General features: G+C 45.8%; 5 protein-coding genes across 14 annotated transcripts in view; 3 read left to right on the top strand and 2 right to left on the bottom strand.

Annotated features, from left to right (window-relative positions):
* The window catches only part of LOC113969039 (glypican-5-like), a 395,727-nt gene extending 394,510 nt beyond the window's left edge, over window positions 1–1,217 (bottom strand). For 2 of the 3 annotated variants that reach the window (XM_027686131.1, XM_027686134.1), the window contains exon 1: window positions 960–1,217. Coding sequence is in view for 1 of the 3 variants with exons in the window: in XM_027686132.1 (XP_027541933.1) it covers window positions 824–869 (46 nt within the window). In the remaining 2 variants the exon portion in view is untranslated. Of the gene's footprint in view, window positions 1–823; window positions 913–959 lie in introns of those variants that run through there. The other variant, XM_027686132.1, reaches the window with a different exon arrangement.
* The window catches only part of OTOS (otospiralin), a 34,924-nt gene extending 4,790 nt beyond the window's left edge, over window positions 1–30,134 (top strand). Inside the window, exons 1-4 of one of the 3 annotated variants that reach the window (XM_027686143.1) lie at window positions 20,114–20,189; window positions 27,068–27,158; window positions 27,477–27,503; window positions 29,597–29,781. In XM_027686143.1, the coding sequence (XP_027541944.1) occupies window positions 20,166–20,189; window positions 27,068–27,158; window positions 27,477–27,503; window positions 29,597–29,781 (327 nt within the window). In that variant the 5' untranslated portion in view covers window positions 20,114–20,165. Of the gene's footprint in view, window positions 1–20,113; window positions 20,190–26,448; window positions 26,768–27,067; window positions 27,159–27,476; window positions 27,504–29,596 lie in introns of those variants that run through there. The other 2 variants (XM_027686144.1, XM_027686142.1) reach the window with 2 other exon arrangements.
* Window positions 30,135–30,469: 335 nt separating this feature from the next.
* COPS9 (COP9 signalosome subunit 9) lies at window positions 30,470–33,031 on the top strand. The gene is made up of 3 exons (XM_027686145.1): window positions 30,470–30,599; window positions 30,671–30,743; window positions 32,685–33,031. Exons 1-3 carry the CDS (start codon window positions 30,537–30,539, stop codon window positions 32,720–32,722), a joined length of 174 nt encoding a protein of 57 aa, XP_027541946.1. The 5' UTR covers window positions 30,470–30,536; the 3' UTR covers window positions 32,723–33,031.
* Window positions 33,032–39,409: 6,378 nt separating this feature from the next.
* On the bottom strand, window positions 39,410–45,468 carry ADIPOQ (adiponectin, C1Q and collagen domain containing). Its single transcript, XM_027686248.1, has 3 exons — window positions 45,362–45,468; window positions 41,622–41,841; window positions 39,410–41,188 (listed from the first exon to the last, which is right to left on the bottom strand). The coding sequence occupies exons 2-3, from the start codon at window positions 41,830–41,832 to the stop codon at window positions 40,662–40,664; spliced, it is 738 nt and encodes a 245-aa protein (XP_027542049.1). The 5' UTR covers window positions 41,833–41,841; window positions 45,362–45,468; the 3' UTR covers window positions 39,410–40,661.
* Window positions 45,469–70,301: 24,833 nt separating this feature from the next.
* Window positions 70,302–111,214, top strand: ST6GAL1 (ST6 beta-galactoside alpha-2,6-sialyltransferase 1). Of its 6 annotated transcripts, none has more exons than XM_027686096.1 (8): window positions 70,302–70,383; window positions 80,830–80,988; window positions 96,138–96,265; window positions 97,361–98,030; window positions 101,533–101,630; window positions 106,371–106,472; window positions 107,709–107,883; window positions 109,739–111,214. In XM_027686096.1, the coding sequence occupies exons 3-8, from the start codon at window positions 96,251–96,253 to the stop codon at window positions 109,978–109,980; spliced, it is 1,302 nt and encodes a 433-aa protein (XP_027541897.1). In that variant the 5' UTR covers window positions 70,302–70,383; window positions 80,830–80,988; window positions 96,138–96,250; the 3' UTR covers window positions 109,981–111,214. The 6 variants fall into 6 exon arrangements, with proteins under 6 accessions (XP_027541897.1, XP_027541894.1, XP_027541899.1 ...); XM_027686093.1 differs by having other exon boundaries at window positions 70,337–70,426; XM_027686098.1 differs by lacking the exons at window positions 70,302–70,383; window positions 80,830–80,988 and adding an exon at window positions 83,389–83,411.
* Window positions 111,215–141,688: the final 30,474 nt, after the last annotated feature.

The raw sequence follows: 141,688 nt of genomic DNA, 5'->3' as shown, positions 1-141,688 counted from the left end.
AAGTTCCCCGTCTCATTTAAGAGAGGAATTTATTTAAGACACAGAATAAATGACAATATTACATTTCACCTGTGTTGACCAGTACTTACCCCCTGCTCCTCTTTACTGCACACTGCTCAAAGCATGCATTAAAGAAAAATATTTCTTTACAGCCTCTTCCAGTGCTCAGCTCTTGCATCCAAGCACTTCAAACAAATTATTTTTACAATAAAACAGGGATATGAGGTGCTTTTATTCTGTGTATAGAAAACAGACTCTGCACCCAAGATAATGCACTCCAGAGCTTCATCTCAGCCAACTAACACCAGATTTCAAACCTCTTGATGTGATATTTGGTTCTTGACATAGAACAATACATAGTCAAACCTGGCTTAAGATGATGTTTAGGACTCTGTGAACCGACTGAAAGATAATGGATATACAAATATCCAAGTCATGAGACTCTTCACTCCTAGTTTTCTTTTCCCATCTCTCCATTTAGCTTTTATCCTTTTTGCAGGTCAGCCACACTCATCCTCTAGAGCTCCTGGATGTCATTTGGCCACTAGAAAAGGATGTGGAAAAACACATTTCTGGGGAAATGGTTATGTACCCTTGGAACTAAGCCCAGGCATTGCCAGGATGAACTGGGAGGCAGCTATCAAACCAAATCAATTCTGTCTGCAAGACTGGAGAGCATGTAAAGACCTCTCACTTGGTCAGGTTCGGATGGCTCTTCCCCACAGGAGCAGAGGCCACCCCATTAAACCAAAACATCCCGTTTTAGCCCACAGCTCAGTAGTCTTATATCTTTATAAAGAAAAGTTAATAAAACAAACGGTACCTGTATAAATGCACGCACCATTCTTGCTGAAGTTTCCCAAAAACATCCAGCTTAATGCAGATATGGCAACTGGAAAATTTTAGTCCATGGTACTTGCATTCTGATGACCTTTAGAAGGGGCACTAGACCACTTTACCTGAAGGTCCAGAGATTAGCTCAGTGGGTCAGAGCATGGTGCTAATACCACCAAGGGTGTGGGTTTGATCCCTACATGGGCCATTAACTTCAGAGTTGCACCTGATGATCCCCGTGAGTCTCTTCCAACTCAGAATATTCCAGCTCCATCTCTGACTATGCAGAAAATCAGGTTTAAAGTAGTTTCTTTAAACCCCTGCAGTATGAACAAGCAGCACTTCCCAGGCAGGTCCACTGCTGGCTGATGGGGCACCCTGGGGCCCCAAACTGTCACCTGGGGGCTGTTGGGCTGTATGCACACACACCCCTGTTCCAGTTGCTATGGAAACAAAGGTGATGGCAGCACTACGATGGAAGCGAGGCTGAAAGGGTGAACTCAAATTAACATCTGCACATGGACTGCGAGCAACTGAAGTCAAGAACACAGATATCTCAGCTTGCATTTGCCTACTGCACATCTAAAACCACACTTGCAAACTTCTACATTTGAACTTGGCACTTTTGACATTCCCAATACCCCCTTAGTATCCTGTGCTGAAGTATGGATATTGCCATTCCATAACAATAGGCAAAAAAGCAATGAACACACAGAAGTGCCTCTGCTCCCACTGCCACCTCCCTTCCCACTGGCACATCGGCCAGCAGAGCAAGCTCTGCAACTTTTCCCAGGAACTAAAAGAAGCAACACTGGAGCAAAAGTATTGAGTGTCAGTGGTGATGATGAGAAAGTTTTGTCAGGAAAGAACAGATACCATCTGACACGTGGAAACAGCAGCAGTAATTTGGAAATTAGAGACCCAGGCATATGCTTTCTAAAATTATCCATGGAACTAAAACCAAGGGCAACATACTTAAAATGCTCTTAAACCAAGCCTGCAGACAGCCTGCATGCACACTGCAGGACTGTTGTCTGAACTAGACTGGCAAAGCAGCCTCCCCTGTGTTGGACCTGGAATCTGCCTTTGGATGAGCACAGACTCCAGCATTAGCCTGTCCATCCCCACCTCGAATGCCGATGTCTCTAGCACTGTATGTTGCTGTAACACTACTCACAAGACACACTCAGACATACCTCGGGTATTCTTGTTTCATGCCAGATTGGTCAAAGTATTCCACATTTATTTTAGTGCTGCCTAATTGACTTTCCTCCCCCCAGGATAGCACTAAGCACAGCCAGAACATTTATTTGTTTGATGTGATTTTCAACCAACTGCAGAAAAAAGTGGCTTCCCAGTCGGTCTCTCAAGGACAAAAGTGAGAGTGCAGACAATATTTATCTGAAAATAGCCCCAGTTGCTGCTCACCATGACCCCGCCCTCAGACAGCTATTCCTGGGTGGTGGCTGCCCAATAACTCACCCTGCACTAACAGAGGGGGAAGAGCCCTCCTGGCACTCAGAAGCAGTGGGTCAATGACAATCACATACAGACAAGGCAAAACATGGGCATTGGTTAACCAGGACAGTGCTCGAGGATGTTAATTTAACTCAGCCACAGCTTCCCCCGGGGAGCTTGCAATAAAGGTAAAATTCCCAAGTACCTGTGAAGCATCATGAGATATATCAACCACCAGCTCTGCAAGGTTCTCTTTTTACAAGCCATTCCCCACCTTTTCCTCACTCTATCAAAACCTCCAGTTTCAATCTCCTGATGTCAAAACAAGAGACTTTGACACCAAACTGTGCAACAGAAGTGCTATTGCTCTGCAGTTACTTTACACCACTTGCACTCCAGGGACAGAAGCCATTGAAATCAGTGACCCTAGTCCTTCCCAGGGCTGTTGCTGTGCTAGGGAGCACAGGAGCAGTGCCACAGTACCTCAGACAAAGTCAAACACAGTCTTTGCTGTACATGAAACAGGCAAACTGAGAGGAAGCCTTCAGTAAGAATGCAGGCCTAGGAACAGCCCTGCTGTGGACAGCCACAAGCAGGAGTCACTTCTTGTGCCTCTAAATGACACCTTGTTGTGATTCAACACATGCCATCCCACCTGCACAAGTGCACAAATAGGGAAGATGGACTCAGCAGTATTGGAAGAACCCAAACGTTTGAGAAAGGATTTTGATGGCAAAGGGAACGACTTAATGGGGCATGTCACATAAAAAGTGAGAACAGGAACAGTGATGCTTGTGGAGGGAAAAAAGATGAATAGGGCCATTAAGGTGGCAGCATTAGCCTAGCAGAGGGAACAGTAAATAAGCAACCAAGCTGGGAGAAAACATGTGGGAGTTACATAGGCAGCTGGATAATCAGACAACATATGGCCATATTAACAATGAAGCTTTTGTGAAGTCACTGAAGAATGAATTCTGCCACAAAGCCTGAGAGCACAAAGTTTACTTCAAAGGATAGACAAACCCCAATGAGTTAAGGACGTTCTTCAAAAACTAACATGCAGAAGGCACAACATCATTTCACACTAAACCTGCAGTCAGCTCCACTGGGACTAGACCCTCAACCTTTTTAGTTCAGTGGTACTATTTTGATTTGGTATCCACGAGCACAAGTGCCACATTTTCCCCGTGTGCTCAGGCTGTTAACCTAGAAGAACCTGCCATGCTCTCTACTGACAATGCTATAGTTTGCTGCTGCAAGAAGGTTAAGGAGTAGGATAATGAACTCATTCTCAACCTATACCCTCTAAAACAGCAATAGAACTGGGTATGTGAGGTGAGCTCAGATAATCTGGAAGCAAACAGGGAAGGCACTCCTCTCCAGAGGGAGAACTGGCAATCCTGAAGTATCACTCTGAACTTTGTGTAAGGTAATCACTTCAAATATTTCAGGTTAAAACCTACCCAAAAGTAAGGAAAAAACTTGCTCTGCACAGCTGTGCACCAGTCCTTCAGCAGCACATGGGCTGGGCAGCAAAATCTACCTTACACTTATGAGTAGGGCTGCTTGTTTTAGGACATCTGCCTCAGTGAGACAATGAATAAGGGTGTCACTCCAGGGAGGAATGTCTCCTTTGCAGCAGCATGCCCAGTTGTCATCCTTACCCATACTGGATGGGGCCCTTGCCTGACATCTGCAGTAAGGAAAACAGACAGGTCAATGATTTTTAATTTTGGCACTCTGAGCAGGGAGGGCCAAGCCTTTGCTGAGCACTGACAGCATGCCTTTGCAGTCACATATCCATCAATATTAAAGTCCAGTAAACGCCACAGTTCTCCCCTCACTGCTGGTTTTACACTGCAGTCAAGACCCCCAGAACCAGCAGTACCACACATTTGCATCTCCTGCAGTGCTTTAGCCCTGCTACCTTTGAAGACTGAGACCAGAGTCAGGATTAGCATTTGATGGCTTTAGGATCTTGTGGCTAATAAAGGCCAGGAAAATGGTATGAAAGAAATGAGCACCTGTTTCAGAAAATTGATACAAGTGACAGGGAACAAAAATCCTTCTCAAACTCTCCAGAAAAAACTGAGGTTTGGGTTTGACAAGATGATTTCAAGTCTCATGGAGGCATCCAAAACCTGGGCCAAGGTCAGGCACAATACAAAAGAAAACAAGTAAATATTCATGCCTGGCTTTATGCCTTTTTAAAAATTCAATCCAGCTTCAGTCCTAATTTTCTTATCATTTCTTAGCACTGCTGTCACCATGTATGAACTATGTGCTATTGATGTATGTGCCCAGTGTAAAGATTAACTGGAGAACCACAATTCAGGAGGGGCAACTTAATTCAAATCTGCAGGTGCTCTGCAGTATTTCACACAACTTGTGGCCAGGACAATTTTATTAGTTCCATGCAAGAAGACTCATGCCAAGTGCTGTTGCTCAGCCTTGGGTAGCTGAAGCTGCTGCACAAATTCCTGGTCACGGAAGAGGTGGGGGAGAGGACAAGACAGGGAATCTGGTAGGGGGTACCTATTAGTTTAAAGACAGAAAACAGGGACAGCTCAAATATATCAGAATGAAAGGCAAGTGCACAGACCTTTACTTCAGACTGAGAGGGATTCTCACAGCCAGGGCTGGGACAATGATGCCATTGCTTTTGGCTCCAAAGATTGGAAAACCAGAGATTGTGGGGTAGAATTTCCTTTCAGTTGCCTCAGTTCTTTCAAGAATAAAAACTAAGCCTGATATTTACTCCTGGTTTGGGGAATAATTATCCAACAGCATGAAACTCCTTCACCTAATTTAGACAAAAGCAAAGCGAAGACTATCAGATTAATCCTGCTGGTACCAAAACCATTACAAAGATGCATTAACAGATGTTGTGCCACTACTTCAAGGAGACAAAAGATAGTGTTACTGAGGACAGGAGAATGAAGCTCTGTAGCCACACTGCTCAGTCCAGATTCAGGTGCTGGGAGAAACTAGAAACTAAATATTTAAAAATAGAAAACTTGCCCAAAAAGAAATTTTGGCAGTTGACAATCAGTTTTACAGTTAGAACACTCTGAATAAGAGGGTCTACATAAATACATTTTAACATATTTTTACATTAGCTCTTAAAGTCAAATCTCGGTCCTGCAGCTGACTCGGAGCTCTGCTCATGGTGCAGGAACTTTTAGAGGTCTCACCAAGAATGACTTTTTTGTAATTTAATACAAATACCAATTTCAGCATGCAAATTATCTGTGAGGCCAGCTCTTTGAAGAGCTGGCTATCCTCAATTTCCAGGAAAGTTAAGGAGAGTCAAAGAATCCATAAAGGCACAGCATCAGAGTAACATTAGAAAATGGATGATTACCATGTTATGAAATCCTGATACATTCAGTTAGTTAATGCTTCTGAGGAATACAGGCATAGGCAATAATAGGAGCTAATAGTTCATTCCAAAGAATTAGAGGAAACTAGAGGCAGTAACATTCTGCATTTCAGCCTAAATATTGTTAATGTGTTTCTAAAGAGGTGGGGGGGAAAGTCAGCTGTAAGTGTTCTCTAGATAGAATTAAGCCTCCACTCTGACATGTCTCTAGGCATTTATTTTCCATTACTAGAGGATCAAAATTATAGTTTAATTATCCATAGAATTCTAAAGGCATACTCCATTTTATTCAAAAAATCATTGACTGGATTACAGGAAAAGTCCACCAAGCTCCCCTATACTTTCAATAAGGCAAAGCAAGAGACAAAGGGCAGCCCCAGCACAGAGGAGGGAAAGGAAGGCAGGAATGCACTGCAGTGGCAGTGGACACCCTGCTCGTGGCAGGGATCTTCCCAGGCCAGGCTCTGCAGGGATATATCCAGGGTCACCTTTATCCATCCTCTGAGGATTCCTCCACTTTCCCAGGTGCTGGTTCTAAGCATGGATGAAGTTTCACATGCACATCACCACACTCATTCACTGGCCTGGATTTCCACAGGGGATTACGGGACACAGCTCCCCCTCGACAGCCAAAGCTCTTCTGATTTCTTTACATTCCTTTGTAAGTCTCAGACTCGTATCATCCCTTCATATACAAATACTGGTTCCCAAAATTCACATAAATAAGATTCCCCAAACCGCAGGTATTGTAACTTTAACATAATGCATAAGCACAAGCACTTCCTGGACACACTGAGTCCCTCTCCACAAAAAGCTGTTGCAGCAGGGCAGGTTATCCCTCACCCGTGCCGGTACCCAGGACCGGTGGCTCCCCTGCAGTGACAGAGCAGGGCACCGAGCATGGGCGCTGTCACTGATGTCTGGTGCCCTCTCCTGGCACCAACAGCCACACGACCTGATAAATCCTGGCTAGATCGTGACAGTCAGGACATTTCAGAGTGTATTTTCAGGACTGTGTGGCAACCAGTTAAACCATACATTAGAAAATATGATTTTATATCAGATAAGAATAAGGTACTGATAGAATAACTATTTTTTCCCTCTTTTCTTGGTATAGATTTCCTTAAATTAACATTTTGGGGGAAACAAAAGCTTCCTGCTTCCCAGAGGAACACATAGTTTAAGTTCAGTTACAAGCTTCCTGGTCTCATTAAAAGGAAACTGAAATACTCTTGTGAAACACTTCTGATTAGAAACAAGTCTTTCAATTACTCTAGAACTCCTTCTCAACCAACAAGTAATGCAACTAACGGTCCCCAAAACATAGAAAATTTTCTCTGAAGTTACTTTAAAAAACTGTTGGATAATTTATCCCAATTAAATGCTAAAAACATAGAAAATGTACATGTTACCCCAGACAGAATCATTCCCTGGTTGGAAGCCTGTATAGAAGATTAATATATAGAGCATTGCAGTTTCAGTGATATTTGTGCATGAGCACTTGATCAATATCCTGCAAAATCCTAGGCAAGAAGACACAGGAACAGCTCACAGATACATGGTGTTAGTGTTTAGATCAAAGTGCATTGCCTCCTGTCTATAAAGAGAAGGCAATTTAACACACATACATATATCTCTTTATTTTTTAACTAGCAGAATTTTAGAATTGGCCTACTTACTAGTCCCTTCAGTATTTATTATATAGACATTAATTACACCTTAGGTCCCCAGCTGAATATTTTCTAACTTATATTCCAAACTAACACAAGCAGTCATAGGCAAAACTTCACTGCAAGTCAAAAGTTTAAGAGAGCTCTTGCGTAGTTTTTGGAAAGAGGACTATTAATCTAGATCCCTAGCACAAAATTTTCTTCAAATGTTTCAGGAATAAAAAGTCATAAGGATAAATACAGTGATTTCAAAGTTAGCAAGGAACCCACAGTTAACTGCCTGACCTTGCTGAGTGGAAGCACTGATAATAATATAACAATAATAGCCATGTAAACCACTTCAACCCCAGTTACACAGAGCTACCTGAAAGCTGCAAAGAGAAGTTCTTATTCCACACCTAAATCAGCTACCAGACATTAAATTTATAGAAAAACACTCCAATGCGTACTTTATGTCCAAAGCTCCGTCTGAGTTCAGAGGACACAGGCCAGGATCCTCCATGCCCAGAGCTGCTGCTTCTTTTCCTCAGGCTGAATTCTGACTCCAGGCATCACCATCATCTCCAGGGACTCAGCCTGGGATCCCTGCGGGCAAACAGAAGACAGCAGACAGTGAACATGGGAGCTTAAAACATTACAGCCACCTCACTCAATTGCTTTAGCAGCATTTCTCTTTCCAGACCTACCTTCTTCTCAGCCCCAGACATTACAATTTGGGCCCCCAAGACTACACTACCCTGCCAGGATGCCTCAGGGAAAATACCTCTGCTCCCAAGGAGCCTGCCAGGAACAAGAGAAGGACTGATGCAACAGGGAACTGTACACAGGACAAGCTTTTGGGGAGTTCTCTATTTCTAACTTGTGTTTTATAATCCAGGCTCAGTCCTTTGTGCTTGGTGCATTAACTACTCCCTTGTCAGGTCATTTTTTTCTCTTCCTAAGACCAATGCACTTGTGCTGGTTTCAGCTGGGGTAGAGTTAATTTTCTTCACAGTGGCTGGTATGGGGCTGTGTTTTGGATTTGCACTGAACACAGGATAGATAGAGATGTTGTTGTTATTGCTGAGCAGGGCTTACACAGAACTTTTATCAGTTCTCCAGCTTAACAGGCTGGAATGAAACAGGGGCAAACGCAGCCAGTCCCCAGCCCTTGCTCCCCCAGTCACACTCTCCACTTGTGCACCTTTCCTTTGGCCTGAACAGCTGGTCTTCCTTACATCCCACAGTTTCCCTGAGAAATGCCTGTTTGGGGAATACAGTGGGCTACAAAGCAGCAGCTTTGTAGCAGAATGGTAGGACTCATTCTGCACAGCTGAGCTACCCTGGGGTGTGGGGGAGCAGAGGCTTCCTTTCCCTGCTTGGCTGGCAGATCCCCAAGCAGAGATCTGAAATAAAGGGTTTAAAGAAACATCTTCTAAATCCCATCCCTCTAGGTCAGAATATGCATAATAACAACAAAAAAATTGAGAAAGCCTCAATGCATTCGAATACAGAGTTCTGCCTGGGAAGCTTTCTCCAAGCCTAAGGCTCTCCCTCCCCTCAGCACACCAGATCACTCACCAAGGGAACTTAAGGAAAAAATAGAAGATATAAATTAAGCTACACCTTGTGATGAAAGGGCAAATAGAACATTCTTGCTGAGGGATGGGAAGTGCAGCCACCACCAGCCCCAGCACACTGCGTGGCTGTGCTGTGGCACTCTCTGGCAGGGGGGCTGCCATCCCAGAGACCCCAACAGAGGAGGCTGACTCTTTCTCAGAGACCGGCCATCCCCATGTGCTTTAGGACCACCCACCTGGATGAGCACAGCAGGAGATACTTATTAAATAATATCTATTAAACATGGGGAAGCTGCAGAGGCCACAGCTTGATGAAGGGTTAAAATATTGGAATGAGAATTCCTGCCGAAGTCTAGGAACACAAAGTGCCAGACCTCCCATGTTTTTATTGCAGACTTCTGCAGTAAGAGTCACTCAATTAGTCCCTACAAAAAAATATTTGTTTGTATACTTAGGTCCCTCAACTTAACAACTTCTAAAGGAGCCCTTTCACACCCTAGAAATGAAGCCAGGCTGGAATGCAAGTAGGTGGTACATGAGGTTTGCATTAACTCTCATTATGTCTAAACAAAAAGGTGTCAAGCATTGAAAGTCATCAACTGCAAAAATTCTCACAAGTACAATTTAATTGTAAACACACCCCTTGTCTTTTATTAGAGATGCTTAAAGCAACAGTGCATTTCCATAGACCCAGATGTAGTCCTTTAGAGAGAACCCAGAGTTAATGACCCTCACAAAAAGCAACCCTGATTGTTCTCATGGTGCTGCCAACAGCTCCACAGACGCCTGACTACAGTCGAGTGTCCATTGGACCAACAGGACTCAGTTTTGCAAGGAATATTAAACATGCATTTACTTGCTACCCTTAGACCTACAAAATACCTGCAATCATTTTAGTACACAACTCACAACAAACATAAATTCTTCACAAAAGTGTTTGTCTCCAAAAAGGTCTAGTGCCTGGTTGAAGTTTCTCTACTGTCATCTTCCCTTCTTCATCCACAAGTTTTCCTTTATATTTCTATTTTGCCCCTGGTTGAAGGCAAATGACCTTAAAAAGACTACTTTGTCAACCTTTTAGAAGAAATAAATTTTCACAATCACAAGCTTCATTAATCTAACCACAGAATTTTAAATTGAAAGTGTCCATCAGTTAACTCTGTGGAACAGTGTGTTATGAGCACCTGGCTAAAACACTGGGCTTTCCCAGGACTGCACAGTTACATGTACACCTATGCTACGTGTCCATTTGGATCTCTCCTTCCAACCTCCCTGGCTCCAGCTCCTCTCAGGCAGCTTTCGCCAGCAGGAACTGGAGCCAGCTGCCCTGAAAGTATTGAAGGGAATCACCTCTTCAGGTTAATCGTACAGTTATTAATGAGTAATCTCATGGGTTTAGCAGTATAACTCTCCTGCAAAGCAGAGGCAGAAGTTACCACAAACAGGAGCAATATTCATCTCTCTTCTTTTTTTTTTAAACAAACAAACAAACAAACAAAAACCAGCAGAAAGCTCTGAAACTCCCAGAAACATTCCTCCTTAAACCACTCCCAAATAACAAATAGATCCCCCTCTCTTCTACTCTTCTGCTCGTTCTGCTAAAACCAGAATGCAGAAGATACCTGTCTGTATCCCAGATACCTAAGGATCAAAGCCGTAAGACAGGAAGAGTTAAAGCTTCTGGCCCTTCAGGGATCAAAAGCTTTCTCTTCCAGGAAACCCCCTCCTCAGTACTCACACAGTACAGCAAAGACTCCAGAAGCAGAGACAGACCCTTTTGTCCTGCTCTTGCTTTTAAGGGCTTGTGTTCCCAGCAGCCCTGGGGAGGCCATCAGAGTTAGTAAATGAGAGACACCTGAGGCAGCTGCACCTGAAGTAACACCTGCCCCTAAGCCAGGCTCTCAGTGAGGACTTAGTAAAGGAAAAACGAAGGTATTAACTGTCCCAAAACAAGGATCAGGGAGAGGGATTCACTGCCTTGAGCAGACCCGTGGTTTAGTGTGATCCAGGGCCTGACGGCCATGGCCCCACATGCCTCAGTTCTCAGCCTGCTGTGGGGGAAGGAGGCAAGACAGATCACCAAAATAAGCTCAGTGTTGTCAGTTGTGCTGTGCTGTGGAGGAGGGAGGGGGGTGTCGGTGTCCTGGCCCTCTGTGAGCTGCACAGACCCCCACAGCTCACACAGCTCCATGCTTCCCACTCACTCCGCGGGTGCCCAACCGTGCGTCCTGCAGGACTCACCTCCGGTGCCAGAGGCTAGAGGGATGTGCCACAGGGTTTGCTCTGCTCAGGGCAGGAAAGGGCTGCCCTTAGGACTTCTTAAGCCCCTGTCGGGGTAGGCTGGGGGGCCAGGGAGCAGGAGGTTTCCCAGAGAGCAGCCCTGAGGCTGTTCTCATGACAGAGGGCTATTTACTTTCATGCTCACCATCTCATGGTTTCCTGTCCCCCTTGCCCTTTAGTCTGAGCCACAATTACCTGTGCCCTATTCTGACAATGCAGCTTGTGAAATCCATGACTGAGATATTTCCAGGTCAGCCAAATTCAAATTCTTGTACACCAGCTTTATCCTGTGTGGATTTGATGTGTTATTCGGATACCAGTTGGTTGTGATTAACATAGCAGAGGACAGAAATGCTGAGCCACTTTCTTGCAGAAACATGTATTCCCAAGATACCTGTACAGAAAAATATGTCACTCTGAGATTATGCAAAATTAACAGGTTTCAGACAATCTGTTCAGCATCTTGATATTCTTGCTGTGTCAGTGGAGCCAAAATCATAGATTAATTCTTTAACTGCATTTATGGGAACTGGGTCACAATTGTTGTCCACTGTTGGTCACAGTGGAAGAGGAAAACATTTCACCACTAGCTTGAGTTCAGTGAGAGCAAATGTTGGGCATGGTGAGCCCAGTGAGGAAGTTCCAGACACCCACCACATTCTGGAAAGGTGGGTGAACAGAAAGGCAAGGCTGTGACCCTTTAAAAAATGTCCTCAGAGCAGAGGGTACCTGGCAGCCACAGGGATATGAATATCCCTGCAGCAACACAAGGTTAAATCTTGCAGAAGGTGGAAATGCTCCCTCCTGGGGCTGACAGCTGCAGGCAGGGGTTCACTGCAGGGGCTTTGCTGTTCCCGACTCCTCTTTGCCATCATTGAAGCAGCAAGTTTAATGCCATCTGTCCCCATGTTTGCCTCCCTGAAGCAGAATGGAAACTCCAAGTGTCTTCTCTGGCACCCTGCTGCGTGCCTACCTTTGCCACCATGGTCCACTTTGGAAAAGGGGTATTTTCTGAGCCTCTGGGCAAAAGCTGGTTGCCTGACATGCATCAAGGAGAAAGGGTACAAAAGAAGTATGCATCTGGTGAATATAATTGTTCTCCAGTCTCATTCCTGCTGTGTGGATTTGCACTGGGAACAATGAAGCAATACTAGTGTGGAGCCAGTGTGTATGAAGGAGGAAACTCAAGCTTCGTGCCTCTGGCTTGTATTTAAAACACGTTGCCTACATGTATTGCTGTGTATGACACAATTAAGGTAACACATCATATAGTGCTGGAGCAACATGAAACAGCACCTGCCCTACCTGACCTTTCCTGAGCTGTTGGATGCTCATTCATACCCAAAGCACATACAGGGTGAACAACAAAGGTATGTGCACAGCTATTCTCCCGTATGGGCTCAATTTATCCCTGAATATTGTCATCTACAAAATATTCCTGAGCAGGGGAACAGCTTGGGTGATAGACCATACCTGACCACTTTCTCAACATGGTTTGATAGTTACAGGCTCTGGTCACAGCTGTTCAGCATTATGGTGCTGTAGAGCTCCCACTTCCCTCCCCGGCTCATCCCATAGGAGTGCCGTAGGTCTGGAAGCTGGAGAGGACTATAGCTATATATTTACATGCCAGCTGTCTTCTTCAATGAACAGCCTTCAGCCATCTGGAAGAGTCTCTAAATTACTTCTCCATATCACAGCAAAATCCACAGCAGATCAGAAGAAATGACCAGAAGTGCATCTCCCTAAATGGCCTCAGTTCTGCAAAGACTTAATAATTGTGAATATTTCTACTGAATTAATTTTTGACGTGTTTAAAAATCTCATTAGCTTTCTTTCTTTCTTTTCTTTCCTCCTTTCTCAAGAATTAGATCATACCTGATAAGAAATGCTTTCCTACAGAAAAGACCTTCAAGTGTCCCACATAGGTAGGGCACAACTACTAGGACTGTCAGTGGAAATCAAGGAAATGCAGCACATTTTGGCAACTTTCAAAATGTGTCTCAAGGTTGGGATCTGTGACTGTGGCACATGTTACTTGCTGTGATGACAGATCACGGTAAAAGAAGTGCCTTTCCTAAGAAGAGAGACACACAGAGCATGTCCCTGCTACATCCCAGTCAAGTGTCCTTTCCAGAAGGGTCCTACCACATGGACACACGTCGCTGTTAAGATGAGACGGCCCAAGCGACATAGAATCTTCTTCCAAAGCAGGGACAGGATAGCAAGAAGGCTGGAAGAGATCTTTATTGCAACAGGTTGCAGACATTTATACTTTTCACACAACACATGTCAACCTACTATTGGTACCTTCATGTACACATGAAGCTGTGAAAGATTTGATTTGTGCTCCAGGATATGTATTTTTTTACACACCAAAGCAGTTGAATAAGAACACGTAGCATAAAGATATAAAGAAAGAGAAGCAGAACGAAACAATTTAGGTGAAACCAGGGAAATCAGTATAAGTTTTGCATAAATACACTGACAAGAATAAGCCCCAACCTAGGTCCAGGGAGATGACTAAAGATAGAAATGCCTATTCTATATTTTAATATTACAGTTATTACTATTGAAATCAAAGCAGCATTTTGGTCTACAGTTTCCCGTGGCTACAGAGGAGCTTTTTTATCCTGAACTGTGCGTTGGAGAAGAGGCTTGTCTCTCTCCTACTCAGGAACAGGAAAATGATGTATATTAAAAAAATACTTTTGAAGCCAAGTTGTCAAGGTTTCAAATTTCTCACTATGTAAGCAAGTCTCACAAGATACGAGATCTTGGAAATAAGGGTCAGAGACTTCGAGGTTTTCCCACCCTCACTATTTACATTCACAAATGCTTTGCAGCGTAAGATTCTGAGAAGCGGTCAGAATGATTTTCCCATGTTTGTTTATCCACGGTGACACTGTGGCCAGCTAGCTCATGCAATAATAATGAGGCTGTTTCAGTGTGATACACAAGGAACTGTACTTTTCATAGAGTTCCAAGTCAGATGGGGCCATCTGTCATTTTTGCAGCTGAACTGAATCAAGTTGCTGCAACCTTCAACCTGTATTACCTTTCCCTCCCTGAACTGCATTATGGAGTTAATTTAAATTCCTTCAGCAAACAAGCATGGCACTGGTGGTACTTCTGTGGATAAAAGTGTACCTTGGAGCACTGGCCAGGTTGCACACATACAGAATTAAGCACTGGACCCATACAGTAGATGAAATCCTGGCCTTGGCAAAGTTGATGGCCAATCTTTGGGCTGCAGTACAATCAGGTTTCCTGTCTGTCCTTCCAGGGAATGAGACAGGAGGGAGTAATAGAAACAAGAAGGTGCTAAGTCCTGAGTCCACAGTCCCTGAATGTAACTGGTTATATGTTGGCAGCAAACTTGAGACTTCTACACAACCACTTGTTTGGCATCAAAGATTACCCTTTTTTTCCTGCAGATTTTATGCAGAGTTAAGGTCTGAAAATGAATTTCTATGAGAATAGCAGAGCAAAAGGTTGAATCTTGAGAATCAATCATATAAACTATTTCTGAAAGAACTCTGCCCATCACCAATTTCACCCACGTACATGATGACAACATTCTTATTTTTGGTCTATAGCCAGCACCCATGAAATCACAGGCATCAGAAAATGCCCTGTGATTTACATCACTCATGCAGACAGAGAGCTATGAATGTTCTCTGCCCTGCACATGGCATTACTCAGGTGGCACAGCAAAAGAGCTGAGTAATTCCCCAAGGGAATGAAGAGTGCAGGGATGACAGCACAGACCAGGGCCTCTGCCCTGCACCCCTTCTTTGCCTTAAGGTCCTGCTTGTACTTGGAATTTCCAGCATGCAACTTTTCAGCATGAAAAGCTACAGCTCCTAAGGGTGCCCAGAAGCTCTGACTGTTCCTCTCTGACTTTGGCACTAGACACACATTCAGACTGATTTTTCCACATTTCCCAAATTTGGTCCCGTCAGCATCAGGAGAACAGAAGCCACCACTGGGGTGTTTAGTCTTCTTCAATGACTGAACCAGATAATGAAAGGCATATGCACTCCTCTTGGGAAGGTTTTCCCAGCCTTCCCTAAGTGATGTCAGCATCAATACAGCACTTTTTGCTGCTATGGCTCAGCAGCATTAATGGTAGGTTTCTTTTTTTCTTATTTCCTGCTCTTAAAATCTTGTCCAGTAAATTCCTTGTTTGGGTTTTATGGGCTTTTTGATCATATTTCTTAGAAGATAATTCTTTCGGGATGTCACAAGTGCTGAGGAGCTCGAAAGAATTACCATCGTTGACAAGATGTTTGGCCACGGACAAGTGTTACTCATTAAGAATAGGTTCTGTTTTCTACTTATAAAAACAAACTTCCTGCACACTCCAGTTACAAGGAAATGGCCTTATTTTTATAAGGATGCATTTATGTTTGAAGCCAGCAAGGGGTTTAATCCTTCTCTGGTCTTTTATCACGTTCATGGTTGCTTTCCCTTGCCCTTGCAGAACTTTAGAGAAGATCCTCTCTGTACACCATCAACCCTTGACCCTAAAGCAACATGAAAGTATCTTAAAAGTAATCTTATGTAGTTGCTGCAGGTTGGCACAGAATGTTGAGTCTACCATCTCTCCATATCAGAGTGAGGACTACAGTCATCCCACCCATCCTGGGTTCCTGCTGGCTCTGTCCTTGCCTTGCATTATTAATAATAATTCCTGGCTCTTCTGCTGTGCTCATCATGTTGCAGCACATGCACTGATGCAGACTGAATGCCAGGCAGAAAAGGTGTGGAGTACTTAGCTCTGGGTAACGGGACAGGCAACAGCTATTTCTGACAACCCTGCAAAGCAGGTAAGCTAAACACACATTCACATGCCTGACTGCCCAGGGATGTGGTCCTGTTTCCAGAAGAAATGAGGATTTTTGGCCACACTGCAGTGGGAAGAATCTGAGTCCCCACTGTAGCAGTTGCATTGTCTCCCAATTCTGTGCCCATCTCACCCCTGTGTCTGTGAACCTGGGCATTTCCCCCTTGCTGCCACCAGCCTTATGCACTTGTGTGCTCTCAGAAAGGTCTCACCTGCTCGCTGTTCTTCCTCTTTATTTTCCATAAATCATCTTCTAAGTTCCTTGTGATGTAAACACAGGCCTTGGAAAGGATCATAAGTTGACAAAATATTAGCTTACTTCAGAACAGATAAGAATGGTGAAGGGTTTTGCATTGAATATGGTTCATTTCAATTGTAACAACCTCCATTATTTCTTTTTAATCTTTTGTTAAGAATGAAGAGAAGAAGGCAAGGAATGGGAAGGAGGGGGAACACATTTAAATAATTTCTACTTTAAAGCTTTAAACAAGGCTTTTCTTTTATTTAAAGCCTACATTCATGCATTTGCTTTGCCTTTAGCAAAAAAAAAAGAAAAAAATTCCAATAACACAATTTCCAGAGAGTGGTATTTGCCCATTTTGAACAGCTCTCACAGCCATCTCTTCCTCCAAGGGGCAGTGTGAGCCTGAATTAATTAAAGCTCCACCCTCACACCCACTGGGCTCTCTGGTCCCAGTCCAGCCAAGCACTGAGAGAATATGATTCTGGCCAGGTTCTGTGAGCTGACCCGCCAAGTGCTGTGCTGGAGAAAGGTCAGAGGCAGCCCCATGGAGGCTGAGCCTTTTATATCTCTAGAACATCTTGTGGCCTTCAGAAAAAAGGCAGAGCTGTATCAAAGAGGCCAATGTTTACATATGGAGATGTATGTGAACTTTAAAATGTAACTCCATGAGCCTCTGTAGGTTTGATGTACCCTTGCTCGCCTTTTCTTTTTTAATAAGCAATATTTAAAATATTAGCTGCCTCAGAGTTGATATAAAAATAACAGCTGTGCCTCTTCCAGATGGGAAGATAAAAACCACGCAAATGAGCTCACACACACAGAGTGAAAAATGCTGAATGTTGAAGGATTTACAGTCTGTATGGCTGTGTCCTCCTGTTTCACACAGATGAAAATGGGCATCAGCTTGATAATAAAAGCATTAAGAAGCACGTGAGAACAAGAAAAAGGGAGAGAGGTGGGCCTGTCTCAAAGCAAAGGCAAAAAGCACTGACACGAGGGTGGGCTCACATGTATGAGCTGATGGCAAAGGGACAGCAGTTGGAGTGGTCTGTGGAGCAGCTTTGGCTGTTCCGAGTGGAGGGCTGGGGGAGGGAGGTGTGCGGGTGGGGATAGTCAATCATGTCTGAAGTGTTCTGGAGAGTTCAGGAGTGGATTACGTGTGTCAGGCTCTGGCTCCCCGGCAGTTTGAGAGGGATTAGGAATTGTGCTGGCTCAGGCAGCGAGGAGGTGATGAGACTTATCTCCCATACGTGTGTTTTCAATAATGAGGGGAGGAAGGACACTGGGGACTGGAGGGGAAAACGAAAGATCTTTGCCCTTGGGCTAAGCAAAAGAAAGGCTGAGCAGTGAGCTGGGACATTTCATACAAAGGTAAAGGGTATTCCAGCAGTTTGTTCAGCAGGAGTCAGAAACTAATGTAGCAGGTTGGTTATGCTGAAAAAGATAAGTTTGTGGGTTAGGGTAATCTTTGCAATATCCGCTGCTGGACAGCCTTGCCCCAGGCTGGAAGTGGTGAAAGGATGAGAGACACTGGCAGGGATGTAGAAACACTGGGAAGCACACAGCTTACAGAGGAGCCTAGGCCTTGGGCTGGAATCGGGAAACAAACCTAACAGATACATCACTTGACAGATGGCCCCATTTGTTGAGTAGGGTGAGAAATGGGTTCCCCCCATCCCTTTTTTGTTTTGCCCTGAAGACTCTCTTTCTTCTGGATCTTGGGCATGGCCAGCCTGCAAAAGCAGTAATCACCACTTGTTAGCAGTCTGCATTTTGGGGTGCTGCTGAGGGGAGCACAGGAGTGTCAGTTCGTGCCCCATGAGAGGCCAAGGCTGGCTCAGGTGTGTCTGTGTGTGAGGGTGAATATGCTCTAGCAAATGTATGATGAATGTTGCTCTGCTGGATTCTTAAGTACTTTAGATTGGTAAGTAAGTTAGGCCTAGGAGTAAGTGACTGTTGTGCTCCAGTAAATCCTGTATGAATCTTTTGTTAAATTGTTTAAATAAGATCTTGTTAAGTACTGTTAAAACCTTTAGGCCTAAATCGTTGGTCAAGTCTGGGGCTAAGTTTGGCAAGGGGGTCCACTCTGAACCTTCTTACTCAATGGGAGGGTCTTGCTTATTCCTTTGTATCCTTACCCTTTTCCCATTCCCAGCCTCCAGGTAGATAATTTTTTGTTGATTTTAGTTTCAGATTGATTGAGTTTAGGTTTTAGTCCAATTTTTCTCTGTATGCTTTAACCATCTAGTAAGCAGTAGAGTGAACCTTACCAACGAAGTCTGTTGTGCCTTCACTTTAATATTAAACCTGCTTTTTCTGATACCTTTGCTACTGACTCTTTGAGCAACCTAAAACACTCATTCATGACAGCTGTACTTCACATGTGCTCGTACAGAAGTCACCTTTATCAGGGACCGTCCTTTGCTGAAGGAAAAGGAGAGCAGAGCTTTGGGCAACAGCTGCTTTGCACAAAAATGGGTAAGACAGTGCCCATGAGAAGGGAGGTTTGAGATGCACTGCCATCCCATATGTTGCTCAGACTAGGAAAATCAAAGCACTGGCAAGAATCAAGCATTAAAGGAAAAACTCCCGCCTTTTTCTCCCAACACCACCTGACAGTGTCTGTCCACTTTCTAGAAACTGTCCCAAGTGCTGCCCAGCTGGGTAAAACAAGCCACCATACGCCTGGCAGCTGCAGTACTTTGTAACCTTTGCCTTCTAGTGCAGTTCCCAGACATTTGCCTTGGAAAGCTCACAGCAGGGATCATAGACAGCAAAGGTTGGGCCACACAGAGAAATCACCTTGATTCAGTCCTCAGGCAGCATTTTTAGCCTTTATTCTTGTCCTAAGCTCCCACCAGCACTATAAGCCACAAGTCAAGGCAAATTTAAAGTTCAGCATGTTTTAAAGAGTTTAAAGATAAATAGGAGTGTGATTTTAGATTAAATGTACTGAAAAACATATAAGTACCTTCATCATTTTCCAAGATCACATGGAAACACATTACCAATACCAGGAGCTGAATCTGTGTTTGCTAAGGGATACCTTGGGGCTTTGCCAGGGGGATTGTCCTTATCCTTCTCCTCACTCACCTATTACCTCCTTTAGCAAAATGTCAGTAGTTTATTTCTTTTCTCTTTAACAGACAAACACATTGCTGGGGGCTGGGGGGCACTGATATACCCTAAAGGGTCTGAGCAGCTTCACCTGGAGCCTCCACCCACATCCCTACCCATGGTCCCCTAGGAACCGTTTAAACTCAGCCCAGGGCTATAAATCCTAGTCTCTCTATTGTGGGATTGCTAATCTTTAGATCTCCTAGAGGTATGACTGTTCCTGCTCTGTAGATCCTGCTTGTATACTTGAGACATTAATCTGTAGCAGCCTGGGGTGAGTTACTGCTCAGTGCCGCCTCCCTATAATAGCAGGGGGCTTGGAATGTGGCATTGGGTTTTCCCCCTCTTATTGCCATAAAGGTGAATGCTATTTGCACAAGAGATGTAAAATGCTCCTGATTTCCATTTGTATAGGAAGAAGTTGTGATATATCCTTCAATCACAAAAGCAGTCTGCTGAGAAGGGGTTATCACTTTGTGATTTTGGCCCTGGTTTCTGCTGATCTCCTGATGCAGCTGAAGTTTCACCCTGATTTTATTCAAACTGCAAGCGTGGTGGCCAGCAAAATGCTAAATCAGAGAAAAGTCTGAACGTGTGCCCGTGTGAGCAGACTGTGTGTCTGCAGAGCGGGGATCCCGGGCCGGGGACAGCAGAGGGAGCCGCAGCCCCGTGCAGAGCCCTGGGCCGGGCTCGGTCCCACCCGCGAGCCTCCATCGCCCGCGGCTGCAGCTCTCCCGACTTCGTGCGGGCTGTGTGGCTCCGCAGCGATGAAATGAAGGTCTGTGCCACGACCCCGGTAAGGCTGCCTTGGCCATGCATACGGTTTAACTTCAGTCAATGCTGACAAAAGTGGCATTAAACTGAATATTGAGTCAGGTAATAGTCTAAGCTGTCAGTCCAGTTCAGGTGCAAACTGACTGCAAAGTCGTGTGGAACAGGGGCTTTGGGGAATGATCATCAAATTATAAACTGCATAGCAATAAATACTGCAGCCAAGAGCTGCTTACCCTGTATTTAACTGTATGTCTCAAGGAAGTTGAGTGTCAACAAAGCTGTTTTAAAGATTAATTTATCCTATTTGGTCACCCTTTGTACTAGGTTCCGTCTCTTTCAATCAGAGTTTAGTACATCAGTCCAAATTAGTGCCTTAAATACCCTCTCTGCAAAGTAGCTTGTACAACTTGGAAAGGCTACTAGCTTAGAAGGCTAAATGCCTGATCAGAATAAATAATGCTTTTAAATAGGCAAGCTGTAAGGCTAAGCTCTGCCTCCAATGTATAAGACAGTAACCTGAGTAACTATAACTTCTAAGCTCCAAGAGCTGTGCAGGGTTTGTTCTCCACCTCCAACTGCACTATTAGCAGTGATCACTGTTACCCAGAAAAGCTGCAATAGAAGGTAACTGCTGCTTCGTTTTGGCGTGGTGTGACTGATAGTCCTCACCCTGTCACTCTTTAAAACAGCAAACTTTGTAAGATTGAGAAACAGAATGATTTTTTTTTTCCTGACAGATGTGTGACCCTTCTTGGGTTTGCTAACCTTGAGGGAACACAGGACACAGAAGATGAGAGTTCCCAAATCCTTCCTGTTCCTCAGCTGTTCCTCCTAGTGAATCAATGCACTTGTTAAACTCTTACATATTGAGCTTGTTCTGCCAAATGCTAGAAGGCTGAGGGGTGGTGAGATACAGGTGCTGCTGGTAGTGCTGAGCAGTACCTCCAGCAGCGAGCATGCAGGGTGAGTGCCCTCTTCAGTCACACCACCCAGATCAAATCAATATATTGAACCTGACGGAAGCTGCTTCCTTGGCAGAAGTCTCTTTTAAGTGTAGACTTCCCCATCTGCAGCTGAAACAATCTCTTGACAGCTGGATGGGCTAATGCCATGCTTCTGGGTAGCCAGGTCACTTCCAGCATGGCAGAGCACTGAACAGCCCTTGCTCCCTTCATATGTGGCTTTTGGTCTGGCAACCGCTACAATAATACTGCCCCTAACAGGTCTCATTGATTGCTGCTATCAAATACACTAGCAACTTGCTCACATTTCCATGATGGATTTTTTGTACTCAAGCCTATCTCCTCATTAATCTTGTTTAATCAATTTTATTGTCCCTAGGGCAGAGCTGCTCGTGGACAGGTATAACTGGTGATATTGAAGTAGCCTTGACATATGAATCAAAGGGAAGAAGAGACCCTGGCTGTGAAGAGGCTTCTATTCATCCTGATAAAGTTTTAACTTTGGTAACAAATATTTAATGCACTTTCATTTAAAGAAACCTCTCTGTGAAATGAAAACAATAAACAGGTGCTGATGGCTTAATAGCTTAAGTGTAGGTTGAGCATTCAATCAATCTGAAAAGCAACTTATTGTGAGTATATTTCAAAATGGTGGAAGTTATTGCTATGATACATCTAATCATAATGGTAGTGGGAAAAATATATCCTCTCTTAAGAGCTGTGAAAAAACCTGTCATTCAGAGATCAGTTTGTTAGATTCCCTGTGGAGTTCAGTCATCTATGACTGTGCTGAATAGCTAAGTAAGGCTAAAGCAAAGAACTGACCAATTTATTTAAAAAGATGCCTTGGACAAGCTTAGGCCTAATGTGGGTGCAGGAAGGGGGAGGACAAGTCCTGGATGCTCTGCTACTAGGAGACAGGTGCTGCTGCCTCCCATTCTCCCTGCAGCCAAATTGCTTGGAAGCAAATGCTCCTCATTGCCATGCACCTTCTGAGGTGCTAACAGGAATTGCCAGCTCTGTCTCCTGAGGAAACAAGATGTAGGAAACCATATGGACTTGTTGGATCTAATACTCCATTTTGTCTATAGCAAAAATAGTTTGAAATGTTAGCAAATCTTCACCTGCTTTGGTGGTAGCCTGGATGGGAGGTTCCTGTCATTCATGTGACAATTTGCAGATGGACAGTGGAGAAAATCCGTTGGTATCAGGGGTGATAAGAGGGGAGAAATCAGCCTGCAGCTGTTCTTTGCTTGCTCAGCAGCCACTGCTTGACTAGTAAGCAGGGTTACCAGCCTCCTGTGTTCCAGCAGCCTTGCATGGACCCTTGGGAAAGCCAAACATGGTGCTTGGAGCTGGCAGTGCTGCCCTGGGAGGGAAAGGAACAGTGGAGAACAGCTGAGAGCCCCTTGCAGGAGGTGAGGACACCAGGGTATTACTGGGATACTTGGCAGGAATATCTCATTGGGAGCCGAGCTGCACTAGTCCAGCAGGACTAGTGGAACTGCTCCCTTCCTTTGCTTTCACTACCTGCTGCTGCAATATAGCACTGCCTGCTACCTGTGAACCCCTGGAAGATCATCTGCATCTACAAACATAACCCTTCTTCACACAGAGGTTAAAATGATAAGTTGAAATAAATGTGAACAGATGCACTTTCTTATTGGCTCTGAAGTGTGATTTATTTAAGTGCAGAGCTACTCCTTAACTCAGATTTGTAAATCTGACCTTCACAGTTGGCTCTAATACATCTGAAAGTGGTTCATTTGAACTGTGCTATGCCTAATCACATTACAGTTGTTTTGTTAATTGTTTTGTAACTATCCAAATCCATTTGCTGTGTCTCCTTTCAGTTGCTTGCAGGAGCTACTATTATCAGGATGATCAAGCCAGTTGCTGGCAGGAAAGCTGTCCGTTCACAGGAACTGGAAATACATAATATTTTCAGTAAAACTGACTTTAAGAACAACCACGGGGCCAGCCTGGGAGCTCACCTGGCCCAGCAGCAGAGGATATCTGAGGAGAGTAAGACACAGAGCAAAACTGCAGTGCTGCTTGGTCAGAACTGTCTTTCATAGCTCCAAATCTATTTTCTGAGTCGGAAGGGTAAGATACCACATGGCTCTAAAGTTGGAGGTATTTACCCAGGTACCTTATTTTACATTTATTTTTATTGGCCGTTTTGTTATTCAGCTGCTTGGTACTGTGAGATCCTTGCCTGAATTCTCCTTGTCTGCACTGGGCTTTACTATCCTGGCTAATGCAGCATCATCAACAATTTTTGGAGCTTCTATATTCATGAAAAGTGAAACAAAGCTCAAAGGAAAGAAAACGAAGCTGTGAATACCTGGAATATCTAGGGCAATTCACACCTGTCTGAGCAAATCATACAGTCCAGGGAATCTCTTTTTGACCTGTATTATTTGGACCACATTGCTGGAAGAAGTAATCAAACATTTGTGTTTCTAGTGATGGTCTATATATCAGTGTCATTGGTTGTTTCTGATGTACAAAAGTGTTGCAGCCCTGCAGAGAACATTTTGTCCGCTCAGCCCAAGGGCAAAGCACTTCAGGTGCAGCTGTAAGTGCTATTTAGTTTTTAAATAAGTTCTTACGGTGCTCTGCATGCATGTGCTTTTGCCTATTGATTAAATAAGAAAGATTCTGTTTTTTTAAAAACACTTACATGGGTTTTTTTCAGTGGCTGGAGGATTATAGATTTTTCTGTGTGTGTGTGCAATAGCAGTCTAATATAGCTATTGGGAAAACAAAGGCATCCGTAAGCTTGCTTTTATGTATTCCTTTATCTTTGCTTCTAGTTAATCAACAAGGAGGGCTGAATAGCTCCACAGGGGTTGGCTTTGGGTAAAACAGCCCATTAGCAAGGTCCCACCTGAAGGCAGGCTGGCAGGGCTGGCAGCTCCAGGAGTCTTCCCTATCGAGTCACACAAACAACTGTGCTGCCCAAACTGCATTCCCTTATTCCCAAGGGAATGTCCTCTCTGCTCCAATTGATTTATGTCCCTGACACAGCTCTGTGTAGTATTTTCTGGCTTTGAGAGCCATCTACAAAAAGTACAGATTGATCATGGATCCTCCTGGGGTGGGTGGGTAGGATAAACCATCAGCCCCTTCTATCATGTAGCAAAGCTTTTATGAATCAATGCCCTTATCTAAAAAACTCCATGCAAACATTAGAGTCTGGCACCTGAAGAACTTGCTGCCAGCAAAAATAAGTGTTTTGAAAAAAAAGTAGAACGGTGAGTTTCTTTCCAAAATGAGTAGAAATTAAAACACTGGACTCTCTCAGCACTCTTAAGTGCTGTAGTATCTACTGCAGATAGAAGAGATTGTATCACCTGATGCAAGTGTTCTCATTGCTAATTCCCATCCCTCTTTTTATAATTTCCTAGACCTACTTCAGCATGGAAACCCTGGGAATTTAATTTCATCTCCAATATGTGCACTAGCAAGTGGAAAACTTGGATTTAAGTTAAATTGTAAGTGTGTAATTGTTAAAAGACTGTCGCATAATGTCAGATGGGTGAGCCTCCTAGCTCTGGAACAGGCAACTCCAAGCTTCAAAAGACAGAATAAGAAGGTGTAAAGGAGGTAGGTGTAAAGGTGTATGTCAGCACAAACCTCAATAGCTACGTGAATCCTCCCATGATAATCCAGTGCTGTAGCAAATCATGTTGTGACCAGAGTGACCCTGAATCTGATAACTTCTGGGACTTTGTCATCCTCCTACAGCACCATTAATATCTTGAGGGTAGAGCTGCAGGATTGTGGCTGCAGCAGAAACATCATTATTCTCCTTTGTCATCATCCAGAATATGTTATCTCACCTCCCACTTGGAACTACTCCTGCTTATCAACTGCCAAACCCAAAAGCTACTGATAGATGTGTACAGAAGAAGCTTCATGGTAATTATTCAGTTACAGCTGATGACTGTTTTCTGTGTGTATTAGTACACCTCAGTGCTTCTGACTGTTTATTGGAACAGGATATACGGACTAGGCAGCGAAAGGGAAAGTTTGGCTCTGCAGGCAGTGCTGGTGGGTGAACTTGGGTACATCTGCACCACAGGACTCCACTAAGCAAGGGAAGTGCCACAATCCAGGGGAGTGGGGCAAAGGTGCCAGCAGAACTTGGCTGATGTAGGGACCCTTCCTACAGGCTTAGGAAATATTCACCAAGAGGATTAAAGCCTTTCAAAGATGGAATAGATTCTGCCTTCATAATATTTTTCTTTTCAGCCTCCATAAGAGTTGGCACAGCCTAGTGTGCTACAAAGCACCCTTTTTTTCCCTTGCTCAGAACATCCTGAATTAATTCTTGGCAGAACTACCTAACTCTGTGCATAGATAGGAACAAACTCCAGCAAAGCTGGGGCCTCCTGCGAGGCCATTCACCTGGATCTCTCCCCTCCAGGACTTTGTGAGTATGAAGACTTTCTCTGTACTCCTGTGGCAGATGGGTGGATATGGTAGAGCAAGAGCACCAACATCAACGCACACACAGAGTTAGGAAATGCAGGTGTCTAGAACTGAGACAGAGAATGATTTTGTAGATCATAAAGGCAACTGAAAATGCCCAGTGAGAGGGCACAGCTCAGATCAGCAGCTGTAAGATCAGATCTTGCAGCAGGAATGTGCACAGAGCTCTGCACTGGCCTTTCAGTAGCTCCTCTCAGCAGAGGAGCCCTCTGGAAATAGCTGCCTGGTTTGGCAAGATGACCTCAACAGCCATGTCTTCGAGGAGCATGAAAATCCCCACATTTCCCATGAGTCACAGGACACTCTCTGCTACACCTTAGGCCCTTGACCCCACCCACTGCCATCAGGAGTTTTGTGATAAAAGAAAATCAATCAAGATGTCCATGTCAGCTGAGTGTTCTCCAAACTCTGTCTCCCCTCCAGGCTTCTGAAAGCACTGGATCCATTCAGCAACCTGCATAGGCTGGAGCCCAAAGCACTGCTTGGCCTGGGCAGAGGAATCTTTGCAGGAATTCAGTTTAATGTGAAAATGCATTTCAATGCACCTTAATGACCCTCTGAAAGCACCTGCACCACCAGCATGACTGAGGTCACTGGGGACCTCCTGCTTGATTTAGCATAACCCAACGGATTTTAGTGGGCACTTGGTGCCTGTGTACACTTTAAGGTCCAGGTTTTAAGGATTCCAAGTAAGAACATAAAGCAGTGTCAAGCGTTTGTGGGGTTTGTGACTCAGCTGGAGAGGGAACTCCATATCCTTTTAGTAATTTGCTCAAATAAGATTTTTGAAAATCTGTTTTTATAGAGAAAGAAAATCCAGTGAATTTGCCTCTGGATTTCCTCCCTCTGCCTTCAAAAAGCAAAAGTGTTATTGCCAAAGTTGATTCTGATTTCCTTGCAGAAACTGTCCACTGTCCCTTCCATGGACAGTGCTGAAATACAATGCAAATGTGAGCAGTTAAAATACCTGAACGCAACAAAACCAGATTGGTGCAGAAAATCAGTGACGTTTTCCCCCACCCTTCCTTACGGAGCGCTGCTATTTTACAGCAGTAGAAATCCTTTTGGAGTTTCCTAGCTGACACAGAGCTACATATCTTTACTACTGCAAGAAGAAGAAAAGAAGAGAGAGAGAAAGGTAATTTCTAAAGTGAAAGTAAATTAGCCACAAAATAAAACATTTCTAAAGACAATTTCATGTCAGTTCAGAGGAGCCTTTTGGATTTATGCCATCTTAAGGCAAAATATCAGTACATGCTTCAGGACTGCCGGTCTTTTAATACTCCGTGTTACAGTTCAGAAGCTGTAAGGAAATGTAATTGGATCTTGTTATGCCTGAATTGATAGACTTTATTTTGGAATGTATTCTTCTATTAAAAGAAGAAATAATAGACTTTGCATGATTATTAATCTACTGTAATAATCCTCAATTGTACAGATTACTTTTCAGAAACACGAGCATTATCTTGCAGAAACTATGACATTTACTGGCTTATTTTTCTTCTGCATGCTGATGAACATGCTAACAGGTAAGATTACTACTGAACTTATCCTTGTTTATGTTTTCAAGTAGCCAGAAATATTTTGTAATGAATACAATATCCTCTATTTAGTATCACTTGTGTTCTGGCTGTTAGTTATAAGTATTTGGTTTGTAGCACTGAGTGACTGCAAATGGGGAATTTCTTATTCTACTGTTCAAGAAACAAAAATCCTTTGTCTATGCAGAGGGTCCTACATGGGCATTAACCCTAACCCTTATCTTCTGGCTACACGGGAAACCTTTTATTAATAGAAAGTCTTTCTGTGCACAAGTTGGTACTAATGTGTTTCCTCTTTATTCACAGATGCCCGATCCATCCAGGATGGAGATGGTAATTCCTAATGTATTTTTATTTGCTTTGTATCACTAATAATTAGGAGAGTAATTTGTAACTCCCAGACCTGATGCCCAGCAGAGACTTTGGCAGGAACGCTCACTAACCTCAATGGGCTGTGGAACTGCTTTCATCTAGTTCTGGTGGAGAAAGAAGAGTGAACTTTTAGAAATGTCTTTAAAATTTATTAAAAGCTGAAATATTAGTGTCTAATAGTAGAGCTAATATACTCAAAGTCTTAAAATGAAAAGGGACTATGGTCAAGTCACTAATTCTGTTGTACAAAATCATAACTGGAAAGCACCAGACTTGTAGGTGTATCAGACATCTGAGGATTTTGTCTGTCCTGAACAGTAATACTGTATGTGCATCTGATTATTGGCAAGAGATACTGGCCTCCACAACATAAAGCTTAAAATTTACAAATTGCCACAAATCCAATTACAGAAATGTTGGACTAAATCCCTTAGCAAAGCTACCCTGTGGTTCGCGTCGCTTTGTGTGATTAGTCCATTGGATTAGTGTTTGCCTTTGATTAAATAAAAAACCCTCAACACCCTAATGATGTTTACAGTGGCTTGCTGATGATTCTATCAGTTAACCTCTCTTTGGCTTTTCAGACAGAATTCTGTCTGGAAACAAAATTGCAAAGAAGTATCTGCAGTAATCAGGTACTGCTATTGCTGGTGTACATCTAAGTTAACCAGCAGGAAGGCCAGCAGCATGTCCAGTGCACAGATACAAATATGCAGAGAGTATTATAACAGATATGAACTGTAGAAATACAAAATAAGGTCTAATATGAAGTTATAATTCAAACCTTTCCCCCTATGCCCCAATCTATTTCTTCATAGCTCTAAAATATTTTGAATGTATCACCTGCCTTTGTGCTTGGCAAACACTTCTGCAGCAACCTTCTGAGGTGGTCAGAGGAGCCTGTGTCAATGTGAAAATACAACCCTCTTCAGGCAGTGTTCTGTTGCTCTCATTAATAGCAATTATGGTTTTCTTTCATACTGGGCCAAGCAGCAGCCTGCAAAGTGAATCTAAGGTCAGCTGGTATAAACAGTGAGTTCTCCTCTGCAGACAGCATTTCACTGGTTCATTTGTTTGGTTATGTGCCATCTGGGCCTGTGCACTGCAAACTTTACTCCATAAAATTAAGCTCTGACAACAGGATTGTTGAAGGCTCTTAATTCCTACTAAAGACCCTGCTGAGTGGTCCCAAGCTGAGTGGAATGGCTCCCATTTATCTAAATAGGCTTTAAATCAAAACAAAATACTGGATTTAGCTTTGCTGCACAGAAAGACATTTGTAACTATGTGGTATCAGCTAGTGTTTATATGTTATATATGCTTCTGTGTTTGCCCAGATTTGGGCCCAAGGGTGGTCAGCTTCTGCATTTTCAGAACCGACTTTGTTTTCCTGCTGAATTTGAAATCATTTCAATGAGTATATCACATTTTCTGATATTCCTAGAGCAGGCACAAACACAACAGCTGTCTTCCAGGCGGCAAAACCTTTCCTTTCCCTTCCCTTAGCCTGTTTCCTACAGCCCTCTGAGAAGAGGACAGCTGCAGTCCCAGGCAATGTCAGGGAAGTATGGCCTCAGTCCTGGGGAGCTCTGTGGGCAGAGCGGGCAGCTGCAGGGTGAGAGTATAGACGATGGTGCCTTATTCCTTATATTTTTATATTGGGCAAAGCAAATTGTGTGGAATGAGAAAAAATGGCTTTCAATTGCAACCACTCTGCCTTTAAATAATCAGCAGCCTTCTAGCAATTAAATCAGCCTGATGAATTCTTGAATTGCCCTAGATGTGGATGGTGTGCCTTCATTCCTCCTCTCCATCTTGTCCCACTCTGTCACCCCGGGTGCATCAGGAGCAGGGAGTACTGGCTTCATCTTTTACAGAGTGAGGGATGGAGAGGGGTTGAAGGCTCTCCCTGCCTCTCTCCTGCCAGAGGAGCCCATAAGCCTCGTTAGGGAACCCACAACCCCAAACCATATTGGCTCCCAGGACCAAGCTTTCAACACAAATGCTTTGTATTACAGTAATCTGCAACATTTTAATTTGGTTGTTTCTTTAAGATCTGTACCAGGAAGCTGTAGCCTTGCCATACTGGCCCTTCTCATCCAACGATTTCTGGTCCTACGTGGAATATTTCCGGACCTTGGGAGCCTACAACAGGATCAATGAAATGGCCAGAGCTTTCTTTGCCCAGTTCCCTTTTGGGAGCCACCTTGGCTACCACGTGCCTGACCACGAGCGCTAAGTGCCTCACTCAGCTTTGCTAGGGCCAGTGCTGAGGTGTTTGGGTGAATACCTGTCTGACAGCAAACATACCCAGGCTGCCCTCAGCCGCTTCGTGATACTCACTGCAGTCACACACGGCATTTCATGCTTTAAATTAGTTTCCTTTTTACAATTTATGAGTGCCAAGGTGTTAGAGCGAATACCTGCTAGTGAACGCACCTGGGCTGCCCTCAGCCACTTTGTGATACCACAGCCACGTGCAGAATTTCATGCTTTAAATTAGTCTCTTTTGTGCAACTTAGAGGTGCCAATAAATGCAGCTGGGCTGGCCTCAGCCATTTAGTGATACTCACTGCAGTCGCACGCAGCGTTTCATGCTTTAAATTTTTTACAATTTATCCTTTCGCGTGAAAACAATAAACTCCTCCATCCTGCTGCACAGTTTTGGGAGCTTTTTTTACCCGTGATGCTCACAGCGTTGACTCAGGAAACCGCTCTCTGAGAGCACAGGAGTCATGTGTGTGTACAGGAATTATCCGGCCAGTCCGCCCAGTCTGGGGGCTGCAAGGACCACCAGTTTAAACCACAGCTGCACCCTCTGCAGAGCAGCGCCTCACCTCAAGCCTTGGCCCGCCATAAGGGGAGGGCGGGGGGCGCAGAATGGCGGCCGCCATTTCCCTCCTCGCCATGGCAACGGCGGCGCCCCCGCCCACAGGGCGGCCATGAGAGGCGGCTCCTCCTCGCCCGCGGAAGTGACGGCGCAGAGGGGCCGCCATGAAGCCGGCGGTGGACGAGATGTTTCCCGAGGGAGCCGGGCCGTACGTGGACCTGGACGAGGTGAGGGGGGAGCAGGGGGAGCCGTCGCCGTGCCGCCGTGGCGCGGGGGCGCTCAGCGGCTGCTTTCCCAGGCAGGGGGAAGCACGGGGCTGCTGATGGACCTGGCCGCCAACGAGAAAGCTGTGCACGCCGACTTCTTCAATGGTAAGGACCGCCGCCGGCTGGGCGGGGGGGGGGTGAGGAGTGTCGCAGCAAACCTCGCTTTTCGCTGATCTCATATCTTCGATGCCTGGTGGCCGCTAAACTTCTCACTAACTACATCTCTGGTGAGCGGTGTAAGAGCGCTTTAGTGTTAAATAATGCAGGCAGGAGCGGCAAAATGCGTGGTTTTCCTCTCCTGGAAGTTTTAGTACTGATCACCACAAGGTAAAATACCTTTATCTGTTTGCATAACAAGTAACTTATATTAAACTATGCAAATAGGTACAAAAACGTGGAATGAACTTCAAAAAATTGTGTCTGGGCGTTACATAGGTGGTTCATTAATCTCTTAAAGTATGCGTGCATATGTGTCCCAAGGAGAATAAACCACTGTTTTTAATGCAGTTTCTGCATTTGAAAGTGAGCTGTATGCATATAGAATCATAGGATGGTTGGGGTTGGAAAGAACCTTAAAGATCGTCAAGTTCCAACCCCCCTTCTGCTATCCCAGGTTGCTCAGAGCCCCGTCCAACCTTGCCTTGAACACCTCCAGGGATGGGGCAGCCACAGCTTCTCTGGGCAGCCTGTGCCAGGGCCTCACCACCCTCACAGTGGAGAATTTCCCCCTAATATCCAATCTAAACCTATTCTCTGTCAGTTTGAAGCCATTCCCCCTTGTCCTGTCATTCCAAGCCCTTGTAAGCAGTCTCTCTGCTTCTTTGCCATAAGCTCCCTTCAGGTACTGGAAGGGTCCAATTAGATCACCCCAAAGCCTTCTCTTCTCCAGGCTGAACAATTCCAATTCTCTCAGCCTAGATTTAAGTATAGACAGCTGCTTTGAGAGGAAAGAGCTACATATCAGGCCACTTAGTGGTAGAATATAGAACACTGCTCTTGATTACTAAGGGTTTTTCTATGCTTCTCAAGAAGTATGTTTGGACATTCCAACAGGGAGTTTCAGATACATTATTAAATCTGGTTGCTGTAGTGGTGTTAATATCACAAACTGGTATTAATTCAAAAATAAAGTAGGTTTCTCGTGGTTCTCAACAATTAGAATGCAGGAGAAAAAGGAATTTTCAATTATACTCTCAGGAGTGGTGAAGGAGCTGGCTCTGTGTTGGAGCCAGCATATTCAGGAGCAGGTATTTCCGTAAAGTTCTGCCATCATGGTATTATATTCCATTGGTATTTTAGGACTCTTCTAAATGAGGATTAATCCTCAGTTTATTGTATGGCACGTAGACTGCCTTCTATAAGAATAAAGGCTTGTATTCAGTTATGTTTTTAGTTTATGCTCAATATACAAAGAAGATACAAAGCTGAGTAGTTAAGAGCACTTTCCAAAGATGAAATGTAGCCAGCCACATTTCACTAGTCTGAAATGAGTTCCGAGAGAGAAATGTTATTAGCACCTTCAAAGCAATGAAATGTTTTTAAGGAGGGGACTTTTAACAGCAAATCCCACTTGAGAATGTCAGTCTGCAGCATTTAGAGGTGTGCCTGGATGCTGTGACCTAAAGCCAGGATTCTGCAGGAGTGTTTACATCTGAGACTTGCTGCATGCATAAAGCTAGCACTTGCTTTGTTCTGGGCTCAGGGAATCCTGCTTGATCCACTCTCTGATGGCTACTTAATGCTGTTATAAAAGCCCCTTCTTTTAAGCTTAGCTTTCATGAGTTTGATTGCACAACTTGTATTGTACAAGTGGGGCAGTTTAACTGTGCGTGACAGAGAATGTGTCCGTGGGTTTGCCTGCCTTTGCTGTCTCTTTCCACCCTGATTACATTTCCAGTAGTAGATGGTGCAGTAACTGTCATTCACTTAATTCACCTTTATTTCTGTTTTTAATCCAAATAATGAAGTACTCTACTTGAATATGTGCATTTCTAACAGTTGAAACTTTTTAAGGGTAATTTTACCTTGTCTTGTTTTTCTGACTAGATTTTGAAGATCTCTTTGATGATGATGACATCCAGTGAAGTTGGTTGTCCAGCTATGCAGTGCTGAGATGTGGATTTTTCTCTAGGATCACCTGTGGTGTCCATTATTTATTAAAGTAATCGAAATGGGAAAATCACAAGCCAGGGGGGAAACCTGCATAAGCTGCTCGGGGAATATGAAAACCAGATGGTTAAAGATAACTAAGGAGGGAATTGTGGAATGTTATTTCTAGGAAGCTGTGCGTAGATTTCTGTGGAAATTTTATTTGCTGATGTGCTTATTGAATAAAATACTAAAAAAAAACTCTCCTTCACTCTGGGTTGTACTTTGAAAGTAGTTATTGCTGTGTTCTGAGGTCCCTTACAGAATGATTTTTTAAATTTTTTTTTAAGTAATTCACTGTTACTTTTGGATGTTACATAAAAGATACATGGCAGGGTGCATTGCTGCCTATTAAAGTTTTGTTTGTCCCACAATAAAGGATTGATTATCTTGGGTTAAGATGGTTGCTTGTTCTGAATAGCCCAGTTTGTTTGTTGGTCACACTAAGAGCAGTGTAAGTGGTTTTCTGTTTCGAGACATCAGTACTTCACTTTTAATTTAGGAAGCACAGAAACCAAAAGTAATTTCACCTTGATATTTTAAGCAGAAAAGTCTTCTGACCCTGGACCATGGGAATGCTTGGATTTAAAAATATAATTTAATTCTTGAAATTGTACTTTACAGAAAGAAAATAATTTAGGATTCTTTTCTCCTGCAGCAGGTAGTGCAGTTGTTTGTACTCAGAGGTAAGTGTATATGAGTTAAGTGTTGACATATTAGTTCAGATTTTGACACAAGTTTTCAGAATGTTTTTAGAAATGTTTCATTTTCACCCTTCAGTGACCAAAGGGAATCTCAGAATGAAAGGAACAGGTGAGTTTTTAGCACATTATTTCTGAGTCAAGAGTGTATCCTGTCTAATCTCAAATGCAATGTGTATTCCATAAATTGATCACAAAAATGATACTGTATCATTTTTGATACAGTATACTGTATCTTTCTTTGAATGCCTGGCACTGATTAAATTTCACTTGAACTGAAGCTCTCTCCTCCCCTACTTCTTTCACATTTTTTTTCCTTGCTTTGCCTTATAAAATGAAATCTTAAATTTTACAGTGTCTGTGCTGACCACTAAGCTTAAAAACATAAGCACAATAAACCTAGTAGGATTTAGATGTCTTTTTATTGTGCTCCTGTGGATTTCTGAGCAGCCTGTGTTTCATCGTGCAGTGAACATTAAATCAGCGTTTCTGACACTCTGCTTGGTGTCTGATGCTGCCATGTGTCCCTGAAGGAACAGCCTCATTCAGGCAGTTTCCTTTCCCTTTTAGTGCTTGCTTTGCTTAGAGCTGGGTATTTCCAGCTTTTCTCATTGAAACCAAGGTAAAACAGTTTGAGAGGTGGCAAGTGTATTTGGGCTGTCGTCTCTAGCTTTGGTGCTGTGCTTTCTCCAAGCCAGGTTTTGAAAGTTGGTGCCTGTAAATAGAGGCTGCATTCTAGGCAGGAGCAAATGATGAAATAAGATCTAAGAAGCAACTCTGCTCTTTAGCTACTTTTCCTGATTCCTTAAGATGGTCATCTTGTTTTTGGAATGTTTCCTTGTCCATGTTTTGTACATACTTTTTGGTTTTTCATTTGCTTTCCTCACGTTGTAAGAAACTTGAGCCCTGTGTTTGGTCCCAGCAGGAGGAGTATATTCTGTCATATGAACTCATGTTGAACAGTTGCTCTTCAGTATGGGTGGTGTTCTCTTTTTAGACATGTCCAAAACCTCAGTGAACATGGGTTTGAAGGTGCTCATGGTGAGTAGTTCTAGTTTTGAAATGTCTTTCACTTGATCAAAACATGGAACCTTTACAGAACTGGATAGAGGGCAAATAATGCTCATGGGACCAGCCGGACTTTCCATCCTGGTAGGATACAGCTCTCCATTCAAGGTAGGTATAGCTAACACACCTTTTTGTGAAGCTTTCCAGAAGCTGTGTTCCATGTTAAAAAGCAGCGTAAATAGTATGCTGGCAGTACTGTGAAAGGAACATTCTTCAGGGTTGGGATGGGATGGGATTGAAGGTATGTATGTTGTAGCTGTCTGGAGTATGAAGTTCTGTCATCCACAGTGAGACTAAGTGAGGGTGTGTGTTTAGCTTCATCTCTGTAAAGAGAACTGTCAGTGTGTGAAACTTTCATCAGGAACTGTAATTTGTTTGGATCCCTTCTGGGACGGTATTATATGAGAACAAAATGCCCTTCAGCTTCACATTGTTTCTGTGTTATCTTCTGTCAAGACTTTGGTCTAATTAGTCTGTGGGCAATCAGCCTGTTGTCAGGAAATAATCACAAGATGTCAAAAGCTCTAATAAAAATTTATGTAAAGGGCATTTGACTGCCTTGGCCAATTAATTTATCGAGCTTTGATTCCTGTACCTTCTGTGGAGATTGACACCTCTCGTAATAGGTGTTTCTGAGGAAACAAGCCTCTTCCAGCAGCAGTCTGCACCCATTTACACTGATGTGTGTTACTTTATAAGCTGCTGGGTCCAGCTCGGTATTTCAATATCCAGATAAAGGCTCCAATCTGAATAGATTTATGAACTGTCCCAGTGACTTCAGTGGAACAGCTGGCAATCTGTAAAGCTGAGCTTCTGCCTGAGCCTTGGCAGGATGAGGGCCCAAGTGCTGAAAGGCCTTAGAAGGGGTGTAGCCAGTGATGCAGCACAGATGAAAAGGAATAGCTTCAAAACACTTAAATGTCAGCCTGTTCCCTTCAATGTTCTCACCAGGCCAAGGCTCTGTTTGCAGGGAACCGCAAACTGTCCCAGTACAGTCCTTGGAAATAAGAATGTGTGATCTGATTTGAGCTGAAAATAATCCAGTCATTGTGAGGGAGAGGAAGTTGCCATGCTAAAGGAAACTGGCTGTCATCTGTGCATAATATTTCTGCAGTGCCTCTTCTGAGTTGGCTTTCAGGTTATAGAGCCAACTGCTACTGCTCTTAATGCGAGCAGGAACAGGCAAGCTCAGACCTAATATGGCAGCAGTGGGTTTTCCTTGGTGGTTTTCTGCTTTGTTTACTTCCAGGGAATTAAAAGTTTTCCTTTTAATATTTTATTTCAATAATTGGAGTGGAAGGTATTTTTCTTGATAAAGAAGGAATTGATTTAGATGAATAAATTGAGTCCTTCCTGCTTCCCCAGGGTGTTGGGAAGCTGGCAGGCATCTTCCTGCTCTCAATGTGCAGTTGTTCAGCACATGAGAACATGCTGGGCAGATGATAGTGCAGCCCTGTTCTCTGAAGTCCCTGTTAGTGATAGGGCTGGAATGCCAGTGTCACATCAGAGATATTTTCAAAAAGCACTAGCACAATGCAACTCAGTCCTTGGCAGCAGGGGGGAACTTTGAGCACAAGGATTGGCTTCTATGTTTTTACTTCCAGGTTTATTTATTTTTTTTAGTTTACCTTTTATATTTGCTCCAGTTGTTCTTTGTCAAGAGCAGGATGACAATCATGACCCAAATAATAACCTTTTTCTCGAGCTACTATGGGGAGTTCAGAGCAGAGGGAGAGAGGAGCCGTGTCTTTTAAAGCTTTTAAAATTCACAAACAGGACATTTTTGGTGAATGCTGCTTTCTTACTTATGAAAAAAGTCTTACATAATCTTCATTCATACCCTCTGACCTTCCCTGCCTAACTGGAGGGGATTTAGAGAGGGGCTTCAAGTGGGATCTCCTCCCTCCCTCCTTCCCTGATGCCGCTCCATAAACCTGTCCTGCTTTATGGGAGAGGTCCCACAGATTGCCTTGAGGGTGGGAATACACACAGGAAGAAATGGATGTTGATGTTTAATGCTTCCATTTAATTGGGAATAAACCTTTCCTTCCCCTTGGACTGGAGAGTAACGAACTGCACCTGCATGAAAGGCCACTGTTGTCAAAGAGCAGTGGTGTTATGCTGGGCTGGTCTCCTGGGATGAGTCTAAGGATGAGTTGAGGGTGGGTTTGATGAAGAAAGTCAGTGACATGGGACTGTAAATCATCAGGTACTTACAGCTAGTATAAATATCAGAGAAACGTGGCAGCCTGGGGATGCTCATGATTGCTTCCTTCCAGAGTATTTCAAAGGGTAGGCTTTAAATCTGATGGCATTTCCTGCATGGAAGTATAATGGTGGATTAGCTAAATGTAGGACTTTATCCTAATCCCTCTGCCTGCTTCCACGACAAAAAGCTTCTAGTGAGTTTATGCTTCACAAATACAAGTCTTGCAAGCAATTTATCTTTTTCTTGTAGCTCTTCATGGTTTAGTGCAGCTGCTATTTGTATTCCAATTAATTACTGGCACAAGTGATTACATGGAGTTGAGGCGCAATTAGGACCAGCCTATAATTGTGTTTGAAAGGGCTATGGATGCTTTTACAGATGGTTTCCCTGCTGGATGAGATTGGCCAGTCTCTCCAGCTGCCTCCAGCTTTCCATGTTATTTCTCCCTAAGTGTTAGTGCAGTGACTTAAATCTTTCGTTGGGGAATGTTCTTGCTTTCTGCCTCTATGAGTACATTAGCTTCTAAAGGGAAAAACATCCATTTAAACCTGCCACAGTTAGAGAGGCAGTAAATAGTAAGACATAACTTTGTACTAGGCATCTACTGTCAGGATTGATTAAGAAAACACAAACTAAAACATTTAAATTTGTTGGAGAGCAGGTGATTTTGTGCCCTCTCAGCATGTCAGTGTCATTCTTGGCTCTTTTGTTACAAGATAATTGTGTGTTTAAACAATTGTGTGATCCTTGGGAGCCAAGCCCAGGCCTTGGAGATGTGCCTGTGTTGGCCAGGTTTTCCCCTCCCATGGGTTTATGAAACATGGAGGGAGAGTAAAACCACACCAACTCTGTAATGGAAAAAGGCTGGATTCATTAGGAACTCCTCTGAGCTCATCCCCCAGGACTTCATTACCCTCCCAAACCCTATTTGCAGCTCTCCCCTAAAAGCAGCACAAAGCTGGTGTGGTGGCCTGCAGCTTCCTGCCCACAGTCAGCCTGGCCATGTGCCCCTGACATGGCAGAGCTGGGGAGGTGGAGGTTTGATATCCATCCCACATGCAGGAATGTGGTGGATCCTGGGCTAAAAAGGCTGCCTAGGGTCCCGCAGCCTGGTGGGGTAATTGCTGGCCACGCTCAGGTGCTGCTCCTGAAGATTGCCAGCATGTTTTGGCTGGTTGAGACCCCCGTGCAGAACCCTGCAGGGGCTGGGCAGCCTCAGGAGGCAGGAACGGTGGTGCTAAGGGCAGCTTCAGGCCTTGACCCTGGCTGCAGAGGGGCAGAGATGTGTTTGCTGAGAAGGGGGTCCTTCTCTGCATGCCCTGCCCGTGACTGTGCTTGCTTGGCTGATGGGCTGAACCTCTGCTGGGAGCATTTCCCTTAGAGGGGAGTTGGAGGGAGCTGATTGCTGCTCCTGGGATGCAAAGTGGTTTTCTGGGTGGGCAGAGACTTAAACTGAGATTTGGTGCTTGCTAGGAAGGTGTGTCTCATCTGAGCAAGAATCTTACAGAGATTTGAGATGAAAGACTTCATAAACCAGTTCCAGACCCAAAAGGGAGGGCTTTGACCCCTGTTTCCATGTAACTGGGGCCTGTCTCATTCACAGCCTGCTGCCTGGGCTGCTCCAGCTGTGGGCTGTGTTTTGAGCCTGGGTGGGATGTGCATGAGCAACGAAGGAGCATCCCTGTTGGAGCTGGGAGGAAGGTGGCCTTGGCACTCCCACCCTGGAGTGTCGTGGTGAAGCTGCAGTTCAGCATGTGCGTTTGTGAGAAGGGGAACAGTCAGTACACGGAACAGTGATGCCTTAATGGCTTTCTTTAAAACTTCTCCCAAGGTCTCAGCCTCTGAGTTCTGGCATACAGGATAAAGCTGTAAGCATGTTTGCTCCCACTGCATGGCAGCAAAGAAAGGAGTAATTTGTTTTGGCTCCTCCTCGGGAAGTAGTCTTTAAACTAGGATTGCCTCCTAGTGTTTATCCCAAATGTCTCTTAGCACTCTGGCTGTTGCAATTTTCCCTGTTTTCTGAAGATCCATCTGAAAATGTTTGAAAATAGTGTAAAAGCTCTGACATGCTCCTTTCAGTGGCCTCTTATGCCATTTGATTCAGCAAATGCCACATTTTTAAATTTCCTTTTGTTTATGGATTAGTATTTTTGTTTGGATTTATTTTTTCCCTTTGCCTTGTTCCCTTCCCGTTAATTCCCCCAATAGGAGCAGGGTTTTTCCCAGCTCTCTGAATTCAGCATGACCACACTGAGCAACAGTTTCACCCTTGCTAAATCTAATGTGCTTGAAGCTTCTGGGGCCAGCTGAGGCCCTTGCTCTGGATGGCCACTCAGGGTGGATTCAGGCACATTGGGTTTGGGGAAACAGTCTGGAAACCAGAGCTCGTCTTATCCAAAAAGGAGACAATAAAGTGTAAGGTGGTGAGATGCTGAAGCCTTGGTGAAATTTAGAGTGTGGAGCATTTCTTGGGAAAGAAAAATGGAGGTGTCCCTGTGTGTGCCAGCCCAGGGTGCCCTCACCTTGCTGGAAAAAAAAATATTTTCCTGGGCTGCCTGGTGAGGCCAGGAGTGTATCCTTTCTTCAAGTCCTTCCCAATGACACACATAAAAATGTGGGAACATTGTAATTTAGAAGATTTTTTATTTTTTATTTGCAGTGTGGTAATTCACTGGAGTGTGGAAAATGCTGCTGTGGGAAATAATTTCAGTTGAAGCTCTTAATGCTGTTTTGTGCTCGTAGTAATGCATTACCTCTGATTGGTGTTAGCTTGTTCTGAAGCTTTGTAGTAGGAGTCTGCTTTGAATGTATCTGAGAAACCATCAAATCCTCTTTTAGCTAAAAGTCAGGCAAGCTCCTAGGAGAGCAGTTTGATGGGATTGCTACTAATTCCAGCGTTAATAGTCCTCTGCTGTTAAGGTAAGCTTGCCCAGAGCTGGGGCAGGTCCTGGGGTTTCATCCCAGGAGCCCACTCCACATGAGAGGCTTCACCACCACCTGAAGCTCTGTGCAGAGCAAACCACTGGTTATGGCACACTTAGGGCATGGAAAAGTAGAAACACAGTTATCAATCTCAACTTCTGAGTGCACTCGGGAGCTATTCAGAGGGGAGGTGGGGCAGGATCTGTGTGGCCAACACGTCTGTGATCGCCTTGGGACCCCAAAGCCATGTGGTCAATGGGCCGCTTCTGTGTGGCCTCACCGTGTTCATAAGGCTTTTCAGATAAATCACAAGATTCCTGCCCTAAACCAGCCTGCTATCTGCATTAGAGATAATGCAGGGGTAAACATAAAAGAAAAATCAAAGGATTAAAATCAATGGAAGTTAATAATCTGAATATATTCAAAGATCTAGGCTAAAGAAGGGAGACAACAAACCATGGGTGGAAGTCAAAGGGCCTAATAATACAGGGATTTACGATGGAAAAAATGGAGCCATCTGTTCCAGATGAAAACAAGAGCACTCTGATTTTGTGAATAGTTTTCTCCCTCTTCTACTCAAATTTTAAAATGCTGGCTAAAATATTCCCCATTGCTTTAGATGGATTTAAGTGGTTAAAAAAAAGGGAAATTTAAAATGTCATATTTAATCAATTTTTCTCTTCTCACTTTAAATTTAAAAAAAAGATTAAGCCATATTGAGAGTTACTTTTTCATTATATGGCAGGAGAGGTGTCTGACTTCAGGCTGAGTTTTCCACAAGGAGAACAAGAGGAGAGGTAGGACTGAGCCCTTGGTCCCATGGAAGTACTCATAGGAGATAGGGTCCACCCTTGGCAATGGTTGCTCCTGCAAAAGACAATTTTATGGCAGATACATTATAGCTATAGTGCCAGTGCCCCAGGACGCTGTCTGGGACTAAGCCGCTTCACCCTTTTCTGTGCAGCACCCCCTACATTAATAGTCATCCATGTCGGGGTACAGGAGGAAGCCCATGAAAGTGGAATCGTTGACATTGTCAGCGTAGACGCCGTTGTTGTTCCCATTCCCATACACCTGAAGCCAGACCTCATCCCCGGAGCTGAGGTGCAGCAAGACAGAGCCACTTGCTTGGTCAACGTTGTTGTTCTGGAACTGGTCATAGGTGAAGATCACGGCCTTGCCCTTCTTGTAGAGGCTGACCTTGACATCTGCCAGGTAGACCGTGAGGTGGTAGGCGAAGTAGTAGGTGCCGGGGACATTGCAGAGGAACTTGCCGGTGCTGGCATCGTAGTGGCCCTGCTCGTTGTAGAAGATCTTGCTGAAGCGGATGGGGATGTTGGGGGCAGGGGGTCGCTCCGTCAGCCCTACGCTGAAGGCAGAGCGGTGGACAAAAGCACCTTCACCCTTCTCCCCCTTCAGTCCCGTGACTCCAGGGGCTCCAGGAGGTCCCATCATCCCTGGGGGTCCTGTCGCGCCTGGCGCACCTATGGGACCTGCTGCACCTGGGGGACAGAGTGGAGACTGGGAGTTGTGTTTGCACTGTTGGCGGCTGCTACACACCATCCCAAAATGCAGAGGGGGCTGTGGCATGAGGATCTGCTCTGCAGCACAGAGCTGAGGAAAGGCTCAATGACCTCAACAGCCCCCAGGAGCGGAGTCAGTGAGTGGAAAGCCTGCTCACTACCCCCCCCTCCTCCCCCCACCCCCCCCAGCTATATGCAGAGCTGCTGAGAGCAGCGTCTGAAAAAACATCACTAATTGGGGAAAGAGCCACCACACCAAATTCCTTGACTTGGGTTATGGAATCTCCATCCCAGGAGATACTCAAAAGTCAGCTGGACAATGGTCAGGCATGGACCCACCAGACATAAAACCTGCTGGGACTGGGGCTGCCCATGGACTCCAGCACCAACGTACTACCTGTTTCTCACCAACCTGCATCTCCTTTTTCTCCCTTTAGTCCGTCTTTTCCATCTTTCCCATCCCGACCAGGGAGCCCGTTGTGGCCAGGGTAGCCAGGTGCTCCTCCCATCCACTTGGCACATGGCATTTTGGGGTCAGGCTCGTCATCCTGGGCAGCCACCTCTGTGCAATGGGGGGCCACCAGCAGCAACGAGCACAGCAGGATGCCTGCTGGGCCCCTCATCGTTGGTTCCTGATGCAGAGAGTCACTTCGTTAACTTTAAAGATTAATGGGGGGAAAAAAGTGAACAAAACCTTCCTCCTGAATAACGCAGAGGCACAGAAGACTAAAGTTTGAGTCAGCACATCTGAAGAAAAGCAGTTCTGTTTGCCCCAAGGGCCCCTCTGCATCCAGCGCGGTGCTGTTGTGAGCTCCATGAGCCAAGCTGGGATGGGCCTCTGGGAGCTCATGCAGTGTGAAGAGGAGCAAACAGCAGTTACTCCTCCAGCACTCACAGGCTCTTTGCACAGGCACAGATGTTTCAGGACCGAGCATGGCAGATGCCAGAGTATCTATGGCTGATCTCTGCTCAATTAGCCACGATACACCCTGACTCCTGCTATAAACTGGGGTAAGGTTGGTCTCGGCGAGCAAGCCGCTGATGGAAGGTCTGGCAGAGCCTGTCTTAAACCCTCTAAAGCCTTGAATCCAGGCAGGTGGTTTGTCACTGCATGTACAGCCTGCTGACCTGGCTCTTCTTAATGTGAACAGAAAGCACAGCCAGGCTTTCCAGCTCCTCTGAGCCACCATTTGAAATTGTGATTCTGGTTTGTTTTCCATCCAAATTACGTATTTTGATTAGTGCAAGACAATGTGTGTAGTATTTAGACACTGTAGTGTTGTATTTCTCTTTAATCTAGTTGCTTTGCTGGTCAGAGCTGCCCAAAACCAGGTCGATGGTGACACCCTACAGCCAGCCTGGCTCCCAGAAATCAGCGGGACCTTGGTGGGCTTTGGGTCAGACTTTTAGGACACAGATATTTTAATATGATCACTGTTGCGTGAAACTGCTCCCCAGTTCCTTTTGGAACAATAAAGGTATCCTGTTAGGAGCACTGTAAGTGGCATAATAGGCAATGAAAAGTGAGGAACACCATGGCCATTAGAGTTCCTTAGCTCTGTAATTTCCAAGAAAAATAATACCTTGGAGCAATTCCTTTGCAGGGTTGATTTTTCCTAGGCAAGCTATTTAAATGTCATATTTTAAATAATGTCTTATTAGCTCTCGTGTAATTGCTTCAAAGAAAGCTTAAGAAATGTGCTGGGTTTAGCTGGGGTAGAGTTAATTTTCTTTGTAGTAGCTAGTATGGGCTGTGTTTTGGATTTATGCTGAGCACAGGGTTGATAACAGGGATGTTTTTGTTATTGCTGAGCAGCACTTGCACAGTGTCAAGGCTTTTTCTGCTCCTCACCCCACCCCACCAGCAAGAAGTCTGGGGGTGCACAAAGAGTTGGCAGGGGACACAGCTGGGACAGCTGACCCCAACTGACCTGAGGGATATTCCATACCATACCATACCATACCTTATGGCATCTTCATATGCTCAGCTGTAAACCAGGGATGAGGTTGGCCTGGGGTTGCTGCTCAGGGACTGTCCAGGCATCAGTTGGTTGGTGGTGAGCAACTGTTTTCATTTGCAATGCTTGTCTTTCTTGGGTTTTATTTCTCACTCTTTGCTATTTTCACTTTCATTACAATTTATTGTTACTATTTTATTTCAATTATTACACTGTTCTTATCTCAACCCATGAGTGTTCTGAGTTTTACCATTGCAATTCTCTCTCCCCCATCCTGCTGTGGACGGGGTGTGAACAGCTGTGTGGAGCTCAGTTGCCAGCTGGGGTTAAAATACAGCAGTAACAAAGAGGTTGCTGTGATTTCAGTTTTTTACAGGATTTTGAGGGGGCTTTGAAGAACACTTCAAAGCTGTGTTTAATTACTTTGGTGGGCAATGCCTAAAATGAGGGTACTCCGAAACCCCTGCCCTCCTGGCCAGGCTCCAGCAATCCAGCAGCCACACAACACCCTGTGATGGGGCCAGTGCCCTGGCTCAGGGGCAGTTTTGGGGCTGAGGGTGCTGTGGGGTCTAGCAACCACAGCCTGAGCCTTGGGCAGTGTTCCTGTGTGCCTGCACTTTGGGAACCAAAATGCCCCTTCACAGCAAAGGATGTACTGATTGTCCATGAACCAGGGTGGACCAGGGAAACAGATGTCTAAAAATCCTGAAAGTGGCTTGGGTTGGCAAGCAAGGGTGTGTATATTGGGCACACTGTGACATAGCCCCTTTGCCATGCCCCAGTGGTTGGCACTAAGCAGAGGGACCCTTGTCCCCCCTTCCCAGGTCCTCGCTGGCTCATGTACCCTTCCAAAATCAGCACAGGCTGTCTGGGGACACCTAACTGCGTTAAAACATGGTAGCGATCCAGAAAAATCTGCCTCAAAATTATGTTTCTTGGACGATGGGGTTAGTTCTGCTTCCTTGTAAGCTGCCTAGAACCCAAATATCATTACAATTTTAGCAGTGTGCCCCACAGCCAGGTCTTCAGCTTTTGCCAAATAAATCCCTCGTATAAAGTCGCAAGCAGTGCAGGTTTGAGGAGCCCAAAGCAGGGCTACAGGGAGCTTTTCTGGCAGCTGCCCAGCCAGCTTGCTCCAGATAGAAAGACAGAACTACTTCTTTTGCTACAGTTTGACTCAAGCACAGGTGGTTTGCTTGTTTGAGAAGCCGAGTAATTCTCTGGCATAAGTATATCTTAAAAAGGGAAAGTCTTAAGCTGTGTCTGTGAGCTCTTAGTTCAGACTCTGGTTTAGGTGTGACATCCCTTTGCTCTGTCTTACCCATTTCTTTTTGGTTTTGCATCTGATGCTCAGCAGTGTAACATGAAATAATCTGCTGTATTTGAATGTCAGTGGTACCTTTTGGACTAGGAATAGATGAACTCAGTACTCTTGGTGGCTTTCAGTTATTCCCTTGGCAGCTGCTATATCAAAAACTCATATACATTATATGAAGCTTATTCATTTATCAGCAGAAACCAGAGTATCATCCATAAGAACAATGCCATTCCTAAGTGCTATATAATGATTCAGATCATGATTCAGAATTTAAATTTCAGATAACACTATATAAATATTGTATATTCAAAAAATCCACACCTTTCTGTGCAAAACAGAACCAAAAATCCATCTGTTTTCCCACTACAGTATTTTCCTCAATGGGTATTAACCAGGGCTTTGACTGTCAAGCTTTTTTCTTTTTGTAATTACTCATAGCATAGATTTTGCTGATGTTCCAGTGGTGATTTGCTCCAGGCGGCTCAGACTTTAAATCTGGGTAGTGCAGGTTTCTGGTGAGGAATTGATACAACTTGGGGAGATTTGAGGCAAACCCAATCTTTACTGGAGTCTTTGAGGAAAGAGGTGAATTCAAAGGTGGCCATGCAGAACTTGCTGTTATAGCCATCTGGTTTTTCACTGTTGTTCCTGACTACTTTTTGATTTAGTAGTTTTGTTCTCTAAATAGTGTTTCCAAAAAGGGGAGTATGAATCTAATGGAGATCAGCTATTCTTGGTTTAAAATATTCCCCGGCTATTCTGAGAATAACCCTAAGAAAGGAAACTTCTTGCGAACAGAAGTCTGTCTGTCTTATTCAGCCCAAAAGAAGAGAAAATCCTGAACCTAGTAAGAGGAAAAAAAATAATCATTCTTACCAGCTGCCTTGAGTCCTAGTTGGCTTGCTGCAGTCTCTTTGGAGAATGAGGTCTGGCTATCGCATCGCTATCCCTAAGGGCACAGGGAGATGTCAGCTCAGACACTGCATTTTCCATTTGCCATTGCGCATGCTGACCTAAAACTTGGGTTTTCCCATTAATTTTTCTTGGACATCACTTAAGTTTTGGACCACTTGTATAATCCACTGGGATAGCTTGTGAAGATAGCCTTAGAGGGAAAAGATAGGTTTGGGAATTGGATAGGAACTGGAAGAGCAGTGGTTTGCTGGAAAGCCCGTGTGACCAGGAACGCCTGCTTGACCAGGGCTGGGCTTGTCCAGCACAGGCTGTTGCTCTCTGCAGATTGGAAATGTTGTTAGCAGCTGATGGAGAAAGTGTGTCTCCAGCCTTGCAGTAATGCACTCACATGGGGTTTTTCAATGTGTTAGTAAGTGTGTTATTGTTTGACAAGCTCTGGCTTCTCTTTTTAACTGCAAGAACCATTCCTGCCTGGAGGCTGCTGCCACACCAAAGAAGGGCAAAGCTGCCTGAGGGGAAAGGCAGAACTGGGGGAGGGTTTCTTCTTAAGGCAGCCAGATATGTGCCAGAGCTATTGTAAATAACTGGAGTAATTTCAGCCCCATGGATGGCTTTCCACCTATCTTGCTTTTTGGCTTTAGGTGAAAACAAGGTCCCTTTTTCCCTGTGTCTGTCTCCTTCCAAAATGGAGGTTGAACCTTGGTGAGCAGAGGCTTTCCTCTGCAGCTGCTCCAGGGCACTTCAAGGTTAGCTCAGTGGGACCTTAGCAAACCTGAGCTCCCAAAACCAGATCAGGAAAAATTAGTGCGATGTGTGTTGTTGCAACTGGGCATGGGGAGCTGGTGTCCTTGTGAGAGGGGAAACTCATCCAAGTGAATGTCAGCAGGGCAGTATTCTGAATTGCTGAGTTGTTTTAAAGACCTGGCTATCTGGAGGGACTAAAAAGATGTATACATAAGCATATAAATAATTTCTCATATATAGAGCTAGGAGCCAGCAGGGGTGAATTTTTAAGCCTGAGAAGAAGGTGCCAAAGGGAGGAGCCACAGGACAACTGCATACTGCCTGCCTTGTTTTGGTCAAGCCCTTAGTCCAGCATTTGAAGAATATTTTTATTTTTTGTCAGATGATGGTTCTTCCATGCAATGTTGAGACTTAAAACAATCTCTCATGCAACCCCAGTAAAATATGACAGTGATCTAGTTGGATCTGTTTTGTTATAAATGTGATTTTCTAGACCGATGTATGCATTTGCGTGTGTGTGATGCCAGTGTTTCTGTTTAAGTCTCTCGAGCAATGAATGGAGGAGCAGGATCATGGAACTGAAATTGGAACTGTTTTTGCAGTAGAGCAAGAGGTTTTCAGCTGCCCCTGCCCTGGGTGTGAGCAAGACAAGGCTGGTTTCCCTGCCAACTCTCAGCTTGAACCCCAAAATGTATGTTTGGGGTATTTATTAGGCTGCCAGAATTTGAGAATTGGACCTGACGTGTTTAACAGGTAGTGCAGAAATTACCTCATGGTCTTTCAATTCAGTTGCCAGGGAAATACCACAGTGATAAACCTTTCAGTGGTCCATCAAACAGCTTTCCAAATGTTATCCCTGGCTCCCAGAAGAGGGGTGGAAGTTTATCTCTGGGGGTGCAGTCAGCTGATACAAGCCCTGGCACACTTGCTTGTGGTTTTTTGTGTTACACACTTGGTTTGCAGATTGATGGTGGCTCCTGTTCCTGCTGCAGAAGGAAATACTGTAAAATCCAGGGAGCTGCTTCTGGCTGCGTGATAGGAAAACATTTAAAATGCCTTTGGCTCCGCCTGGTGACAAGCAATACCTGCCACCAAATGTGGGCTGGCCCAGCAGTGCCCACAGCTGTGGGCACTGCCCAGGGGCAGCAGCTCTGATGGGGATCAGGGAGTGTTTTGGCACAGAGAAAGCTGCTGCCCACAAGTCCTGCACTACCTTCTCTGCTTTGCCCTTTGGTCACCAGCTCTCTGGTGTGGGACTGCCCGAACCTCACTTGGCTACAGACCTTGTGCTGGGCCTAGATGTGTTTTCTCACTTGGATCTGATGCAAACCAGTCCATATGAAAAACACAAAACTGACTTGATGGATTGTGGCTCTCAGCTTTCACTAAGAATTAAAAATAAGCACAAAGTTATATTTAGCCCTCTATAAACAGGAATAAAGTAGAGCAGGAGGCTCATTATCAGCTGTGCTCCATCAGTGCAGTCCCAATCCCTGCTGGTGTTGTTTGAGGGGTAGAAAGCTGCTTTGGTCGCAGGGAGGTTGGGATGGCTGCCTTAGCAGGCCAACCTGGCCCTGTTTGCAGGATCCATGCCATGGGGCTGGGGCAGGAGCCCTCAGCTGCCCACCACTGTACTCCCCCAGCAGGGTCAAGCCAGCACCACTGTGGAGCAGAGTCCGTGGGAACCTTTGTCCCACTGGTTGTCCCTTCCCAAAATGGCTGTTCCCCTCTCCAGCCCCAGAGCTGGGGCTCCTCCTCTGGGATCTGTCCGTTGCTGTGCTCTGATTCACTGTCCCCCCGGGACGCCAGGCCACTCCCTTGTCTTTCCTCTGGCCCTGGATACCGCATGTCCCAGAAACAACACACATTCCCCACTTTGCTAAAAACGGCAAGAGCTGTGTATGCTGTCCAGCAGTCTGGCTGGCAGGCTGCTCTGGGCTATTCTGGTGCTGTCCGAGCCTGTGCGCCCTGGAGGGACTGCAGCCTCCATGCCAGGGTCTGCAGCCTCCGTGCCAAGGGCGCTGCTGGCTCCATCCCAGGGCACTGCAGTCAGCTCCAGCCAAGTCCACTTGTGTGCCCAGCCAGACCCTGTGCCCATTCCTGCCATTGCCATATGGGCACCTGCACTGGGTGCAAGACAGTGGTGAGTGCTGAGGGGCCAACTCCAAACAAAAAGCAGTAAAATGGCCTTTAGTGCAGGTGCTGCTGCCCATGAGGCCTCATACCACAAACTGCAATTGCCCGTGATCCCACGCATCGCGTTGTTGTGTGCCCAAACCATTCTCTGTACAGCCTCGTACTTCCCTCTAGTGGCTAATTATTAATGGAGTAGAGGAGCTCCATTAACTCCAGCTCCTGCAGCAGGCTGGAGTATGTCAGCCTGGTCCTGTGTGCCCTTGGGGGCTGCTCAGCCCCTTCTCCATCAGCCTGGCTCCTGTGGCATCCGCCTTGCTGGTGAGTGCACATTGTGCAGCATGGCTTTGGGCTGCTGTGGCCATTCATGTCCCCATGGTGATGGCAGGGTGATGGCAGGGAGGCACGAGGGTCATCAGGACAGCAAAGCAGTGCAGCCTTTCCTGCTACAAACTTGTGGATTGTGATGTTCCCGTTGGATTTTCCTACAGGAGTGCAGTGAGGCAGCTTAGGTGCAGGGACAGGCAGACCTGGCAGCAGTGGCCAAGGCCAGCTGTGTGGGTGCAGTGCAGGCAGAATCAGCCCACAGGAGGGGACAGTGGCTTTTTGGGGCCATGTAGAAGCCCAGCTGGGCTGTACACAGGGGGCTGCTCACCCAAGGTGACGGTAACGGGGGTCAGGTGGTGGCAGACAGGAGGCCTCTGGGTGCATGACATGGTGGGGATGCTGAACCAGCATTTTGGGTCCACCAGAAGCCAGCAGGGAGAAAGGGACACACCCCACTTGGTGGGCTGGGGGGAACCCTGGCCCTGGTTGCAGGACCATGGGACCCACTGCCACACTCTGGCTGTGCTCCATGGATCCAGCTGGCTGCTCGGCACTGGGGTTACCGATTTCTCGGCCCATTTCACACAGACAAACGGGCTCTTTTCTTCCCTGTGATGGGCAGCTCGGACAGAACAGCTCCTTGCCAGGCTTGAGCAACAGCGTGTTTCTCTTCTTGGTGACTGCAAATAAACTTCTCTGGCCTCAGGGGATCCCCGCGTGGTTCCTGGCGAGGGATCTTGGCGCTGCAGGGTTTCTCATGCCGAAAGGGACATCGAGACACATTTGTCCAGGAAACAGAGCCCTGTAAATACTGCTCAAAGCTCCTTTTATTAATGTTATAGCTGTTCCCAGGGCACTCGTTTCTGCACTGCAAGTTCAGGATGCTGCTTTCGCCTCCCCAGGCCGGCCAGGGAAAAGCAGTCAAAGCCCTGGGAGGGGGTTATGCACGACTGCATGCACCTCCCCTCTGCTTCCATGCCAGCCTGCAGCTGAGCCAGGTACTGTCTGCTTTCAGCACAGTCTGGTCTTGTTTTGGGGCTCATTCTGGGCTGGGAAGAAACAGGGCAGGGAACAGAATAACAACCTCAGTGATCTGGTATGCACAGCACTCCCTTGTGACATCCCCTGCCGAAACGGCCTCCCCAGATTTCACTCCCCAGCAGTGATCACATCTTTCCGACGAGGCACTTGAGAGTGCACCTCTGCCTTGCTCTCCCCTTCAGCTCAGCTCCACGGGCTGAGCTGTTAATGAGGTATTTAATGAGATTTCCACATGCCCATTAAAATGAGCAGCTCAGCACAGGCAAGGAAGGAGACCTTGCAGCTGATAACCACGCAGCCCCCAAAGCCTACTTGCGTTCATCGAGAACACAGTTTTACGAAGTAGAGAAATTATTTATTAGGAGAACATTTCTGAGTCATTCAGGCAAGGAAAAACACGGTTTCCTTCGCACAGAGGAGGCATCCCAGCCAGCCCCTCCACCGCTTGGACAATAGATGGTGCTCACCACCCTGGCTCCGCACGCCCGGCCAAGCGCTGCAGATCTGGGGACACCCCTGAAGAGCCCCCACCCTCGGGGAGAGCAGTAGGATCCTCCGGGGGCAGCCAGGCTCTTTCCCCTACCGGTGGGTGGGCAGTAAGGTGAGAACCCTGACCCCAGCCAGCTGGAAACAAAATGAAAGAGGAAAATTGTGGGGTTTGTGTGGGGCTTTATGACATTTGTGCAACGTGATGGAGGTAATCCCAGTGCAACTACCATGGTCTTCCCAGTCTACATCAGTCTGTCCCCCCCCAGTCCCCTATTTTTCCTCACTTCTGGTTGCTGAGGGACAGAAATGGCACCATTTTCCCCGGTCACCACTCCCCATCACTGGACATGTTTCTTCTTTCAGTCCCTGTACCCACTACTCTTGATTTGGGGTAGCAGTGTTGCTGGAATGTCTGAGAGAGCTGCACAAACCAGAAGAGTGTATTTGCTCTGAGTCTGATGGAAAAGGGGAGGGGGCATGTGGAGCCCCAAAACCCTGAGTGGTTTAGCAGAGCCTGGGGTCGGGTTGGTGGCCCCATGCTGGGGCCCCGTGCAGGCAGTAAGGGGCCATGGGATGCTGGGGCTCCTGTTGCTGAGGTTTCAGGGTACCCCCAGCTCTCCCCACAGCAGCCAGGGGATTTTCTTTCCCTCTCTCTCCCTCCACCCCTTTTATCCCCCATTGCAAATACAGGACAGTTGCTCTCACCGCAGGCAGGTGTGTGGGGTGCTGGTGCACACTTGGTCTCCTCCCGAATGGAGCCCCAGGCAGGCAGGGCACAGGCAGGTCTCCTTGTGGCTCCATAAACCACATCCCTCATCTGCTGTGTTTGGAAGCACTGCCTGGTGACAGCCTGTGCCATCCATGTTCGTGGCCACATCACCACTGGGGTGACAGTCAGGAGCCCCTGGGGGAGATAACGCCCTCCCATCACACTGTTCTTTGCATTATACAAATTCACAAGAATAATTTTTGGCTGTAATGGTTTTTCCATCCACTAAGGTATTGATCCAGAGCCACTGGCCCCAGTAACCTCTGCTGTGCATTAGCTGACTCCCTGCTTTTTGCAGCATGATGGATGCAATGTTAGGGCAAGGGGTGGGTTTGGCACTGGCCTGCTGGAGTTTGGAGCTCTTTTCCCAGTGCAGGACTCTCCTAGACTGTCATTCAGCTGCCAATGAGACTGAGTCCCTGTGTTCTCAGCTCAGGCGACCGGTCCCTGCCTGCCTTCCAGAGGGTCTGTGCTCAAATTCAATGATCTTTGTTTGAAAACACCAGTGAGGTGCTAAGGGGCAACAGTTTTTGCTTGTTTCTCCCATCGTTTTCAAAATCTAATCACTTAGAAGCAAGGATGTGATTAGTTAAAGGCATAAGGAATCTTATATTGTCTATAAAATGAAATATCATTGCACAATGTGAGTGATGCATATTTCACCAAGAAACTATAAATCCGATAAAAAATTATTACTCTGTGGGGTTTTTTTGGGAGTTTCACTGTATAAATTATCCCAAAGTCTTCTTTGGGAAATCACAAGGAATGACACATCTGTGACACTTTTGATAGGGCATTTCTTAGTGCTGTGCAGAAGGGCTAATAAAGGCTTATGATATCTTCAATTATTCATTTATAAGTGCTTGTTCTCCTGACTGGAGCAGCCAAACTGTGACTGGTTTTAGCAGTAAATTGGGATGGTTTTTTTCTGGAATCAAATGTCTTTGCCTCCACTGCAGACTTTGCCTCTCTTCCATACGAAAAACAATGCCAGTTCACTAAGCCATCATAACATTGAATATGTTTCTGGCTTTGGAAAGCACCTTTTTTTTGGAAAGCATGTCTGGCAGTGCAGGCAGCAGCTGGCTGACCCGGCAGCTCTTATTCCCAGCCCAAGTGGCTGCAGCACCTTTCCTTGAGGCCGCCAGGAGGTGAACGTGAGAGTGGAGAGGCAGATCTGGCAGCCTGGGAGCAGACTGGGGGCCTCAACACCCTGTCACAGCAGATGTGCTGAGGAACTTGGGAGGAGTGGATGTGACGTGTTCCAAGCGTTGTGCTCACTGCGGTGGGCTGTGGCAGCAGCCCCAGTGAGAACTTGCTCCTCCATGCTTGCAGCTTGGCCAGGGCAGAGGAAACATTCCTTTTAAACCTGATGTTTAAAAAACCTTTACGAATGCACGTGGAAAACACGTTTTGTGTTGTTACACACTGGTTTGTGTTGTTGCCCTTGAGCTGGTGCTCAGTCATGGCTGGATGCCAGGACCCTTCACTCTGGGCACGCAGCAGCCATGAGACCCTTAGTGCTACTCATCTGGGCTTGCGACAGCTTCCATGCCCACATAGAAATCCTGTGGGACTGGGCCTCGGATACCAAACCCACAGGCAAACCAGGTGTCCTGAACTGCTCCTGCCATGCCTCCATGGCTGCCTCCCCTGGCAGGACGGGTATCCTGACCGTGAGCCTCAGGGTACCCTGGTGTGCTGGTCTCAGATCCTGCCACCTTGGCACCATTGGAGGCTCCTCCAGCAACAGCTGAAGAGATAGACAGGCAGGTGAGAGTGAAAGCACTTCTATATAAAGCACATTTTCTGGTGCTCCTTTATAGGATTTTAACGTGATTCATATGTCCCTGCCTGGCCCGTTGCCCAGAGCCAGGCACTCCCCTTCCTCCTGCTCCTCCCTGCAGTGTTTTCTGTGGATTGGGTTCAACTGGATAATTTCGTCTCCTCTTGTATTTATAATCCCCATGAGGGTGGTGTCTTTAACAGAGACTATTCCTTCTCATTGCTTTGGCAAAGCAAGAAACAGCTCCCTGCTGTGTTTCTGCTCAGATGACACAGAGGTTCTCTGAATAGCAAGGAGAGAAAACAAAAAGGATCTAATCTGTTTCTTTCTTTTTCCAGGCAGCTACACATATTCACCTCACAAAAAATTCTCCCCAGTACTTTAGTTTTTTACCTTTCATGTGCCTGCATCCATGAGGCTCTGCTTGGCTCACAGATGGAGATGGGGACATCAGAGAGAGTCTCTTTGACAGGAGAGGAGTGAGAAACATTTTTCTTCCCTGCAGGCAAAGAGGAAAGATTAAGGAAATACAGAGAATCAAAATGAGGTATGATATAGGTATTCTTCCTGGGAAACACCCCAGGACCTGCCATCTGGGACTGCAGTGGGCAAGTGATTCAGCTAAAAAGTGTAATTTAATTCCTATTGTGGCACAAGCCACTCCTGTGCTGGATCAAGGCTGCAGACTGGAGGCAGGAGTGAGTACCTGTGGCATTGCCTCATTCTCCCAAGGCAGAGCAGAGCACTGGTGCCTACTGACCCCAGGCCCTTTTCATCCCACTGGCTCTTGGCTGGAAAACCCTTGAGCAAACTTCCCATCAGTGTCTTTGGAGGGGACTGCTGGTGGCATGTGGTCACTGAGACGTCATCTGCACTACATGGCTGTGCAGCACTGACCTGCCTTCCAAAAACAAAGGTCTCACTCACCCAAGTGGGCACCAGCATGGGCAGACTATGCCAGTGCCATCGCTGTCCCTACTGGGTTTCTGGGGGCATGGAGAGACATGGGGAAGAATCTGGCCCCTGAGCCTCATGGCTTGTCTGTTTGTTGTCTCTTGGCTTGCTCTTTGCAAATATTTGTATCCAGCTGAACCAGAAATAATTGCTCACAGCTCTGCTGTTGGGGTTTATGATGAGCCTGCAAGTGCCAGCGTGTGTGTGCTGGAGATAATCCGGGTGCTTTTGTGCTCAATGGCTCTGTCATCTTTCACTGTATCGCTTTTGTTTCTGGGCTCTGTGCATCTCCCACTGTCCCCTTGGTGCGTAGTGCCTTTTCTGATGCCTCTGAAAATAACTGACTTCATGTCTGGTCATTTTTTATATTTGTTTCTGAGAAGCAGGAAAGCAGCATCTCTGCGTGCGTCCCCTGGTGACTGCTGTTCACGCAGCATCTTTATGGTTTAATTAAAAATGTTATGACATTTCCCCGGCAGACCCTGCCACCATCCTGACAAAGCATTTCCTACCTTGATAGCATTTTCCAGTTTGTGAGTGCAAGGTAGTATACCAGCCTTTCCCTCTGGGACAGCACGCTCTGGATGCACTGCAATGACTCCAAAATGCAGAATGTTTCTGACACTCTGAAATGGAGATAAATGATATGTAGCCCCAGGGATGTTGCTGAAGCATTTCTCTGAGACTAAGATTACCTGCTTTTTGATGTAGAATAAATACAACTAAATTAATCACAGTGGCTCTCTTCTTCTTGCAACAGACCCCTGCCACCTTACCTGGGACACAGGGGTCTCCTTGGCTGTATGGGTCCAAACCTTGGCTCTCCTGCTTCCCAGAGCAGCTCTATCACCTGCAGAGAGGTTTCCTACATGCTTATCAAAGAGGAGCATTGGCCATGTTGCCATGAAAGAAGAAATATTCTTCTTTCCCTTTCCTCATTACTTTACCCAGCTTCTCTCAAACAGCTTGTTACTCCTCTATTTCTGACACTGCTCAGCCAGCATTTGGGTTTTCCCCACCATTCAGTTTGTTATTTGCAGTCAGTCCTGAGCAGGACATGAACCTGGCAGCACTGGAATCATATTTTCCACTGCTAGTATCAGAGGGCAGCACAAATTAACCCTTATGGCTAATGACAGACTTATGCATGATGAGATTTACTATAGGTAGGTAAAGAAGTGCTGGTGACAAGAGGTGGTAAAGGAGTGTCAGTGGGAACCTGATTCAGCTGCAGCTCCTCTCTCCATCAATGCATCCCAAGGCTGCTGTGTGGTGACCCAGACTCAGGTACAGAAACCCTCCTGCTGTTTCCTTTACAGAGTGGGCTGTGAAACCCATCGGTTCAGCGGCTGCCCCAGTCAGCTGGTGAGTCACCTGCAGAGCACAGAAGCCTTTGCTGTGGTTTGGTTTCAGTATTGCTCAACTCCATCCTCTCTGGGCTATCAGCTCCTCCACAGCCTCTCTTGCTCCTGAACTGGGGAGGGGCTTTCCCAAGATTGTCCCCTGTACCTCCCCCCTGTTTTACCCAGGGAAGCCAGAGAGTGAACAGTTGCAGCACAGAGACTGGGGATGCTGCATTTCATGGCGAAAATTTCTGTTCCCAGTGAGTCTGGTTTTGAAGGTGGAGGCCTGTTGCTGACCCCTTGCAGTGGATGGGAATTCACCTGTAGTCCCTGCCCAGTTTCTCTTTTCTCTAAGAAGGTTGTTAAGATGCTGCTGTTGGGTTTAAAACTAGAAGCAGTATTTCACCAGAAGCAGTCTTTCAGAAGCCTCATGAAGTTTTCTTGTGTTCTTTTATTGCTTATCGGCACTTCAGTATATTACTCGTACGAGCCCCAAGGCTCATGGTGTCCCTTGTCACCCTGTGTGCATGAGCTGAGGCACAGGGTGCAGTCCAAATGGCTGTTTCCTAAGGGAATGCCTTCCTAAGAGTGTGGAGAGATGAGCTGGGGTGAGACTGGTTGTTTTTGCCCCTGGAGGAAGTCAGCTGAAGCCCCCAGTGTGGAAAAGCCCCACCACCAAATATAACCTTTTATTCTAAGCATGGGGAAATGTCTGTTCTGAATACTTATTTAGCTCTGAATACAGGCAAGGGATGTCATCCTTTGATTTTCCATAGAAAAGGAACCTATTCTATTGTGTGTCTCACTTTTCTTTGAGATGACTCCTTTAACTATTCCCTCAGGTTATGTCTGGGCACCTTGCACTCATGGCAGCTCTGTCCTGGCCTCTCTTTACTCTCACCATCTCTGTGCTCCTTATGACCATCTCCTGCCTTTTTGCTCAGTGTGGATTTTGCAAGCAGCATTTCCCCAGAGCTCCTATTTCTGCCCTCTCTGGCATGTTCCTGTGGTTTCCGTGCTGGTCTGCTCCGATATTGCTCTGCTTTCCCACCCAGCCTTGCAGCCCCACTCCTTCGCAACCTGTGGATGTTGCCCCATTCCAGCTCTGGGTTTCTATATTTGAGGAGGAATATTCTGGCAATCTCTTCCTCCATTTTAAATTTCTGAGCCCATTATACCCTGTCCTCCAGAAGAGAACATATAATCTGGCTGTATTTGTGCTGTGTATAAAAGCTTCTTTGCAAGATTCCTGCTCCTTTTGTTTCTCTTAAATCCAACATTTTTCAAAGTTTAATCTATGAATTCAATATCTTCAAAATCTACGTAGCACACTATGATAACCTGCTTACTGTTCTCCACTTACCTTTTGTACAGACCTCCTGCCTCTGATGTAGATATATTAAATAAAAAAATGTGGCTTTTATTCTTCTTCCCTTTCAGGTGCCATTTGCCTCCTTGAAAAACTGAAATTTTTGCTTGAATCTTTTTCAACTGTCACAAGTATTTTGGGGAGGCTAAGGTAGAGTAGATTTTATAGCTACTCTCTACCACATTCCATACCTGCTTTCTCCACCTGTTTCCATCTCCTACATTTACATCTGCTCCTTTTGTCCCCTGCAGCATCGTGGTCACTGGGAAGGACTTTGCAGCATGATTAGGATGAGTCACTAATACAATGTAGGGAAAGATTTGCATGTTTCTCTCAGGTTGCTGCTGCTGAAATAACAACAGCTGCTCTAAACCCAAACCACCTTTCAGTTGGAGCCTTCTGGAATTTGCAATCCAAACCCCTTGCAGATGGGACTGCAAACCACAGCCTCCTCCTACATACGTATGGATCTCTGCTAACCCTGGCCCAGCCTCTGGGCTCCTGTGAGCAAAAACACTCACACATGAGGGAATGGGGCCAGTGGCTGCAGGTGGCCCTTTGCCAACACATTCAAAGAAAACTTGGGAAAAGCTTGATTTCTCTTTCAAGGAAGGTTCTGTCCAGGCCAGCTCACTCTTTCCAGCCAGACACGTGGAGGGGGCTCTGGTGCTCATCCCTCTGCAGTCATGGCAAAGATTGGTGAGCACACATCTGCCCCTTGGGGACATTTGGCTCCACCACTCCCTGCAGTAAACCAGGGGCTGAATCTGCTGCCAGAAGTCAGCGGGGGATGCACCCTGCCACCGTGGAAACAGGAAATTGTAAGAGGCTAAACCCTTTTTTAGAGCTCAGTTGGCTATTGAGAAAAGGTAAGTTATTTGCTGTTCTTACCTAACAGTGAGTCTTTGCTTCCTGTTTATTGTAGGTAATGCAGAAATCGTCTTCCCTTGTGAACCTCATTTCTGTGAGATCTTTTCTCAATACACAGCTTCCTCTTCACACACCCTTACATAAGAGACTCCCAGTCCCATCTGATTCTGAAGCTGTGTCTTGGAAAAGAAGAGATGTGGGCTGAGGGACACCAGGGGTAACTCCCATTTATAGCCGTGGGGTTTGTGGATTTGCAGTTGGTGTCTTGTCTGTACAGGAACAGATGGAAGGATAAAGCTCCAGAACAGGTGGAGAGGACAATTACTGTGAACAAAGTTTCATGAGCATTGACAAAAGTGTTGAGGGACAGAGCCTGGGCTGGGGCCAGCACACATCAGGGGAGTGGATGTTGTGCACCCAGAAGGTCAAACCACTCCTGCAGAGGGACTCCTGGCCTTGCAGGTGGAAGGCCACCCTTAAGGATACCCTTGGAGACTGAAGTAGCAAGGCATGGTCTGACCTTTCATCCCATTAAGTGTTGAGAAGCAACATTTCTTCTCTGGCATGGGGAAATTCTAAGCAAATAGAGTTGGTGACACTTAGAATTCCAGGCAAAAGGTGATGAACAATGCAAGACAGGGGAGGTCTGTGTTCTGTGTTCTTAGCTGGGCAGGCTGCAAGGGCACATCTTCTGCCCCTCTCCTTTAATTAGAAAGTTAATCACAGCACTACCTTTAGAGGGGAAACCTTGTCCCTGGGACCTTATGCTTGTGCAGACATCCTGGGAGAGTTGATGGGGAGCATCTCTTTACTGAGCACTGCATGGTCTGACGTATATTGCAGCATGTGGATCCATACCACTGCTCTCCTCCCTCCTCCTTTTGGAGCCACAAGCCATCTCACCAGCAGGAGATCATCCTTGGAATGGCAGTCCCCAGCTCTGGAAGAACTGCTGCACAGCTCTTAAAGGGACCAAAGGCATGGGAGTGAGGGCTGACATGGGATCTGTGCCATCTCTATCTTCCCTTGCCTTGGGGCTGTCTCCACACAAGTCCCTTGGAAAGGATGTGCTGCCTTTGCTGCCATCCTGCCCTCACAAGCAGGAGGAGAGGACTTGGCCTGAATCATGTGCACCTCTGCATCAGCTGTACGACTGTGGGGAGGATGGGCTTGGAGGATGCTGAGCTTCTGAGCTGGCCATGACAGTGCTCACACCTGTGCCTGAGCCTGGAGAATCACTGCTTCCCACCAGAGAGGGATTTGGCCTCTGTCATTGACAGAAATGTTGTGTCTGCCCATGACTAGATGGAAACAGGATGTTCTGAGGTTGAGATGGGCCAAGAGCAAGGAGTGAAGCCAGGCTGGCAGGGAGAGTGTGGGCAAGAGGCTGCGTGGTGAATGGGGCAGGGCGGGCATTGCCAAGGAGCCTGAAGGTCCAGAAATGCTTCAGAAAGCTACATTCACAGCTGATGGGGGTGGTGAGGAGGCAGACATGAAAACAACATGTGGAAAGGCTATATGGCATGGAGATAGGATCAAGCCACAAGCAACTGAGAATCTAACAGTGAGCAAATAACAGAAGAGCTCAAGTGTTGGAGATACAAGAGAGGCACCTTGCAAGACAGTGCAATGAGGCTGAAAGGTTCCTTGTTAGAAGAAGTGGGAAATATGGTAAAAAAGAGTAGAGAAGGCTGCTGTAATACCTATAGGGACAAGGTGTTAAATGCATGAAAGAGAAAATCGACATGGCATTAAAAATAAAATATATCAAGAAAGCATGAGCCACTCAGGCAGCACCAAAAACTTGTGAAAGAAAATAGGTACAGCAACTGTGAAGAAATATGATCCTACACATCCAAAGGATGGTAGAGCAGTAGGGTTATTGTTAGTACTATGAAATATTAAGGTGACTGGGGTCAGTCTTGCAGAAAGCAGTGGATGAGATGGAGACTGTTCTAAGAACAGGCTGAAGTTCCTCTGATACACCACTCATGCTTCAGTGACTGGAAAGGGAAGTGAGGTAGGAAATGAGCAGGGAATGGAAAATGTTTGCCATTTTCCTCAACGTTAGAAGAATCTCTCTTTAATTTGCAAGGAGGGATTACAGTGAAAGCAGCAGCAATCACCAGGAAGTGTGCAGGGTGGGATGCTCCTGTGGTGCTCAGTGAGCTGAGAAGGACACAATAGTTTTAAGTCAGTGCCAAGAGGAGATGGTATTTTTGTTTGATTTTCCACATTATGTTTAAACCTTCTTAATCAGGTGGTCCTTCCTCTGTCTGAGGAGGTGCATCTACTATGTGAGGAGCTGCCTTGCTCCCCCTGCCCTGCAGCAGGTCCAGCAGAGCTGAGCTGGCAGCTGCAAGTGAGGGATGAAGAGCCAAGGGTTGGTGCTTCAAACCAAGGTGTGCAGCTGCTTTGCAGGCACAGCCATCTGCAGACAGGTAGTTGTGCCCCACAGGAGGGCAGGTGGGTGGCATCCAGGCTGTGCTTTGAACACAACCCTCCATGCCAAGGGACAGTCAAGGCTGTGGGCTGGAGATCTCTTTGTATCAGGCAGTTTGAACACGTCCCCACACCAGCCATGAATAAGGCAGCTCAGAAAAGTCTCCCTGTAAGCACAGGCAGCTTTGCACCTGAACTGGTCACACCAGTGCTCTGCCCTCCTGCCTTTGCTGCCACACTAGGAGAATATCCAGGATTTTGTTTCTCCAGCACGTCAGTACTAATTGGAAAGTTGTACTTGAGTTTTTTGGGCAGTGTGTACAAAAGCAGTGAGGTGTTAAGGGCCATCAGCTAAGTCAATGCTGTGTGGATGCTTGGGAGGCCTCCAGACACCTTCATTTAAACACTTCTAAAGCAAATAGCACAGGCAGGGTGTGTTTAGGAGGAAGGAGGACTGCAGGACTGCATCCCAAATGCTTTGCTTGTGACTGTATTTTCCCACAGGTAGATATACCAGAGTCAGTGTAAATCATTCTCTGGAAATTCCTGTACATAGGTTATGAACCGGTGACATCTTCATTTGCCCTGACTACACATTTATCTGGAATCTCAAGGTCAGAAAAGAATCCTGTATATGTTTTCCTTCAGCAATATAAACATTACTTATCTCTGGCCTCAGATGCATGGTCTCCAGTGGACTGTGGGTCTCCAGAGTAATTCTGGTGCTTTTAGGGATACTGTGCTTTACCATAAGTGCTCTGGTGCTAGTGTGCATCCTGCAGAGCAGGGTTTGCATTCCAGAGCTCTCCCCTGCAGCCAGTGCCAGACCTCTCCTCTGAACCCTTGAATCCTCCTGTACCAGCCTGGGGAATGGTCCTTCCTGGTGCCAGAACAACTGTGGCTGCAGCCAATCCCCTTCCCATCCTCCTCTGCAGCATCCCCTCCCCCTCCTCGGGAAGAAGGGAAGCATGAAGGATGTGGAAGGGCTGAGGCACAGACAGCCCAGCTATCAGAGCCTGCACTTTGCAGGACAATGGGAAAAGGAAAGGTTTTTTCGGATTCTGACTCAGAGATGTAACCAGTATAATTTAGAGTTCAAATATTTGATTTTGATAACTTTTGATTAGTTAATCTGCTGATGTTTCAAAAGGAAGTCCTGGGTATCTCCTGAGCCTGTGCTGCACCAAATGCACAGCATTAGTGGAGCCACACTTCTGACAGGGGGGTTAAAATTCTGTCTGGATAGGCTGCTTTTCTCTTTTATTTCTGCTTTTGTCACCTTCTCTTTCATAATTTTTTTCTGAGAAACCAGCAGTCATACAGTAACTAGTGCTACTGAGCGAGTCCATGGGATGCATGGCGAAGGACAACTATTTCTCGAAAAAGCATGCAATGCTGTGAATTTTAAAGAGAGAAAACTTAAATTATCCTTTTCACTCAAGTGGCAATGATGGGGAGTCTTCTGGGAGCAGTGGGCAGGAGGGGCAACAGAGGGGCAGCCTGTTCTTGCTGGTGTAAGAGAACAGCAGGGCCCAGCTGCTCCTACAGCACCGACCCAAGCAGTGCAGTACCAAACTGGCTTATGATGCTGTGGCACTGAAATGGTACTGAGGCAAATGCTGCATTCCATCTGCTCCTGGGAAGAGGCTGAAAAGGAACAGCCATCGGCTTGGGGGTGCTGCTGCCTTGTTTAAATCCACTGCTGTTTGTCTTGCACTCCTAATTGGCTCCATGCAGGCAGCAGGAAAGGTGGGTGTTGGTGGGCTTGGGTCTCCCTCCTCTGACGAGCCTGGGGCAGCAGCACGACTGCAGACACAGGGAGTGGTCAGAGATGTGGGAGTTATGTGGTTGCCAGTCACCAGAGCGACAACAGACTTTCCCTCTTGGAGTGTTTTGGAAATCAGCCCCAAGAAAGTGCATCTTGATGTTAAAACATAGTAATGGACTGACAAGCTGTCCTGACAACCTCTATGCTATGCTTGTAGTAGAAGAAATTCCAGATATTTTATTAAAACACGAGGCTGTGGGGCTCAGGGTGAGCATGGGCTCAGTCTCAGTCCCCAGTTTGTCACATCAGGGCTCATTTGGAGTAAATTTGCTGTGATGCTACAAGTGCAGCCAAGTATCACAAGCATCGGTGTTCCTGGAAAGTGGCTTTCCAGGCACTGCTCAAGTAGATGCTGAGTGAGCTCTTCTAAGTCCTATTTTGGACATAGATTAAAAATCCAGCACGCCAGACAGCTGCATCCTATTGGATAGGATATTGCCTCCCCTACTGTATTTTCTCAAACAAGGATCCACAGTTGTAGTTGTCTCATGTGTAGCATGGGCGCAGGACATGCTGTCATCAGCATTTCCAGCACCCTTACACAACAACCTCTTCTTGCACTTCTTCAGGAAACCAACATCAAGACTGAACGTGAAAGAATTTTATTTGTTGATCTTAAAATCTTCTTAATAGCAGGCTCAAGAATGAGAAGGAAATACACTTGACTTTCCAATGAACCATCATAAAAGGAGTGGCCAAGTACTGCTCACTACCCCAACCAGTTCTCTGGAAATCTTAAAAATGCAGAATCTGTGGCAGGTTGCTGTGTTGAGCAACATCATGGTGGGACTGTGGTGGAGTGTCTCAGACACAGGATCAACAGTGTAAGGGCTGTAAAATCTGCCCCTGAACTTCCACATTTGTGACTTAAAATGCAGCTACTTAGTTGGCAGATCAGTTCAGGATCTCAAGGTGTAAAGCATGTTAAGGATGTAGGTACAGATACAATAATAAAACTATACCCAGGAGGACCAAGGGGAAATTGCAAACTTGTAATGTGAATGACACATGGCAAAAATATCCTGCTGCCTCCCTGCTAGGGACAGTGGAAAGCCATGCCCTTTCCAGCACAGCATTGCCCAACATCAGGCAGCTAATTACTTCAGGAAGGAATTTTACAGTTTCATCAATTCAAAGCACCATTGTGGATTTAAAGGAAAGAAGGGGCTGTAGGGTAACGCAGAGTTTGCAGAAGCAGGCAGGAACAGCACATAGCTGGACATCAGTTGGCTTATCATGAGTTCACTAAAAAGGAAGGTAAGCAATAATTTTTTTTCTTAAACCTTGTCTAATACATCCTTTAATTTCAGCTCTGCTTTAATTTCAGTCAGAGAACTCTACTGATTAGATAAGAACACCCTGCAGAAGTGTGGAGCCTGCACAAGGCCCCTCATCCCTGTGTCTCTTTGCCATGGACAAGACACGGGGAGAGGTGATACCCTCTCATAAGCAGAACCAAAAATCTCTAGTCCAACCCAAAGCACTCCTTGCAGACACTGGTATTGCATGGTGGGTACAAAAAACACTCTGTGTTCCAGATGAAACTAAAAATGGTTTCTGCCAAGGCCACTCTTTTCTGTTCAGTGTGTTCTGAGTTTTGATGTATCTTTAAAGATTTCTTAGACATACTGCGTTGAGTTCAACTCAGATAAGCTCCTAATTCTTCAACTCTGCACATACATACACCAGAGAGAGTAAGAAGAAGAGAGTCTGGGCACACTGTTCCTTAATTCTGGACCGGGCTGGAACCTCTCAGTAAGAGATTTGTTCAGGACTCTGAGGAGTGTGTCCTGATGAGAACTACTTTAAAATGTTTCCTTGACTTTATTTTTCCATTAACTAAGTTTTTTGCTGCATGTTTTGTATTTTTTCCCTAACAACTTTAAGACAAATATTTTCATTAAAATCCATCAATAGAAACACTTCAAAATGAGTGGTTTTCATGTTGGAGTTCTTGGTTTTCATTAAAACATTATGTTACCACTAATGGCAGGTGCTGACCAAAGTGTCAGATCTTTTTTTCGGGGTCTGACTCTGGAGTGCCTTGTAATGAAATGGTTTATTGCCCACAGTCTAATCGCTATAGAAAGGCAGCCAGCCCTAGACCAAGCTCATTTGATTTTGGAACCATGTGGTTTGTTTGCATTTCATGGGGGACAAGAGGACACTCCTGTATAAGCAACTTTTGGCTCAGAATATTCCTCTGGGCAAGAAAATAGAGACGCTGCAAAACTTCAGGGCACTGTGACCATGTCAGATGTGCTTTTATCTTTGACCTGTGGTGGTTTTATAGTACAGAGAGGAGAAGCAAGGGGTTTGGTGTGTTACTACTCCAGGGCTGTGCAATTTACCTCCATAGGGAAGGCTGCTGCTTCCTCTCCTCTCCAAGAAAAAAAAAAAAGCCCAAACACAAACACTTAAGAGACCCCACACAGTGGTAGAGCAGAGTGTGTGAAAGCTCTTCACTTGCTTCAGTGCAAGTCAGGCAGATTTGGGCTGATTTTGCACAGAAGCAAACTGCTGCTCTTGGAGCTGAGCCAGGGAGGTAATCCAAAGATATCCAGAGTCTGGATTACCACAACAAAAACAAAGTTTTGGGGCTATCTTCAACCAAAGTCTGACTGAGGACCGCTGACAATCATATCTTGGGTATGATGGCTACACTCCCATGTGTGCAGAGGGAAGGGCAGCTCTTCTGCAGGCAGGAAATCTTTAAAGGATGGCCACCGACCTCTGCTGACCCACAGGAATGAACACTCACCGTGTACTGGCTGCAGGCAACTGCACTCTTCCTGCCAGCCTGAAAAAACAAGCATCTGTGAGAAATAACACAGATTCTGCAAGGAGTCTCCTCTTGCCCATGAGTCTGGGCCAGGGAACTCTACTCTTGTTCAAGGAAATTTCTCTTGCTCATCTCTCGACCTCCCAAACTGTTGACTGTGCTCCAAGGAAGACATCCCCCTCCTCCAGAGCACTGATGGGGCTGCAGTACACCTCACCTCCAGAAAACGAGTTTGGGAGAAATTACCACTACTCCCAGTCCCTTTCTACTCACACAGCTTCACACAGTAAATCCTGATTGCCTCCTGCTGCTGCCTTGGTAGGTTTATGACTCACGGGGTCACCAGCACTGGACTTTAATCCACACTTATGATATTGCTTTATTGCTTTGTGCAAGAAGTAATTTAAAGATGTTTTAGTTACACTTGAACTTAACCAGTCTAAAAATCGGTTTTGGGGGGACAGCGGGTTCTGTAGCAACAGCAAGGGCCTCAAGTTCTCCTGCCGAAGTTCTTTTCTTTCATAGAAAGGCTAACTTAACGGGTTTTTTTAACCACGATCAAGATAACGTGCAGAGGTGAGGGGAAAAATGTCACTTGTAATCTGATTCTGCTAAGCTTAAAAGTATGTGAATTTTTCTCTTACCTAAATAACGCTCAATGCTATTTTCTTCCTCACTTTACACTCATGAACGAAGAAGCTGAAGACACCAGCAGTGTACATAATCATGTTAGGATGCTGATTGCAGGAATCATTTTAGGTCTTAATTGTTCAGACTTGAATCTTCTCTATTGTGTGAAGAAAACAAAGAAAATGCTACCTGCAGTTTATTTTTAGCTTGGCTGGATCATAACACCAAAGGGAATGGTGTGATTTTTCTCATTGGCATGTTGCTGTGCATCATGATCTGGCTTTGGAGCAACCTCCTCCTGCGCCAGCCTGGGAGGAGGTGGGAGATGAGCCGGGCTGGGTTACCTGTGCCTGTGCCTATGCCATTCTGTCCCACTGCTGTGCCTACAAGATTGCTGGGAAATTATAACCACAGCCCAGCGAGGTTATAAAAGAGTGTATGTGGGGTTGTGCTGCACCTAGGCCATGGCACAGGCCCCTGGAGGCAGAGGACCGGTGTGGTCAGTCACTGTGACCAAAACCACACGGGAGAAAACCCCACTTCTGTGACTTGCTGTGATGGGCTCTGCTCAAACTGCTGTTTAGGGGCTGGATCGTGTCGTGAATCCAGCACCCTGCCAAGCCCTGGTACATGAAGTGTCTGGGCAGAGGGAGAAGTGACTGCTGCATTTAATACATGCCATGTATTTAAACTGACATGTATTTAACGTTCCCCTCAAGCTGTGGCTCCTGCTGTTGAGCACAAAGGGGAACCTGGGCTGCTCTGACAGGGAGCTGAGCAGACAAAGGTGCATCCCTGGTGAACCACATCCCAGCTCAGCCTCTGGGCCCCCCTCCCTCCTCTGAGAGATGAAGACAGGATGCAAGTTCAGAGGCTGCTGTGCTACCCTAAACTCTGTGCTTCTGCAGGTAGAATTGGAGAAGAAAGCCTGGCCCACAGGCTGCTGGGATTTGTGCTACCCATTTGCAGGCAGATAATTCCTGGATCAGAGTGAGATTTTGCTTTCTTCTATAGGAGGCAACTCAGTGACACAGAATTTTCCAGGAAAAAAAAATGGGATCTGCCTGTTTTAGCTTGGGCTGTGTATGGACTTGCATTTATAACATCTGAGACTGTGATCTGAGACAACTGAACCTGCCTAATTGTTGCTGTGTGTATACACTGCGTGTGTGCCAGCAGGGATTATACATCCTCCCTTCTGGTTGCTCTTGCTGCCTGGGGTCTGCCGTTCCTGCCATAGTCAAATGCGTCACATTTTTATTGAATAGCAATGTCCCAACAAAAGAAATAAATGCAACATAGGCATAATGAATCATGGGCTCTGGTGGCCTCACTCAGCCCCAGGAGACTGCAGCTGGCCAAGGGATGAAGCACCGTGGTCTAACTCTTGTTTTTCTTCACTTTTGCCTGGAAAGTGCACCTATGGGAATTAAGAAAACAAGACTCATCCTGCCTGTGCAAGAATCCAAAGTTCCTAAATGGGCCAGGAGGAGAAATGTGTGCAGGAGGGCAAGTAGGCTGAGTGGCATCATGCTCCTCTCTGCTCGGCGTCCCTCTCTGAGCAGGGGTCTGGCTGCTGCTGCTGCCTGGGAATCCTGGCCAGGGGCTGGCTGGGTGCTGGTCATCCCAAAAAATCCTTGGTCAGTGCAGACCATTGCAGGCTGAACACAAGCTGCCAACAACACCCCTGTGAGCAAAGCAAATGAAATGGAGAACGCAGACAGAAGTGCACTTTTACATCCCATCCAACCCTTTCCCTCTGCTCAGGCCAGGGCAGGCTTCAGGACAGGTGTCAAAAGATAAAGCCTGACTGGAGAGGAACTGGAGATGGGCAGCAAGGAAGACTGGAGAACTTGGAAATGTGACCTGTGAGGACAGGCAGAGTGAACTGGCATTGGTTAATCCAGCGGAAGGAGGACTAGGGAGATGAGTTAAGCCTTTAAGAGTATAAAAGACTACCACAGAGTAAGGCAGTAAATTGGTCTCCCACTGGGGATAGGGAAAAATTGCAATAATATTTTTGAAAAGACATTGAGAGAAGCTTTCCAACTGCAAGATAAATAAGCACTGGAAAAGACACAGGTTGGCATGTCTCCACCAATAGATGTTTTTAGGACCACGTTAGACAAACCTCTGTCAAGAATGCAGGTTTTGGCAGCAAGGACGGACAATGTGGGTTTTCTGAGATTAGTTTCAATATTTTTTGTTAGCTGGTTTCACTGTGCTGAAGCCAGAAGCTTCAGGAGAAAATTTCTGCCATTGCACATCCCAAGCATGGTGGGACTTCCCTGCAACTGCTCTGCCCAAGCATGTGTGGTTTTCCTGCAGTTCAAGGACAGTCAGGTCAAGCAGTTGAGAAGGTGGCAACTTTTTATCATAAAGCTATTAGAGCTTTAAGCAAGGAATTAAGGGATTAAAGATGTGACAAAATATTTTTTCATGTAAAAGGCACTCAAACCCACCTTTATAGGCCTCTCAGTAAAGGAGATTCTTTTTAACAGCCCCATAAAAGCATTATCTATTGTTCCCGAACTTCTAATATTAGCATGCACGAAGCATAAATATTAATCACTTCATTGAGCAGCTGAGTGCTAATCTGGGAGGCTTCTAGCAATGCACAGGTAATTGTGCCCCCTCCCCACTGATTCAATCATGACTAGAAGTCACATGCATATGGCCCCGGGGGCAAAGCTCTCAGCCAGCACCCAGATGTGCCTGCTGCTTTCCACCAAAGCCACTGAGGGCACTGGACACTGGAGAATCTGGAGAATCGGTAACACTGGGACATCCAGCAGCAGCTGCCAACGCTGAGGGGGTACAAGAATCCCTGAACTGGCCTAGGATGTGGCTGGTACAGGACAAGAGCATGCTAGGACAACAGCCACTTTTTTATCCTGTTCCTCTTCTGAGTCTGCTCATCTCTTTAGAGTGACAAATAGAGAGCAATGACTATGACTCCCAGCACTTTTCCCTGAACTGCTAGTTCTTCTGCAGCATAGGAAAAAATGGCTCGGATGAAGATGCTGATGCCAGCTTTGTTCTCCATAAAGAAGCTCTGCTGGAAGGTAGGAGTCATGAGCCTGAAAAAGCCAGCACAGCTCAGCATATCTCTCCGGAATTTGGATGCTCTCCCTTGCTCCCCCTGTGGTCTCCTCTGCTGCTTCCCTGGGGGCATGGCAAGGTGAGTGGGTGAGGTTCACCCCCCCGCCAGAGGCTCCTGGACTCCAGCAGACTGTTTTCGGTTATCTGCAGATTTTATGAGCATTTCCAAAGGTAGGGGAAGGTTTCCTTCCACCATGTGTGGTCCTTCCTCAGGCACCGTCATGGTCTGAAACCTTGGTACAGAAAGAAGGGAGGGATGAACAGTGTCAGGAGGGGAGGGGAACTGCTTACAGTAGTTTGGGGATTTCTGTGCTATCCAGGCAGGTGAACTTGTTACGATCCATCCTGCAAGCAGTGCAGCCCAGGAGGAACCTGAGATGGAGCCAAGGACCAGCGAGAAGGGGACTTCTGCAAGAGAGGAGTGGGTGGAGGGGAGGCAGAAAGGGGAACACACCAGTGTTCCCAACCTGGAGCCCCCGAAGGGAAGGGCAGGAGGCTTTTGTGCAGCTCCTTGCACGGACAGCAGGTACCTACCTCCACACAATCTAAGTGCAAAAGGACTGGGAAGATGCTCAGTGAAGGATCTTGGCCCAGGCTAAAACCTTTCTGAGCAAACATCCACATAAACATACCCCAATTAGTGGTAAATGTGGGCTGGCCAACTGCCTGTTTCACTTAGGTCCCTACTCGAAGAAGCTGCAGACACTCATCTGCCTTTGGGTTCAGCATATATGTAAAGTTTAACCAGCTCAGAAAGGCCAGGAAGTGCCCTAAAAAACTTTGCCTGTGCAAGAAAGTGTCTGCCTGCTGTGAAACCTCAGCTCCGGTGCTCATGCTCCAACAACAGTGCGCTCAGCCAAGGGGCTGGAAGCGCACAGGGTGCTCTATGTAAACCCATCCAGGACCAAGCCCTGTGCCCTAGCCTGGTCCAGGCAAGCATCAAGAATCTGCCCCCCTGATTCTCCCAGGCAGTGCATCAAACTGCTTGCAGAGAGCTCCTTATCCAGCCCCTCTCCTGGTTGCAGACCTCTCCAACCAGGAATTGGCTGCATCACACATGAAAGCCGTGTCTCCCCCTTTGTTTTCCCCCTCCTGGAGCCTGGTTCAGACTGGTACCAGCCTTGACGGGAGTACCTGGGGAAAGGATGGGGGTACAGTGTGAACCTGCATTCTGCAACAACACTGTGGGTTATTTCTTTTCTGAGCGTTTATCTGGAAATACTTTACTTGTCCTTGCAGATGTTTCATCTTCTCTGCTGTTGGAAAGCCCTTGGGAAGATCTTGCTCTGTCCAGTGGGAGAAGAGGTACGTTGTGCAGTGGAACATCATCTCCAGGCAAGGTGGGAATAACGCACAGTGAGATGCTGATTTTGGACACAAACTTGAAGGATATAACCCCAGACCAGATGCTGACTCCTTTCAAGGTGGAAAAACATGGATACACCTCTGAAACAGTTTGCTTGCTCTTTCCACTTGAGCAGTGGAAGTGCAGCAACCAGGATAGGTACAATGTACCATGTCCTGCAGCCCTGATTGCCCACAATGGGGACTGGTGCTGATTTAAGCAGGATCTTTGTTTTTGGCTTGCACGGCCAGGACCCAGAGTTCAAGCTTTTATGATCACAATAATCAGGTTACTTTGCCTGGACGCTGACTAGTACACAGTTTGGCAAAATGTATTGCACGCACAGATCCCTGCTCGTGCTTGTACGTTTGACAGGGAAGAGGCTGAAAGCAGTTAAAGGCTGAGGCAATTTTAAGCCAGCCAGTAGCCATGTGCTCCGTTTTCCATGCCACGGGCATCCCTCGGTGGACCCGAGCGAGCCGTAGGCCAGAGGGCTCTCCCGGGGCGGCCCTAAAATAGGTGCTGGGGGAGGTTGCCTGCAGCTCGCTAATGAAGTATTGACGTATCTGCAGTGTCTATTCAAAATGAGCCCGTAGTGATGGAGCTGGATGGCAGCTCTGCCCGTGCCAGTAACAGAGGATGATCGCTTTTTGCGCCTTTCCAGAGCGAGATCCCCGAGGCCGGCGGGCAGGGCCAGCGGTGCGGCTCCCACCCGAGGGTGCTGCGGAGCGCGGGGACACATGAGGCACCGAGCGAGACCCTCCCCAGCCCGGTGTCACCGCTGCCCGGGCTGAAGGGGTGCCCGGGTTGTGCTGGGCTGTGCTGTGCTGGGGGCGGCCGGTCAGACGCACCGCTCCTCCTCTCCGCAGCTCTGCCGTGGTGGGAGGACGGCGCGGGTACGGAGGATGCCCCGTGCCCGCCTAGCGAGCCGGGCTGGCGGCGGCGCCTCCCCCGAGCGGCGGCCTCCGCCCCCCCGCCTCAGCGCCTTAAATGCCTCGGCCGCGGCGGCAACAAAGGCGGGCGGCGGCGGTGAGTGAGGGAGCGGCTGAGGGGCGGCGGGGCCGGGCTGGCGGTGAGCGGCCGCGAGCCGGCGGTGACAGAGGCATTGCCTGAGGGGCAGGCGTGGTCGCAGGTGCCGTGGGAGGGCGGGAAGGGCCGCGCCCAGCCCGGTCCCGCCGCCCTCAGGGGTTTCGGCTTCGGCGTGAGGCGGACCCGCGGAGGTGGGTGGGCTCTGGGGAGAGGCGCCGGGCGGACGAGCGCTAGCTCGTAACTTTATTAAGTCTTGTTATTATTTATCTCTATAACCCCATCAGTATTAAACTTCGAAGCGACAGACGTGTGCGGCCGTGGCTGCCCTGGTTCCCCGTCCCCCCTGCCCCGGCTTCTCTTCCCGCTCGGCGGGCTTTGCCAGCACAAAAGTCGGTGGTGGGCGCGGAGCCCGCGCGGTTCCGCCACTGAGGGAGAGAGGATGGGCGGGGGATAAGGCAGATCGCGGCCCCTGCCTTCTCTCCGGCTTGTGCTTACCCTCGCCTAAATTTTGACAGATCCTTGCTGGCCTGGGTCAGCCCGCACGGAATTGCGAGTTGTAGCAAGGGATACACGCTCTGAGTAATTTTAGAAGTAGCTGCATTCGTTTTTAATAGCGCACAGCAGGTCAGGCTGCAGAGAGAGCGAATAACGTGTGTCTTCTCTTCTGCCGTGCTCTAGGCTTTTGTTTCAGGGCAAATCTCTGTTGCTGTGTTTATGAGCCCCCGGTAAATCAGGGCGGTGGAAGGGGAGCAGGGGCTGAAGGAGTGGGAACTGCTGCTGCTCTTTGCTGTTTCCATATCCGCTTGCTGCAACTGGATCTAATGACGGACAGTGTCAATACAAATATCTGAGAGCAGAAAGGTGCCGTCGTGGGGCAGCTGGATCTAGCAGGACATTTTCCTGGCTGTGAGGGAGTGAGAAACCAGAGCTGCCTATTAATATGTGAGGAATGAATCTAACTTGCTATGTGCGACTCCTCCTTTAGTGGCACGCTCACAATACTGCACTTGCCTAAAGACTGGTAGCTAACCTAACGGGATTTTATAATGCTCCTCACACAAAGGATTGTGGAATCATTTTTCTGAGCTGAGATAACCTTAAATGTATGGAGGACAGTGATTCAAGCCTACATCATCCTCCTGCTTCCAGAGAGGAGTCTGTGGAAGGAGACTCCAGCAGAATGGGGCAGGTATACCTAAGGTATGTTCCTGAGGGGGAAAAGGACAGCTTTCTGTCCTCGGGTTTTGCTGCTAAACCATTTATTTTATTGAGCTTTGCCGTGCATCTTGGAGAGTTGCCCTCATCTGCTAGGGTCCAGGACAAGGTAACAAACACACATCCCTTGTGCTTCGTCACTGTGTCAGGGAAGGTTTAGGTGAAGCTTTAAATAAGTGATTCCTCAGGAGGAAGAATATCACCAGGAAAAATCTTCCCCAGAAGGCCCCTGGGACAGAGGCCAACAGTGTCTAATGAGGCAAACTTTCCTTATGAGCTGCAGTTCTTAATGTTGGAGGGTGAGGGCTTGAGGGGTTGAAGTCAGCAGACCTGGGGACCTCTGAGAGCAGACAGCCTGTCTCCCGGGCTCCTTTGCTCTTGGCAGCTGCTCTCCTTGCTGTGGCACAAGCTACTGCTCTGGAGGTGATGGAAGTGCTGAGTCCAGGTAAATCATCTGTTTCCTTCTGGTTTAGCAAATGAGTTGGTTTGGTGATGGTGCTGCAGAGACAAGCAGCTCCGCAGTGCTGAGGTGTGTGCTGGGGGACCTCTGGCACAGCTGCTGTCAGTGTTGGGGACAGGACAGCTATGCAGGACTGCAGCTTGGCTCCACATAAATCTATCTGCTGGCTTTCTTTCCTTCATTTAGTGCCAAAATGTGTGCCTCTGACAAAAGAGGTGGCTTGCCTGAAAACGGAGATGGACCCCCGGTGCAGTGAGCTGCCACGTAATCACTGGAGCTGCAGTGCTCAGCTGGGTGTGATGTGTCTTCTGCTGGCAGCAAATGTGAGGTTTCAGAAAACAGGAGAAATATGTGATCATCTCTACCTAATTCCTTGACACAAAGGTGTTTGTTGATGAATCTTTGATGAGCAAGTTGCTTGCTCTGGTGGCTACTGTTTGTTTGCAAATACTCTAATTTGGTTAAAACCAAACCGTGGAAATGAAGGTGTATTATCGTTCTCAGAGACCTAGTTTTGTAGGGACAAAACAGGGAAGTACTTAAACCTTGGTTTGCAGTGACTGCTGGCAGAGTCATCTCCTGCAGGAGTCGGAAATGCATGGGAGGAATTAGAGGTGCCAGTATGAGGTGGACAGGGGTGGTCTAATGAAGGGCAAAGCAGATGCAGCTTGTAAGGTTTCGTATCTTGACTCTGTCCTTGAGACAGTGGTGCAAGAGAAACTGCTGCAGAAGCAGATTACTGTATATTCAGAGGCTTATGTCCCTGCTGGCCTCTGTTGGAGGACAGAGGGACACTGAAGGGCAGCCCTGTGCTGGAGGGAATGTGTCCATGGCACTGCCCGTACCGGTGCCTTTAACCACAGGCACTTGGCAGCACATATCTCACCCAGCTCCTGTCTTGCTCCAGGCTGTAAGAACTGGAGGATGGTAATGGGTGCTGGTCCAAATCCATGTCAGGTTGTCCTGCCCTTTGCTTGCAGGCTGACTGACATGGAGGAGGTATTTGAACTCAAGTTCTTTGATGTCCAGTGCTTCTCCTGACACCCTTGATCAGTTGCATTGGCAGCTTTGGGAAGGGCAGGAATGATGCTACTGAGTAATAGTCCTCCTCCCTTTCCACAGGAGAGGCTCAGCAGTGCACACAGCTCTTGGTGAAAATGTCGTTTTCCTGTTCTCTACTCAACACTCATAAATTTCACAGTGAAAGATCAGACAGAATTGTCTTGATGATCTTCTAAAAAGTGCACGGATCTTTTCCATAGCCCTCAGATTTTGGTAGAGTGATGTAAATCACAATTCTGCACAGGATTAGCAATCAAAGAGCATTATGAATCAATCTGATACTTTGTCTTAACCATAGCCCTTCTTAGATTGCTGACCTACATATTCCAGCTTTCACTATAACTGCTTCAGCAAGGATGGGCTTTGTTTCTGAGTGTAAGGTAGCCCAGCTGCTGGAGATCTTTGTGTTTGAAGAACATTTTCATTGAGATTATGTAGAGATTTATTAAAATTCCTGGTGACTTCAGATGTGCTTGAAGTCTGTGCTGCTTGACTGGTAACTTGTCAATGAAGTGTGAAATATAAGTGGTTCCTTTGAATGTTCTTTTTATTATAATTGTGGTGATGAAAAAGCTAGAAGATGAAATAAGATGCTTTCAGTATAAAGTGCTCTTAGACGTCTAGCCAACAGAGATCATTGTTATCAGATCCTCTAATCACTTGTGTGATTAAAAACCTTGGAAAAATTTACATATTTGAGCCACTTGCTTATAGGTAAAAAAGAAGTTTTATTGCCTTTCTGAAGTATGTGCTGCAAGCTCAGCCTTAAGTGAGATGTAAACGCAAAGCTTCTTCCGTAAAGCCGCTCCCTGCGAGTCACTGATGATACTGATGTTAATGCACATCTGCTCGTTCCACTTACAGATGAGTTTTCCTACTGATTCCAGAGTGAGGAGGTGAATGATGATAAAAAGGAGAGTCCAGAACTAGGTCTGCAAAACAGTGACTCGGTTGTTTTAAGGCAGCACTTAAACCCATTCCTACCTGTCATTATGATTTCAGCTCTGCAGGATAGATCCCTTTGTTTGAAGAATGCTGGGAAGCAACAAGAAGTGCCTGTTCTGGTGTGCTTGTGCGTCCCAGCATGTACCAGTAGACTGCACGTGGTCCAGGAGCTTGTCTGTGAAACCAGAACGGGGATTTGTGAAACCAGAGCAGAGGAAGTCTGTCCTCTGGTTTTGTCTCAGCAGGTTCCAAGTGGTGCCTCTGCCTAGCTTGGGTTTGCTGGTCTCTCTGCAGCATTTGGAAGCTGCCTGAGATGCTTGGCTTGGGATGTCTCTGAACTTACAGCTCTGCCAGCAAGTCATCAGGTGTTCTTAAATATTTGCTCGTGGTCTGTTGCTCACAAGTTACCACAATGTCCGTTCTCAAGCAGAGGTTGTGCAGAAAGCTGCAACGCAGCATCTGGCTGTTTCTTTTTCTGTAACAGCTAAAAAAAGGTCTGTTTGTGAAACCTTTATTTAAAATGGAAACATTGTACACAATATCCCCCCTTTTACCAATAGGATGCTGAAGTGCAGGGAGGCCTTTGCTTTTGTATGTTGTCTCCTGTGCCCCAGACTCCTTTGCCTGGGAATGGTGCATTGGTACAGGCAGAAGAGAGCTCTGTGCCAGACTATGCTGACATTCTTCTGTGCTCCTGATGTGTGGCAGCTACTGCAAAGGAACTGAGGGAAGCTGGTGCTGGTGTGTACCTCGGTGCTGCCGGAGGAAGCGGAGAACCCGAACCAGTCAGCACAGGATGCCAGTCTGGCTGGCTGTGTCGTGCATACTGAGCTGTTCAGCAGGTCCCGTGGCACTGGCAGGAGTGTTTGTCACGGAGCCCTGGCTTATGCATAGGACTCCTGGGGGTGAGGGAAACAAGCTAATGCTCCCCTCATCAGAATTGCATCCATCCTCTTAGGATGGCTCCAGCAGTTTGGATTTTCAACTGTAAAATTTTGCAGAAAAATAGAAGTTGTTGACAGCAGGGATTAACTTATTAATATGCATTATGGCTTGCCTTTGTCTTTGTGGTGCAGCACTTGCTGATTAGGAAATCAAAGGTGTTCCAATCAGCCTGACTTCGTTCACTGATTTTCTGCAGATAACCTGTGTGTGCCAACAGAGTCCCAAGTCTGTGGGGAGAGTGTGGTGTTGCTCACTGGGATGGGATGACGATAAAAATTTCCATGGCAGTCATGCAGCAATGATAGCTGCTTTCTAAAATGGATCTCCTGGGAACTAAAAGAAATCTGTAGTCCTGGTTTCCTCATGCTCGTCTCAAGGACCTACTTTTTACCTTGGAATAACATTTAATGGGCAGTACCAGAGTAATGACTTCTTTTTTTCCACCCCTACATTTGTTTGTAAGGCAGAATCCTCAGGAAACTGTGCAAACTCTGTGCCTTCTGAACACAGCAGCTGAGGCACAGAGCACCTCAAAAGCAATTAGTTTGCATTTTAAATAAATAAATAAATAGATAAAAATCTTTTGATTGCTCAAAGAAGATGCCTTCATGCTGAGTTGCATTGCCTAGCGAGACTGAAAATTTGAGCGTGATCCTTTGTTATATAAGTTGGGTTGTTTAATGTTTGGTTTTAGGGTTTTCTTCTCTTTCCCCAAAGGTTTAGTTCTGCATAGCTTAACTACATCCATACATATGTAACATAACTTTGGTACAGAGGTGGAGAATAACTGTGTAAATTCTTGGTTATCCTGATGACCTGACTGTAATCCTGCCATTCTTTGCGCTTGCAAGGGGTCTTAAAGAAATTAGAAATTTAGACATACAAGATTGTAATAGCTGGGATAAAGGTAATCTCACTGTTGCTTGTGTGAGACCCCACATGCAGTGCTGCTTCCAGCTCTGGGGTCCCTAGCACAGGAAGGACATGGACTTGTTGGAGCATGTCCAGAGGAGGCCACCAAAATGATTAGAGGGATGGAGCAGCTCTGCTATGAGGAAAGATTGAGAGAATTGGGATTGTTCACTTGGAGAAGAGAAGGATTTGGGGTGACCTAATTGCAGCCTTCTAGTACCTGAAGGGAGCCTGCAAGAAAGGTAGAGAACCTTTTTTTTTTTTTTTTTTTTTTAACAAAGGCCTGGAGTGACAGGACAAGGGGGAATGGCTTCAAAAACTGAGAGTAGATTTAGATGGGATATTAGGGAAACATTCTTTCCTATGAGGGTAGTGCGGCCCTGCCACAGGTTGCCCAGAGAAGCTGTTGCTGCTCCATCCCTGGAAGTGTTTAAGGCCAGGTTGGATGGGACTTGGAGCAACCTGGTCTAGTGGAAGGTGTCCCTACCCATGGCAGGGGGTTGGAAGGAGATGATCTTTGAGATCCCTTCCAACCTAAACCATTCTAGAATGATTCTATGGAACTATATATTGGTTTATGTTGTTTACATTTTTATATAAATTTATATTAGTTCTTCACCCAGCTCTTATTTGTCCAGCAGAGATTCTGTGTAAATAATTATCAGGGAGTTAAGCACTTTGTAAGTGAGGTACATTAGCAGAAATGTTGCAGAAATGGAAACGTTATGTTCTGGTTTCTCTGGGCTGGTGTTGCACAGGTGAGCCTGACTGAAATACTGAGTATGTTTTATGAGAGTCGAGAAGGTGCTGGATGGATTTTGCTCTCATCCAGATAACGATGTCTGTGAATATGAAGCCTGTTTCCTATTAACAGCTGTTCCTGCAATCTTGAAATTCACTTTTCACAAATGGGTATGTTCATGAAAGAGTAGTGCTTTCCTGGGAAGATCATAAAAGAGCGACCGGTTGTGTCTTAACGAAGTCCTTCCAGAGCTTGGTATTTTTGTGGAGTTTGTAACTCTGCCTAAGGAGCTGCCTTTCACCTTTCTGAACAAAAGGCATCATGGAAGGGATCTCCAACAAATGGTGCAGGGGCAGGTTTTAGTGGAACAGAGATGGGATTCAGGTTGAAGGAGTCAGGAGCAGAGATGAAATAGTCCCCTGGATGTGTTTTAGTATTGGAGGCAGGGGGGATTCCCAAAGGCAAAAACAGTATTGATAGAAATAGGTGTTGCTTGTGCCTGTGACATGAAAGGGTATTTTGAGAGACGTGGGAGTGCCCAGCTGGAGAGGAAAGAAGAGCAGTGCTGGAAGGCCACTTTAATTCAGGAATGCCTTGTGTGATGGGTTAGTCAGGCCTTCTGTTCGTCCTACAAAGTGAGGGATCATTGGCATTTTCAGGCTCTTCGAATTTAATTTAAGCTGTGCTTAAAGAACAGCCGTCTTGAATCCTGCAGACGGAGCAGTTTACCTGTGGATGGAGGAGTCTGAAAGGTGCTGTAGATTTGGCACTGATGTGGCTCCATGTGATGTGTGCATGAGCCATGGCCTGCTTTAACAGAGGGGTCTGAAAAGTGCAGAAAGGAGGGAAAGCTGCATGGAAAGAATCTAATTTTCTTTGGATCTATCTGCTGGCTTTCAGAGCAGTCACTAATTCTGTCTTCTATTTTATTCTTTTATATATAATAGCGTGGGTGTGGACTGGGAATTATTTTAGGCCCTGTGGATGTGGCTCAGCAATTTCAAATGTGGTTAGAAGTGTGTTTTTAAAAACAAAGGGAAACTCCTTCAAATCTGCACCTGGAAAATTTAATTTTCCAGTGTGGCATAGCTCACCTCTGCTTTCCCACTCTCAGTTTTGGAAACTTCTTATCACTTTGTAAATCACTTCACAAAACACCCATATCTTTCAGTTGAACTATGTGCTCTAAGGTTGAGAAGTGTTCCTAATTATTAAGGGAGTGCAGTTGGGTAACTATTTTATTAGATATTCATGGATGAATTGTTTAATTAGGTAGATAGAGGATCATATACTTGCAATCTAAGGAGAAAAATTCAGAAAGGTTAATTAAAGACTAGTTGTAAAATTTGATGTCAGAAATGATGTTAAGTTTCAGTGTGGACACTCTTAATTAAAATCAGTTTAGTTCATGCTGGAAGTGAATAGGAATGAAGGAAATTTAAGCTTACCATGGCTACAGATGTGGGGGTGTACCAAGGTCATTAATGCATGTTAACTCATACTTTTAAAATTAATTCCTGACATTAATTTGGCTTGATTCTTCCCATCTGTCCATGCAGACAACACTCTGGAAGTCTCACATTTTTGAGATATTGCAGAAATGACTTCTTCTCCCCACTATTCCTTCCCAGCATCCGAGCTGAGATTTTACACTGGGTGAGGATGGCACGTCAAGCCCTGCAGGTGATGTTTGAAGTGCTTAATTTTTCACCTAATCGTTGCCTGCGTTTCACATCTGTGAAGTGCCCTCAGGTGTGACCGTCATGGCCTGCCATGCATGCACCAGGGCTGAGCAGGGGGGTGGCTGCCTTGGAGCCTGCAGGGCAGGAACGGGCTCTGTCCCAGCCCCTTCTGCTCACGGCTTAGCTCTGCTTCAGCAGGGTTTAGGCTGAGCCTCAGCCCTTCCCATCTGTCAGAACCCTCACTGGGCAGCGCGTGGCCTGCTCAGCACCTCCTCTGTGTCTGATTGGTGGCGGAGCTGATGAAACCACTCACTGCTGCCAGGAGATCTCAGATCTTTCTTCTCAGCTCCTACCCCTGTGGATCTCCCCTGGTTGCCACAACTCCCTAATCTGAAAGAAAACAAACCTGAGGTGTGACTGATCACTGCACAGGGGTTCCAGTAAGTGGAGGGAGCAGCTGTGAGCATGTTGCCAGCCCCCGCGTCCCCTGGTCATGCAGCATGTGCTGTTCTGGGCCAGCTGGTGCTGGGGGCTTTGGGATGGTGGTGGTAATGACTTTTGGAGAGCATGAGCCACCATGGTTGCCCTAAGGAGGCCACCTGCCAGGGTTTTGGTAAGCACAGGCTGTGCTGGTGGGCAGGATTCTGTGGCTGGATTTGTCCATCGCTGACTGTTTTTCTGAAGTGAGAACACTCAGGCTGGGAGTGAAGGTTATCATGTCCTGCTTCTCCCCACCTGAGGTTGCCCCACAGGCTGTTGCATGTTTTAATGGTGTCACAATCTTGAAGTTGTTTTAAAGCATTTTCTTCAGCTACATTCCTGTCTAGCCATAAACTCCAAGAAACCTGCTCTTTCTTCCAGTATTGCTCCTTCTAGCCCATTTCAGTTCTTGCCAGATTTCTAAGCTGCCATCTCCTAGAGAGCTTTGGGTCTTTCTGGTCCTTGAGCATCTCTTAGCCCTCCCACATCCTTGGCTTGCTTTCTTTTATGTTTCATGAAACCAAATTCCAGGAGAAAAAAAAACCAACCACAAAACAACCAAAAAACCCAAACCCCTCTCCAAATGTCCAGATAGGTTCTGCCTCTTCTCTGTAGTTGCGCTTGTTATCTTCCTGAAAACTGAATTTAGCTGTTGGTGCTATCAGTAGTTCTAATGAAATTTTTTTTTATAGCTGGTTACCAGGAGATTATTAGCTGTGTGTTTGTGTCAAAAAGTAGGTGTAATGGTTCAGAGCAGATAAGCTGCAAAAACTACCCCCTTAAAAAAAGCCTGTGTAGAAGCTACTTTGGTGTTACTCGCTGGAAAAATGAGCAATTCTTCAGCTCTGGTTTGGGGAGGAGGATCAAGGAAGTTGACTTTGTCTCGAGCAAGATGTATTTGAAGTGAAAATACGGGTCTTTGTAATATCTTTTCCGAGGAAAGCAGTGAGAAACTTTTGCTAATTTGGTAGTTGTGGAAAAAGATCTTGCTGGGACGATGCCAGGGTGAGGCTGCTGCTGAGTGAGAGATTGGATTAGCCATAATTTGCACAGGTTGTCTTCCTTCATGCCGCTGCTTTCCCTCCCCTGCCATGGTGTACTGCAATGCATTAGGGTCCTTCGATGGTTCACGCTGGCATTAATTTGAATTACGGACATACTGGGACCTCTTCCTAAGATGTGTGTGTGTGTTTGGGTTCCCTGCTGAGAGCAGAAACCTGAGCTGCTGAACTCGAGGTGAAACATATGCCAGGCCAGGCACATACACTGGAAACTTGCCCAAGGCAGGATAATTATGGGAGGCAGCTTTTTTTGAGCAGACTGTGTGCTCTCTCTTGCTAAACAGTCTTGTGATTAATGTCTTATTTAAGAGGATTTTAGGACACGTGCTGCAGTTACACTGAGTTTCTCTTAGAAGTAGGGGAGAGGTTAGAAATATAAACTCTGTAAAGGCTCTTTTGTGTTTCCAGCAAGGGTTATCAGTTAAATGCAGTGCATCACTGCTCTGTTGTGTCAGGGTAGGCAGTGGTTTTTGCTATGGATGGTTCAGTGGGAGAGGGATCCTCAAGAGGCTCTTTGCACATGTGTTTGTACAGGTTGCGTTGCTCAGAACTCCTTAGGGACTCATAGCCCCAGCACTAAGGGTGAGTTGTTCTGCCCTGATCTCAATATTACCAGCTCTCCCTGACCCTAGCTCCTGGCTTTAGACTCTGGGAAGTTCTGCAGACAGCAGGTGTTCACCAGCAGATATTGCCTTCAAAACAAGGCTCTGTGTGCTGTTTTACTCAAGCCCAAGTTATGTTTAGAGGCATTGGCAGCTCTAAAGAGATTGTTGATCTTACCCAGGATACTGTTGCCTGTGGTGTGGGCACAGCAGTATTTGCTCTAGTGTTTCTGTGTCGCTGCTTATTTGCTGTGTGGTCCTGGCTGGTGGTTGTAGTCCCCTGTCCAGTGATTTCTGATCAGTCTGATGTAGCTGTCTAACATCTTGATTTCTTTCCTAGGCTAGAGAATTCAATGAAAAGGGACATGAGAGCATGAAGAATTGCACGGATGTGCTTCCCGTGGTGGCACCTCCTACAGATCTTACCTGGCAACCTACTGCTGCCTGGAAGGGAATGACAAGGAACTGCTGTGGGCAGCAAGGGAACCTGGAGATGAAGGTGATGACCATGGCTCTTCTTTTTCTTTTCAATGCCCCTTTTTTCACTTCCACATGCATGCAGCAGGAGCAGGACTGCTGTTGGCATGACAAGGCCATGTACATTCAGAGGCACTGCTGTTGGCACTGGGGCTGTCTCGTGTTGCTTGCAGAGTTGGGAAGGTGGTAAAGAAAACGAGAAGGGTTCTCTGCTATTCCCTTTGCAACTATCCTATATTTTTCTTTTAAAGCAAAATAAAACATTTGTTCTGCTACTTGTGGGAGCCCTTGGAGAAGTTGACACATATTGGTAGTGTGCCAGAGATATGTGTCTGAGATCCAGTATTTATTCTGCCTTGTGTAAAATGAATATAAGATGTGTGTTGGGGCTCCTTTTGGTAAGGGCTTTACATAGAAACCCTCTGGGAATATTGCCTGTGGTTCTGGGTTAGAGTAATTAGCTGCCTACTTTCAGGGCTGACCTCATGTCTGAAGTGCTTTTGGTGGTGGTGCCTCTATCCCTGTCTATCACCCTTCCCCGCTGGCATCCTGCCCCTTATCGCAGCACTGCAAGGCTTCAGAGCTGCCCTCAGGAATGATGAGCTAATTCAAAAGATCGGGTCATGTGAGCCATTGCAGTGACTGAGGAAGGTGCTGATGCTGGGACCCCGCTTTTCTCTGGCGCACGGGAAAGCTCACTTGGTAGGAGGGAGCATTTTTAGAGGCAACTGCAAATGTAAGTGTTGGGTTTATACCTGTTTTCATGTGTGAAGAAGGCTTGGGAGGACCTTGTTGTATAGCTGCTTCTCTAGATCCTTAAATTGCTGGCATGAGGAGTGCCAGCTGTTGCTCCCCACTTCCTCTTCTGCTGGAAACATGCTAATCTCGTCTCCTCTGCTTAAAACCTGAATCTTTAATATGGAACACGCACCACCCTTTCTTCCTTTCTGGCTGAGGAACGCTTGTCCCTCCCAGTGTTGTGTTACCTTTAGCATTGCAAACTGAAACGCTTGGGCAGGGGTGGTGGAGCTCCAGCAGCCTGCCTGCCTGGGGGCTGCTGGATTTCCATCCCCAAAGAGGGCAGAGAGCAGCCAAAAATTGCACAGAGATCAAGACAGAGCTGTATGGAGCCTGTGGAGCACTGGCAGGCGTGGGAACACACCACCGGAGGTGGGTGAATGGAAAAGAAAAAGTGTGGCACGTTGCCTTGGGCATCTCTGGCAGTTGCACTTTTCATGAGGAAAAGAAAACAAAGCTGGAGACGACTTCTAGTTAGGTAGGATTTGGGTGTAGAATAGAGGTTAAAGAAACAGATCAGCCATGGAGCTCAGCCCCTCCAAAACTTCTCGTTTGTTGTTGTTCTTGGGAAACAAGGGTTGTTTTGTTTTTAGTTTTTCTTCCTTGTTCCTGTGAAATCCAAGACCAAGCTAACCTTTCAAACTCAGATTCACTTTTAGTGCAGAGATGTCCTTCTCTTAATGTGCATTGGTAACACTGAAGAGTCACCTTCTATTTGTGCCGGAATGAAATCTTTAGCCCCTTTCAAAACACTCAGAAGTCTTCCTCCTGAACAGCAAACCCAGCTCCCTGTTACTAAGTACAGTTTCAGACTAGGCTGTCTGGTTAGGTGTGGCTTGCAATATGCCAAGGCTGCTGGGGGAGTCGGATATTTGAAAACCAGCAAAGTGATATATTTGGTCTGTAATATCTGTACCTCTCTGTCTGCCTAACCCTCTTGTCAGCAGTTACGCTGTTATATGTTAATCATTTAAATGGAAGAGGGACTTTTCTCTTTCCTCCTTTGGGTACATCTGAAATAGGGAAGTAAAACCAAAAGTTGGTACACACCCCCCTTCATGCCCCAGTGCTCCCTGTGGCTGTGTGGGAGCCTCTGACCCTCTCCCCCTTTAGAAGGGGGCAGAGCCTGCCTGTTGGAAAAGACGATGTTATGTGTTGGGTGTAGGTGGTTGAAGGTGGAGGAGATGAGCTTCAGTGTGTCGAGTCCAGGTTTAGCAGTGGCTTCCCAAGGTGGGTGTCCAGACCAGTGGAGTGTGATCAGCAAAACCTTCGACCATGTACTAAAATACAGTTTTCTTTCACGATAACAGGATGATGCAGATGTAATCGTATTGTGTAAGAGCAGTTAATTCTGTGTGCTTGTGCTGAAGTGCAGTGCTAACCCATTTGCTTGTTTTTGCTGCAGTTTTGTGTGTGCTTTAGAGATGGCCCCAGTACTGCCAGCAGTTTGGGGCAGCTTCTCTATCAGGAGCTGGCTGTTGGTGTGTGTGGCTCTGTGGTCACTCTGGCAGCCTGTTTCTATATACTCATGGCTTCTACTCTTTTACATGCATGAAGTCCTTGCTGTGGCAGAAGACACCCTTCTCAGACATTGCTTTGCACTTGAAGCATTTTGTGGGACTCCTGCATTAGCTCTGAAACACCATGGTGAGTAGAGGACATAAGCCCAGGACAGGCACTGCATACAGTGGTCAGCTTTTCCCCCCAACTCGGATCCAAAAATGCTCATAAGAAAAGGACTTCCAAGAAGAAAGGCTTGTGGAGGGTGGGAGGAGGGCTGGAGGTGGGATCTTACCAAGGCAGGAAAGCTGCTTCCTGCACACTTTCCTAGTGGGGAAAGGCCACAGAAACTAGGGTACCCCCCTTGTGCAATGCAGATGCTGGAAGGGATGTGAAGGGCCTTAGGGGGGATTTCCTAGGAGGAAGAGGAGAGTCCTGGAGATGCAGACACACCAGGAATGCACCTGGTTCCTCACAGGTAGCGTGTATATCCACCTCCAGCCCTCCTCCCCTGCTCCACACGGTGCTGTGCATCCTCAGTCTCCTAAAATAGCTCTTTGAGAACCTGCCGTCGCTGCCACAACGCGTGTGATCGGGCCGTGCTGGGCGTGTGAGCAGCAGTGCAGAGCTCAGGCCTCCCTCTGCCCCGGCAGCAGCACCTGCCCAAGTCAGAGGGTTCAGGGGAGCTGGCGCCCCGAGAGGAGCGTGTGGGAAACTTCTGATCCACTTCCCTGCTCTCACACAAATGGTTTTTCACCTCTTTGGGCCCTAATCTGCTGAGATCTCTGAAAGAGCTCTGTTTACTCAGCTTTTAAAGAGCTCCCAAAAGGGGCATGGGAGGTTTGCTGCAAGTTTCTGAAGCACTAATGCTTTCCCTCATTGAGATGGCTGCAGATAATGCCATACAGAGATCCAGCCAAATTAAGGCTTTATGCACAACCCAAAGTGAGAGGAACCCGTAAACTGGGTCAGGCTTGTAATTTTTTTTAGCCTTGTACTTTAGGGGGAAAAACATTAAAAATTGCTGTTCTAGCAGACTTCAGAAAATATTCATCAGGCTGATGCATTTTTACTAGAGATTTCTATATTTGTTTAGAATAAAGAAGGAAAATCCAGAGATAACACTTTGTAAAAGTAGTTTCCCTTGACAACATACAACTCTGGCCTATATGCATGTTGGGCAACCTGTGAAAAGGCTTTTAGTTCAGCAATATCTCTGTATTGTGAATGCATTATTTCCTAACTTAAAAATAGCTGAGGATATGTATGTAAGTATGTGTATTTGTTATAAATCCAAGAGAGAGAGCAATACAAGGTCTCAGTGGAAGCAGAACCACCTTAGCTGAATTGACCTGATTCTTGAAAATAAAAAATAAAAATAAAGAATAAAATAATAATAAAAAAACCAACCAAAAAATCCCACAACAACAAACAAAAACCCCAAACAAACAACAAACAAACAAAACACATGCACGTGTCCCCCCTCAAAACAAAACAAAAAACCACAAACAAAAAGACCGGTGAAATGTAAACTAATAATCCTAAAATACTTTCAGACAACTCTGCTAGGCTTCCCTGCTGTTTTTCTTTGCTTTCATACTGGAGTGTTGTGGTTCCTCCTACATGAGAGGAGATTTTCTAACCACCACACCCAGGGCTTGGGGGTTCTCTACCAGTTTAGCCTCAGGGGATACTGGTATGATGGCATGAGGAGGGAAAAAAAATTGTGTTCCTCCTGTCAAGAGATATCCAGGACTTTGTACTTTCAGATGCCTGTGCGAGATTAAAACGTGGTGTAGTAGCAGCCAAGCTCCCATCCTGAGAACCTGGAGGGGAGCTTGTGGAGAGGAGAGCGAGCTACATTGCTGTACCAAAGGATCCAAAAGGATCCTTTTGGCAGGAAGAGGAAGGAAAAAGGAGATGAAGGATCACCTAGGATCAGCTCCCATGAGACTGTGATGGCATTGCCAAATGAAATACTTAAAAACTTGTCCCTTTAAAGTGTGCTGGAGTAAAGGTAGGCAGATTTGTTTAAATAAAATGAATGAGTAACTTTTCATCTAAAGCTTGGTCTGAGCCAGATCAAAAGTCAGCCTTGTTTGAAGTTCAGTGAATTTCAAGCCCAGTGCTTTTCCACTTTGAGCTTGGATGGGATGTTGAGCAGCAAGAAGAGGTTGCATGAGATCACCCTCGCAGCCTTGAGCACTGTGTGGGATTTGTGGTGTGTGAGACCACTGCTGTAGGGAACACCCAGCTCTTGCTCTGGAGCAGTAGGGCATGGTGTCCTCCCAGGGCATTCTGTGAGTCACCCCCAGCAGCTGGCAGCCACCACTGTGCGTGTGGAACATCTCAGCTGGATTTCTACAGGTTCCTTGTCTGCACAGGATGCTGCTGCTGGGATGTGGATGGTTTTGGCACTTGTACTTACTTGTGTGGTACACTGAGGTGCGTTGTTGTAAGAGGTGACTGTAGACAGTGTTTGCTGCACGGCCTCAGCTTACAGACAAATTTTGCAGTGTTCTGTAACTTCTTCCTGGTAAATATTTGTTTCAACTTAATGTCAGGTGTTTGATGCTGTGGTGCAGTTTCCTTCTTTGGGGGCGGGAGAAGCCCCACTGGAACTCTTTGACCTGTGTCTGGGTTGTTGAGGCTGGACTTCGGAATGATCCCGAGGAAGAGCAGTGCAGCATAAATCTGATTAAGTGATGTACTTTGGGTCAGGTTTGCACCTTCAGAGCTGACCTGCTGGTCACCTCCATGCATACCAGGTTTCCCTCCCTGCTCGGAAGCAGTGTCTGATCAAAGGGGGTTGGAGTCAGGTGAAAACCAACAAAAAGAAACTTTCCAAGAATGGTCTAACCAGCTACTTGGGTTACTGCATTTCTCAGCAGCAGGACACCAACAGAATTCATAAGGAACGCTCCCTCCCACCCCCTTGATTTTTTTACATGTGCTTTTTTGAGCTTCCCTTCCCTTTCCAAGCCATCCATCCTAGGCATGATAGATGCCTGACTTCTGTGTTTGGGGGCAGTTCTGTTAATGAAAGAGGAAGTGTGGTGTCTTTGTGGCCAGGTGGCACTGAGTGGCCAGGAAGAGCTTTATGTGCTTATGTGCAAGAGTCCAGCTCTGGGCAATAACGTCTTTCTCCCATCCCTCATATCTCATTCCTCCTCCCATATCTCATCCCTTTATCCAGCCAAGTGCTGTCTGGTTGTGAGGGAAGACAAGAATCTTTCCTTGCTCTGGGAGCTCAGAGAAAGACTGCAGAAACATGTTGTGCTAGAAGCAGTACGAGAGCTGATGTTGAGTGGAGGAGATACAAAAATGTCTGGGGCCTCCTTTACTGCTTTAGGGAGTACCTTATGTTTTTGTTAGAATTATCTGTCTAGATCTCTCCCTCCATGCTGCAAGTTGTTACCTGGCTTTGATGAAAAACACATTTGTGCTGAGATTCACTGGTAGTCTCCCTTTTTCCCTGCATTTCATGCCCCTGGCTGGGCGCCGTGGGGAGCTCTCTGCACACTCAACTGCTTGGCCCTTGTGCTGGTGCCAGGCTCGTGTGCTCAGCTCGTGTTGGCTGCACTTCTGGAGCCCTCCCACAGGTATGTCAGGCACAGGCAAACACAAGGGGACTGTGGCTGTGCTTTTCCCCTGGCACTACACAGACCCAGGGAAGATGGGCCACCATTAGTGACACCCTGGGAAAGCAAAGTCCTGCAGATTTCAGGAGCCATTGCTGCTGTGAGTAGGGACCAAGCTCCTCCTGTAAGGCAGTGCCACAGGGATGGCACAATGGCATCCTTCATAGAGGAAACACAAATTCCCATGTGCGTGGAGTTTCTGTGGGCTTAAATACCAGAGGGCAGAAAGCTGCCTGCTTCAAGGGGTGGGTGGAGGTGTGGCTCAGATCCATGAGGGATCCATCCAGTTGTCATCTGCAAGCTCTGCTGCCAGACTTGTTTCTGAAGTGCCGACCGTAGGAAGTGAGTGACGTGTTTGGGGACAGGAGATGGGTAGTGCTCTCCAGGCTTTGTGCCTGGTTTTCTGATGGAGAAGAAAGCAGGCTAAAACCACTGGGAGCTGGAGATATCACATAGGCAGACACTAAAATGGCCTTTATTGGTGTCTCTGAACCCCACTGTGTTTCAAGCTTGGTGTTTACCTCCCTCCAGCAACTGTGTAGATTTGTTTCACTTCTGATCAATTAATGCCATGCCCATGGCCACACTGATCCATCACTGGGATGCTGCCAGCGTGTGTAAGGGGGGAAGAAAAAGGGAATTCTTTGGCTAGGTTGTACCTGGCACTGTGGAGCTGCCAGATGCATGGCATGCTGTGTTTGGGAGCTTACAGCTGGAGGTGGTTGCTAGGCTGTGCCAGTCCTCCATCCCACCAAAGAGTTGGTCATTGCAACTAGTTTGAGAGGCACCCCTTTGCTCCTGCCAAGTGTTCTCCATGCTGGATCCTTAAGCAGAGGACATAGTCTTGGGTTTGGGTAGGAGGTACTGCTGAACCTGCTTTCCTTTCCTGAGCATCTGGGGAGATGCTGAGGGAAGAAAATGGGAAGAAGGTTTCAAATGAAGGCTTTATCAGGAAAGTTTCATTAATGTTTTCTGTTTTTATAAATACTTATGTGAAACTTGGAGGGGGGAGGAGTGTCTTAATCTCTTTAAATGTCTTTGAATATATCTAGGTGTCCAGAAATGGCTATGCTATGCATTTTGTCTACGTTTTATAAAATTATGCTATACATATTGTCTGTGATTCATAAAATTGAATTGTATTTAGCCAAGGTCACTTCTCTACCAACATACATGTGGGCTTATTGACAGCAGATATATTTGAAATGCTGCTACAAGGGGATAGTTACCAGATGAATCAGTCAGACCTGTGTTTGAAAAACAGAGCAGCACTTGCTGTTATTCCTCTCTGAACTCAAGCCATGCTGAGAGCTCCCTGCACGAGGATGTGACTCGCTGACGTGCCTTGGCAAAGCACATATTTGACATCTGCTACTGCAAATATTCTGACTTTGGAAACCTGCCTGCTGCTTCAACAATTAACAATATCCAGGACTTTGGGGGATATTGATTCCTGCATATCTGCTACCTCAGCAGCTCTGCTGCAGCCTGACACTGAGGTTGGATCAGGGCTTTCTTGACAACTTGTGCTGGGTTACACCTGGCTTTCCTCTGGTCATTTCAGTCTTGGTTTAACCAGTGGAACTGATGATGTGTGGTAGAAGTGATATCAATTTAGCTTTCCTAACACCGTGGCTAGGGAGACTGCAAGCAAATGGTTTTTATTTATGGAAAAAGTCTGATTATTGTAGCACATTTTTTTCTGCCTCCTTTTCCATTAGAGACAAAATAGTTAACCCTCATTTTGACGTTTCCATTTGTCTTCCATGCCTCAAGTTCCTTTCATGGAAGGGAACTACTTTGATTTTTGCCAAATAAGTTATTGAAGTGCTTGTTACATGATTGTTCTTACAATTTCTCTGGTAGTTATTTGGTTTGATGGGCTCTAGTGGGTGTCCTTTCTAGTGTTCTCTTTATTGCCATCAGGACTTGCCCTTTTTTTTCCAGCATCTGATATTTTTTTAATGAACAGTCTTGACATTATAAAATGTCTCTTACATTATAAAATACAGATTTCTTAGTGAAAACTGATTTCTTTTAAATGTAATGCAGGAAGTGTTTTGGTTAACATAGGGTAAATAGTTTGAATAGTGCTTTCTCAAGTCAACAGCCAGAATTCCCACCTTACTTGTTTCTTCCAGTGAAGTTGATGTGGTGGAGGGCTACTGTTGAACTCATGAGCTCTGGGTACGTAGAGAAAAGCAAATCTTGGTAGTGCTGTTGGACTGAAAACCGGGAATGAGAGATGGACACTTCTGCAAGTTTATTTCACTTAGTGAAAGGCTGGGTCTTAGGTTAAATTGAATTGGAGTCCTCTTCAAGTCATAAAGTTACTGCATTGTCCTTGAGACAGAAGGACATCGCGCCCACCTGCAAAGGGCTGGTGTCAGAGAAATGTTATCCTGAGGGGTGGTGTGGCTGCAGCTGGCACACAGTGTATTTATTGTCCTGGGGCCATGGAATACCAATTACATGTCTTGGCACGCAGGGATATTTGCAGAGGCATTAAATGTTGACCTGCCACATGCTGTTAATTTAAGATAAAGAAGCGCTCCCCTTTCATTTTGAAAGATAAACCTTGTAGAGAAACACAGGCTTGGAGGGGGGAAAAAAGTGATTTGATTTGAAGGTGTAATGTTCCGTGTAAAGTAAATAGTCATAGATGAGTGATCGCATCCTGGTCTTTAAAGCTGTGGTGGGGTAGGGTAGGGGGATTTTTACTGTTAGCTTCAGTGTGGGAATGGTTGTGGTAAAGCTGACTGATAACAAAAAACTCACTTGTAAAGTCCTGACACGTGGGGGTCTGGGTATGGGAGGAAAAGCAGTGAGTTTGGGAATTGGTGCTGTTCATGCATGCTAAGATGTGCTTTCTTTCTGTTTCTTCAATGGAACGTGGAACTGGCGACTTTAGAAATGGAAAAGGTTTGTTGCCAGCAGTAGTCTCCAAGTGTCTTGCTGAGCAAGGCTCATGTGGGCATGTGCACATCAAGAAACAGCTTCTGTGTTGAACTACACTCTGAAAGCTCCCATGGTGGCCAGCTAGCTGCATCCAAGTGGGATCATGCTACAAGAGCCCAAGGCTGGCCTGGGGCACGCAGACACCCCATGCAAATGGGGTCTCCTTTGTGTCCATTATTGGTAACATGGAAAATTCAGCAGGCTGTGGGGTAGGAAGTGGGGTTTTGTAAAGGAGAAGTGCTGGTCCCACCAGCTGAGAGCTTGGTCCTGTTACAAAGTTCATAAACATGCTGTCCCTCTGGGCAAGTAACCCACCAAGCAAGAAACAGTATGTGGTGTTCTCCACCATGGCATGCCTTGGTAATTATTTTGTCCTGTCCTAAGAGTTTAAACATCTTGGTGCACCTGCAAAGGACCCTGCAGTAGCCCGTTTCTCCCTTAGCCAGCAGGGTCAGGGACTGGTACTGCTGTCCCAGGTTGATGGTTAGAGCTTGTGGCTTTGCAGAGGGAGAAGACACACTTTTTGGTGTTCACTGCTCTCCTGACAAGGTTGGAATGAGGGGTGATATCATGATACACGTGTCAAAGCTGGAGGTTGTCCCTCTGTGGCTGCCAGTCTCTGAACAGGTAGGCTAAGGAGGACTGTCCCTTTGACAGTCATCACCTATCAGAGCAGCATGGCTGTGCTGTAAACACTCTTCAGTGGATCTCTCTTCCTCTCTTGGTATGTCAGTGTTGAAGCTCTCCTTGCATGTGTGTGTTTGTGTCTCAGCCCTGTGGGTGCTGCTGGCACCTGTGATGCTTCTCACTGCAGCCATAACTGTTGGCACATCCTCAGGGCACAGGTTGCCTAGTTCAGCTGCCCTGGATTTGTCATACTGGTTAATGTCAGGTGGTTTATTAAAGCTGATTTCAGACTGTGCCCTGGTGTGTGCTGGTCCTGGGCCAGAGCTGTGCAGGCATCTGGGATGGTGGGAGCTGGAGGTGGGAAGCCACAGTAGTGTGGGTCACCTCTTGCCTTGGTTCTTGATGGCTCATGGTGACTGTGGTTCTGCAGGTGCCTGGTGGAACCTCTGCAGGGAGTGAAAGCAAAGCTGCTGTCTTGTAATTAGGGCAGAAGGGGAGGCAGTGTGCTGCTAGGCAGAGCCATCCTCCAAAACCAACACAGGACCTAAAAAACAGGGGGAATAAAGGGCTGACACAGCCAGAAATGAAGGCTTCTGCCTTATATGAAATACCAGTGTTTGTTGACATGTAAAACCAAAATGAAGCACACACTTGAACTTTCCCCTGCACCTCCCCCCAAAATCTGGCTCTCCTCTTCTACTGGAAGATTTTTTTCAGCTGTGACAGCAGCATATTTTCTCTGGCACATGCAGAAATTTTTAATGCAGGCAGGACCAATGGAATGATTTATTTGTTTATGAGTGACTTATACAGCTCCTTAATGTATCGTCTGAAATTTAACCATGTTTCTCACTTAAAATGCTTTGTTTCCCTTCCCTTTTCCCTTCTCTATGTAAAATTTCCTCATTCTCCACTTTTTTTTTTTTTGTTTTATTTGTTGGCATTGGAAATACTTAAATATATGACTCAACAGATGTTTTATTTTCACAACACAGTGATGTTTTGGAAAAAAAAAAAAAAGAAAGCAAGCCTTCCCTGCTTATATATTTACAAAATCGTGATACACACAGTTGAATTAACTGGCTGGGCTAAATAAGGTATCAGAGAGATCTGAATCTCTGCTCCAGAGGGACAGATCTGAAATTCTGCTCCAGAGGGACAGATCTTTAGCTTGAACAAATGCATCATCACCTTTCATCTGGTGTGTCAAGCTTCTTCATCTGCAAAATGGCATGATTGTCATTTGTTTCATACTATAAAAGATCTTGATATATATATATTTTTCCCCAGGACAGGAATAGGGAATTTTAAGAGCAGATGTGGTTTTGAGGTTACTTTTTGAATTCAGATTTTTTCTCTTCTTCAGTTTCTTTGAGTATGTTATTTTGAACAGAGCAATTCCTGCCCTAGACCTCCATGTCTTCCCTCTTTTCCACACACTTTTATGGAAACTAATTTGGCCTCTGCTACCAGCCACTGCTCTTTTCAGAGGTGCTTTACAGAGGGTGCTGGATGAAGGAAAGGGTTAGCACTGAGAATGTACAAAAAAAATATAAAGGTGTAGTTGAAGTATAAAATGTTCATATAGGAGAGCATAAAAACATTCAAAAATACACCAGCAAAAGCTGGGGGCAAAACTTTCTTACTTTCTTGCTCAGGCATGGCACAGTTGTGGGTACAGATGGAAATGCATAAATGAAGGAAATCTGGAAAGAAATGTAAGTGCTCTAAGTTTAAATATGAAATCATTATCACGTTATCTAAAAAAAGGTTGAGGAACAACTTGCTAAAGTAAAAAGCTTTTGTGCATAGATCAGACACATGGAAACTGCATGTGAATGGTGCTGATGTATGAATGGCAGGACCAAGGAGAGGTGCAGTAGACCAGGTAGATGTCATTGCTGCGTATGCCCATCCCCAGGGGTATCTCTCAAATCATTGCTTAAATTAAAGGTTTTATTGGACTGATTGCATTTCAGAAAGACTCTGGTGGGATTCATTACTTCAGACCAGTAATCATAATAACTAACACCTGTAGAATATTTTAAGAATTAATGAAGAGGTCTCATCTGTTTGCAGAAGTTGCATTTCAAATCTATCTGCCTGTTTCCTCTTCTCTCATTTTCAGAAGTTAGTGAGCATGGAGAGAGGGAAGCCTTGAATTTTCAAGGTTTTGGTGCAATTGCTCACCAAGAGCCTCAGTAAAAAACCACCACAAGCTGTTCTGGGATGAGAAAGTCCCTGTCCTTGATTAGTGACTGCCTTAGGAGGTCAGAAAGCAAGTGGTCAGGTTTCACAACATCACAGAAGTCCCCAAGAGATTTTCTCTGAGATCCCTGCTGTTGAGCAGTGGTAACGGATCTGCAGAGGAGAGGAGGGAAGGGCAGGGATGCAGGTTTGGCTGGCTTTGTCTCCTTGGGGCTGCTGGGACCGGGAGAAACACGGAGCAGCTGCAGAGGGGTCTTGATCCTGGGTGGCTGGACAGCACAGCAGCAAAGGAAGCCTGTGCCAGCAGGGGTAAGATAATGCTCTTTGGTTGTATTTACTCCTGCCCTCTATCCTACACCAGGGACAACTCTGTGAGTCACTGCTGCTTGCAAAATATCCTGAAGTCATTGCCGACAGTGACAGCGTAGAGACCAGGGCTCAGGAGTGGTCAGAAAGGGAAATGGAAGGGGAGGAAGTTTCCAAGGGAGAACAAAACAGCCCTGTTGTTGTGTTGTGGCTGGACCATGTGGCGAGAGCATGTCCAGCAGGGGTGTCCCGGTGTCCCTGCCTCGAGGGATGGTCACGCCCTGCTAGTGGTGCTGGGGAAGTTGACCGAGAGAGTCCAAGGTATGGAAAAACTGCTGTTCAAGGAGGGATTGGAACAAGTGGGATTCAGCCTGAAAAAGCCACGAGTGGGGAATGGAGGGTGTTAGCAGAGGTGGTGCAACCATGAAGGATGTGTGGAAAATGAAGGCAGGAGTTTCCCGTCAGTGGGATTGGGGTTTCTGGTGTGAGGTGGAGAGAGGAGGGGTTGTGTCTGCACTGTGTGCCATTGCAGAGGTCATTGCCTCGGGCTGTTTGGGAAATATGAGTGCTTTCAAAAACTAATTAAACAAATGTGCAGAGGATCGGCATTGGTACAGCTGATGACACAACTTTTGGGAAGCTGTGCGCGTTTACTGGAAGAGAAATATATTCATACCTTTGTTCCATATTGTGGTTTCTCTGTGTGTCTGCTGTTGGACACAATAGGAGATAGGTAAGGCTTGATAAACCTTTTGTTTATGAGATAAAGACAGTTCTGTTAGCATTTTTAGGGTAAATCTGCAGTGAAATGGGGATTGCCGAGTGTTCTGTGCTGTAGCATTGCTGCATCAGGCTCTGGGTTTCAAAAAGGCAGCAGTTTGTTTAAGTTTTTTTATAGATTTGGGGGAATTTTTTTTGTCCTTTCTTTCCTTGTACTCATAGCTGACACTCTGTGCTTTGTGTAGGTGATAAGCTTCCATCACCTCCACAAAAACACCTTTGTACTGACTGCTGCCATACATAAGTGCATCTAAAGGTGTGGGAAGAGAGCACCACTTGTGGGCTATCCTGCTTTGTCTGGAATAGCAGGTACCTTCCCTCTCCACAGAAGACATTTAGTGGCAGAATGCTTGAAAGGGACCTGACATTAGAGCACTGCTTGTGCCAATAAAATAAAATCATATCATGTGAAGTAGTAGTAGTAATTAAACTGAATCCACGGGGAACAGAAGGAAATGTTGTGGCTCTGCTGTGTACTTGCTTGCAGACCCTCCTTTGCCAGCTTGCAAATCAAAGCAAACAACACGTCAAAGTTCATGTTGCAGCAGCACACAGTCATCAGAGGCGGGGATCATCCTGTACAGAGTGACAAAGGTGAGCTTTCCAGGTTCCTCTGTGTGGCCCAGGAAGGAGAGGAGATATTGGGACTTGGGCATCCTGTCCTGTGCAGCCACGGGAGGAGTGTCCCAGCAGGAACTTGCAGTGAGCTGTGAGGTTGTTTCACTGTGATGAACCTGCCACCTTTCTAGATGATCATAACGTAGGAAGGAAAAGCTGATGGTTGCCGAGATGTGCCTGCTGTCACCTCCACCTGGAAGCCCGTCGGGAGAGGTTTGTGAAGTCCAAAGCAGGGCAGAGCCCTCCAGGGTGTGGAACAGAGAGCTCCACTCTGCAGGGTGATAGGCACCTGGGCACCTCCTACAGTGTTGATGCTCTGTCCTGCCTGCACAGAAGGTCTGGGTTGAGTTTCCTGGAAGCCTCACCAAATACAGGCTGGGGGCTGCATGAGGGAGGCATCTCAGGGTCTTGTACTAAGCTGACACTGGGCAGCTCTATTTCCGTGTGTGTCTCATTGGGAAACGTTGCTGTCTGCATGTAGTTTGCCTGCGGAGCCTCTGACAGCGTGAGAGTGACTCAGTGGTGCTTTCCCTATTAGCAAATGGCTTTTGCAGTCCCTGCCTTCATGTGCCTTCTGTTCTCGATGGCACCGGGCAGACCCCGAGTGAGCTGGCCCTCCAGGGTCCCCAGCTGTGGAGGGCATGGCAGGAGGCAGGGCTGAGAGTGTCTTGCAGAGCCCACAGCAGGAGAGGAACCACAAACAGTGTGGAGAACCTCATGCTAACTCCTTGCAGAAGAGAGCACAAGGATGTCCTGCATCCCCTCCTGATTCCCCCCTTCCCCAGACTGCTGGACCTCTGCATCTGAAACATACTGGCCAAAAAGGCTTCAGCATGCCTTTCTAGCACATTTGTACTCAAACAAGTGAGGAGTTATACAGCGTGTCAAGGCAGGGGAAATAACTTCAACAAAAGCTAGAATTAGTTGTGTTTCTTGGATCTTTTTGTTGTTGTTGTTTAAGAACTGGAGGTAGAACAATGTTTGCTTTTTCATTGTGGAGTGCTCTATAAAAAAAAAAATTGAGTTCCTTAATAAAGTTAAAATATAAATAGTCAGCATTAGGATGCTTTAATAATTTAGTATTTAGTCTGTGAAGGGTAGTGTTTGTAATTTAGCTTATGTGGCATTGTACTGACTCAGAGTTCCTGCAAAAGCAAGCTACTTCTTGTTTTCTATAATACTGGGAAATCTCCCTTTCTCTTGCTGCATTTCCTTGGTAGTAAAGTCTAAAATACATTTATCTATTTTGTGAAGACTTATGGATTAAGATACATGTTATAAAGCAACTTTTCATACGTCTTGCTCCAGAAAAGCAGGGAGTCTTCTCTGCGAGAGTGCATGAATTGCTCAAAAATAGGCAGTAGAATGTTCCCCTGGGAAGAGTTAGCTTTATCTTTCTTTTCCCCTGTTCACTGCATTAATCAAGTTATTTCCTTCACTGTATTATGGGTGTATCCACTGCTCAGAGCCTTTTCCATGGGAGAAGGCTGTTGGTCTGGTTGGGACCATAGAGCAGGCAATCTGTAAACTGGTTCTTGGTTTAGCTGAGAGCAGGATGTCCATTTTGAGTGGACAAAAGGCTTATGTGGTGTTAATGTGTTTGCTGCTGGCCCTTCCAGGCCTTGGTAAGAGCTTTTTTTGGGACCACGGGGCTTATCTGAGGAAACACCTGCTCATCCCTAGAAATTTGAGGCTCTTCCTTAACAGGTTTTCTTTTTTTCCTCTTTTTCTGCAGGTGCTTCTTGAACTCTTCAGTACACCACAGAACTGTTGTGTTTTGGGATATTCTGCTTAAGCCCTCGGAAGAAAATCTGCCAACAGCCAAAAATGACTTGAGTTGGAGAGCTGATGCTTTTTCCACGGGTACTGTGGTGGTAGCTCAGTAACATCTCAACAGCACGGCGTGGCACTGTTTGCTTTCAGCAGGTTGCTCAGTGCCGCCCTTGCCTCTCTGGGATGGCAGTGGTGACCTGCATGTGTTTGTCTCCTGAGGACCTTGTGCCTCTGTGCTGCTCCCATGTTTTTGGACGCATGCTGGAGGCAGCCACGTAGGGAAATGAGCACCTGCTCTCCTGCCTTCTGTGGTCCTGTGTGCCGCTCATGAGGTGTTTATGCCTCAGCATGTTTTGTACACCCACCCCTTGTGCTGCCTGGGTTGAGCTACCTTTTGGGCAGTCCTCCTGTGGATTCCTCCTTTTATGGCAGGAGCTGGAGGTGTCTGCTAGAGTGAGGCAACACAGAAGAGGAAAGGCAGTGCTGTACAACAAAGTCTGGTTCTGCTTCCTCCAGAAGTAACTTTGCTGGAGTAATGTTTATCAAAGCGCGTTTATGAGCCCAAACATGCCTCAAACCTTACTGGGGCTTCACTGGCTCCCATCAGCTGTTCAGTAAGGTTTGATGTTGGGAAGTGCACTCAGCCCACCAGAGGCTTGCAGCAGTTCCCTGTGAAGTTACCAAATGTGTCAGTACCAGGCTGGTGAAGCTCCTGGCGCTTATGAACTCACAGACTTTTTTTTTTTTTCCCAGTTATATGCTTTATTATGTGTTTATTAGTGTTAAAGCTTATGGTCGAGTAAAAAACTCATTTCTGGAAATTCATTTGGTGGGATTTGGATATTGATTGGCAGGGATGGAAGATGAAGGAAGGCAAAGTGGAGACTTACCCCATTGCTAGTATAATACTGGTGGTGTTAACGTTGGCTGTCACTTGTGTAAGGGAATAGAAAAAAGGTTTGAGTGGCAGTGGCCTCAGATCACCATTACGATGCATGTGATGGCTGATAGCCAGCTCAGGTCTTTCTTTTTGGTGTTTGAGGTGGTGGACTTTGAAATGAGATCTTTAAACAGCTTGAAATTTTAGAATTACTATGTTGTCCTTCTCCCCTCCCATTGCCTGCACACTGATATTTATGACTTTATATATATGCAACCCTGACTGAGCTGTGTTCCTTTTTGCAGGACCGGCTTCCCATGGCCCATTTGAATGCACCGTACACTATGGTTCACATCAATGTGTTGAAAAAATTAATGTGTGTTCTTGTGGTGATACTGGTAGCACTGACAGTTTGCCTGTGGAGAGAGACAAGAAGAAGCTACTACAATCCTTTCAAGATTGAGAACGATGATTTGCAGGGTCACAGGAGTTCAGAAAAATGGAACACTGTTAAATCACAAGGCCTCTTCCATGACGCAGCCAGTGAGTTGGGTCAGGTATCCAAAACATGGCTTGGTACCCAAAACAAACCAAAAGACAGCATCTCTGAAACAGTGGAAAAGTCAAAGAAAGCAGCAGCCTCTGCGAAGGTATGGGATAAGGACAGTTCATCCAAAAATCTCATACCCAGGCTGCAGAAGGTCAGAAAAAACTACCTGGCCATGAACAAGTACAATGTGACTTACAGTGGGAAGAGGAACGCTGCTAAGCTCAGCCCGGAGAAGCTGCTGTGCCAGCTGCGGGACAGGGTCAATGTGACCATGATACAGGGGTCAGATGGTCCTTTTGGTACCTCTGAATGGCAGCAATACCTACCAGGGAAGAGCCTCAGTGAAACAGTGGGCCACCTGGGTCGCTGTGCTGTCGTGTCCTCAGCTGGGTCTCTGAAATCATCTCGTCTGGGACAAGAGATAGGTTGGTATCTTTCTGTTAGCATAAAGCCAAATATCGTTGTTTTATAACTTATGCTGAATAGAAGTAAGCTACTGTCATGCTCTTACCAATAAATCTCTGTTGTGGTCAAAAGGTGTTTAAAATAAGTTGAAATATTGTCCTTCAACTTCTTCTAAAGTCAGTTAACATTTCAGCCTAGGAGATGGGAATAATAGGTAGTTCTCTTCTAGCTAGTCCTTTCAATTTTCATGATCATGTTGGCATGACTAGAGGATAGCACTAATACTGGATACCAGGGAGAGGTCTTGGTTCCACAAGTGTTAGTTTTTTGAGAGGATTTGGAGCGGGCTGAGTAATGCTCATTGAACAGTCAACGGTCAGAAAAACTTTCATCGAGAAAAATTGTGTCAGAGAAGAAATAAAAGAAAACACCAAAGGGGAAAAAAAACCACTGGACACAGCCCTGAGCGGTGTGTGTTGAGCAGAGGGGCTGGGTACAGACAGTCTTCAGAGGCCACTTCCAGCCTCAAGGATACTGTAATTCTGCTCAAGGCTTTACAAAGGTGGCACTACTGTATTCTGAGCCATAAGACAGTGGCTGAATTTGAGTGGCCCAGAAGATTTTACAAGGCTTTGTTTTATCTCTTTAGGCAAAGTTTGGTGATGCTTTGCAGTCTTATCTGATCATATTTATCTGAAGTTAATGCCTTAATAAATGCTGAATCATTGGTCTTGTACTGTGGATTATAAAGAAGCATGTTTTGATACCAAAGCATTTTGGGTCTTTACAAAAGCAGCATGAAGGGGAAACCAGCTCTTCAGCCTTCACCTTAGGGTATTGTGCCTGCAGTTCCCTAAGCTTGCTTCATTATTTTTTGTTTGAAGCTCAGTTAAGATTCTCACTTTGCAGAACTGTAACTTCACTGAAGGAGAAGTTTTAAAGCCTGGGAGTTTTCTCTCAAGTGGAAATTGTTTGCAGGCTTTGGTGTATTTGTAAGTTTTCTTTTGAATCAGATTCCTTTGGCTTGCACTAAGCTGCAAGTAGCCTTCATCTTCTGAAACAATTAGGTGGGTAGATTTTAATGCATCTCTCATGGACAACTTGGCAAAGCCCAAGAATCATAGTCTCTGGATGCTCATGCGAGAGACAGTGTTTTGTTCTGGTACTTGCTCAGAAGTTCTCTCTCAAACTTGTCTGTGCTCCAAAGAGCAGGTGGAAAGGAGCTAGAGTGAGGCTGGATGGCTGGAAGTGTGTTCAAATGCTATGAAAAATAGCATTGCCTCCTGGTTCAGGTTGCAGGTGGGAGTTGGTTGATGTAATTGTTTCTGCCCGCGTTTGAGGCTATGTGGAGTCAAGGCGTGGGAAGCCAATTCTGACTTCTCCTTTGAGTACCGGTCTTGGCTTTTTTGGGTGCCTCTTGGAGCTAAAGGTTTGCTCAGAAGTGACTTTCTGTTGAACACCCTCCCCAGCACAGCTGGCTTGTGTCCAAAGGTGTCTCTGTTAGGCTCCAGGATACTGATAGAACTGCTTGCTCCTCTGTGGGGAGACCCTCTGAGGATGTGAGTGTGATGTTTATGGAGTGTTGAGGCACAGTCAATACAGTGCTGGATTCAGTGGCAGAGCAGCCAAGTGCTCTGGCTGTGGCACAGCTGAGCGGACGTCTCAGACATGCAAAGCCATTTCATTGTTCCTACAGCCTGTCCCTGAGCCTGTCTCAGAGCTGAAGCACTGGTTTGTTCCGGATCACAAGGAATGGATGCTGGGGAGGTCACGGAGTAGTGCTCCAGGAAAATCCATTAACCCCTGCTGGTGTCCCTACCTTGTGTTCCTCACGCCTGGGTCACCTTTGTGCTCAGTCGTCTCTGCAAGGGCTTCTGCAGAGTTTGGGGCACTTGCAGCCTTGAGCTGGGCAGGGTGAATGTTAAGGATTCAGGAGCATTCAGAGTATTTATGTAAGGTTTTTTTCACAGTTTTGGCTGGATTTATTTCCCTGTAGGAAAAGTCATGATTTTGTTGGAGGAAGTTGTCAAAAAGGTACTAAATCTTACAGGCTTAAAATTAAGCATTTGCGTAGATGAGCACAATGGATTGCTGAGCTATTATTCCAGGAAATATGTGTTCTGTGTAAGCACATTAAGATATCAAATGAGCAATTAGTCACTGTAAGGAAGGCTGGCAGAGCAGAATAGGGAGAAGCTTGTAAACAACCAGCTTGTGTCTTACTGGACTCTTGGTGTTACTGGAGGTTATAAGATGCCACTGAAAAATCTGATATGAGAGATACCAAGTGCAGCACAACCACCTGGAGACAGCCAGCTACTCTGCCTGAGCTGTCACCAAACACCCTTTTAAAATGTGAACTCAGGGCATAATAATGCTTAGTGTCTGGCTGAAGTTATAGGGGGAAATTACAACTTGTATTGCATTGATGCAAGGTAGGACGTGGAGTCTGTCGTGGTAACTACAGAGGCACTTCTCAACATGGATATGTTTTTTTCCTGAAACATCACCTTTCACAGTTTTGGGTGTTGCTTTGGAACTCCACTTCTTGAGAATAAAGAAGCTGAGAAACTAATCTTTGCTGACATTAATTGCCTATCCTCCAGCATTGCTTATGAAAACACCCCTATTTTCAAGGAAATGATCTCAAAAAGACCTGGTTCTGGACCAGGTGAGCCCTTCTGCCCTGGCTGGGAACTTGGCAATTCCCCAGGGACCCTGACTGCAGGTGCTGTGAGTTGTGGTCATGTGGCCTCAGTGTGAAGGCAGGGGAGTTGGTCCTGCTTCTCTAATGTGAAAAATTTCCTATCCCAGTCCAGCCACGAGGCATGGAGAAGTCAGGGTGATGGGCATGAACACCCTCCATGCCACAGCAGCAGCCTGGCTCCGTGGTGTTACAGGAGCTGTGCCAAGGCAGAGGAGGGTGCTGAAGGAATGCTGTGCTATCTTAAGAGATGATGCCAGCAGAGGAAAATGCAGTGAACCCCAAGGCATGTAGCAAGCTGTGCCTGTTTAAATGCACAGCAGTGGATTTAATTCTGTAATGTGGGAGGTGTGTTGGCAGGCTAAGGTCAGCTTCACTTTCCACTGTGGTTATTATACAGATTTCTCGGGCCAGTCAACCTCCAGTCTGCAAGAGAGGATGCTGGCTTGCCATTACTTTCCATTTCCTTAGTATGCAGCCAGCCACGTGGTAAATTAATTGTCTGTCTCCTGGTAAAGTGGAAGGAAGCAGAGGGAGGGAGATGCTGTACTCCTCCATGCAGAGCAAATGCTGGGATTGTGCTCTCAGCCTGCCAGTGGGTTGTAGTTTTAAAAAGTGGGGTTTTTTAAAGTATATTGATCATGAAGTTTGAGCCACAACTACTTCTAAAGAATCTGGCTCACTACTTCCAGTTGTTACATGGAAAGCCAGGGACTGGCCAGATTGTATTAGAAGTACAGGTGCATAACATGTTACGTGTCTCTGTCACTCAAAAACCAGTTGCTAGCTCACAGGTTTTCACTGTGTTTGGCTTTCAGACAGCCACGATGCCATCTTGCGGTTCAATGGGGCTCCCATCAAGGGCTTTCAAGATGACGTGGGGCAGAAGACAACAATCCGTCTTATGAATTCCCAGGTGGGTCTGAACATGTGCCCAATGGGCCAAGCATGGCAGAGCTGCATTGTCTGGGAGCCCAGCAGCAGGCTGAACTAGCAGCATCCAGGGGACTTCTGGGCTCATCTGCTGCTGAGAGGTCTTTAAAAAGAAGTTGGGGGAACAGGGCCATCCCTCTGATTTCTCCTGGCCCTAGCAGACAGCTGTAAGATGGGAATGTTTCCCTTTGGAATGGGCGATGATTGGTAAATCTGAGGTGACTGGAGTGACCCTAGCTCGTGCTAGGGAACATGTATTATCCTGCTTGCAATTTACAGCAGGCACAAGGTAATTTGGGTTTTGTCTTGGCTCGAAGCCTGTGTTAGCACAGGAAGGCCAGCTGCATGCTGCTGCTCTGCCTTCAGAGCAAGGGGCGGGAGCAGCAGCACAGCTCACCTAATGCAGCTCAGCAGAGAGAGGTTTGCCAAGAGAGGAGTTGTGCTTGCTCCAGAGGTGGGTATGAAGAATGAAGGAAGTTTATTTGGCTTTTAATAAAATAACAGTTTCTTTACTGCCTAGCAATGCCACAGATTCTGTAGATAACACATTAACCAGTGCTGCTAAATGGCTGAAGACATTTGGCAGAGGACACACCTTTAAAGCTGTAGCCTGTGCACAGCCAGGAGAGGGATGGGCTCTGGTGGGTGAGTCGGAGGGTCCAGGATCTCACTGCAAAGCATGGCAGAAAATGCTTTTAATGCAAGGCATTGCTTATGGAGTTACATTTTCCCTGACTCTGTGAGAGCTCTTTCTAGGTGTGAGGCTGTCCCTCTGCTGGTTGCCTTTGGCTGTCAGTAGGCTGTGAAGCAGACTCTCCGGGGTTAGGAGCATGTCTAGCAGTGTATTGGCCCGTTCAGGAGCAGAGGGAGACCCTCGCTGCTGTAGGTACATCTCAGTGTGTTTGCACCCTTCTTCCATACAGCTGTTACCCCTCATGTTTGCCCATTTTGGGGGGAGAAACTTTCAGAGGGAAAACAAAGTCACAGTAGTGTGTGTTGGTGAGGTAATGGAGTGAGGCAGTAAAATACCGAACAGGCCAGTACTCAATGGTAAAAGACCTGCTGTGGCACTGCAGCACCTCCTCACCCTGCAAGAGGAGGAGGAGATTGTAGGCACATGAAGACTGAGGGGCTGGGAGAGGGAGAGATGAGGGGCTTAAACATAGCTTTTGTAATCCAGAACCAAAAAGGCAGGTTTTTTTTTCCTTACCCCAAAGGTAAGATTTTTGGGCTGGAAGTTTTCTCATCTGCCCCTGTGTGAGGAGTCCATGGGTGCTGCTGTGTAATGAGGTTTGAAGTTTCTCAAAACAGCAGCAGGAGCTTGGCCATCTGTTCCAAAGGCAAGACATGCAGCTGGTGTGTTTGCCTAGTTCATTTTGTGCGTCTTTTTTGTTCTTGCTTCTCTTGTGAATGCTTTTGCCACCTCTTTCTGTTCTTGGGTCTTGCCTTCTCCACTTCCTGCCGTGCTCTGTGCTGCTGCTTGCTGCATCTTGATGCCCTTGTGTTAACACCCCCAATTAGATGTGGGACAGTTTGTCCTTCCTGAACCAGTCTGGTTTTAAAAGACATATCTGGCTGCTGACATCCTCCTTCTGCCCTGTTTGACATCTCTTTTTCTTTTTATCTTTCCTTTCTGTGTGTATTTTTATACGAATGTCAGATAGGTGTTATCACTTAAGCAAACTTTCCCTAGAGGTTGTGGTCATTGCCAAGCTAACAGTGATAAGAAGAGAAAACATGTACATGACCTGTGGGATATCAGAATTATCAGCACAGGGAGGAGGGGATCCGTGTGGTTGTAGAGCTTAATATGACTCCTCATGTGCAGTCTCTTACTTTGGACCAAGTGTAGTTACAGCCATGGCATTATAGTATTTCTGTTCTCCATGTGGATCAACCTGCAGTCATGGGTGACATTCCCTCTGAGTGGAGGCACCAGCTTAGAAAAATTCAGTTACAGGGAGAACAATATTGTTGCAGTTTTTAGAGGCAAAAGTTAACTCAAAATGCAGCGTTGATCTGGCTGCTGACCAGGGCAAAAGATATGAGTAGTGCAGGAGTCTCTCATCTGGGCTTTATGAACTGAGCATCTCTAATTGCAGTCCCTGTTATCTTCAGGGATCACTGGATTGAAAGCCTGATTTTCTGATGTGTTTGCACTTTTAGTGGTGTTCAGTGCTGTTCTAGTCTTGGTGACATCATTTAAACCTTCTTGTGAGTGGGGTTGCCTGATCACATTCTGTTTTCAGCTTACTGGGCCTTGCCCAGAGCTCCTACAGGCATCACATACTGGCTGGAGAAGCTGTAGTTTGTTCTTGTTCTGGGATTGGCTTTTCTTATGTTATTTCTTGGCCTTTCTGGGAAAAGGGATGAGATTGTGGCTTGGCTGCTTTTATTTTGGTTCTTACTATTGATCAATCCATTCCCAAAATGAAGGAAATGGGATTTCCTGAATCTAATCTGTCACAACTAGCCTGTATTGAGTAGCATCCCTTTGGCACACATGGCCAGGGGCCCTAACTTGCTTAGTAATTATTTTAGGGTATTTTTCTGTAATTTGCATTACATATCTGAGGGTGGATGGTTATAACAGTAGAGTGGGGTATCTTTTGCATCTGTGCAGATAGGGAAAGGTTAATAGATTTGATACTGGCAGGAGGGGGAGACAGTTGCGATCCCCAGATCTGAGGATATGCTTGTAGGTCCACAAGTTCGGTAGTTGTTTTAAATAAAGAATTTATTCAACATTGCCTTGCTTTTTTTCTTAGACCTTGACTGGTTCATCAGCAGCACTGCCTTTCATGGCATGTTTTCCTACAGTCTTACACAAGGCATCGATTTGCCCTGGGAAAGCAGCACATCTTGCAAAAACAAGGGCTGAAGTGTGTGCGAGGGGAGTGCCAATGTCACTGTGGAGGACACAGCTCCTTCCTGCAGAGCTGACCAAGGACCAGAGTTCCTCGTTCCCCCCAGTTCTTGTTTACAGTTCTCCTGGGCTGACTTCTCGCTGTCATAGAGAGCACTCTTTTCTTTGGCTGCCTGTGCTGTTACTGGCACTAAGAGTCTGCAGGGAGGAAGAGAAAGGATAGAACACATCGGTGGAATGAGGGAAGATTGTGATGGGAAAGGGGATCGTGTTTAGATTACAGGACATTGACTGTGGAAGCCGGAAAGAAAGAAATCATTGTGATATCGTCAATAAATGTACCAAGACAGTAGGGGCTGTATTAGCAAGATACTGCTTAAACTGTGAACTGGCTGAAGAACAAATTAACTAGGAAATCAATAGATCAGTTAACTAATTAGGATCAAAAATCTGGGCAAGACAAGTAAATAATGTAGCAATTTAAATGAATTTAACTACTTACAAAGAATCAGTCACTATCACTATTAAACACAACAAATAGGCACTAAAGTATCTGGGGAACCAGATTCCTCCAGCAAACGGGTTAAGTGACCAAGAGTTAACAAGTAGTGCCAAGACCCAGCCATGGGGCGTGGGGAAGGACACATCAAACAGCTTGTGGCTGTGGAGGTGCTCCCCACCTGGTTTCTTATCCGTTTGCTTTTGTGCCTGTTGCAGCTCTCTCTGTGCCTCTGCCAACTCACATGGCTTTGCTTGGCTGACTCTTGCTTTCTCTGATGCTCAGTCTCTCAAATCCTTCTTTCTTGGGTGCTGCATCAGGGAAGTTCCTGAAAAATTTCTAGCCTTTAAATAGAAACAATGAAATGAAAATAAAGTGTCTGTGTTCCTTGCCCTATCACTGTCCCGTTGCAGTGCTCCATCCCGCTCGTACCCAGCTGAGGGGATGGCTGGTACCAAACCTCTGTGCCCCTCCTTGCCTCTGGTGTCCACAGGTTGCAGGCAGATGTTCACACCTGCAGTGGTGCACACTCCAGCTCACAAGTGGCCTAGATATTTTAGCTGCTGTAAGGAAAGGAAGCCGGGCAGCACACGTGGTCAAGGCCAAGCTCTAATCCTGCAGAGTTATGAACAGATGCGAGGAAACCCTTTTTGCTTTTGAAATAAATCACATCTGGGCTAGCTGGAGTGTCCTTTTGCTCTGGTTATGGGGACAGCCAGGCAGGCTGCTGGGGCAGCCAGGATGCTCAAGGACTAATTGGCTGGCTCATAATTAGATCTGTGGAGAAAATCAGGACAAATGGAAGCTGATTTCTATGATTATGATTTATGATTACAGTGTTTACAAGCTGGGCCTGTACAGATGATGTCTTTGGGTGGGAAGGACAGGAGATGAGTTGTTTAATTCTGATTGTTTGCTCTCTGCTGCAGACCTGGGTTACCCTCAGGTGTACCAAACAGTTGTTGTGTCCAGAGTATAGAGAGAACTTCTCTGTTTGAAGATTGCCTTCTCATTGCTGCTCTCAGAAGATTCAAACCTCCTTTGCCTAAGTTGGACCCCCCTGCTCTGGAGAAGCATAGAGGGCTTGGTGTGAGGCTAGGTTGGACAGGAGTGCCATGGTCTCTCATCTCCTCCACTGGTGGTCTCACAGCTGAGCCCTGCCTGCTGGAGTTCCTGCTGCTCAGGAGAAACCACCCACCTGCAGGCCTTTTTTTTTTTTTTTTGCTGCACACAATGGGGAATGCTCAGTAACCAACAGTGGCGTGGCTGTGACTGTTTTCAGGTGTCTTTTACTGCTTGGCTGCCCACTCATTCTGACAACGTACTGTATATCATTGTGTTTGTTGTTGTTATTCAAGCTTGTCACTGTTGAAGAGAAGCAGTTCCTGAGGGAAGCGCTATATAACACTGGAATTTTAATTGTCTGGGATCCAGCACCTTATCATGCAGAAATTCATGAGGTAAGGCTGAGTTTTCTGTAAATAAAATCAAATTCATATGCTTTGAAGTGCCTCTGTTAACCCACTTCCTGCTGACATGGGCAATCACTCCTTTGAAGGCCATTGTTTTTTACCTCTTTGTTATTGTGGATGTATTGTGTGTACTTCTGAGAACACCCCATGCATGAGTGCTCCTATGAAAACACTTGCCTGTTCCTGATGCCTGTGAAGGGCATCAGGCCAAGTGTAACAGGTCACCACCTCTACTTTCCCATGGACTGATGCCACAGGGAGGAGGACACTGCTGGCTGCAGCAGTTAGAGGATGATCTGTTCTTTCTGACAGTTACTCTAAGATTTGCTGCTGGTTGATGCTTGGATATTTCGAGCACCAGTGAGACATGAGATATACTTGATGCATTATCAATGGATTAGAAAACCCTCTGAAGATCTTAGCAAATGTCTCCTCTCTGTGTCAGCAAGGCTGTCAGGAGTGGGTGTTGCAATCCCTCTAGGACTCACTTTTGATTTTGAGTACAAAAGAGCATTATTTGATAAGTGATGAGCTTTGGAGACTCGTGGTCAAAGCAGGTAGAAGTGAATAGTCCATTCTTTACTCTTATTTAGAGCTCTATCTGTAACTGAAAGGTCTTTGCCTTCCTTTCTCTGGACTGCATTTCCTATTTTGTCACTGATGTTTATTCCTGTGTCTAGTCTCACGGCTCCAGGTGGCATAAGGGGGTATGGACAGCACATTTAAGAGTCAGTAAAACCAGGATGGGATATTTGTAGCCTAGGGAAAAAAAAAATCTCAAAATGATTTAGAAAAACCCCGTAAACCATTCCTAAGTGTTTTTACTGAAAGGAGAATATTTAGGACACAAATTAGCTCAGCCTGGTTTAGGAGGCTGTGCTGAGAACACTTGCCTGCAGAATAGGATGCTTTGTACTGCAACACTGAGAAGGATTGGGGTCTGTAACATTTAAGGCAGAGTTCTCAATATCATCTGCTATTGGGAGGTACAGAATGAAATTATACAAGATGCTGATCTCATTTAATGGTCCTTCCCTGAGATTTGCGTTTTCCCTGCTCTGTTCACTGAGTCAATTCACCACAGTGACCCAAGGGTTGCAGCTCAGGGTGTGCAGGTGTAGCAGGACCTTTTACCCAGGATCAGCAGGTTCACTCATCCTTATTTCCTGTTGGTTACAGGAAAATGGGCCAGAAATAGTCTGACTTCTTGTTTCTGTTTTGCAGTGGTACAGAAAACCAGACTACAACTTTTTTGAAAGCTATAAGGCGTATCGTAGAACACATCCAGAGCAGCCCTTCTATATCCTGAATCCAAAAATGCAGTGGCAACTCTGGGATATTCTGCAGGAGAATTCCCTGGAGCATATTCAGCCTAATCCACCGTCATCAGGAATGCTTGGTAAGATAATCGCCCTCTAAACTTCTGGTTCAGTTTGCAGGCAGGAACTCTCCAGGATGCCTTTTTTCAAAGACAACTACAAATCTATGGTGCTTATCAGAGTTGTTTTTACAGTGTTTGTCTTATGCCAAAATTTAAGCTTCCTGTCTTTAAAGTAGCAGCTCAGTTGCACTACAGTAAGTGGTTTGCAGCACTCCTCTGAAACAGCAGTTACAAACATAGCCCAGTTCCACATGGAAACAGGAGGGCAGATTGCAACATTGGGATGATCTCTAGGATTTCTAGCTTCTGGTGCCAGAGCAGTTCCCATGGGGTGTGAGGGGAAGGATATGGTTCCTGCAGGCTCAGATCTTGTCAGGCAAATAACTCTGGTTACTGCAGATGAATTCTGAGTGCTAGCCTGTTCATCCTTTCCATATTTTATATATATGTATATATATAAATAACTTACTGAGGGGCTGGGGATGGTCAGACTAAACAGTTGCCCTGAAAAGTTCATTGATGTTCCCCCTTATGCAGGATGCTAACTTCTTGCTTGTCAGCATGCTAAATTCTGCCTCTCAGCGAAGGAGCTCATTTTGCATTCTGCTGTTGCAAAGGTTTTCCTACTTAGTGGAAAGCAGATCTCATAACCAGATGAATAAAAAGGAGTGAACCTCTGGGAAAGCTCACGTGTATTTGAAATCACACAAGACTTGTCTTGTTTGCCATGGAATGTCCAACTGCTGTGCTTCCACCCTTTTTCTGCTCCTGTCTGCTCCCATCACTGCTGGGGCAGAGGCACCTTTCTGTTTCCATATAAACAGAGTCACTTCATATTTTTGCCAGGTCCAGCAGCTATTAAATGATTGCTGGGATATGTGCAGAATAACTGTGTAACAGCATAATTGATGACTTCAGCAACAAAATTGTTAGCAGGCACTGGGCCACATCAGACAGCAATTTCTCTGTGGTTTAACTTGGGGCCAGGTTACCTGCTTTGTAAAGCAAATCGCCTCACCAAATTCAGGGGCATAGACGAGTTCTAGTTTCCAACTCTGGCTTCTCTGAAAGGTCTAAGTGTGATTGAAAGTTATCATTTGAAAAAGTGGTTGAAAATGTGTTTAAAATGTGCCTTAGGTAAGTGAGTGGTTTCACATATGGGTTCTTTTAATGTCTTGCAATCCATGTTCCTCTGATTGTGCAGGGTCCTCGATATCTCAGATACTGCGTGAATTTCTGTGATGTTGTACACTGGTTGTGATTCCCTGGTTTATTCTTGCACTTAGAAGAAAAGTAGCCTGTAACTATGGCTTACATCTGATCTGGCCAAAAAGCCTTCAGGCTGTGGCCAGTGTGATGTCCTTGAGTAGTTCCTGTGCCTGTCAGAAGACACAGGAGGGCAGCACCGCTCTGCTGCGGGGATCCTGAGGAGAAAGGCTGCTGAGGTCTCCCTGAGCATCTCCCAGCACCAGTCCCATTCATATTCCCTGCATTCACTGGAGGCAGGTGGGGAGAAGGCAAAAGTCTCATCCCTGCTTATTCCAGCGGCTAAATGTAGTGCATGCTTGGCAGACACCCAAGTTTCCATGAAGGTCATTGAGAATGGTAGCACTCTTAAAAATTGGCCTTTTGGCAGGTCTGTCACTGTAAACAATCCACTGTGATCACACCGATCACACGCTTCGCAAGGGAGAGAGCTTCAGAGGACATCCCTGATCTGGCCAGACTTGTTTGCTCCCCCTCTACTCTGAATGTCCCAAAAGGAAACCCTTTCCCTTGGAGCTGGATGCTCCTTGCTGCCTGCCTGTCTTGCTGGAGTATTTAATTGGTTCTCTGGGCTGATGTGGGCTGTCTGCCTTCCGTCCCTCCCCAGGCATTGTGATCATGATGACGCTCTGTGATGAGGTGGATGTGTACGAATTCCTCCCTTCCAAGCGGCAGACGGACATTTGCCACTATTACCAGAAGTTTCACGACCATGCCTGCACCATGGGAGCTTACCACCCTTTGCTCTTCGAGAAGAACCTGGTGAAGCACATGAACCAGGGCACAGACGAGGACATCTATACTCACGGGAAAGCCACTCTGCCCGGCTTCCGTAAAGTGCGTTGCTGACGGATTGGTGTTTAGTTTTCCTTGACTGTCAAAGCACTTTTTAAATCAGGGTTGTCAGATTTGTTAGGTCTAAGCACTGGTGTGTTTTGACAGCTCTTCCATGTAGCAGCGCTTGCTCTTAGGACTTTGTTGACCAGCTCTGTGAGGTGGTGTTAACTCACTGTGGTACATCCACGCCGTATCTGCATGAGTCACTGCAATAAATTCACTCCCAGTGGAGCCAGGCTCATGCAGTGGGTGGATACCTCTGTCTGCATCTCAGCCCATGATGGTGTGTGAGAGGTGCAGGAGAGGCTTTCTGAGCAGAGATTGCACAAGTTGGGATCAAATGGTGAATACAGTTTGGTTTGCTTAAAAGGGGTTATGACAGCCAAAAGCCTGGTCCATTGGGAAACAAGAGAAATAATTTAAAATTTGTTCCCATAGTCCTAGGAGCTCTTCAGAGCAGGACTGATCTATGGAAATGCTGTCAAGCTGTGTACTGATAAGCTAAATTCCTAGTCCTAAATATTTCATTTTATAAATAGTTTGTAAATTTACCTTGACAACTTCCTTCCGAATTGTAAGACTTCTAAAACCACTCAGGTGACATTTTTGGCCAAGGAAGAGGGAGGCAATTCACAATTCAGTGATTCTTGGAAGACTTTTAAATCTTACTTTTTTTAAAATAATTTAAAATAAATTTTAGTGAACATTTACTTCTCCAGTACAGTGTTGGGCTTGGTACAGAAGAATCCTTGTTTCAGAAATGTTTTGGGGAAGATGCTCCAAGGCACAAATGGGAGAACTCACTGGAAGTCAGTACCTCATTCCAGCTGTCTGCTGCTCTACCTTTGCAAGTGTTGGCAAATTACTTCCTGTCCCCAGTAACAAATACCACAGAGCTGCTTCTAGATGAGTTCCCGTCTTCTGCAAGCTACTAGAGGGAAACTCTTGGCTGCTGTGTGCTTTTCTGAGTAGGTGGGGAGCAGATTTATTGCTTCCATGCTTCATGAGGTGTGGGGAGGGAGAGTGCGCTCTGCTTCTCATGCTGAAACACAGGCAGAACTGAGAAGGGCAGCTTTTTCCTGCTCCAGGGGACTCCTGTGGCAGCATGATGGAAGTAGTAACTGTGCAATCTCTTGTATGTTGGTGAGAACACCTTCCCTGTCTCCTGTACTGGTGTGTTTCATCAGGTCTGTAAAGAAAGCTTTTTCTTCTCCTGTTTTGAATAAATCCTGTGAAGTCATTGGCCCGTTTTTGCCTTGGTGAAACCGGTGTAAATGTCTTTGCTCCATGACCCTGGGGATTTGCACCAGCCTTGCACCAGTGCAGGCAGAGCTGGTAGGGAGCTGCTCCCCTACTCATTCCAATGAGCCCACGGATGGTGAGAGGGCCACTGCAGAGCTGTTCCTTCAGCTCAGAGCCTGGCTCTCTGCACACTCATCTCTTGGGATGCATTGGGTCTGTCAGTGCTTAACAAATTGTATGGCATATATGTAGGGAAAAAAGTTCAGGTCCTGGCACTACTACTCAGGAGCACTAGGGCAGGAATGCTGTGAAGGCAGTTGTGTCTTGTTAAGCATTCCTTTTCCCTGTGAGAGGAGAGAGCTTATGGGGGAAAAGCCATAAGGGTTTTTTTGGGAGATCTGCAGCAACCTCTTCCCATCACCACTCTTAGTTTCTAACAGTTGTAACTCTGGCCTTTGGATCAAAGGAGTGTCTGCCACAGCAATTTGCCTTCTTAGTATGTGTTTAGTTGAGACTTTAGACTCTTCCTACGTTGTCTCATTTGACATTTCCCACCATGTTATTTTCCCCAAGCATCCACCCTGGGGAGATCAGCCCAGCCACCCTCTTCGGCTTGGGCTGTGGAACTGGTGGATGACACGTGGCTTCTGGGAAGCAAGCACAGCCCTGGGAAGCCAGAACAATCTGCCTGCTGGTCACCTGGGTGACCACCTGCTCCTCTACGAGGCTCCTGCAAGAAGACAAAATGTCAGACAGGCTCCCCAGGGTCTCTCAGATCCCTCCATTATTTATGGCAATAGTCTTGCACTGAGCATGGAATTTTAAATGTGATGGTAACAGTTTTAGCTACATCCAGTGTGTGATTCACTTACAGTCTAAACAGACTTTTAAGGACTTATGACAGAGCTTAAAATAGGCCAGTTTTAACCATCTTTTTTCCCCCCTCTTTTTGGCTGCCTAGATCCCAATCTAATATAAATTGCAAGTGATGGCAAGTCCGGTATTTAGAAGAGCCAGATGTAAGTTAGTGGGCAGTAACAGCTAGACTGTAACAAACACCTCATCCCTCCTGCAGCCCAACCACTTCCAGAGTGAACAGCTCTCTGTCCATGTAGAAAACAGGAAGAGGGCAACACTGCCCTTTCCAGTTACCTGCTGAAGGGCTAAGAACTAGGAAAAATTCTCCATAATTATATGAGAAGGGTGGAAAACATTTCCAGCTGGAAACTGTTTTTTCCACTTTGCCTTTTTAGAGAGCCAGGGACACAGGCGGGGAGAGGTTTTCTGGTGAGCAGAGACCAGAGGAGGCAAGTGCTGCTGCCAGGGGCTCATGGTTGGATGAGGAAATAATTTGGTGATTTAAAGCAATGAAAGTATGTTACTGACAGAGGAACACTGGACTTCATTGTCTTTAAAGGAGATTTTTCATTGTCTGGGCTAACAAAGGGGCCTGTGGGTTTTTATGGTTTGCTTTCACTAAAGACAAGGGGAGAAAAGTCCCAGAAATTCAAGCTGTTCCCACCTGAGTCAACACGCCTGTCCTCACCTCCCTGAGAAGAATGGAGTGGGTGAGTGGGAACTAGATCTGACGACCAGTGTATCTACAGTGATGGTTAAAAAAATACATGCTGGCACTTCCTGGAGAGAAACACAAGCTGCCCCAGCCACACATTCCTTTGTTTTTGTGCATGCACCCAACTGAAGGTGTGGGAACAGTAAGATGGCTCATTCTCTGCTCTATACTGTGAAGTCTGACACTTGCCCAGCACTGTGGGTGCTTGTCTTCACTTGTGAATTGTACCAGCCTGGCAGGGAAACTGCATCACTTGCTTCAGGTGATGATACAAAGCACAGTGTGGAAGCATCAGGCTTCGTTCTGGAGCAGATGATTTGTGTGCATGGCCATATACATCTTAGTTCATATCCCTGTTCATTTATAGAAGAGATGAAAGTGAGAAAGAGCTTGTGGGGGTGTGGATATGTTATATCTGGCGTCCTGGGAAGGGAGCTGCCTGCAGTCACTGTACTCAGCAAGGCATCACCTGGAGCTCACGAGCTCCTTGGAGAATGCTGGGAGCAAGCTGGGACCCAGCTGGCTTTATGCCTCACTCCAGGTTTCGAGAAGGAGCTACAGATCAGTACTCCCTTTTGAAGATAGAACTTTCAAGGAAGAGGATGTTCTTGCTTCTAGCTTGTCTTCAAAGTGCAGATGAAGGTAAAGTTGTAAATGTCTCTGTCTGCAAATAGCTGCTGCTCTTTTTGACCTAAACTGAGTGAGCTGTTCAGCAGCCTTGTCTTGTGAAAGGTATGGAAAATGGCTTCAACACACAGAACCATGACTGGTCATCCTGGTAACACAATGGAGGGAGATCTGATGTCTCTTAGAAGTGGTAACACACAGCTCATGCCATGCACAACTTGTCTGCAGTTCTGGAGGTGGGTATGGAGGGTTTCTTTCAGGGGATTGTGCCAGAGGGTTTGCAAACACAGCACCCTCACAGCATCTCCGCTGAGAAAGGAAGGAGCCCTCGTGGGGGCCAGCTTTGGAACCCCTCATCTTCCATCCAAGTTCTGTGAAATACTTCCCTCTGTAGGTAAGTGGCTCCTGCTGCTACTTATCCTCCAGGATGTCACCTCTGCTGAGGTGACACCCGAGGATATTTGTGTCTCCAAGTTTTGCGTGAGTTTGTATGTGCTTGCTGGCCTAAACTCAGCTTGCAACTTCATGTGTGATACAGGGAGAATTTAATCTTAATTGCATCTTTTGACAGGCGGGTCAGGCTTGAAGCTTAGCACTCTACCATTAACTTCAGTGTACAGTGTACAATGAAGAAAACTGATCTGCAGATTTCAGCAATGAGCATTTGAAAAAAAAAATTCCTCTGTTCAAGGTATGTTTTGGGAAGATACAGGGATGTTTGCAAAGCAGAATGGAAGATGAACAAGGAAAATCTGACCTTGGAGATGGTTTGAAAAAGTGTATGTCTAGTGCACTTTATTCTAAATAACCCTCTGAAAGCCAGAGAAGGGCAGGAGTGGAGAGAGTGAACTGAAAGCGGTTTGGTTTGGAGTAACTTCTGGCAGGAGGGAGATCTCTTTGAGCAGAACAGACACTTCCCAAAGCCCAGGGAGCCTGGCTTGCTGTCTCTGTGCCAGCTCTGGGTGTGCTGCTGGTTTTGGAGGTCAGTGAGCATGGAAAGCTGTCCTTATTGGAACAAAACCAACTTGGAATGTCTTTATTTCCATTCATGCAGTATCTTGCAGTGTTCTTCCTCTCTGGCCCTGGTATCCTTTACAAAAGCAATGGTGAGGTGCTTCCATGAGCCAACGCCAATTCAAACCTGTGACAAACTCATCTTCAGCAGGTACTGATGGCCATTCTACACGTCAGAAAAAGTTCAAATTTTAGCATGGGGATGCGTAGTTTACAGTTTCAAGGAATAAAACCTCCGTGCAGGAGAACCTCAGGAGGGTCCTTGTAACAAGGTGATTAAATCAGCCAAGCTTTTGCTAATCCTGCTCCAGAACGGCTCTGCTGTGTGTTATCACCTGTTCCAAGCCTCAGTAATTCACACAGAGCCCTCCATGGGTGCTTACCTTGTACCACTCCAGTGATGCTGAAATACCCTGGGCCATTTCAGGTCTATAAACCCAACCTGTCAAAATGTGGAAAAGCTGAGTCCTTCTCTGATAGTGAAACACTAAAATGAAATGCAGGGCCCTGGATGGTGAAAGTGGTACCAGCATTTGTAGCACTCATTTCCTTTCCCAGAATAAAATAAAATATGTGTGAAAGTGGCTGTATTTCATTAAAGCCAGTTTTGGATACATCCAGCAGCATAAAAATAGGAAAATTGAGTTACATGCTCAGTATGTGCTTTATATATTACAAAATAACTGTAATTTATCATGCCTGAAGTGTTACATAAACACTAATCTTAACAAGTATATGGAGGGGGAACTTACTTGGCTTTCTCCTGCTTGGCTGAGTGTTCCACACCCATTCAGAAATGTTGAATAACTGCATTACCACTTAAAATACTTCTAAAAACGGAACCTGATCTTTAACTGAGATAAATCAATGAAGTATCCTGCCTTCAAGGAAGCTGTAAATCACTTTCATGAACTAAGAATCTGTTTCCCCTCTCAGTTGCCTGTAGTTTCCTCAGGCATCTTCACAGACATTCTCTTATTTGATTCGCTCTTGGTTTACCAAAGATATATTAAAGGCCCACATTTCTTAAGAAAATATGTGTGAGGGGGCATTTGCACTTGAATTTAGGAAGAAGGCTGAGCAAACAGTTAAGGCTGGACCTCCTGTGCCTGGGACAGAGTGCAAAGCAGTTTGTTGCTGGGGGAACGGAGTTTTCTAGAGAATTTAGAAGGTGCTGTCTTGTGCCAGCTGTCGGTTCAAGGTTATTTGTATGGGCTATGGGAACTGGGACTCAAGCTGAAGAATTTAAAGGAAATTACAAAGAAAACTTGTTTATTTGTTAGGACTGAGATGCTCAAAGCAGTTTTGATGAGAAGCAACTCAATCTTGTTGAAGTAGAACTGTCGTGGCAGATAATTTGAGCCTGACAAGGCTAATTGTGACCAACAGTTTAGAGAAACTCTTTTCTTATTTTTAATGAGTAAAAGTTCTAATTTGCATGAATATGACTTGCAGTCTCTTTTTAGTTTTTTTCCCACTTCTGGTTTTAGGCACTGTTTGTGTAGGAAGATCAGTGAGTGACTGGGACAACATGATAATGATTTGGCATTCTTGCCTTTGAATGGCCTGGGGTAATTGTGTGGGTAAGTTGTGTATCCTGGCAGCAGGTCTGAGCTCTCTGTGTCCAGCTTGTCTCCAGCTGTGCAGGTTCTTTGAACACTCTGGAGGTACCAGGATTGTGGAGTGCTGTTTCTGCCCCATGATTTCCAGACTATTATCTGGAAAGCTCAATAAGCTTTCAAGGTTGAGCTCTGAGAGAGCTTGAGCTGACTTAGAGCTCACCTCTTAGGTGAGCTGTTGCCTCTGAACTTCTCTGCTGAGCTCAGGTGGAGCTCTGAAGTGTCCCTGTGCCCTGGGGATAGACACAGTACCTCCTAGTCTGGACTGTTCTGGTCCTGCCACCAAGTGGAGGTGACACTCCCAGCTGCATCTGGGAGTGGCTGCTTTGCTTGCCATGATCTGACTGGTGATACTGGTGAGGGGTGCCAGCAAAGAGCCATAAAATGGGCATGTGTTCATAAACTGAGCCCACACAGTCATTGTTGGATTGACTTCTCATTGATCCTACCCAGGTCCTGCTGGGACACTCTGTGGATGCTCCAAACAACCTGTGTTACAGCACTGCCAACCTCGAGGTTTCTCTCTTCTCATGAATATGGGACTCAAAAACATTCCCTTGGTGACAGAGCAATAAAACCATCTCCTCCCTGGCTGTGTCCTACAAGGAAGCAAGGAGGTCTCTCCAGATCTCAGTTCTTGATAGGTATAAAGCAAACAAGGGCAGAATAAGTGAGTGTGAGTGGGACACCTGCAGCTGGAAGCTGGGCTTTGGTGAAGCTGTGCTGCTCCAGGTTTCATACTGAAAGTTTCATCCAGCTCTGCACGCCAGTCCCTGGCCTCCTGATGCCCTCCTACCTGTAGACAACCAAACCTGAAGGAATTCTGGTTTACTGTTTTAATTTGAAACTTCTAGTTAATAATTAAATATAATGATGGTGCTATAATGCAGCATTGTCATATGTGGCAGAGAATGAAAAAAATGGCAAATGAGTATCCCTGGTGGCATGAGTGAACAAGGAAGTGGTATGTCAAGAAATCAGCTGTTTTTTGTCACTGCCATAAAATGGACAGTACAGGAAATAGTTTTAAGCTCCATTAATTTTCAGTTCTCTTAAATAGCTATTAATATTAAAACAAAGCTTGTGTTGCCCCCTGGTACTCCCCTTCCTGTCTGACCCCTGTCACTGTGAGCGTGTTAATGGCCACACAGGAACCTGGGGATTCCTGCACCATGGAGGGGCTGTGTTTCAACCCACTACACCTTCCCCCACCCTCAAAGGTCTGTGGGGAGTTGGAAAGGGACAGTGAAGGTTGTGTCTTTCTTTATGAAACCTGTGTGTATGCAGTGCTCTAATCCCATCACCAATCCATCCAATCTTGGGAGCAGATGGTTTCTGTAAAGCTGTGTTCTGTAGCTTCAGCATTACATGGATGCTTTATTCACTAATCTTCCAGCATAAGCATCTTTGGAAAAGCTGATACACAGATTAATAGCAGCTGAGCCAATCCCATCACCTGAAGTCACTGTTTTTCCAAAGCGTAATTTGCCAGCACACCCCTCTGTGAGCTGAGGCCTTAAATTCCCCCCTGTGCCCAGCTATAACTGTAAAGGGGAATTCACAGGGGAGTTCCTCAAAGAAAAATAAATAAATGAATACAGAAAAGTTCAGCCTTGTGGTTTGCTGAAGCAGATGAAGCTGAGGTCGTAATGCAGCTAGAAGGTCATTAAAGGGTGAGGTGATGGGTGCGGCTGTAAATCGATTTTAAAGTATTAAGGAAGATGAACCAATGATGAAAAGTGAGTGTATGTGGACTGCTTTCAGCATAAGGAAACTAGAAGGGCAGATTTTTTGCATCTCTGTTACAAACCATACGGGGTGGACGCAGCTGTCAGTATTTTGTTACAAAAGCCCTGTACTGCAAAGCCATCCCTGCCCATGAGCTTAATCCCTCCAAACTCCCTGAAGCCCTTGGGTACAGATGAGTGTCTAGCTTGAGGTTTTCGGCTGTGATGAAGTTGCACTTCAAAGCTCTTCTATGGATCAGCAAATGCCAGAAACACTTTATGTTTTTCTTCCAAGGAGGGCTGAGCCTGCAGTGACTGCTCAGTACAAGGCTGAGAATTGCAGTGCTTGTGAAAGCAGGAAGAGTGGGTGATATCACTCTGACTGGTGCCCAGGACTCTCAGGAGCTGTTTGGAGTTTGCATGCTCAAAATGCCCTTTGGAGAGTCCCCCTCATCACTTGCTTAACTGCCTTCCAGTTAAAAATGTATTATATATTTATTTGCTAATGTACCTATTGCTTTGATTCATGAAGATAGTGATCTGGCAGAACTGAGGATGGTTTTTCCAAAGCTCTTAAAAACAGCTCTTCCTATAAAGTCAGAAGGTGATTATTCCACCATGAGCAACATTTGGCATTTGTTCGTTGGTCAAACAGTAACAAAAGCTTAATGATCATCTGGAAAAGTAACCAGAAAATGGCATGTTCAGTGAGAGTGGGAAGAGCTGTGAAATCAGTTTTGGGAAATTCTTTATAACAAGCAAAACAAAAGCCCCAAACCTGTCTTATCAGCCACATATCTAATAGGCAAAGTACTTGACATGCACCTTCATAGCTTGGCACTGAGTCCCACTTGGCAGGCAGGAGCGTCCTGAGTCAAGGTGATTTTGCTGCAATATTAATATTTTAAGGTCCTTTACTCAAGCAAATTCACAGGCACCCATAAGAAATCCTGTAGTGCTACAGAAACTTTCCATTTGTAAACCTGAACAGGTCCTTGCCCGGAGCAGAAACTGGAGAATCTCCCCTTGTGCGATTGATGTGAGGAGCCAGTACTCTGTGAGGAGACTGCAGGAAGGGATTTTGTGCCAATATGCAGTGTTGCTTCTCAGTTCAGTGAGAATTATGAATTATGCTGCTCAGTGTGATTTTAAGAAGTTGTTTTTGTGCTCTTGGGAATTCCTGGCTTTTACTGCCATATGAGAAAGGTGTATGTGTCTGTGTGTGTGTATGTACAGGCATAAGGGGAAGAAGCAAAAAGCTACAGAGCAAAGCAGTGGTATTTTAAGCAAGAATAGCAGCGAGGGGCATCCCTGGCTTGGGAAAATTGGAAGTGGGAAAAATGAAATGTGTCCCTGCCAGTGGCAAGGGGGTTGAAAGTAGATTATCTTTATTGTCCCTTCCAACCCAAACCATTCTACAGTTCTGTGATACCTTTTGGGGTCTGAGGGGTTTTGCTGTTGTATGTGCTTCCTGCAGTGCAGGTTTTTCATAGTAGTGCAATATGTGGCCAGATTGCACTTCTGTATTCACCTGTGACACTTGCTGCTCTGGTGCTTGCTGATGGCTTAATTTTGAAGCCTGGGAAAGGTCATTAATCTGCCTTGGTGACAGATCACTACCAGTGTGCCACATGCAGGCCCACGAGCTGGAGGGCTGCCATGGGCTGAGATTCTCTGTATTTTATGGCAGTGTGTTGTCAATGCACAATACATTCAATTTTTGCCGTGTATAGCTTCTTTTTCTCCTGTTTTGGGAGAGGATGGAAGTCTTCAAGTACTCTTCTACAGTATTCAGTACTTCTAATAGTGCAGCAAAATCCATTATGAGGAGGGAGCTCAGGCTGGAATTTGAGTAGTGGAAACATTTGCACATGCTTCAGAATGTGAGCAGGTGTAATCAGTGGGGATCTTCACACAAGCTAAAGGCCATCTGTAAATGAAAATTAGTTTCTTTCATTCAACTGCTATTTAATGAATATTGCCTGCCTTGATTGAGTTCCCAAGATCAGTGCTTCTGATCCATTCAGGCTATTGTAGGTCGGCCAGTGCCTTCCCTGCCACTCTTTGGCTGCTGAGTTTTGTAGTATTTGAAATAATTAAAGCCACTAGTGTAGTCTAACACCAGCTTTCTAATGCCTGTTACCACAACTGTTGTTCAGTTTCTCTCTCAAGATTGGTTATCTGATACTTTCAGGTATCTGGGTGGAAGAAAAGAACTCCAAAAAAAAAAAGCCTAAATGGGATAAAACCAGAGACTCTTCCCCAAGTGCAAATAGATACTTCGCACAGACAAAAATAGTATTTAAAAATACATATTTAAATTAAAACAGCCTTTAGTATGTGTTGTAAAAACTTGCACAGTTTCCACTTTCTTATTACAAAGCTGAGGAATTGAGCATTTAAAACTAAGAGTCACTTGAGCTGTTCGAGAAAAATCCTGGAGCCTGGTGGTTTGCTCTTGTGAAGTAATTTAGCATCTCCTCAGAACAGCAGCTGTATGTGTTTGAGGAGTGTTCTATCCCCAGTTCACAGGTTTCAGTTCAAACACTGAGATGCTTGTGTCCCTGAATACCTTGATGTACGTGGAGTCAACTGAGGGGTGGGATCGCACTGTGGATGAGCTGGACCGTGGGTTCTTCCATGTTCTCCTGGGAGCTTCCACAGGAGAAGGGAGTGCAGCTGGGAAGGTGCTGTCCCTGGGCCCCCCCAGCCCCTTCTCCCCTCGGGGCAGAGAGATGGGGCAGTGGTTCCAGATGCCAGCAGGTTCTCAGGGCAGGGGAGTTCCCTCTTCCTTGCTTTGAGCACATGGGAGATACTCTGTTGTACAGGGTCGGGAGTCTCATGTTCCTGTTTATTTTTAATAAATTAGGAAAAAAAATATGCCATTTTATGTCGACTATTTCAATATGTGCATGTCACTTTTCTCTTGCATGTTATTTTTTCTAATTATAATTTTCTGATGTACTTCCTGGAAGCCAAAGTTATTAACATTTATCCTCTCAGGACTGAAAGCCTCTGTTCAGCTCTGAGTCACTCTTCCAATTACACAATAATTTACCCAACTTATTAATTTATCCAGAGGAGCAATGAGAAATGAACCAGTCTCAGACTGAAATTTGCTGAGTGAAAGAAGGAACATGTCTTTGGTGTATCTTTTGGGTTCAGCTTCGTTAGAGATGTATTGAAACACTCTGAATGTTTGGGGAGGCAATCCAGGGAAGTTTGATGACTGATTTATTCCAAGGAGCCTTACAGTGTGCAAATGGGACAAACACCCAGGTGCAGGGGAGCTCCCCAGGGCCGTGGTGCCCACATGTGTTCTCCCCCTCACCTCCCTTCCCAGCTCCTGGGGCACCAGCCTTTAAATTGGCCTCAGCTTTCTCCCTGAGAGGATGGGCATTGCCAAAGGCATCTAGTGCTCCAGTTTGCAGACCAACCACAAACTTGCAAAAGAAGTGTCTGGTTATCTGGGTGGCTTGAGATCACTTTTCCCTGGTTTTGGAAAAAAAAAAATGCAGATTCTTGGCTGTTTATGTTATTCAAAATAGAGAAAGCTGCTAAAAGTATTCTTCAAAGATAGAGGTGGGAAAAATGGCTAAAACGCTTTTATCTGTTTTGACCACAATGAAATCTGCAGTGTCTGTGTCTCAGACCTTGGACTGCTATGAATCCCTGTTGGAGTAACAGAGCCAGTTGTCCTGAAGAAGCCTGTGGGAAAATCAGATGCCTGAAGCATGGGAAATGGCATTTGCTTTGGGATTGTCTGCCAAGGCAGAGAACTCTCATGAGTCGGTAAGTTGATATCTGAAGGGCACCAGCACATGAAACTGCTGTTATCTGTGCAAAGACATAAGCTAAAATCCCTTTGAGGTCCCCTGAACTGCAGTGAGGGTGTCCCATAGTGTGGCTGCACATCGCCCAGAGACAGAACTGACGCCTGGCCCAGGGAGCTGCTCATTAAAAGCCAGTTGTTTGGGAAGCTGTACTGTCATTTGCCTGGATCTCAGAGTCATTCTGTAAATAAATCTCTGTCTTGACAGACGGGTCAGACCTGAACTGCTAATTTGGGGGTTTTGGGTCCCTGCCTCAGGTTGCACTCACTCAAGGGAAATGTGGCCTTGCTGAGCATGATTGTTTCTGTAACCCCTTCACTCGCCTGGTCGGTTCCAGCAGGTCTGGATGGATTTCCTCTGTCCCCCTTGTCTTAATTACTTTATTCTTATCTGAAAGTGAATTCGGAGAAGTACAGCTAAAATAAACATCCCTTCTCTTTTCTTGGAAATGCAGTTAGAAAAGTCTATGAACTTCCAGGTTAATGAGCAACTTTCTGATGCAGCATGGGGATAAATCTCTCCTCTACTTTTGTGTCAGATGGAAAGTTTAGGAGATGGAGGCATTTCCTGCTGGGAAGGGCTCGGAAATTTGTGCAGTGATGAGCAGCCCTGATGCTCCTATCTGCATCAGGCAGTTGTGTGCAGCACAGTGCTGTGGTGTGGGGTCTCAGCCAGTGACGGAGTGAGGGGCAAGTGCCCCTCTTGGGGAGCAGGGAGTCACTGATGTCTCTCAGCTGGGTCCTGACACCAAATCAGAAGCCAGGGCTTCTGGTTTCATTAGCAGTTACAGACTCAGCTGTAGATACTTTGGCACTGAAAACCTGTCTTATTAATGTTGTTCTCATTGATTTACTAGTGAGTCATTGTTTGTTTTTTAATGGAAAGTGGTGGGGGTTTTTAGGCAAATGATATTAAAAGATGTAGAAATAAGATTGAGTGAAGCTCTTACTGTTGCTAATCAATCTTCCTTTGTTCCGTAAACATATTTTTGTTCTATTATCATCCTCATCATTTTGGATTGAAGGGAACCTTTTTGTTATTTATTTATAAGTCAGTTGTCTTGGCTTTTTCTTTTCTGTCTTCTTCTCCCCGATTTGTATTTCAGTTGTAAGATAGCTCTTTGGAGATGAGAACCATGACTGATGTTGGGGGTTTTGCAATGGACTCTGATGTGACCAGAGAGTACCTTCTGTTCCCTGTATCCAAGGGGTCACTTGGACCTTGGTACCTCATGTTTATGAATGAGTTGGGCACCTTGTTGGAGCCCAAGTTCAGTGCTGGTGGTGTTGGTGCTAGGGCAGGGTCTGCTGGGAATGCAAACCCCCAGGGGATGGAAGGGCTCTGTGGAGAGCGAATGTGGAGAGGTTACTGTTGGTCTTCCACAGAAAAAGCTTGTGAAACTTTCTGCCAAGATATTTGAGATGTCAGTGTCATTCATGCTAATTTTAAACTTTGGGAAGTTTGTGTTGGGCTGTTTATAGACTGGTTGCCTCTACAAAGGCCCAGAGGGACTTTTTCTGTAGAGCAAGAAAGTTCTGAGAACTTCCCTCAGGCAGACTGGTCAGGAACCCAAGTCTTCATTTTTTATACTCAGATGTACAGCTCACTAAACAGGGTGAATCCTGCAGACTTAATGCAGCCTCTCAACGCAGACTGACCACACTGATGTTGAGGGAACTACTCAAAAGCTTTCAAGTGAAGGCTTGTACCTGCATGTACGTGTGTGGGGCTGGGGTCAAAGATACGGAGAGTCTCCAGTACCCCTCCCCCAAACTGGACCAGCAAACCTCTGTGTGCTCCGAGGCTTCCCCTCTCCTCTCCCATAAGGGTGCAAAGCCACACCAGCGAAGCTCCCCCTCTCCTTTCCCCTGCCGGGGGCGGCCCCACACGGGCCTGGAGGAGGGGGAACCCCCACGGCCCCGCGCGGTTCCGGGGGCAGGCAGAAATAAGGACAAAGAAACAAACAGTCCTCTCCATAGAAGGCCTTGTGCAGGAATACCTCAAATTACCAACTGTATTTGGGTTACGTAGATGTGCAGGATAAGATCTTCTCCCTTCTGGTTTCCTCAAATTCCAATTTGATGTGAATGAATTACCAAGCCCAGGCAGATCATGAAAGCAAAGGCAGGTAATTGATCATATAAAGCTTGTATAAATCTATTTACAGTTCTTGTGATGAAATGGGGTTGTGTGCACTTTGACTTTAGTCCTCTTATTTTCCATCTTTCTTTTAATAGATACTGAAATTCTTGCTCCATTTTTCACCCAGTTTGAGCTGTGTAAGAGTGTCAGCTCTTTAGAGCAAGTGGAATAAGATCCTCTGTATTCATTCCTCCTGTGTCTCCTTTGAAAGGATGTTTTTCTTCTTGGATCACAGCAACTACTGCTAGAAGTATTTGTGGCTGGCACTTACTGCACTTTTACTACATTTAGATGATAAGGGTGACACTTGCATGAACCCTCATCAGTGGAGCTTTTTTCAACATCTTTGCCTTCAAAAGCACTCCAGGCTTTTAAATCTCATCCATGGGAGGTACTTTGCAAGGGTTCATTAGGCATGAGCAGTAGGCTTTGATTTATTTGATGAAAACATGTCTGTGATGTGTGATGCTGGCTGCTGTGGGACTGAGAGCAATGAGGAATCTTGCCTTTTAGCAGCATCAAATGTGACATGGCAAACGTGCTGCTATTAGGATGTAGCTCTGTGCATCCTGTCAGCTCATTAAGTCTTTGGCTTTGTTTTCATCCTTGGCTATAGCTGCGGCTTGGAGCGCTGCAGGCCTGCAGCTGGACCATGCTGTCTTGTACAGAGGCCATTAACAAATCTGTGGTCTGGGGTATCTCCAGGGGCTGGGAGGCTCCTCCCGCCCTGTGGCAGCGTCAGGATGTCTGATGCAGTTGTGGGGTGGGGGTATGTGGTACTCAAGCCAGGGCAGAGCTGTGGGGGCAAAAGCTTGCCCTGCTCAGCCCAGTGCTCTCTGCTCACAGCAGTGCTGCTTCCAGTTACCTTGTTGGTGCAGCCCTGCCTCTGTTGAGTAAAAAAACCAAATAAATACCATGGGAAGCATGGGAAAGGGCTGGCAAGAGCAGACATCTGTGATGGATATGTGCCCTTTGACATGTGCTGCATCTTGCAGATTAAAGAGTAGATGCTCAGGGCCAGATTCTGGCATTAGCAGGGCAGGGACTGACTCTGCTAACAGTCCAGTGTTTGCCCTTTGGAGGACTTTTGGCTGTGTGAGGATATGGAAAGTTGATCTGAATTAACTTTTCTAAAGCGGATTGTTTAAATTGGTTAAACACTCTCCTCTGGACTTGGATTTCAAATAGTCTTGCTTGACTGTAATTTATTTTGGCTTAATTATATATGAAAGTAGAATAAAGACCCTAACTCAGAATCAAAGCAACTTAATGCAGATCAACCCATTCACTTTAAATCCACACCCCTTAGTTAACTCCAACCGATTTCCCTGCGTCCCTGTTTGGGCAGGTCCTAAGGCCCCAGTGCCCTCTAACTTCTCTCCCAAGCAGCTTTTAAGTAAAGGACTTTCATGACCTAAAACTGCATTGTCATTACTTTTTCTCCTGCTGGAAACAGCCTTCCTCCCTTCTGAGGAATATACATTGTATGTTACAATTAATGCCATCACTGTAATTACAAACTGCCTACAAGACACCCTCTGCTCCACTTGTAATTGGAAAGGCTCTCAGTGTCTATCATCTCAGTGACAAATTCCACCAGCAGTCCCAACACTGCTGCCAAAATGTTTCTTTTATGTTTAAATCACACCTGATAACTTACACTTTACACAAGAAGTGGGATTCACACATCTGAGCGTGTCCTCCCAGCCCTCTGGTAAACTGCTTAAAACTAGTAATGTATTTTAAAGGCAAATCACATGCAAGCACTGTGGATAGAGCAAGAGCATTTGATGCTGTCTCCTCTCTGCTGCTAAGAAGAGCTAATAATATGCTTTCTGCAAGGAAACTTATGGGGGGAAAAAAAAAGAAAGGTGCTGTGCAAAAGATGGCCTTGGACTGCAAGTCCAAATGGCCCTAAAAGCAGGACTTGCTGGTGTTCAGCGGTCTTGGAAACAAGAAAATCAAGGAATGAGGAAAAGAAGAGGGGCTGCCTCATATATTCTCTATGCTCTGGTTGCCAAAACAGAACAAAAATGCTGCAGAACCCTTTATGGGCTGGTTAAAGGGCTAGTGTCATCCTGCTGTAATTTGTCCATCTGCTATCAAACTTACTTATAGTTTGATAGGAAAACCCAATAAATTTTTAAAACTTTTCAGGGGGCTGGGTGTTATTTCAGCTGTCAGCTGTGTGACCTAAGAGTGATGCTTTTTTGGGGCAATATTCTCTAAGGCCTGGAGGAGAAAATAGCCATCTAGCCCACGTAGAAGACAAAATCCATCACTATAGCAACTGCAGTGAATGTTAATCATTATAAATTTAGTTCTCCCCTGGCACTGTGCTATATAAAAATAATGTGTATGTCAGCTTCCTACCTTTCTGGGTGCTGTCCTGTCCACAAACCTGGCTTGCTGCTTATTGCCCGAAACTCTGCAGGATAACTCAAGAATGAGTGCTGGCTGTCCCCTTTCTCATGTGGCCACTACAACCAAATGGTTGCAACTATTTTTTTCAGATGTTGAAGGTGTTGAAGAGCAGGTAAGGGAGGGCTTGACTGCTTGCATAACATCCCACGATAGTGCTGGTTACACTGCTACAGTGCTTTGTTTAGAAAAAAATCCAGGTACATAGTTATGAAATTATCATCTCCTTTAATGACAAGCATTACAGACAGCAGATCTACTTGCTGAAATGAAATTATGAGCTGCTTATAAATATCAGAAAGCATAGAACTGTACACTCATTGAAAAAAATGGGAGCTGTACCTCTCTTACCAGTTATTAAAATAATTAGAAATGCCTCTGCCCAAATTAAGGTACAAAGAGACCAAATGCCAAAGTCAATAGTATGGGTTTTATTTAATGGTAAATGTGAGACAGAGAAAGAGAGAGAGAAGGAAATAGGGGAAAGGAGCAGGTTGGGGTAGAAGAAAGAAAGTGACAGAGAGAGATTAAAATAGACAAAAGTATCACCAGTCCGTGTAACCCGGTGGCATCCCATTGGTCGGGCTCTTCTGGTCTTCTTGGTGGTGAGGGTTTCCCAAAAAACAGAGAATCCAATGGATTAATATACATTCCGGCACCTCGCTTTTGGGTTGGAAACTTGGCAGTCTCTTGTAACAGATTTGTTGCCTCGCTTGGATCACGTTCAGCCTTCTGGTGGTGGGAGGCCTCAGGAATGGATTGGGGGGGCTATCTGGGGGTCTTTGGTGGTTTATGAGCTCTTCTCAGCTGCCTCTCACATGAATGTCCTGTGTTTATCTGGTCTTCTTGGGGGTGGGGGGGGGGGGGGGCAGGGGGTATTCCTTTAGTTTGGTGTGGAGAGATTTCACCATCACACACCTGAAACCCTTCTGCCCCACCACCCCCCGAGCCCACCTAGGGCTGATTCTTAACACAGATACATTCTTCTTTCCCGAGCCTCGTTTACTTCTTCTCAGACTTGAGATGGTTAGACAATACTCTTGTCTCAAGCCCCCAGCCACAGTCCAAACTCCAGTTGGGAGGCAGTGGGAGACGGGGGTGCCTCAGTGACCACAGACTGTTGTTTCTTGCAGTTTGACAAAAAGTCTTTATGTGATTTTGACAATGTTTAAGACATTACTGACATTTCAGTCCATCACAACCTCCTTTTCAAGGGAAAGAATCTTCCCCCTGACTTTAGAGGTGTTACTTGGAATCTGGTTTTGGTTCATTGTTTGGTTTTGTGTCTGTTTGCTTGTGGTGGTTTGGGGAAGGTAGGGTTGGTTGTAGTTTTTATTGGATTTTTTTGTGTTTTTTATAAAATTGATATCACCTGGATCATATTTTCCAGTAAATTGTCCAAGGATCCCAAATGCAGCTATTGGGCAGCGTAAGTGAAGTGCAGTCACTGTCCCTCTGGTGCCACGTATTGGACATCGTGTGAGGGCTGTGGTTTAGGTGTGTGTGAGCACTTTGACATAACCCAGAGTGCTGGGCAGCCCTTCAGGAGGACCTTGACAGGCTGGAGAGAGGGGCAGAGAGCAACTGTGTGAAATTCAACAAAGGCAAGTGCAGGGTCCCCTGGGGGGGAAAGCGCCTGGCACCAGCACACGCTGGGGGTGACCTGCTGGAGAGTAGCTCTGTGAGGAGCTGGGGGTCCTGGTGGACAACAAGCTGTCCACGAGCCAGCAGTGCCCAGGGGGACAAGAAGGGCAAAAGGATCCTGGGGTGCATTTGGAAGAGCATTGCCAGCAGGTCAGGGAGGTGATCCTGCCCCTCTGCCCAGCCCTGTGAGGCACATCTGAAGGGCTGTGCCCAGTTCTGGGCTCCTCAGAACAAGAGACATGGAGCTCCTGGAGTGGGTGTAGCAGAGGGTGACAAAGATGATAAAGGGACTGGAGCATCTCTGTGACAAGGAAAGGCTGAGGCAGCTGGGCCTGTTCAGCCTTGAGAAGAGACACTGAGAGGGGACCACATCCATGTCTGTGTTTGCAGGAAGGGGTCAGGGGATGGACCAGGCTCTGCTCGGAGGTGCCCAGCAATGGGACAAGAGGCAACAGGCAAAAAGTGATGCACGGCAAGTTCCCCCTGAGAATGAGTAAGACAGAGAAAGCTGAATCCTTTCTGAAAGTGGATTTTTGTTGCTGTTGTTTCTGCACCAAGCAATGGGAATTTATTTTGCCTAAGCTTTGCCGAGGTCTCTGCCTGGGAAAACAAACTGAAGCCCCTCAAATGTTTAGGAAGGGTTAGAAACCTATTGGGGCTATAATATTTTGCAAGTTATCCTTCTAGAGTATGCTGAGTGGTGGCAGTCCGGTTTCACAAGTTACCATTCCTGCTACTATTGCTACTGTGAAATCCAGCCTCAAGTCCTGTGCCAAAAAGCTGTGAAAGCCTGGAGAGGCCAAACTGGTTGGCTAGCACATAGGAAATAAGGCTGGCAAGGTACTGAATGAAAATATTTTTTATTTATAGCTACAACATTCTGCATGGTTCCAAATAGCACCAGAGCACTTACAAGCTGCTTTCTGGAGCAGATTTGCAGGTTGTGTTTGCCACAGGTCACAGGATTAGTGGAACAGAAACTAGAAATTTGTGTTGAAAACATAAATATGTATCACGAGCCACGAACTATTTAACACCTCAAAGACATGTGCCAAAGTCACATTTGTATGCTCTAAGACAGATCAGATTCTTCCATATATGAAAATCACCAGTCACAAGGTTGCAAAGTTTTTGTTAATGTAGAAATTAATATTGGAATTACCAATCCACCTAGAGACAGTATCAAGGGAAAAGACAAACTGAAAAATTCCTTCTGTGCTTTCTAATCTGAAAATAACAAACCACCCTTTAAAAATGTGTGCTTGGGAATAAATAATTTATTTGTATTCCTTAGCAGTAAATGCATCCATTGCTTTGATTTCATTCATTACTATAACCTCAGTAAAAGCCTCAATTCATGGGTTCAGCTTCTGTATTTTAAAACATCTGCTGTTATTTAGGTAATTACTACAACTGTGGCTTAGGGTTTAAAAAAAAATAGAAAGAAGTTGTGCAGTAATGTGTGAGTACGAGGAGGCTTTTGTTAAAAAATTGCAAAATAAGAATAAACCTGCATCCCTGGAATGAAAAGACAGGTTGTGATCACCCCAAAATCAAAAATATCCATTTGGAATGGGGACTCTGGCAGTGATGTGCACAGAGTGCTCCGTGGTGGTGAGGAGATGGAGGTGGAAAACAGGCTGAAGGACATAACTGTGCCAAGTTTTGCCAGCCCTGCTGCTGGTGAACATCTCCTTCCCTTGCAAGGGCACCCAAAGGACTTCAGTGTTTGGTGGTAAAACCAAAGGTGTAGATCTTTGAGCAGGAATGACTTTTGATTGATTGGAGTGCACTGGGGTTGCTCAGTGAATGAAGTGGGGATGCATCATCCTCAGGGGCTGTTTGGAGACATCCAGCACGGGCTGCTCAGGGAACCTGCTGATAATGGGGACTCATTTCTCCGTATTGCTCTCTCTTAAATGCCATACTCGGTTTTAAGGTTGTCAGTGGTCTGATCTGGGGCTAGATGTTTTTCCTTCCAGGAATTGCAGGCGGATTTCTGCATCCTCACTCCTGGGCAGCTGCAGTGCTGAAGTCCTCAGCGAATGTGACTCATAGAATCAACCTTATGTGCATATGTACAGGGAAGATCTAACATGGGCAATTTGAAATCGATCCAACCCATACAGTGATCAAAAAGTCCAATTTTTCTCCCACACTACTCACTCACCCAGACCCCGGTTGGCTTATGCAGGGTAATTAGAGCACTGTGATATCAGTTTTTGACAGCTGTGTTGGCAGGGGTGTGGATATGCTTCAGTGTGAAACTCCTATAAAAAATGGCATTTCCATGGTAGTTTGGAATTTGAAAAGTAATTCTCCACAGAATGATGCTATTTTGTGTCTTCCTTCCAATTTTGGATGAAAACATTGTCAAAATATTGGAATTGTGCTCAGAGTTAATGAGGGACAAGGTCGTTCCACGTTTGCTTGGTTTTCATTTTTCCTCCAGCTGTACTTCCGAGACTCTCAACGCTGCTCGGTTTGTAGAGACACCATCTGCCACTTTCCTTCCCAAAGATGGTCCAGGAGGAAGGTCCTGTAGAAGGTCCCCAACCAGCTTTCCTGATGGTATCAACTGTGACTGTTCTGGGTAAAAGCACACTGTTCTTGCTGCTGCTCAGTGCAGCAGGGTCTCACCTGGCAGCTGCACTGCTCACAGCCTGTGGTGACTGGCCTGCTCCTTTTGTCTTGACAAATACCCACATAACCACACTTCTAGGAAGGGCTGGAATCACTCTTGCTTTTTCCTAATGCTTACAAACTGGCAGATTTCCAGAGACAAGGCCTTTATGCAGCTGAGTGCTGTGTATTCAGAGATTTGATTCTTCACTGGGTGTTTGAAGAATTCTTTGGTGCAATAACTTTGTAAGCTAATAATTAAAAAAAAAAGTCCCTAAAATATTTCTTTTCTTAAGCTTCAGCTGCAGTTTCTCTCCTTTGTATGTTTCAAAGGACTTTAAACTTAAGTAGAACTTTAATTTGTAACTGCAGTTCTTCGTAATCTATTCAGGTTTGTATTGAAAAGTGATATGAGACTTTAAGGAACAGCACAATCCAAACCAGAGAGAGACCATCTGCAAGTTTGATCATTCCCTACTGGAGAACCTGTTTGCCTCCCCTCTTCTCATGCAGGTTGTTTCTTGGAGCTGTTCTACAGTGCTCTGGATCTCAGGGGGTTTTTTGTGGGTGGGTTTGGTTTTTTTTCGTTTGTTTGGTTCCATTTTGGCAGAAAGTCTTTGGAATGTGGGTTTTGTTGTTTCTTTTTTTAACCTTTTTCTAGAGGCATCTGTAGATTTTTTTTCTTCTGAAACTCCTGGTATTTGATTAAGGAAGAGAAAGTTTGATAAACTGGGCAGTGGCTTATTGGTGAAACCAGCCTCTGAAGAAGCAGACAGGCAGTTCTTCACTAGCAACAAAGCTGCAAACTGAGGTTATTTGGCAAAACTCTGACTCCAGCTGCCAAGGTGTCTCCCAGACATGAGTTCCCAGCACAGTCCAGGCTTTCAGCCAAGGGTTGCCCAGCCAAGGCAGTTGCTATGGGGCCAGTGTCACCCTGTGCCTGCTGCAAGGCATGGCAGGACCCGGGCAAGGACTTGGAGGAATTCCAGGTGGATTTGGTGCACCTCAGAAGCACCAAAAAGCACCTGTAAAACTGTCACATTCACAGAGAGAACAAGTTAGCAGGAATTTTATTCGTTTCAGTTTTTATAAGACAGGCTTCATCTTTTTTTTAAATGAGAACCCAAATTTTGTCAGGATTAAAACTTACTTTGTAATAAAAATAGTCATAACTTTTTCATCAGCCTCACACCACTGAGCATTGAAATATTAAGCAGCTTGAAAACTTGTGGGGAGTACTGTCTATTTTCTGGTTTTTGCTTCCTCTCCTGCCCTTGTGGTCAAGTTCATGTGGTGGGTAAGGCTCTTCCCAGCCACCTTTCTGTAGTTGCTTGATCCCCAGTAAATTTCTGTTACAGCTTGAGAGTCTCTTTAATCTGTTTAACCTTCACCTAGTCCTTGCCTGGAGGCATTTGCTCCATGTGAATGTTATTTTATCTGGTCTGTTCTTGGATTTAATCCATCCTGATTAGAGATTTCTGAACATTTACCAAAGTGGGGCGGGCGGGGGGAGCCTGGACGTAGAATTGTTTTAGAAATACCACAGAATTAGAGGGAAATTACCACTGCATGAGTTATCAGGATATCTCCTATAGATTTCCATAGCATCAGGAATGCTGTCAGTGTTGAATGTGGTTATCTGGATGAACAGCATCTGCTGCTTGCACCCTAAGTCTGCCTGGCACTTCTGGGTGGCTGCAGAAGTGGTAGAGTGGGTAAAGTGTCTCCTGCTCTTAGGTGCTTCTGCTGTTTTCTGTTGAGTGCAGTGAAACCCAGAGTATTGACTTCTTGTTATGTACTGAATATAGGAACCTGAGCACTGATTGCTGCTAAAATACTAAGCAATGGAAACCAAGTATAATTTAAAAAAAAAAAATTCACCAAAAAACCCCACAAAGCAACTGAAGTGTGTATGTAACACTAGTAGTAGAAGTTTATGGTAAACTTAAGGAGTTTGACATGGATAAACCCAGTTTACTTTGTGTCTCCCTGCTGCCTCTCAGCATATTTGGTAAAAAGATTACTTAAGAATTATCTGCAGAAAATTCCTCCACACAGCCTGTGTTCTTTTGGAGTGATCTTTCTAGCCCATGCACACATTAAGATTAGCCTGTAACTTTTAAACTGCCTCCCTTGATTTAACCAGGGTTGCACATATTTGAAGTCAGGCTGAGTTATCCTTTGTGTGTTGATGTGTTTGGGTGGCAGCAGCTCTTTAATGTTCCAGGAAGTTTCACGAGAGAGTTTATTTCAAAGCTAAATAATAAAGGAGAAGGAAAAGAAGTACTCATATTGCAGGGAAGACGCCAGGGAGTTCTGCAGGATTCTGAGCACAAGCAGAGAAGGCAATGTACTGTTAGTGACAGTGAGTGGATCTGATGGATGGTGTGGAGCTGATTCATGGTGTCATGGAAACTTTTACTCCCTGGGAATTTCCCATGTGCCAGTAAAAACACCCATAGTTACTGCCAGACTAAAATCAATCTTTTACCATCATCAGTTGTTTTCAAGAGGGAGTGAGCAATTTACTATCTGTGCTTCCTAACAGCTTCCAAAAATCATTTCAAGTGGACTCAGAGAAAAAAATTAGCTATCTGCTATAACAGCAACAATGCACAGATCAATGAGAAATGCCTGAGCCAGTGGGCTGAGGGAACGGGTGACTGAGGGGCTGAACTCTGATGTTCTGAGGCTCTGATGTTCTCTGCTTGTGCTCTGTAGATCTCTGTTCATCCTCACTTTTATTCTCTGTCCCTGTTGTGTTCTGTTTTGTGCTGTTGTGTGCTGTCCCCTGCTCCAGGGTCAGCTGCTTTGGCAGCACTTTCAGACAGATCCTTGCTGATTGTAGCTCCCACCAGCTCTTAGGAGGGGCAGAGCAGGACAGAAGAGTGACTGAAGGATTTGAGTGGGGTTAAAAGAGTAAATCAGGGAAGAGAAAGTTGCTGTTGCAAAGGAGTTACTATGGGCAATGGGTTGTGCTGGGGCACAGCTTTGGGCAGCAGGGGCTCACGTCCTTAAAAGACTTCACATACCTGAGTAAACTTCAGACTGTTTCTGGTGCCTTCACTGTTTCTGGTACCAGAACACAGATTTCTTGTCCTCCACATTTAACTTGCTGTTTGTCAAATTGGGAAATTTAAGGGGCGGACTTATCACTTGCTATTTGGACATATGGGTAGTTGATCATTCAACTTCCAAAAGTGCAGACAGACTTATTGGAGCCCTTTCTCAGTGCTTCCCTCTCATGGATTTCAGCGATGTCACCGATACACTCATTATTTCCCCTTGCTATTTCTTTATTCCTCACACACATTGAATCTGAGTAAACAGAAGGGTAACATTTTACTCACCTGTTTGTTCAGAGGTATGTAGATGATGGATGGGGTTGCAGACTGTGGTGCTCTTGGCCAGGATGGATGGGATGATGCTACCTGCGGGGATGATGAGCCCAGGTTTCCCAGACGTAGCTGTAAGTGCCACAGCTGCATAGGGCAACCAGCAGAGGAGAAAGCAAACCAGCATCACCACCACCATGATCAGGATGTGCTGCTCCTGTGTCCAGCCTGCCCCTTTGTTGATGCCACTCACCTGGGTGGGAGAGAGGCACAGTTATGCCATTAGCACGGCTTGTACTGGGAGCATGGAGGTGTACTGGTGGTATGTGGGGGCTCCTGGAGTGGCCACACTAAGGACAGGGTTGGGAGTGTCATCTGAAATGTTCTGGCTGGAGAGGAGCTGCCCAGCACAGTATGTGATATAACCAGTGTGTACCTAACAGTTAGAATAGGATTAGGAGTAGTGCTCTTCATCTAGAATAGACTTCTCCAGCTTTTCTAAATCACAGCATTAAATGGGAGTATCTTGGGCAGGAGGGAAGAAGAAGGAGCCTGCCCTGGTCTAACTGGCCCTGGGGGACAGGTGATCCCAGTGTTCCCAAAAGGACTGCTGGTCTGAGTCCTGCCAGGACTAATGCCCCTAGCCAAGAATGAAATGCCCTGTACCCAGAGGGCACTGGGGCAGGGCAGGAGACAGGTGAGAACAAGAAAAAGAAGGCTTTGAGAGAACTTTTTCCTCTGAATGCATTGGTCAAGTCGGCAGTTGAGTTGAAGTGATTTACAACAGGCTCCTTCCCTGGACTTGGGGATCACACATACTTGTCAGTAAATCATATTGTATATAAATGCTGCTGGTCTATGCCTCACCCTTTTTTTCTAGTTTTCAGTGTGTTTTGAAAATCAGACCTTTCACTGACTGCTGTATAATGCCTGCACTGCAAAGTGCTGCAGTAAGTGTGAGGAACTAATTATTACAAGCAGTTTTGTGGGAAATCCATCGGGATGTATTAGTGTGCTGGAAGTCACCTTGAGACTAATTAAAAACCTAACCAAAACTGTTCAAAAAATAGAACATATCTGTAATTGCCTGCTGAAGGAACTCAAATACCAAGTATTTATAAATATCCTGTTAATGTGCAAGTGAAATCTTTTATGATACTTGTCTGTGATTTAAAAGAAAAAAAGTGGTATTTGCCACTAGGCAAATAATAAAAATATTTCCATTAGTGAGAAGTGAGTATTTCACTCAGAACCAGCACAGGCATCAGTAGCTCAGATTTATTCACAGACATCTTAGACAGAGAGCTCAAACTCATCTGGTTATATTGTATTTCATGGAGTCAAGAAGAATTCTGTATGGCACCTCCCCTATGTGTGGATTTGCTGAAAGTCTGCCACATCTTGGTATAAAACTTTCCCAGATGCTCAGGATGTGTGATGAAGCTGAAGCAGCTGGATGGGGCACATGTGTACAGGGATGGAGACGAAAGAGGGGCTGCATTTTGCATCACATGCACTTGGTTTTTAAGCTCCCAAGAAGCGACACTGAAAGGCATCATCAGCTGGATGCCAGAGTCCTTTATCTCCACACAAATCCCAGTTTCTTTGTGCCCTTCTGAGACTCTCGTCTGCCTCCCCACATCAGGAGGCACCTAGGGTGGGGGGTGGGTGATGACTTGCACATGTTCCTTAAGTCCTTGAGGAAAACCAAAGCTCCTTTTTTTTCTACAGATTTTTATCCATTTTAGAAGAGTCAAACCAACAACCTCTTCCTTCAGATAAGGTCAGAAAAGACAAATGTTTACCAAATGCTTCCCAAATCCAAATCAGCCTGGTCTGAGGCTGGGCATGAGAGGAGGATTCTGGAGGGATTTCCATTTAATAACCTTGAGCAGGGCACAGGTCACAGGGAGCTGGTGCAGTGCTTGGTCTGCACAGGTCTTTCTGAATATCCTGATGCAGCCTGGCACAGAGCTAAATGGGGAGAAACAGCTGCTTTTGGTCAGTGGGTTGAACACTTACATAAAGTCAGCAGGGTACTTCTGATGGTGTGTGTTCTACCTGTGCAATGCTCCTTCCTCAGGCAAACCTGTACCAGGTCTCCATACTTTTGAAGTATTTTATCCTTTCCTAAAAAAAGAGAAAAGCTTGCAGTTTTCAGACTGCTGCTGCTAGGGAATGGCTTCATGGGTAAGCAAGGAAAGGTTTGAATATCCTTGCCTGCAGCAGGAAATTATTATTTTCATCCTACGAGGCCAGAAATTTTGAGTATCCTCCCACTTCTGCAATTCCCCTTGAAGCATTTTTGCTTTCAATTACAAAGCTCCCATGCTCAGTCAAGGAAACTCAAGATATTCATATTTGAGGCACATGCAGAAAACTTTTGCAAAACCAAACTCAGCAACCTTGAAACATTGCTGCACATAAGCAGCAGATCGTGAGTCGGATATGCCACACAACTGCATCCAGACTTGCCATGGGATCAGCTTCTGTAGGAGGGCAAAGCAAAGAGTTGTGTCATGCTGATGAGTGGTGCTGTGGGCTTTTAGTATCATTTTGGCTTAATAACTTCCAGAGGATAGTTATTAAGCACAAGTCTAGCACATGTGGCTTGCTGACCCATGGAGCCTGGAAAGTCAGCCCAGGGTGTTCCTGGCTTAGGGCTAAAAGCAGCAATGCTGCCACAGGAATTTAGCAGAGTTACTTACCCTGGCAGTGCACTGAGCTGCTGTACAGCATCCTTTGCTTCTGGTTTGGTCAAAAATCTAAACCTCAATCTGCTGTGCAAGACATTTTTTTAACAAATCTCACTGTTTCTGTAGGTGTTGATATAGAAAACACCCGCAAAAAATACCTGCAACCATCCCCCACACCCAGTTAAGGTCTCGACTTCTGGCTCTGTTCAGCATCCCATCCCTGCTGTGGGCAGGCAGTAAAGGCTGATGCTGGGAACAGTTGTGGGTAGTGAAAAGATGGTTTCCCGGTGGGCTGGAGTCACATTTCATGACAACTGATGCGAGGAGGAAGAGGATTAATGTACTGGAGATGTTACTGTGCACTCACTCTGCACATGAGCTGTCCTTTTCATCCGAGAGCTTACTGTAACACTCTGCTGTGCCCTTTCCAGCTGAAACTCAGCTGAAACTCAAACACAAAGATGCCAAACACCGTGGCCAGTGCAGTATTTAATCCCATTCATTATAAAGGCATTTCTGTGGAATATGCACTCTCTCAATTCAACCCCTGATTTCAGGGGCTTCCTGGATGCTGCCTGTTTGCCTCTTCCTGGGACATTCTTAACCATCATGTGTCTGTGCTGTGTATTATCTTCTGCTATTAGATAGGATCCCTGGTGCAGATGGCCATGAACACAGGAGAAGGACAGACCCTGTGCTGAGATGTATCACGTACTAGCTAAGTTACTTTATGATTTCTACTGCAGAAAAGCACTTCTAGATGGTGATTCATCCTGCAGAAGTGATTAATTTGCCTTTCTTTTTCTTATTTCATTGACCATAATTGGGAACTTACCATCCTCCTCGTGTAGGAGCACAGATGATAACAAACAGTGTTTGTGTGGCATGGCATTGGATGTCATGGACATGAGAAGAACATGGATGAGCAACTAATGCAACAAACAGTAAGGACAGGTTTAAAGAGAGGCCACTGTGGACACAGCAAATTCTTGGTTGATATTGCTGACACTGTGCAGAAATAACAGAGTCATCACATTGCTAGGAAGGTAAAATATGCATTTTAAGCACTGGATGTGGAAATTGCTCTGTAACATCCAGGACTAGAGAGCACAGCTGAATATTCCCATGGCCGCCTGGGAGGTTTAGCCATGAATTCCTGAATCTCCAGGATTATCTGATAATCTCAGCTGAGTGACTGCCTATGTTTTCCTTGTTTTTTTATGAAACCACCCTAGTATTTAGAGCTTGGAAACCTGACATTGGAGAATTCTCATGGGACTAGGAAGATGATCCTTGAGAAATGTGTGAATAGGGCAGAGAGAGGGGAAAAAATACTCAAGCAAATTGGGTATGTACCGGCCTGAGCACACCTGCTGAGCCCTTGGCTGGTGTGAGCAAAGCAGGGACAAACTGGGCAGCACAGACACCCCTGAGCTGTAGCAGCAGCTGAACACCTTCAGCCTGTTCATCACAGAACACAAAAGCTGCCAGATATACCCAGTTACACTCTGCCCTGGCAAATTCATGACTGCTGTTGCTTGAATATATGCAGTAGAACCAGAGTATAACCTAATGAACATGCAATTAAATTGCATTGCCTGTACATTAAAGTTCAATCCAATTTCTTCTAAAGTGGATGTGAAAATTCCTCCTGGTCCCTGCATATTAGTGTGTGCCCTACTTCTAGGAATTGATAAACATAGATAGAAGGTTTGCAGTGAGTATGTTGGATGTTTCAGGGGAAACCTTTGACCCTCTGGGGTTTGAACTCGATTATCTTTAACATGCCTTCCAACCCATTCGATGATTTCCTTGAAACTTAGGGACAGTGGACAGTCATACAGTCCTGGCTTAACATTATTTCATGATCTCTCCTAATAGTAAAAAAAAAGGTTTTGCTTGGAGAGGAAATACAGATGTTTATCAAGGAAATTAAAGGCTGATGATTCCATCCAAAAATGTTGCAAGAACAAAATAGATTTTATTTTTAAGGAAGTTTTTCTAGTCCTCCTAACATTTGGGCCTCTGAATTATGCTTAAAAGCTTCTCACTGCAATTCTGAAAGCTAGAAACATGCTACCTGCATTGACAACAACGCATAGGCTTTCTTAAAAATCCCATCCATTCTGTGCCTTGCCATGAAAAAAACAGTGAGTGGCAACAGCAAGTTGCCAGCTCTGTGTTATATGTCCATTTTAATGCTTGTCCATGGGAGGAGTGCTCTGCTTCTGACAGACCTTGGGCTTTTACTCCACGGAACAGATTTTACACCGATGTAATAGCCTTGAACCCAGACGATCAGTCTGCAGCACAGCACAGGGAGAGACAGGGAAGAGCAGAGCAGGAGACGGGAGTTAAAATGACTTGAGGCAGAAAGCAGCAACATTGCTGGCTTGTCACTTGGAAACTCCTGCCTCCCAGATTTTGCTGTGTGCTGCTTACCTGCACTAGATCTGGTAAGTTAAGATATCAAGAGGCTTAGCACTATCACTGATAAGAACAACCTAAATCTAAGCATGGTCTTGGCTCGTTGGGGTCCAGATCTTTCCTATATGCAAGAGGAAAATTATGAAGCCCCCCCTGATTTTCCTATGCATATATTTCTCCATGGTAGTTCTGGGAGATAGGGAGAGGGGACTTGATGATTTCTTGTAGAAAATGTGAAATAAAAGGGGTTATCAATCCTCTGAATTCACAGAAAATACAGCAACTTTTTCTGCAATGGTGGCAGAGCTCTGGCTGCACACCCAGAAAACAAAGCTACTGGTGGGGAGCAGAGATGGAAACTGATTTAAAATACTGGGTATTAGTTTCAAGGGCCAAACGCCCACAATTATTCTCAGGGCTGGGAATCCTTCCTCAGGATTTCCAGGATGGAAGCAAGCTTGTCTGCCAGCGGAACGCTGTGGAGACAGACCCTCGCAGTAACAGTTGAATATTTCTTCCATGACCACAGCATTGTTGGTGTTTGGTTTCTTGCCTGGGACTAAGTGTATTTTTGTGGACAATGGAACACCTTATGCACAAGGAGGAATAAAACATCTGTAAGAAATTGCTTTTGCCTCAAACCGCTCAATAATTTGTACCAGAATTCCATGCTTCTTTTGCAGCAGAGATGTAAGCCTGAGGGAGCGGAGCCTCGAGTTTGACTTCACTTAGGAGCTGCTCTGCTTTCTCTGCTCAGGGTTTCTGGGCTCACCTACACTGCCCTGTTCCCACTTCTTGCCCAAGCAAAGATTCAAGAGTGAATGTCTGTAAATTAAGCAGCTGTGAAAGACCCCCTCTCTTCTGAAGGCATGTGAAAATACAAAGAAATCTTCAGTCAGATGAATACATTTTTATTATAGGAGCTTGATAACAGTCCACATAAATTATCTGTTTTCCCAGCCAAATATTTCCTTTTCTCTACCTTTTTCCTATGCTATTTTACCTTTTGCTCCCTCTGTTACTCAGGCACAGTTTGGACTGCTCTGAGCATCTCATTTCTTTTGAAGTGCTGTGGAGGCTTCCACCTCAGTTGGCTGTGCTACAGGCAAGGGGATCCAGATGATAATTGTTGTAACCATTCCTGATGTGCAAAAAGTCTTGTGCTCCAAAGCTGATGCTTATGCATAAACTTCAATCCCAAACATGTGTTCATATACCTTAATTAGTTAGGTTTACACCAAAATATCTCAAGTTTGCCTGTCCCTTCCTGCTGTGACACCAGCAGCTCACTTTTGGTGGGTCCAAACAAAACTTCTGACCCCTGGGCTGTGCTCCTGGTGCTGTCCAGCACTAAGAGTCTGGGGAAGATTTGCCTCTGCAAATCATCTCTTTTTTTCCCCATAAATGAGGGCTGTGGAAAATCTCCCATGCTAAGTTTATTAACAAGAATGATACTGTGGAAATTTTGCCAGAAGCACTTGCAGCTGGGTGTAACCAAGGGAAGGTGTCTGGGGCTGTGTCCCACTGGCAGGAGATCACACACTGTGCAGGCGGAGGACCTGGCTCTGCAATTACTGGGGACTTTCAGGAAGCTGCAGTTTCCAGTATTAACACAGACTTCTGCCAAAGCTTATAGGGCGGTGAGAGGAGAGAGAGAAGAAGAAATCAATTTCCAACTTTTCATTTCTGAGAGGGCTTGGAAGATGAAAGATGAATAATAGTGAGGGCCTTGTGCTGTGCAAGAGAGAGAGCTCTGTAGCTCAGATGTGCCTTTGAAGTGCTCACAGTATCCTCTCATACCCAACTCTGTCCTCGCAAGGGTGGACCATGTGATTCAAGATTAAGATTTAAGATTTCAATCTAAATTCATTTTCTCACTTGCTGTTATAAACATAGAGGGCTGTAATCACTAAATGTGTTAATTTTTAATTTCAAATATCAGAATATTTAACTAATTCATCCTGGTTGTTGTTTGCAAAACCTGGAGTACAGCACAATGCAGTGCTGCTGGGAGGTGGCTGCGTTCTAAGCATTGCCTCATCCTTCTCCAGCTCAGTTCTCTGTTCACAGTGCTGGTGTGATTCCAGGCTTGGGGGCTTACTGTGTAAAGCAGGAAATGTTACAGTGAGAGGAAGTCCTTTGGAGTTCTTAATCTGCATAACTCATCTGTCAGTGAGAATGACTATTAAAGCACTTCAGCACTACTGACATTCACACTGGTTTGGTTCCCCTCCTTCTGCATCTTTCATTGATGCTTTAATTTGTAATGACTGTGGTGATGGTATGTTCTTCTCACTGAGAGTGGAAGGGGAGATCTTCTCAAATGTTATCTCTGATAGGCAGCAGAGTACCAGGAAGAGCCAGTGGAGGAAGAGAATTTGGTCCCTGAGCAGAAGGGCAGTGGAGCTCAGCCCGTGGAGCACGGCTGCTCTCTGCTGTTTTCCGGCAGGAGGGTGCTCTGAGAGACACTTCTTCACTTACTGCACATGCCTGAACACTCCATTTTGGAAGCACCTGTGAAAAAATATTTGAGCTTCAAGAAAAAAAAAAATCACAGCTGCTTTGTTTTCAACTTGAAAAATCCTTAATGTGTTCACCAGGTCCAATTGCTGTCGGACAAATCCAGTGGCACATGTATGCAACGGTGGAGCACCAAGTATCTCCTCTCCAGCTCTTTGGAGAAGCAGAGGACAGACACTGTGCCCTTCTGCAAAGCAAATGCTCCAGGGATTCACAATATCCCTGAGTGGGGGGAAGTGTTGCCTGTTGCTTCAGGGCCAGCACACGGGCTGTGGCCC

The sequence above is a fragment of the Neopelma chrysocephalum genome, unplaced genomic scaffold (genome assembly GCF_003984885.1).
Source record: "Neopelma chrysocephalum unplaced genomic scaffold, ASM398488v2 Primary Assembly neopelma1_70, whole genome shotgun sequence".
Taxonomy (NCBI): Eukaryota; Metazoa; Chordata; class Aves; order Passeriformes; family Pipridae; genus Neopelma; species Neopelma chrysocephalum.
Note: the sequence above shows the minus strand (reverse complement) of the source record. Positions and strands in the feature narration are given on the sequence as shown.

Coding starts and splice junctions, on each gene's coding strand:
- COPS9 (XM_027686145.1), top strand. CDS start 30,537: ATGAAGCCGGCGGTGGACGAGATGTTTCCCGAGGGAGCCGGGCCGTAC. Junction 30,600..30,670: donor CGTACGTGGACCTGGACGAG/GTGAGGGGGGAG, acceptor CTGCTTTCCCAG/GCAGGGGGAAGCACGGGGCT. Junction 30,744..32,684: donor GCACGCCGACTTCTTCAATG/GTAAGGACCGCC, acceptor TTTTCTGACTAG/ATTTTGAAGATCTCTTTGAT.
- ADIPOQ (XM_027686248.1), bottom strand. CDS start 41,832: ATGAGGGGCCCAGCAGGCATCCTGCTGTGCTCGTTGCTGCTGGTGGCC. Junction 41,189..41,621: donor GGGAGAAAAAGGAGATGCAG/GTTGGTGAGAAA, acceptor TCTGTCCCCCAG/GTGCAGCAGGTCCCATAGGT.
- ST6GAL1 (XM_027686096.1), top strand. Junction 98,031..101,532: donor TCGTCTGGGACAAGAGATAG/GTTGGTATCTTT, acceptor TTTGGCTTTCAG/ACAGCCACGATGCCATCTTG. Junction 107,884..109,738: donor ACCGTCATCAGGAATGCTTG/GTAAGATAATCG, acceptor GTCCCTCCCCAG/GCATTGTGATCATGATGACG.